General features: G+C 43.1%; 1 long non-coding RNA gene and 1 other non-coding gene across 2 annotated transcripts; both read right to left on the bottom strand.

The window, feature by feature from the left end:
- Positions 1–79,575: 79,575 nt before the first annotated feature.
- On the bottom strand, positions 79,576–137,217 carry LOC133379656 (uncharacterized). Its single transcript, XR_009761233.1, has 3 exons — positions 137,143–137,217; positions 117,835–117,923; positions 79,576–79,777 (listed from the first exon to the last, which is right to left on the bottom strand). It is a non-coding gene; the product is annotated as an uncharacterized LOC133379656 (long non-coding RNA).
- On the bottom strand, positions 130,679–130,752 carry TRNAE-UUC (transfer RNA glutamic acid (anticodon UUC)). Its single transcript has one exon. It is a non-coding gene; the product is annotated as a tRNA-Glu (tRNA).
- Positions 137,218–138,496: the final 1,279 nt, after the last annotated feature.

The raw sequence follows: 138,496 nt of genomic DNA, 5'->3' as shown, positions 1-138,496 counted from the left end.
AAGACATGGTGCACCTCAACCCCCCTTTTGGTTGCAGCCTATCGCTTGAAGACCTATTTTCTAGAAAACAGATGCCAAGTCCTCCATAGCCTCAAATCCCCCAAAGCTGAGGCATATAGATCAGTGCAGTACGAGGAAGGAGGGGCCCTTTTCCATTAGTACTAGTAGCAGCAGCTGAAATATTGTCCCAGGCGTCTGTTCAGTGTTATTGCCAACCATGAGTGGCTTGTGCTGCTCCTGAAATAATCCATGTGTGCACCAAGTGCATGGAAAGGTAGAGTTTGGGGTGAGTAAGTAACTGTGACATTCATTGTTTCACACCCAAGGTGCTAGCTGGAGTTTGTATAAGTACTTGCAAGCTGAGGGCCATAGCACAGGCAGAACTGGTAATAAGCTTCAATTGTAAAAAAAAGAAAAGAAAAATGCACCACAAGGACATACATATAGGAAGAAGGGACTTGGGTCAACCCCTCAGGCCCTTTGGGCGGCACAGGGACATGCAACACTGCTTTGTAGCAAAGTCAGTCCACTGGTCATTATTGTCTATGCTGATCATAGCAGCTCTCCAGAGTTCCAAAGGGGTACATTTTCCAGTTTGCCCTGGGGCTGCCAGAGATTGAAGCTGCGATTTTCTAGTATATACTGCTCCACTAAGCTACAGCCCTTCCAATCTTGGCTGTCCATTGGAGCAGGTGTGTTTTACACAGGCCTGGTCCTGTTCATCCCAGCTCAGACCCATTCTAATAGCAGCACGCATGTCTTTTCCTAGGAGTTTGGCACTTAAAGGCAAAACATTAAACTTCTTCTGCTTCTGGATTTCATGGGTTTGAGGGCCACTTCTAATCCTGGAGTAGTCCATCTGCTTCTGCCTGGTCCACTTGTTGAGCTCCAGGAGATCTGCCTACACATCTCACTATCTCCACAGCCATGTGACTATCACCAGGAGCTCATCCCTTCCCACATCTCTTAGTCGTATTTCTTAAATCCAAATGAGGTCTGCCTTAGGGTAAGCTGTATCTCAGCAGAAGAGCATCTGCTTTGCACACAGAAGGTCTCAGCTTCAATCCCTGACATCTCCAGGTAGGGCTGGGAGAGACTCCCTGTCTGAAACCCTGGAGAGCCACTGCCAGCCAGTATAGACAACGTTAGTTTGAAAATGACTTACAATTAAGAAAACAGTAGTAGAACAACAGGGAGAAAGAGGGTCTTCAGAACATGGTTTCACCAGATCATTCTCCAAAATGAGTTTGAGAGAGGAAGAACTTAAAAAAAAAATCTTCATGAGACAGTTAAAGCAATATCATCTTTCTCCTGTTCCTAGACATTCTCTGCAGGATACAAAGAAAAGTAGATGCCCCCTGGGAAAAGTGGGGACATCATTCTATGTTGATGCATGCATTTAACATGAATTAACATATGCCAGAATGGCTGTTAGCAGAGCACATGGAGGAAGAGAGTCCAGGTATGATTTCATGCACACTTACTTGAAAATAAGTTCCCCTAAAAATCAGTGTGACTTTTTCCAGTGGCACAATTAGACTTCAAAGTTCACTGGTTCTATCTATATGTGAGTTTACTAGGATGCAACCACAGCCATTTCTCTAGAAAGTACTCAAAAGCCTCTCATGTACTGCAGCAAGGAATCCAGATTCTGCAAGCCAAGTGTTATGCCAACGTATGCAGTGTGCAGCATTATCCTATAGAAGTGTAATAGTAAGAGTTCTAATTTAGTTTTGAAGTTCACTTGTTTGGTTCCTGGTATGGTGAGCTAATAAAACGAATCTGTGGTGTAGTGGTTAGAGTGTTGGACTACGACCCAGGAGACCAGGGTTTGAATCCCCACATAGCCATGAAGCTCACTGGATGACCTTGGGCAGGTCACTGCCTCTCAACCTCAGAGGAAGGCAATGGTAAACCCCCTCTGAATACTGCTTACCATGAAAACCCTATTCATAGGGTCGCCATACATCAGAATCGACTTGAAGGCAGTTCATTTCATTTTTCATTGAAAAGGTGCGTACAGCAATAGCACTCTGTATATAGCAGGCTTGGTGTGAAAGTGTGCTTGTATTTCTCAACACAAATGTACCTTTTTATTCAGCAATGTGATCTTCCTTAGAAACTAGAGTTTCAGGTTTTCACCTGAGAGCCACCCATGATTTTCCAAGTATAGGGATCCTAGCTGCAATCCCCATCTTGACTACATCCTCCACATTATCCAGAGTGGTGTTGGACTGGGACCTTAGGAGACCAGGATTCAAATCCCCACTAAGCCATGACCTTGGCCCAATCACTGTCTTTCAGCCTAACCTACCTCACAGGGTTGTGATGATAAGATCAGAGGGGAAGAGCCATGCTTGTACGCCATCTTGAACTCCTTGGAGGAAAGGAGGGATATACATGTAATAATTTTTCTAAGAAGTCCTGTGTGCATTCCCAATCTTACAATAGGGCAGGTAAAAAGCTGTGTTGGTGTTAGCAGCAGCAGCAGCATTTATTTATTTATTTATTTATTTAGCCTCAGTTTATTAGCCCTCATCCAGTCCATTGTCACAGCCAGGCACCGGTTCAGCACATTGACAGCCTCACCTGAAGATGAAAAGGAGAAATAGAGCTGCGTGTCATCAGCATACTGATGGCAATGCACTCCAAAGCTCTGGATGACCGCACCCAATGGTTTCATGTAGATGTTGAACAGCATGGGGGACAGAACTGACCCCTGTGGAATCCCATACTGGAGAATCCAGGGTGCCGAGCAATGTTCCCCAAGCACCACCTTCTGGAGCCGACCTGCCAAGTAGGAGCGGAACCACCGCCATGCGGTCCCTCCGACTCCCAACTCAGCTAGTCTCCCCAGAAGGATACCATGGTTGATGGTATCAAAAGCTGCTGAGAGATCAAGAAGAATCAACAGAGTCACATTCCCCCTGTCTCTCTCCTGACAGAGGTCATCATACAGGGCGACCAAGGCTGTTTCTGTGCCAAAACCAGGCCTGAAACCCGACTGAAATGGATCCAGATAATCGGTCTCATCCAAGAGTGTCTGGAGCTGGCCCACAACCACTCGTTCAAGGACCTTCAACAGTAGCAGTAGCAGCAGCATTTTCCAATACAAAATGAAAATGTATGTGTAAAGCCATAACCGAGACAGTGTCTCACATGTAGAAAATGTCTGTTAGACATGGTATATCCTCCCTGCTCCTAGGTTCACACAGGGAACTTTCAACACACACAGAATCCATGACACAGGCGAAACAAACAGCAATTTTACCAAGAATGAATTGCTCAGAGTCCTGAAAATGATGTACGTTCAATAAAAGCATGCCAAATCATCGAGAAAGAATCTGGAATCTCCAGTCCTTGTATAAGTCTGAATTGAAGGGTTCCCCCCACCCCATCTGTGCAATGTTTCACAGAGATTGGTACTAATGCTCAAGAGTAAGATATTGGTTGATTTTCAAAAGTGAGCTATAGTCAGTCTTGCTGCTAAAGCCATGTATATAAGCAGCTCCTATGACAGAATTTTTCTTCCTCAAAAATATTCAGTAACTGTGGATTTAGTGACGCTTGCTCATTAAGGATAAGAACCATCTCCAAGTGTATCATCTTTCAATATACACACACATTTTCATATTCCCACAATAAATGATAAGTGCAGTAGTGTAGTAGCAAATTTAGAAGTGCAGGGTCCCTTCGTGATAGTCACAGCCATACACACCCCTTTGGCTACTGAGTTGTAGGCTTCTCCCACAACAGCAGAGGTCCCTAGGAGCCAATCAGTATGAAAGGGGGGAGAGTCTTCTCAGTGGCTGACTCACCTTTCACTCTGATCGGCTCCAATCAGCAGGAAAGGAAGCATATTAGAGGACTCTTCTCAGAGACCAATACATGGCCCTTCGATCTTGATTGGCTTATAGGATGCTGGAAACATAGGGACCCTGCTGGGACCCTGCTCCCCCCCCCAAAAATAAAGGGTCTAGGACCCCCCCCAAGACCCTGGATTACTACACCCCTGAATAAGTGTCTACATTTCCACAAGCTCTCCAACAAGTTGGAGGCATAGTAGAAAACACGCAGGACAAGGTGCTGCTGTAAAGGTGTACGATCCTACCTGTGAATTAGTTCCATTGAGTTCTTGCTAATGCAAACTAAGACTGATCAAAAGGATCACACATTTCAAATTCTATTCTAATCTTTGGTTTGAATTTCACTCCCCAAAATCTTTCTTCCATATTGCTTTAAGGCTTAGCATGGAATTGAGAGCTGCTCTGATTTCTTACAAAAGAAAAAGAAAGGCACATTTGTATGCACCCAGATACTCAAAGAGCTATCACATTACTATGCTTCCACTTTCAGAAATTGCTTTTAGTAACTTCCCTTTTTGGTAACATCTTGCAAACTGGTGTTTGTTGTGCAAACTATTATTTTGTTATTGTGCAAATGCATACTGGCAAAAAGGGGAGAAATGAAAATGGGATTGTTTGAAAAAATACCTAATTTTTACACAAGCCTTCCCCCCTACTGTGGTCACCTTGTCAAATCATGAATGGGTTCAAAAGGCAGGTGGCTGTAGGCTTCAGTGTAGTCTGGAAAATCTGAACACAAAATGCCAAGCCATAGCTGATAGACGTGTTACACAAGTTTTACATTTTCTTTATGCAGAAATGGTCTGTATTTAATGTGGAAACTTTAATGTAGAAATAGTTGCCACAGAAGAACAGGAAAAAATTATAACCAATTAAATCCAATAATAAATGTGTGTCCCTTCCTGATTTAGGAAGAGGCTTGCATGGGATCCCTTGTTGAAACAGACATTTTCCCCTATCGTTTTACCAGAAGATTCCTTGCAAACCTGCATGGAAACCCCTGCTAAAACAATGCCACTGTTTTAGAAGGGGAATCAGCAAGGGATGTGCATGGGAATTGTCTATTAACTTGGATGGGAACCCCTGCTAAAATGAAAATAAAATATTTAGTGGGGGATTTTGATGCACATCCCTTCTTGATTCAGGGAGATGAGTCTTCTTTCTGTGCTACACACCCACCATATTTGCATCCAGAGAGTTTGGGGATCATCTGGAGCAGATTTAGAGGAGATGTGTAGAGAGCTGAAAGCGGAAATTTGCTTGCACAATGTTGGACATCACTCCTTTAGTTAGAAACTTAAAATGCTATATATAATACAGCAATAAAACTGGGAGGCATAACATTGAGAACGCACCATTTAATGTAGTGGGAGTTTTTGTGTGTGGGGTGGCCGTTATTTAATTTTTGGATTTTATTCTCTTACTAATATTTCTAATTGTCAATGTTATTGTTTCATAAAGCACTTAGGACAAATGGTTAGGAAAGCAGCTTAAAAATAAAGGAAATAGACTAAAAATATAGGAAGCAGACTGATTGACTATTATATTCACATGGCTGCAGAAAACACTGGCCACTACATTGGCTACCTTTGAATGTGATGACAAGCCATGGTTTATCATGAGAGGACTATTCTAGACTTCCCCTGCATTTACATTTCTTCAGTGCAGCTATGAGGAGGAGTTTGGAAGTTTTCATTTCCATTTTTTATTAACTACAGCTTGTTTATCTGAACCCAACACACTGGAATTAATCTTAACCATGGTTTCTTTGAAATAAGCCAGTTTCAAACTGTTGTTTATGAAGCTGGCTTTGTTTCACACAAACAATACTGAACATTAATCCCAGTTTAGTGTTGCATCTGGCCACCAACCTATGCTTAACTATAGGTGAAAACGTTTTATCTTCTGCACTTTGCTGTGTTTATAGAAGGTGTGTATGTGTGTGTGTTTGTGTGTTTGTGTGCGTGTGTGCATGTGCATGTGCATATGAGAGAGAGAGAGAGAGAGAGAGAGAGAGAGCACACCGGCAGGGGGAGGCTACAGTCATTCCATCATGATAAACCATAGTTTATTGTGATGTCCACATGAAGCCACTGTCTTTGCAACTACAAGACTGAGCAACTAGGGCTGTTTATATATAATCTGAGATTCTCTAGATGCCAGTAAAACCACAGAATAGCCAACTTGAATGTGTATGTTGTACAAACTTGCATTAAGGGTAATCAGGAATCTGCCCCCCCCAGTTGATTGGACATAATGATAGATTACCATACACAACAGATCTGAGGGTACACTTTCAAGTCCTGGACTATAACAAAGTATGAACTCCTAAAAAGAGTTTAACTTACAGGGCTAGATGGAAAAGCAATGTTTGTGCTGCAGCTGTCATTTATAAAAATCAGTGTGTGAGAAATAAAACAACCCACAAAGCATATTTTTCATAATTGCCCCATAGATTTAAATGTGAAATGTCTCCAGTTATTCTTGATCATCCAGCATTATTTTAAGGCCTGCCAGCTTATGCGCTTAATGTGATTGCTGGAACAAACCTATATTCTCCAATCCCTTGGGCTGTGTATAAAAAATATACTAGTAATAAATGTTTAATAACAGCTTTATTGAAACCCCATTTTATTAGCAATGGATGCTGAGATGCTATATACTAATGTTTAATACATGAACTGGGTATGCCATTACTAGGTCAAGGTTGTATGATTTATTGCAAGACAATAATTAAAAGAATTATAGGCATGTTATTGACAGAAATATACCAGAGTTACTACAAAATGTGTCCCTTAAATTGATCAAACTATAAATTGATCAAACTCTGTATCTGTATGGTGCTATATGAATTTAAATAAGCTGAAGGACATTGCAAGATGTATTTCCCCTTGGCTTTCAATAAAGCCTTGCGTTACTACTTCAGATTAATTAAGAAACAGTATGAAAATCTAATTTTTAACATTGACACAAATGCAGAAGAACATCACTTCCACTCATGTGAAGCCATTATACAAAAAGCACTCTTTGGTCACCTCCAGTGCTGATGTTAAACTCAGAGGGTTGCTTGTATTCAACTCCGTGCGTACAGAGTTCCACTCATGTAACAGGACTTCCCCTTCCTCTCCCCCTGCACCCTCAAAATCTGCTCCAGACAGCCCTCCAACCCTTTGGAGCAGATTATGAGGATGGGCTGGGGGTAGGTTTGTTGTTATTTGCCTTCAAGTCGATTACGACTTATGGCAACCCTATGAATCAGTGACCTCCATTAGCATCTGTTGTAAACCACTCTGTTCAGATCTTGTAAGTTCAGGTCTGTGGCTTCCTTTATGGAATCAATCCATCTCTTGTTTGGGCTTCTTCTTTTTCTACTTCCTTCTGTTTTTTCCAGCATGATTGTCTTTCCTAGTGAATCACGGCTTCTCATGATGTGTCCAAAGTATGATAACCTCAGTTTTATCATTTTAGCTCCGAATCATAGTTCTGGTTTACTTTGTTCTAACACCCAATTATTTGTCTTTTTCACAGTCCATGGAATCTGCAAAGCTCTCCTCCAACATCACATTTCAAATGAGTTGATTTTTCTCTTACCCGCTTTTTTCACTGTCCAACTTTCACATCCATACATAGATATCGGGAATACCATGGTCTGAATGATCCTTAGTGTTCAGTGATACATCTTTGCATTTGAGGACCTTTTCTAGTTCTCTCATAGCTACCTTCTCCAGTCCTATCCTTAAGGGTGTGAGACAGGGTGTATTTTATCACCTTATTTATTTAATCTGTACGCAGAACATATTATACAGAAAGTGGGATTGGACCAAGATGAAGGAGGTGTGAAAATTGGAGGGAGAAACATCAATAATTTAAGATATGCAGACAATACCATACTACTAGCAGAAACTAGTATTGATTTGAAACGAATGCTGATGAAAGTTAAAGAGGAAGGCACAAAAGCAAGACTACAGTTGAACGTCAAAAAGGCTAAAGTAATGACAACAGAAGACTTATATAACTTTAAAGTCGACAATGAGGATATTGAACTTGTCAAGGATTATCAATACCTTGGCACAGTCATTAACCAAAATGGAGACAATAGTCAAGAAATTGGAAGCGTTCAACATATATCCCACTTCCAAATAAAGGGGATCTCAGGGAATGCAGTAATTATTGAACTATTGCCTTATTATCCCATGCAAGTAAAGTAATGCTCAAAATTCTACAACAAAGGCTCTTACCATATATGGAGCGAGAAATGCTAGATGTCCAAGCTGAATTTAGAAAAGGAAGAGGTACCAGAGATCATATTGCAACACTCCATAGGCAGTATTAGGGACAGCCTCACCTTGTGATGCCTATTGGAGGATATCCCCTCTCAAGCTAACCAGATGGTGTGAAGCCATTATTTTGTTTTTAAAAGTGGAGAGGCAAGAATACACATCACCTGGCCACTTCTTAATTATTTTAAAGTAAGAAAAAGCAAGAAATGAGCCCCCACTCCCCCCCCCAACAAAAATATTAAACTAACATGGATTTTGGCTGGCCTAATAAAGGTGTTGCCGTAATATTATTATGGAGGAAAGTTAATCCCTTTTACTTCCCCCACAAAAGCCTCTGGACCTGCAATTTCTCAGGCTTAATATATACTGGAGGGCTTCTATTTCTGCAAATTTCATCTGCTGGCAAAAGGAAAAAAGATTATAGCAATTTTTGGATTTTCCCATTAATAGTGAATGGGGAACACAGAGCTTTGTTTTATGCTGTATGGCTTTGAACCCAACTCACAGATCGAAGTGGATAGAGTGACTGAAACAGATTGGAATCTTTTAAAAAAGCACATACACCAGGCTCATCTTGGGGCCTATGCACACCCCTAGAATACACAGTATTAAAATTGATCTTTAGAGAAGCCAGTTCAACCACAGATATCTCCAGTAACTACAGAAGAGAATCCATGGGCAAATGAGTTGCCTCGCTTGGCTTTTTTCAGGCAACCAAGTTCCGCATAGATCTCATGCATGCGGCAATTTTGAGCCAGAAATACCATTCTTAATCAGATTCTGTTTCATTTTGCTTGTGTATTGCTCAGAACAGCATGTATAGAGTTGAATAATCTCTCCCAGATTACTGGAACACTACAAATCAGTTCTACTGTGTTCTCTTTGGTCTTCACATTACATTTTTCATGTACAGAAGGCACCTCTATATTGGAAAAAAGCATACAACATAGAGAGTCACATATGATGCCTGTGGACAGTACATATTTCATTACATGTGTGCACATCCACCAGAAAGCCATAACTGGCTGCCACCTCCCACTATGTGTACACACAGGGAAAGTCATATATTTGCAACATGTCACATGAAATGCTGGCAGGGTTTGCACTTTTTCCTTATATGGAAGTAAATGAAGGAAAAACAACATGGGAAGTGGCCCTAATGCTGAAGTCTGTTCTGATGCTCATATAAGCCTCGCACAAGGTGCAAGGGCTCCTCTAATTACTTTGATTAAGAGAGAAACTCCACTTAGGCAATAGGAGGTCTGTATCAGAGCTTGGAAAAGTTACTTTTTTGAACTACAACTCCCATCAGCCCAATCCAGTGACCATGATAGCTGGGGCTGATGGGAGTTGTAGTTCAAAAAAAGTAACTTTTCCAAGCTCTGGTCTGTATAGAGTTCTTTCTTCCACTGCAGTGAATGGAAATGCCTCATTCAAGAGCTCAATCTGCATGCTGGAATACAGGCAGGACTGATGAATTTGGAGACTACACAAAGGACAGAAAGCACTGGTGGAATAGATACCAAGTAAAAATCCCATGTACAAACCCGAGAAGCAGCTTAGATTTTTTTTAAAAAAGATTTTAATGTACTGGTGTCACTGAATTGTGGCTTCCCTATAAATATGTCATGGAATAAAATAATTCATTGGTATGTGCCAGAGCTTGGAAAAGTTACTTTTTTGAACTACAACTCCCATCAGCCCCAGACAGCATGGCCACTAGATTGGGCTGATGGGAGTTGTAGTTCAAAAAAGTAACTTTTCCAAACTCTGGTATGTGCTATAGATGTGAAGGCCCAGAAAAAAGTGGTGTTTTTTTCAAAGCCTATTTTGGTTGGTTTGTTTGTTTTTCTTGAAAAATTGAAAAAAGAAAACAAAAAACCCTCAGTTTTCCTCCAAATTTTTTGTTTTCCCCAGACCGTCACATCTCTAGTATGTACAGATCTGATTCACCAGACTTCTGCAGCAGCCTCTTGATTGAATTAAGATTTTCAAAGTCCCCCTTTCTCCAAAAATCCTTAAGGAAGCAATACATTATTCTTCCAAAGCAAACCAGTCCTTTAGTTTCAGGCTACATAAGTTATCAGCAAGAAACAAGTTCTGAAATGTAAGGAACAGATATTAATTAATACCAGAGATAATGTAGAAGCTGAAGTCATAGGGATCTAATGAAAAAAGATGGCAACTCTGTTTAAGCCTCAAGGCTCTTTAATCAACCTTCTTGTGCTGGAATTTCACTGGTTACTTTAGCACTGATATCTTTGACAAAGTAACCGTTTTAAAAAATATATATCATTTGATAGATTTTTCTAGTTTCCTAGTTTCATAGGGTGTTCCTAGTTTTCTAGTTTCAGAGGGTGAAGTTGTACTGATTAAAGAGAACGTTCTTGGTATTCTCCCACACAAGGATGTTTAGTAGCATGTGGAGTTTATTTTACTGTGTGAGCAACTCAGATAATATGTTTTACTGAAGGCAACATAGATGTTCATATTCCACTGTATCTCAAAACCCTTGGTTTGGTAACAGCATTTATAATAAGGAATAAAATGTATAAAGAGCCAATAATATGAAACACAGAGATTATAGAGATTATAGCAGTCTATGGTAAGGATAGTGCAAATGCTTACACCTTTCCTGTTACATAATTTGTACGGAAAAGATGTGGTAGCACTTCCTGCCCCAACATTAGTCTGCTGCAACTGAGCATGCATGACTCCCCTCATCCTATGGTGAGTTTACCTCTCCTTCCAACTGGTACCTCGCTCATGTGGTATAGTAGCCAGTTAGGATTCCACTCAGTCAGTTAGTTCCACTGAGCCAAAGAATCAGGCTGCCCATTAGCTGCCGGGCCAAGATAAAGGTTCTAGTTTTGGTGCACAAAGCCCTATACAGCCTGGGACCAGGATACCTGAAAAGCCGTCTTACCCCATATATCCAGTCTATTGCTGCACTCTGCAGGTTAGGGCATCCTGCAGATACCACCTTGTTGTCTGTTCTGCAGAACATAGGAAACAGACCTTTAGTGTAGTGGCACCTACCCTTTGGAATTCTCTCCCCTTAAATATTAGACAGGCACCATCTCTGTTGTCTTTTCAGCACCTGCTGATGACCTTACTCTTTCAACAAGCCTTTTAAGTAGAGACCATATCCCAGTCTGCATCTGTGTTGGAATTGCTTGCTAAGATGTTTTTAAACCTTTTTTTAAAAAAAGATGTTTTTAAACATGTTTCGTTAGGAATACAGCAATTGAAGGATACAACTTGTTCAAGAAGAACAGAAGGAATAAAAAGGGAGGTGGAGTTGAGCTATATGTTAAAAATATATATCCCTGCACAGAAATACAGGAAGATGAGCTTGGTGGCTCCACCGAGAGTATCTGGATTAAAATTAATGGGGCAAGTAACAAAAGGAATGTGGTGCTTGGAGTCTACTACCGACCACCCAATCAAGGAGAACATGAGAATGTAACTTTTGAAAACCAAACTGCCAATATTTCGAGGAGGCATGATGTAGTAATAATGGGGGATTTCAATTATCCCGATATCTGTTGGGAGACAAATTCTGCCAAACACGGCCCCTCCAAGAAATTTCTGACTTGTGTTGCAGATAACTTCCTCCTACAGAAAGTGGAGGAAGCAACCAGGGGATCAGCTATCCTGGACTTGATTCTAACCAATAGAGATGATTTGGTGGTTGAAGTGGCAGTTACAGGAACTCTGGGGGAAAGTGACCACACCATACTTGAATTCTTGATTTTAACAGAAGCGAAAGCTGAGAGTAGCCATACGCGCACCCTGGACTTCAGGAAAGCTGATTTTAATAAACTCAAAACAATTGTAAGTACAGATCCATGGCAAGCCACCCTAATGAGAAAAGGAGTCCCAGATGGGTGGGAGTTTCTAAAAAAGGAAATTCTAAAAGCGCAATGCAATTCCAAGAAGGAAAAAAGGGGGAAACAGCAGAAGAAGCCAATGTGGCTTCACAAAAAGCTTAGAGATGACCTGAAAACAAAAAAGGACACATACAGGAAGTAGAAAGAAGGCCAGGCCACAAAGGAAGAGTACAGGCAGGTATCACGGAATTGCAGGGATGGTGTCAGGAAGGCTAAAGCTGAGAATGAGCTGAGGCTAGCGAGGGATGCTAAAAGCAACAAAAAAGCTTTCTTCAGGTATGTCCATAGTAAAAGACAGAAAAAAGAAATGGTGGCACAGCTACTCAATGAGGAAGGCAAAATGATAACAGATGACAAAGAAAAGGCAGAAGTCCTCAATTCCTAGTTTGGCTCAGTCTTCTCCCAAAAAAGGGTTTATGACCCTCCCGGGAAACATGAAGTAGAAGGGTCAGGATTGGATCTTGAGATTGATAGACAAATCGTCAAGGAATACCTAATCACTTTGAATGAGTTTAAATCGGCAGGGCCCAATAAACTGCATCCTAGAGTATTGAAGGAACTTGCTGAAGAACTCTCAGAACCGCTCTCTATTATCTTTGCGAAATCATGGAGGACCGGTGAAGTGTCAGATGACTGGAGGAGAGCTAATGTTGTCCCTATCTTCAAAAAGGGCAAGAAGGAGGAACCAGGGAACTACAGACCAGTCAGCCTAACATCAATCCCTGGAAAAATTCTGGAGCAGATTATAAAGCAATCAATCTGTAAGCATCTTGAAAGCAATGCAGTGATTACTAGGAGCCAACATAGATTTATGAAGAACCAAACCTGCCAAACTAATCTCATCTCATTTTTTGATCGGGTAACCTCCCTTGTAGACTGTGGGAATGCTGTGGACATAATATATCTCGAATTCAGCAAAGCTTTTGACAAAGTGCCCCATGATATTCTGATTAGCAAGCTAGCTAAATGTGGGCTGGATGCAACAACTATTAGATGGATCCACAGTTGGCTCCAGAATCGTACTGAAAGAGTGCTTATCAATGGTTCCTTCTCAAACTGGGCAGAAGTAACGAGTGGGGTACCACAGGGTTCGGTCCTGGGCACAGTGCTCTTTAACATTTTTATTAATGACTTGGATGAGGAGGTACAAAGCATGCTTATCAAATTTGCAGATGATACAAAATTGGGGGGCATAGCTAATACCGTGGAAGACAGAAACAAGATTCAAAGGGACCTTGATAGTCTGGAGCATTGGGCTGAAAACAACAGAATGAAATTCAACAGGGATAAATGCAAAGTTCTACACTTAGGAAAAAGAAACCAAATGCACAGTTATAAGATAGGAGATACTTGGCTCAGCAATACGACATGTGAGAAGGTTCTTGGAATTGTCGTTGATCACAAGCTGAATATGAGCCAACAGTGTGATGTGACTGCAAAAAAGGCAAATGCTATATTAGGCTGCATTAACAGAAGTATAGTTTCCAAATCGCGTGAAGTACTAGTTCCCGTCTATTCAGCACTGGTTAGGCCTCATCTTGAATACTGCGTCCAGTTCTGGTCTCTGCACTTCAAGAAGGATGCAGACAAACTGGAACGGGTTCAGAGGAGGGCAACAAAGATGATCAGGGAACTGGAAACAAAGCCCTATGAGGAGAGACTGAAAGAACTGGGCATGTTTAGCCTGGAGAAGAGAAGACTGAGGGGAGATATGATAGCACTCTTCAAGTACATGAAAGGTTGTCACATAGAGGAGGGCCGGGATCTCTTCTCGATTGTCCCAGAGTGCAGGACACGGAATAATGGGCTCAAGTTGCAGGAAGCCAGATTTCGACCGGACATCAGGAAAAACTTCCTAACTGTTAGAGCCATACGACAATGGAACCAATTACCTAGAGAGGTAGTGGACTCTCCGACACTGGAGGCATTCAAGAGGCAGCTGGACAGCCATCTGTCGAGAATGCTTTGATTTAGATTCCTGCATTGAGCAGGGGGTTGGACTCGATGGCCTTGTAGGCCCCTTCCAACTCTACTATTCTATGATTCTATAACATGTTTTTAAAGATGTTTTGAAGTCTGTTTTTATGACATTTTAGAGTGTGTTTAGTGTTTTTGTTTGCCGCCCTGGGCTCATACTGGGAGGAAGGGCAGGATATAAATTTAATAAATAAATAAATAAATAAATATTCCAAGTGTTTTGCCTAAATTAGAGATGGAGAATCTGTGACTCTCCAGATGTTGCTGGACTACAGCTCCTATCATCTCTGACCATGCTGGCTGAAGCTAATGGGAACTGGAGTCCAACACCACTGGGGGTGGGGGAAAGGGTCTCTATTCCTGGCCTATCTTACTTAGAATATTTTTCATATACATGCACCTGTAATTTTATACATGTATAAGGATTCAGTCTGACTATAGTGAAGCCAATTGCATCTTTTTCTCTGACCTAGAAAACACACTTCAGCTAAAAAGACCTCTAGACCAATAAAATGACAGTTTTACTATCTGAAAGGCATGACAACACCTAAAAAAGGGGTGGGGGAGCAGCAAATTCTGGCACCAGTTTTTAAAGTTAGTTTTAATAATGACTAGCTGGGTGAGAAGGAGTTAAAATAACATTTTACATTTTTTTTTAAATGATGGCAAATTGGGAAAATTCAGTCCCCAAGTTATATTTTTAGCCAAAGAAGGTACACACGGTAGATGAAGTTTAACAACATCCACACATAGATCAAAACTGTGCTACCCACAATGAGAGGTAAGGCCTGCACCTTTAAATAATTAAAATAGTTATCAACAGAAAGAATACGAGTCAATGGCGCCAATTTTGAAAAGCTATTTCCTCTTCCACTGTTTGCTTGCCTGCAGGAAAATGGGTGGCGCAGAGTTGTTGGTGTGTTATAGTGGCAAAGAATATGCGCTATGTGAACCACGAATCCCTAGTTAAATCTCCTGTGTGTGACTGATGAGAAGCCACTGAAATAAATGGAAATGTCATGGCCCTCAAGAATACAAGACATCTGGTCCATCCTTCAGTCAAGTCGTGGTGCCCATAGAATCAGTCAGGATGCATTAGGGCCACAGGGAAGAAGAATAGGACATAGTCACTGTTGAATCTAATGGTTCTATTGTTTTCAGAAAGAAGGGGGTAAATTAGGGAGACAAGCTGTTATAATACAGCATTCAAGCAGGACAATGGTGGCTTTGTTTTTAACTGGAGATGTCATTGCAGTGCAATGTGCTCCAAGGACCATCTCATTGAGACAACTCCAACGCTTACAGTACTATCATTTTATGGGCCAGCTTCACACAACCTAACACAGGAAGGGCAGACTTTTAAAAATCTGTATTTTGAACACGTGGATAGGATTTATGTCAAATCAGGCCAGTGATCTATCTACCCCAGTGCAGTCTACTCTGACTGGCAGCAACTCTTCAAAGTTTCAAGTATGGGTAGTAGGGGCAGCAAGGACCAGAAATCCTTTTTATAATCCTTTTATAATGCCTGGGGCATGCTGCACGCAAAGTACATGCTGTACCACTGAGCTAAGGTCCCTCCAAATATAATGTAGATATTAAAGTCCACACAACTTGGATTATAACTGTTTCATGCTACCACAAGTTTATTAACTTCAACAAATGTTTAAAAGAATGTCTAGCTGCCATGTTGTCAATGCAGGTTAATCTCATTCCCTGTCCCAATTTGTAATTGTTATTGTTACACAATAGTCACAGTGTGTTGGACCTATGAGCTGTCTAGAAACATACATGCTCTTGAGGAATAATCCCATATGATTTGAAACTTCAAGAGGAGCAGACCCAGTTTGCGATGCAGTTCTGCCTCCTTCTGTTCGTGCCTATCTCTCACTGGGTACAATCAAACTTTCATCACTGATTTTCACAGATAAAAACATCCTACACATTGCAGATCTGGGGAAACAGCCAGGCTTTGCTTTAAACAATATCAGCCATTGGTTCTTCATCCATGAATTCTGGATATAACCTCATACCTACAAGGCTGAGTACACACCATCCCTTTCTCCAAAGAATTCTGGGAACTGTAGTTTGTTAAGTGTGTTGGGGATTTCTTCAAACCTAAGGACAAGGCTCAATGAGTTATGTTCCTGCTCCATCCCTCTGTACCCGCTGTTATCCTGCCACAAACCCTTATAATGGTAAAGGGGCCTCTCTGAAAGGCTGGTGCAGGGGAAAGTCTGGGGAACACTAGAGGAATGGGGTAGAGATACCCCCTTGCATCAGCACTGCGGTCTCTGGATGAAATCTTATGACTTATTGCCATTGTTCAGTAAAGCACTAGGCAAGCCGGGGTCAGGCATGCCATTAGGCAAAATGAAGCAGTGAAGACTGGCAGCAGAACTGGAGGGTAACACTAAAGGGCAAACTTTTTTTTTTTTTAATTAAACCACCACTATGGACTCTATTTAAGTTTTCTGCCTCAAGCACCATAATTCAGTTTCTAGATCCAGCAACAGATCTTTCAAATTTTGGCAGTTGAGGTGTACCAAGCATATACCTTAACTAATTTCTTGCACTGAATATTTTCACATTAGACCAAGTATACACTGAACAAATATATAAAAAAAACTATGGCCTAAAAACAAATTTATCAAATATACTGGTATTTTAATCTCTCAAGATTTACTCCTAGTAAGCATGTAGAGCTAAAAAAAAAAAGTCCAAGAATTCTGCAATTTAAAAAGCTCTAACTGGGTTTTTATGATTTTTATGTTTTTATTTGTGCTCTAAAAAGCTTCCATGGACCAAAAGTGCAAGCATCATTTTAGGCTGGACAAACATCACATTGGGTAACCCTTAGGACTCATCTCTTGAAAGAATGGGATATCTCTTTTGTCAGTTTTAATAAAAGGCAACGCATGCCATGTGCTCTCAATAAAGGCGAGACCAGAGCAATCAGTAGTAAAATTCTATATCCTCTATTTCCCATTGGCTGCAAACATCTATATAACACAAGACTTCACTTGAGTGTCTCCCTTCTCAGTTTTGCTTTTCATGAACACAGTATGCTTAAAGAACATCTTTGCATCTGACTACTTAACAGTCGCACATTTTCTTCCATCCAGAACATGACCGAGTCTTACATACTATATTAATTTAGGCTCCAGACCCCACTGAAATCAATGGAACTTCTGAGAAATCATGCATAGCACTGAGTTTAGGGTTGCCATATTCCAGTCCCACAGATCCGGGCAGTCTAATTTGCATATTATGCAAATTATTTGCATATTATTTGCATATTAATATTTGGATTGTCCAGTTGTTTTGTTTTTGTGCCTAGGAATTACCACCAAAAACTGGGGAAAGATGTGAGAAATCTTTTTTTAAAAAGCAACATTTTCAGTCTTAAATGCCTAGGCTCTAGTTTCCAACACTATGGAATACTGATTGATTGATTGATTAAGAGGATTTATATCCTGCCCTTCTGCTGTTAAAAACAGAGCTCAGCACAGCTTACAAATATAATAAAAACAATAAAAATACACAATCAATATAAAAACATAATAAAAACACAAAATAGCAGCAAACATAAAGTAAGTCAGGGCAGCAGTATGGTTAACCATATATGATATATTTCAAAGATGTGGTGGGTGGAGAAAAACAAGAAGCCAAAATGTTAGGAAAAGGAGTCTTTCACACCACATGCTCAGTTCTAAATACTGTTGCAGCAAGTTTTACAAGTTCCTTCAGTATTCCACTGGTGCAGGCACTCAGACATTCAAAGTATCTGTATGTTTCTTAGGTTTTATAAAAGCAGAGCTTTGCTTAACTCAAAATTTCTTCTCCCTTTGATCAACAACATCTACACAGGTTCCACCTCCATACTCAAAATGAAACTGGGCCTGGAAGTGTGCAACAACCCCACACATACCTTGCTAATTAGATACCAATGCCAGGATGTCTGTCTTATCGACTACTCTCCTGCTCCCCCCCCCCCAGGGCATCATGAAAGACCCAGTCCTGGGCTCAGAAAGAAAATAAATATCTGGTCCTCTTCAAAGTACTGATAAGCCTCTTGTTTCAATTAAAATAATAATTATAAATTCTTGTTCTTATCAGGGCTGTGGAGTCGGAGTCGTGGAGTCGGAGTCGGGAGCAATTTTGGGTGGAGTCGGAGTCGGTAGAAATGTACCGTCTCTGACTTCCAAATAAATTTTGATTGACAAGAAGCAATTTTGGGTGGAGTCTGAGTCTGAGTCGGACAGTAGAAAAATAGAGGAGTTGGAGTCGGAGTCGGAGTTGGAGTCAGACAGTGGAAAAATAGAGGAGTCAGAGTCGAAGGTTTGGCGTACCGACTCCACAGCCCTGGTTCTTATCACTAATGGGAGTTAATTATCTTGCATATGCTGCTGTTTCTTCTGTGGCTGTAACGGGGTGAGTTTAAAGATAAGTGAAATGCAAATAGGGAAAAAACAACACAAAAGGCAGTAACACTTTCCTAAATGCAATACCATACCAACCACAACAAGATTCCTATGAGTAAGGCAAAAACTCAGCATCTCACAACCAGTCAGGATTCACAACCAAAAACCCAAACTAAAAAACTCCTAGCAGTCAGCCAAGGTCACAGAAATCCCCATGCAGCACAACCTGACCTGGGGACTGCAGTTAATGCAGAATGCTGCAGCACAGTTGCTGACATGGGTGAGATCCTATCAGCACATCATACCTCTGCTCTGAAATCTGCATTGGTTGCTGATTTGCTACCAGGCCAAGTTCAAGCTGTGCTTTCCATGTTACGGGTGCCACATAGTACTTGTTCTGCTCTTGTAAGAAATCAGTCCTTTTTTGTGGCAGCACCTACGCTTTGGAACTCCTTGCCTATTGACATTAGGCAGACGCCTCTTTTCAGCACCTGCTAAAATCAGTTTTCTTGAGGCAAGCCTCTCCAGGCATGTGGAAGCTATTGTGTTTTTAAATCTGTTTTTAACTCATTGTTGGTTTTATTAATTTGAATGTTTTTAAGTATCTGTCCTTAACGCTTTTGCCAATAATTTTATTGTTTTAATTCTTTCTGTAAACCGCTTTGAGATTTTTTACAATAAAGCGGTATATAAATGTTGTAAATAAAAATACATAAATGTTGGAGTCACTGTTGCCCTTGAGTCTCTTCCCACTTTTAGGAACCAAGGAATCTGCCTTATACTGATTCAGGCCATTTCATACCATGATTTCTTAAATGCAACACCATACCAACCACAACAAGATTCCTATGAGTAAGGCAGAAAACTAAGCATCTCACAACCAGTCAGGATTCCTAACCAAAAACCAAAAATATGATAAATGAAGAAATATTTATATAAGCATGACTATCAAATATATTTATTATTTACACAAACTGTAAAGATATTTATAGTGCAATCCTAGGTTTATTTATTCAGAATGGGGCTTATTCAAACAGGGACAGAAATGCAACCTCAAGTGATAAGCAACTTCATTCAAACAACCCAAAATTCCGAATCATGCCACTTTACGCTGTTTTGCAACTGTTTTTACTTGTTTTTATGGTTATTGGATTTTAAATGGCTTTATTTCTTGTTGTGAGCTGCCTTGGTTTCCAACCCTACCTCACAGGGTTGTTGGAAAGACTCCATACATGCACGCACACACACTGCAGATGTATAAATACATACAGCCCATATAATAGTTTGTCAAACCAGCTGGTCATTGCAGAAAAATCAGTATTAGTTTTAAAAAAATCAATATTAGTTTCCTACAGAATAAAAACTGTACTGTAATACCTAAGTAAGCCCTGCCTACTTGCTTTAAAATAGGACTGGAGAGAGGAACAGAAAGAGTTAGAACACAAACATAATTCTTTTTTACATTCACTCCAAAGTCCCATTGATTTTCAGCACATTCATAACCATGTCTACTCAAAAGTAAGTCCTATTGAATTCAATGGGATTTACTCTGGGCATATGGGATTAGCATTGCTTTTACAAAAGCAAGTATTGGAAAGGTTTTCAAAACACTGCCCAGGATCTGACTCCTGCACACAAGAGGGAAAAAAACAAATGTATATACTTACCCAATTTATGAGATTTTCAGATAAACAGGGAGGGAAACCACCATTTTCTGGCCTTGCAATGAGGTTTTCTAGACACTGTCTCAGGTCAACCAAACTGAAACACAACCCTGGCTTCACTGATTGGCTGCAATCCTGAACGGGCGGGGTTAAAGCTACGAAGTGCTATACAGTACTGTTTAAACTTTAAAGAAAGATTTAACAGTTGGGGGGGACAGCTGATGTTTTTATGTATATCTCAAGAACCGGACCACCTAAAAACTTATTTTTTAAAAAAATTAAAGCTGAAAATCCGGGCCACCTAAGGGGCTAAACGGGCACCAGGTGGCATGCAAAGAATCCGGGTAAAACCCGGCTAACCGGGCAATATGGCAACCCTAACTGAGTTGCACACACAGATTCACACAACTAAGTTTGCTACAGGGCCTGCAGGCTTGTTTTTTCAGCCTAAATTTCATGCTTCAAATAGCAGTGCCAACCCAGGGCATTTTGCTGCCAAGTGTCTCCCCCTGCACAAATCAGAGCCGACACTTTAAAATTCTTGCTGCTGCACCAGACACTAATCCCTCTTTCTCTCCCCCCTTCTCAGCCTTGTGATGCTGCCTGAACTAGGTAGTTTCTTCCTGTTGCATGGCAAGGCCCTAGCAAATAGGTTGTCAGAACCTCCTTTTGCTTCTCTCTCTGCCTTCATTTACTTAAAGAGGGTAAAGAGTGGTGAAGAAAGGGATCCAGGTATTTATTTATTATTTATTAATTTATTTATTAATTAAATTTATATACCGCCCCATAGCCGAAGCTCTCTGGGTGGTGCACAACAGACAAACAACCAATATACAATTAAAACCATATGTTAAACAACTTTAAAATAGATTCATTATAGCATAAATCGAACATAATTAAACACAGATAATAAATATTAAATTTAAATTAGTTAAAATATTAGGATGTGAAGATGTTAAGGTGTTAAAAATTACAATATTAAATATTAAAGTATTAAAAATATTGAATATCAAAATATTAAAATGCCTGGGAGAAGAGGAAGGTTTTTACCTGGCGCCGAAAAGATAATAATGTTGGCGCCAGGCGTACCTCATCAGGAAGAGTATTCCACAGTTCGGGGGCCATCCTAGTATTTACTAGGATGCCAGAAAACAATTGGGAGAATCAGTTTAATTTAAGCACACGAGGAAGAATGTCTTAAACAAGAGCAGTTCACACCAGAATAAGCAGCACACGGCAAAATCCTGTGCATGCTCAAGCAGAAGTAAGTCCAGCTCAAATCAATGGGACTTACTCTTTAGTAATTGAGTTTAGGGTTGCAGTCTTAAGCAGGATATAAAACCACCTCCCTTAGAGGTTTTCAAGAAAGGATGGGCTATCATGGATGCTTTCATTAGAGTAATACCATGTCTCAAACTATATAGGTACTTGTAAGATTTCCCACTTGGGGAAAATAGCTCATTAGATCCTTGTCCATCCTGGTTTATTAAAGCTAGCCGGAGTGGGGTGACTGAATGGGTCACAGGTATAGTAAATGCATCTTTGTGTGATGGTGTGATGCCCACTGCCCTTAAAGAAGGGGTAGTGCACCTACTTTTTAAAAAGCCCACACTGGACCCAATGAAGCATAACAACTATAGACCAGTCGCCAACACCCCTTTCTTGGCAGAGGTGGTGGAGAAGGTGGTTGCAGAGCAATTGCAGGTATTCCTGGATGAGACTGATTATCTAGACCTATTGCAATCTGGATTTAGACCTGGTTTCAGAACAGAACCAGTCTTGGTTGCCCTGATGGATGACCTTTATTGTGACAGAGATCTCTCAGTGGCATTTGATACAATTGACCATCATATCCTCCTGGATTGGCTCAGGGGGATGGGTATTGGAGGCATTGTATTACAGCAGTTCCGCTCTTACCTTCAGGGCTGTGTCCAGACAGTAACGCTGGGTGAGTGTTCCTCAGCCCCCTGGCGCTTGTGCTATGGGGTTCTGTGGGGTACAGTTCCCTCCCCAGTACTATTCAACATTTATATGATGCTGATGGGAGTGGTCATTAGCAGTTTTGGAGCAAGGTGTCAGCAATATGCTGATGACCTGAAGCTCTATTTCTACAAAACATCTGAATCAGGACAGGCTGTGAAAGTTCTAGATTGGTGTCTGAATGCTGTAGTGGACTGGATGAGGGTCAATAAACTATGCTTGAATCCTGGGAAGATGGAGGTTCTTTGGGTAGGTGGTTCCCATGTCTGGGAGATAGGCAGGTGACCTGTTCTGGATGGGATCACGCTCACTGTGAAGGGCCAGGTTCATAGCCTAGGGGTACTCCTGGATTTATCTTCATCAGTAGAGGCCCAAGTATTCTCTGTAGCTAGGGGTGCCTTTTTCCAGCTTTGTCTGGTGCATCAGCTACAGTCATTCCTGGACAGGGATAGCCTGACCTCTGTGCCTCTATGTGTTGGTAACCTTGAGGCTGGATTACTGCAATGCACTCTATGTGGGGCTGGTATCTATGCAAATCTTGGCCCTCATTCAGAAGCTCCAGCTGGTGCAAAATGCAGTGGCCAGAATGCTAATGGGAGCACATGGAAAACAACATGTGACACTACTTTTAAAACATCTGCACTGGCTGTACATCTGCTACTGAGCTAGGTTCAAGGTCCTTGTATTAATTTACAAAGCCCTGAAAAACTTAGGTCCAGGGTATCTTAGTGACCGCCTGGACCCTTATATTCAAGCTCGATTACTGAGATCATCTGCAAGAGAAGATTTGGTCATCCACCAAGTTGGCAAGACTCATTTAACATCATGAAATCAACCCTTCAGTGTAATTGGCCTGGTTTTCTGGAATGCTCTGCCAACAGAGTTTCAGCAGACATCTTCTGTTTTAACTTTTAAGCGCCTGCTGAAAATCTTTCTGTTCCGCCAGGCTTATGCAGGCAATTAAGAACTTGCATTTTTCTTTTCTTTTTTGGCAACAATTGACCTTTGTCTTTATTGTATTTTTAATGTTTTTTATTCTATGGTGGTGGTGGTTGTGTTAAACATGTTGTAAACTGCTTTGATGTTTTTAATGAAATAGCAGTATACAAATACATAAATAAATATGGATCAAGAAAACGTGTGTAGTTTGTAATAACCTCTCCCAAGGCTATTCATCTTTTTACAAATCATAGGAAGTGCAGATATCCCATATCATGTCTGGCTTCCCTCAGGCCATAGATTTTAAGTTTAAACTAGAGGTGGAGGGAGATGGTGGTGTGATAAAGTATCATTGTCCAGTACAGAGACATTGTGTGTCCCACCATTATCTCTTATCAAGCTGAATTTGTAGCTCTTTGAAGCACTATAACAGGAATAGTAGTGGAACAGGAAGAAAAATGAGATTTTTTTATTGTAGTTTGTTTGTTTATACTTATAGTTAGAATGACCTACAGTTTCCTGCATTTGAACATAACAGGAAACTGTGGTTTATTGCAAACTGAAAGTGGAATTGAACATTCTTATTAAAAATGAATGGGTATATGTTAAGACAGTGAGAGTAACCAACCAAATAGCAATGGCACTGAAAGATTCACAATTTATGCAAAACTCCCCAGTAAAATAAAGTTTAGAAGTAACAACTTGTTATATACTGTATACTCCTTTCTTACTTCAACTCACTTTTCTTCTTTTCTCTTTTTTTGTGGCAAACATTAAAAAAATTGATACATTAAAAATCACCTTACTTATATCAAAGGTCTAGTTTCCTCAAAAAAGGAAGAAATATGCTAAGCAGTTAAAACAAGAAAAACATATTTGTTTTGCAAGAAATGCATGCTAAGGAAGGTAATGGAAAATATCTAGAACAACTGAAATTAGGTAAAGTGTATGCTTCCTGTGAAAAGACAAAACAAAGAGGAATAGCTATAATAATAATAATAATAATAAATTCTAATGTTATAGTGAAAAAATGTAAAAAAGGCAATGGACTATATGTAGCCTTGAGAATACAAGTTTTGAATTATTTTTGTACATTTATTTGCATTTATGCCCCACTAGTGGAAGAACAAAATTTTTCAAATCGATTCTTAAGGTAATAGATACTCAAGATCAGGGTGAAATAATTGTTGGAGGTGACTTCAGTGATCTCAACAAAATTAGATCATTTTCACCCCAAAACATCCCAAGATACTCCCCAAAGAATTTCAGAAAACTTCTTCAGAATAAGCATCTTTTAGATGTATGGATATTTTACTATGCAAATACAAAAGACTATACTTTTTATTTATATGTTCATAATAGCTGCTCCAGGATTGATATTTTTCTGATCTCACTAACCTTAATAACTCAAACTATCTCTGCTCAAATTAAACATATGTTGTAAGCAGACCATGAACCAATAGTATTAACTTTAAAAATACAAAATAAATCTCATAATAAGACATGGAGGTTGAAAAATAAAATTTTACAGAATGCAGGAATAAAAGCAGCAATTCAACAGCATTTGGTTTTATATTTTGAGCACAATATTACTCAAGATGTCACTTGGCCTGTTACATGGAACATGGCAAAAACTTATGTAAGAGGTATTCTTATACAAAAATATTCAAAATTACAAAAACAACTTAAACAGAAAGAACTTGTCTTAAAAATAGCACAAAAAGAATATGAGCATAAGCAGAAACTAGAAGCAGAAATTTTAGAACTGAACAACTTAATAATACTCTATCAAAAAATACAAATGAGTAGATTAGAACAATATACTAAACGTATTAAACAAAAGTAGGAACAAGCTGTCTAAGCAGCTGTCTAAAAGTGGGAATATGGGAACAAGCTGTCTAAGCAGTTGCCGACATATCTAAGGGACAGACAAGTGCAACAGTTAATACCAACAATCAGATATAAAAAAAGTCTGAACATTTACAAGATCTAAGTGATCTATTCTGACAATTCTATCAAGAATTGTATGCAGCTCAAAATCCATCTACAGAACAAATGAACAGAATATTTTCTTCAATTGCCATGCTGAAGATAACAGATGAACATTGGAGCCTCTAGTAATGGAAGATGAGATTAAGCAAATAATATTTAACTTGAAAAACAACAAGGCTCCAGGATCAGATGTGCTGACAGCCAAGTTTTTAAAAACCTTTTCAGAAAAAAATATTGCAGCATTATGTGACAAATGAAAATGAATCTCTGTGATTAAAAAAGCTGCCAATGTCATGATCAGAGGCTGTAAAGATCTTCCAAAGATAGGTAAAGGTCTTAAAAGACCACATTCATTTAGGCTGAGATCCCTACTTAACCAAGATGCAAAAATATGGAGTGCTATCTTGGCAAAATGGCTAAACACTACAATTCCGAAATATATATATATCAAACGGAATTAATTAGAAACAGAAAATTACAATTGAATGTCAAAAGAGTGATAGACTGCATAGAAATCTGTCATAAAGAACAACAGCAAGTGGTATTTTTCTTTCTTGATGTTGAAAAAGCCTTCAGAACCTTGCAAGAAATATAAACCTAGGCGGGAACTTGAAAATATGGATGTACTTGCTTTAAACCAATCCAAAATCTAACATATATGTAAACAAATATTTATCCACTCCAATAACAATAGAACGAAGAACAAGACAAGGATGTCCCCTGTCACCATTATCGTTTGCCCTTTATTTAGAATCTCTGGGTATCGCTATAAGAAACAACAATGAAATCAAAGATATTAAGTATGGATTGGAGGAATTTAAAATTTTACTATATGCTGCTGATGTGGTACTTTTGACAAACCCAGAAAGATCTGTAACCAAAATCTTTAAGGATTCTAAGCAAATTCGGTGAAGCATCTGGTTATGCAATTAACACCTCTAAAACAGAATGTTTTGGAGATAACATCCCTACCAATGTATGTAAAATTTGCAAGAATTATTGGATCTAAAGTGGAAGGTTACACCAATTAAGTACCTGGGAATATGACTACATCCAGACTTGCATATAATAAAAGAACACAATTGTAAGGAAATGACAACAGAGACAGAGAACGATTTAGAAAAACGGAAGAAATACCCGCTGTCCTGGTTAGCAGTGGTATTGATCGATACTCTGCCAAAAATTCTCTTTTTACTTATGTAGAATTAAAATTCTATAGGCCTCAAACTCTGGTCAAACCTTGCAAGTATGAAGGGGGTGATGGGAAGAACGACATTGTAATATGCTGCAAAGGATGTGTTGCAAGAGATGCCACAGAACGTTCCAAGAGTAATTGCTGATGTTCAACCTTCTTAGCTAAGCATATATGCATGGTGCTAATAAAGCAGCTTCCTGTGGGCCTTTGAATAATCCCTGTAAGGATGCCCTGAATACTGCTAATGGCAGAGAACCTTTTGGGCTCATGCCTGTCTGAATTTTCCTCTCCAAGTGGCCATGGTCACTTCTAGTTTTGTTTTGCTTTCTTCTGCTTTTTTAAAATCCATGTGCCTCTAGCAGATCTTGCTGATTCAACACAATGTGAAGCTCTGTTTTCTTCCACAATTCATGGTGCCATGAGTCGGATAGCTATGTCTCACTAGAGAACTAGCGGTCTGGACCATCCACCACTGAATTCCCAGTGCCACCCCTAGGTAAGGGACCTTTTGAAATCTCTTATTGGGGATTGTCAGTGGGGGATTGCCCATGCTGTCTGGCCATCTCTTGTTTGAGACTGCATTATCTGAACCTTTTTCCTGCCAGATCTGCCACTATGTAGGTAGAGAGAGAGAGAGTACACACATGTTGAAGCAAATCCCTGGAGAGAGGGACTGAGAGAAGTGAAAGTGGTGTTAGTGAATGGCCCCTTGTATGAACTGAATGAAATGAGCCCTGTGCTCTAGTGTGAATTGAGCATAACTGCTGACCAAGCCTGGGACATAAGCCGAGCCCAGTCACCTGAATGGGGGCTTGGTGGAACCCTGTGGTTGAGTGGGTGTGATTGAACTTACCTTACTCCATTCCCCCACCCTTGTGTGAACTGAGTCAGCTTTGTGCTCTTGCATGAATGGAGTGATCCTGAGGGGAAGTCCGATCCAAGCGCAGCTGCCAAGGGCGCTCGGTAGGATTGAACCAATAAGGTGTCTTGGCTGACTGAGTTTTTCTCCCCCATCCCCCAGTCTTTCACTGGTTTATGAGCCAGATCTAACTGTGGGAAATTGCTCTACATGCCACGATCACACAGTCTTGCCTCTTGGCATTAGGTGGACATTGCTGTGCCAAGGCAGATCATCTGAGCAGACTGGAGTTCTGAAATAAGCCTTTCCTGTGTGCATGAAAACAAACCAGAATAAGCCTTTCCTGTGTGAAAAACCCGTGACTGTATGTGCGAAAAATGGGGAGTAGAGGATCCAAGGGAAATGTACGGACTCTACCAAAAGGAACACCAGCTTTTACATGTATAACAATGACGGCCATTGAAGTTACAGATTTTTGGAGAAATGGAATTTCTCTACTAGCGACGGTCCAGACTTACAGCTTTCCCTGTAGATATAGAACATATATCTTGATTGATATGAAGAAATGTCAAAATGGCACAGAAAATCTCAAACCTGGAATCTCAGGGACTCCAATGAGCAATTGAAAACCCAATTAAAAGAAGAAAAATAATGTGCACCACCCCAGAGATGCCTACCAAGCGCTACCAAAGTACCTTGTATCCCCAACGGAAGCCCAAGGAATCTAAAGAAGAAGAGACCCCAGAAGATATTATAGATTTTTTCACTAGTATTTCACCTCCAAAATGTATTGCAAATTGTATTTTTGATTGTCTATAACAAAATTAGTTAACAAAAGGTGTATTTCGTACAATGGGAAGACTGTTTTTTGCACCCTTACTTGAAATTGAAATGGTGCTGCCTAAATAATGCTACGAGGAATTTTTTCTGCTGTCTGACTCATGAACAAAGCACAGGTTTGCCTAGGTGATTTAAGAAATAGCTGAAGGTGAGAGCATGTGTAAAGGTGGATAGAGTTAGAGATCAGGGAACTGTGTTAAAACATTCCCTATGAAGAATAGAAGGGTATTTGCAAAGGCATCGGTGCAAAAGCTAGGTATTTTCTAAAGAAAGCCCCATGTGCCCATTACAGGGAAGGTTGAGGCTACAAATGGTTGGGATACAGTATGTCATGAAGAAAGTGTGTGGAGAAGGATAGAGAGATAAGTTGAAGGATTAGGAAATATAACTATTTTTCTGCTTATTTAATTTGCAGGTAACAAAAGTTTGGAAGGGTTAAGAAATGTTTTGTTGGCAAACAAATTGACTAAAAGGAGATGGCAAGTGAATGGGTTAATGCCAACAGCTTAACCCCCTCCTCTTCCCTCTCTCTGGAGGAGGCTTGAAATCAGTAAATAACTGCAAAGTCACACTTCATGGCTGGGAGAAGGGGAGCGTCATCTACCAGCTACCCCTCCTTTCCCCAGCCCACTTTTAAAACAGCATGTTTGTATTTCTATTTTTAATTAGCTCTAAAGAACATTTGGGTATACAAATCAGATAAATTTAAATTTTGCATTGGACTAGTCTTTAACTACAAGTGAGCCTAATGCTGGTACCATGATGTGGGAATTTCAGAGCAACTTTTCCTGTGCAGTACTCTGTGCATGGCCAGAGGCTATGGACTCCCAAAGGCCCAGAAAATTAGAATTTGTCATTTTTGGGGGGTGAGATCTGTATAAATTTGTATATTGAAAGTCTGTACTAACACGTTTACCCACATTTTCAGAAATAGTGAAATCTTCATAAACTGTGCCACCTGCTAACCCTTTTTAGCCAAGTCATGACCAACAAAGAAGACTTTTGGGGATTTGTTAATGTCTTATTAATGTTTATGTCTGCCTTGTTATGTAACTAAATGTTTCATTTAATGGTTTTTTTTATCACAGGTGCCTAAGGGAGGCCTTTTCTCCCCCCCTTTTTCTTCTACAGATGGATTTTTCCCTCTCAGCATCTTGCAAAGAGAGGCATATTTTTTTCCTCTGGAGCTCCTTTTTCTTTCAGTATTTTTACCTTAATTGTTGAATTTGGACTTCAATTAGAGATAAGTACAGTGCTACAAAATTGTTTAAAGTTAAAGGTATTGCTGGCAAAATCCCAGCACCAAACTTTGGTTTCTTATATAAAGAAAGAGATCTCAATCATAATGACTGAAGATGGCTCATGCCAAAGAAATGCAAAGGGTGACCTTGTTGGTGGTTATGCTGTTTGTTCTCAACATGAAATAATAGAAAACAATCATTGCCTGGTGCATATTCCACTCAAGCTACAGCCCTTTCTATACCTCAGATCACTTTGGTTTATCTCTCCACCATGACCCAGTCTCCAATAGCAACCATTGAAGATGTTGCTGTCCTTCATGATCAGGCCCCAGATTTTGAAAAAGACAAATGGAGACTGGCAGGGTGCCTCTAGCATCCCGACCATTTGTGGAGTTCCCCAGATGGCCGCTTGTTGGTACCATGGTCCTTCTTCCCTATCTTTCTAGGGTGCACCACAGCATGACCCACTCTAGCAAAGAGGGGATGATGATAAATGAGTACAGCAAGATTAACATGCTCCAAATGTTTCAACTGTGGCCCAGCAGTATTGCCATACCTGCCCTATTTGCCAAGCCCACAATGTGGGCAAAGTTGTAAGGACAAAGAGGGCAGCCCATCCCCCACCATGGGGACCTTTTGTAAATATTCATGTTGATTTTATTCAAATGCATAAATGTTGTTCTTTTGAAATTGTTCTTGTTATTATATGCATGTATTCCGGATGGATTGAAGCCTATCCTTGTGCAAGACCGACACCATCACAGTTACCAAAAGACTTTTGAAGGAATTCATTCCTTGATTTGGCATCCCCTTGCCGTTATGAGCATCAGAGCAACAGTGAATAGAAAAAACTGGACTGTCACCTCATGAAATCCTCATGGGTCACCCAATGCAAACCCCAGTTTCACCCCCTGTGAACCTCAGTTTCATTTCCTGTAAGTCCTGCACATTGTGATCTCCATTTAAATGCTGAAATAGTCATGAACTATTGTAAAGTGTTAATGAAGTGTGTTAAGGCCTTTGATTCACAGATCCAGGTGACTCTACCCCAGGAACCTGAAGACTAGTGTCATCTGCTTCAGCCAGGTGATTGGGTCCACATCAAGGTACATCAAAGGAAGTCTTCACAGGAACTTCACTGGAAAGACCCCTTCCAGGTACTGCTGACCACCAACACTACTGTAAAGTGCCAAGGACTCCAGACGTAGAGTCACACATTACACTGCAAGAAGACATCTCCTCCACTGGATCCTGATCAGCCACCATTTGTTCTTAAATATAGGCCTCCACAGTCTGGTAATGAGCCTAGTGCCTGCCAGCAGGAGAGACTATTGGAGAAGAGATCTTCAGCAAAGGGTCATAATAACACTCTCAACAAAAGTCCAATAGTGAGCCTAGCACCAGCTGGTGAAGAGAATTTGCTGCTACAAAATTCAGCTGAACCTGATTGGCAGACCAGGTACCATCTTAGAGATAGAAAGAAGCCCTCTGTCTAGATCCTACATTCCGAAGTGGGTGTGGCTTGTTGTTGTTTAGCTTCTATTCTTCAGATTGGTCTGGCTGCTCCTGTTCTGGTCTGGATGTGCCTGGGAGGACCAGACTTGGTCCCCAGTTACTGCAGCTCTATGGCAACAGGCATCCAAGGTACTGAATGCTGTATGTACATCCCAGACAAATCCACTGAATTACTCCAGAAAGCTGAACATATAAGAAAGGAAGCTGCAAAATTACAGGAAGAAAACAGATGGAGTCTGTAGTCTTGATTTAGCTCTATTTTTGAATCATAAGGATCCACCATAATACATGGCTTATTGATGTTATTTGCTATATTAGTTGGATTTATGCTGCCATAATGCTTGTGCAATGTTGCAAGTGCAAAAGCCTTTGAACCCGGAACAAAAACAGGAAGCATATAACATGTATGTGGAGATCACAGAAATGAAAGAATGAGAGGTGAAATCAATGGTTAAATGCAATTGGAAGTTTGAGATTGAGTTGAGCTGTAGAAGCTCAAAAGGGTGGAATTGTGGAATTAAAATTCTATAGGCCTCAAACTCAAACCTTGCAAGTATAAAGGTGGTGATGGGAAGAATGACATTGTAATATGCTGCAAATGATGTGATGCAAGAGATGTCACAGAACATTCCAAGAAAAACTGCTAAAGTTCAACCTTTCTTAGATAAACATATATGCATAGCGCTGATGAAAGCAGCTTCCTGTGGGCCTTTGAATAATCCCTATAAGAATGCACAGAATACTGCTAATGGCAGAGAACTTTTTGGGCTCATGCCTGTCTAAATTTTTCTCTCCAAGCGGCTGCGGCCACTTGTATGCTTTGTTTTGCTTTCATAGAATCATAGAACCTTTTTCTTTTTAATAAATGTGCCTCTAGCAGATCTTGCTGATTCAACACAGCACGAAGCTCTGTTTTCTTCAACACTTAGTACACTCCCATTTGAAACTAAATACTTTAAGTTAACAGATTGGCAGAAAAAAAACATGAAATTTATCTGGATGGATAAACCACATATTTACCAAAAAATAGAGAAGAGAGGTCTGGAAGTACCAAATACATGCATATCCCGCTTTAACGTACGCAATGGGACCGGAGGGTGTACTTTAAGTGAAAATGTACTTAAAGTGAAGCAATTATCTTCACTTGTACTGCACACAATCACCACTAGTTGGCAGCGGCGTCATGCCAATAAAGTGTCCGTTATTGCGAAGTGCGCGTACTTTAAGCAGGGTATGGTGGAGTATGGAGCATGTACTTTATAGCGAGGCTACTTTAAGTGAAGCTACTTTAAGCGGGGTATGCCTGTATCATCAGGTATTACCATAAAATAAAACCAGTAGTGATCATCAACTGGGGTGAAACAGACAATCTTATACAAGCAGAGCAAGAACTCTGGGAATATTTGTGGTTTGAACCAACTACCCATGTGTTAGATCAAAAACTTTTCCTCAGTTAAAGCAATTCTGAAAGTATAGATCAAATTTTCCCAGAAACTTGCCCCAGCTTTGTCTCCCCTAACCTCTGTAATAACAAATTAGTTTGCAGGACATCAGTTTTACTCAACAATAAATACAACAATCTGGTATCAACAAAATATGTTATGCCTTGCCAGTTGGATTAAACATGGCTACATAATATTGCATAACCAAATTACCTCTCTGTTTAATCAACTAAGACCTCCACTGTTTCAATATTTTCAAATCATGCATGTTGCAGAATAAGCAATAGTGAAACATGAACCATTATATGGATACACTTCATTTGAGAATCTAGTAGTAACTTAAAATAGAACTTCTTCAAATCTATTTATCAATGGTATCTAACACCTCACAAACTAAGTAAGATATACCATCAAAGCTTATTCTGTTGGAAATGTAAGAGGTCCAGGGCAGACTACCCAATCATCTTTTGGAGTTGTGTTAAAATAATAAAGTTCTGGAACTTGGTCTTGGCAGCGGTACAAGAAATCACCGGATATAATATATCTAAAAATCTGAAGACCTTACTTTTATGTATGGTAAAAAATTAAGTGGATAACATAGATTTACAAATGGTCACCAGACTGATAATAAGAGCAAGATTATGTATCAAAGCAACTCTGGAGAGAGAAAAGAATTCCGACATTAAAACAGTGGTTACAGAAAGTATGGGAAATTACCTTGTTAACAAAAATGATTTACCAAAAAAGAATGTTAACTAATCAACAGCATGACAGGTTGACAGAGAGAGGGGCACTTTTTATTAACATTTGGAATAATAAGATTAATGGCAATATAGTTCCATATAATTCTTTTCCATTCATATGATTCTTTCTTTACTGCAGATTTCTCTCTCTCCTTTTCTTTCCCTCTCTTTCTTCCTTTTCTAGGCTCCCTGATGTAAAAGTAATTGAATAAGGGAAAACAAATAACAATCAAATATATAAAGTCGCCCAATCATCATCATCATCATCATCATCATCATCATCATCATGATAATAATAATTTCTTTATCTGTTTCATACCGTTTGTCTATATTAATATACCGCTAAAGAATATCTGGAAGTTTAAGTTTTACAGCATCTATGTGTATGTATTTCATTAAATTAATTTTTGTTGAGGTTTTTTTCTTTTTTGTCCCTCTCTTTCTTTCTTTTATAAATATATGTACACATATATATTTATACTTTTATTCTCTCTCTTTCTCTCTTCCTCTTTTTTCTTTTTCTTTGTTTGACATTGCAACCTATCATAATAATTGATAGATTGGATATTAGTTTAATATGCTCTGTTAACCATTTTCTTTTCTTTTTTGTTCTATTTATTTTTGAATTAATAATATAGGTATATGTAAAAACAAGTGATGATGAGACAGTGCTAAATTATTTTGAACCATATATGATATAATAGTGTTTTCTGCGCTAAAAATAAACAAAAAGAAAACAAAGAGGAATGTATTGAAAATGCTGCATGTGTGGAGGTGGTGGAGAAAGAGAGTTGACAAGCAGAGATTTACTACTATGTGGCAAGTGGAGGCTTCCCTGTGTCAGGCGAATGATCTTTCTGATACTTCGTGTATTTATTTTCTTATGGTTGCTCTTATTCAAGGAACTATATATAGGAAATTGTGTAGATGTAATTCTCATTTTGTTTCTAAGCATGCATATTTCTAGACAGAATACAGTGTGCATACATGGATTTATGTATGGACTATAGAAAAATACAGAACCACCATTTGCATATTCCAATTATTTATCAGTTTCTACAAAAAGCTGAAAAACCTCCAAGGCAAATACCCATCTATTTTCCCTAGTGAATCACTACATAGTACATGTGGGATATATGCAAGTAAAGTCAGTTAGACTTTTCTTTTGCAATATCCCCACAGACATGTAATAATACAATATGCCCAGCATAAGGATGGGATGGAAGAGATGGGATGGGGGAAGGGAAGAGAGCCAGAAAATGCATCATCTTTTGAGGGGGTGCTTTAAATTATCTTTATGAATAATCTCTGTGAATATACAAGAACAGAAAAATCCCAGCCATTTGAAAGCAATGATATTATTCAGCTAACAGTCCACTTCATTGCATAAAACGTTCAGATGGAATTCAATGGAAGTCCTACTTAGAGTAGACCTACTGAAATTAATAGAGATTACTAGTTTAGGTTCATTAATTTAAATGAGTAGGACTTAGTTGCATACAACCCTTATTCTTTGTTCCAGGTACATATATACATGTTTGGGTGAGGAGACTGTAAAAAGTGAGATCAGAGGAAATAAAATGCAGACAACAACTATGGTAATTACAGAAAGGTAAATGTGGGACTTGGAGCTAAATTGTTCAGGACTAGGGATGCCAGGTCTCCGGCATTCTGCCGGAGACTCAGGGAAAAGAGGGCCGTCTCCGGCCTCCGGCTGTACTTCAGTTAAAAAGGTGGATCTCCGGCTTTTTATTGGCCCCCTCAGCCACGCATGCGTGATTGACCACGCATACGTTGGGCTGTGGCTGGCCGACTTCCGCTCTTTATCATGCAGGCAGGACTGAGGGACTCCTCCAGCAGCAGCCCCGCCCCCTGCCCGCTCCCGCCACACCGGCACCCACAGAACAGATACAGGTGAGGCGCGTGAGGGTGATGATGATCTGATGGCCCATGGGTGGGTGGAGGCGAGCGGTGGCAGCGGAGGCTAGGCTGGGCCAGCCTGGCTCAGCCTGGCTCCCTCAGTCCCTCTTAGCCCCGCCCGGAGCCAGTTCCCCTGGGGCTCAGGCTGCAGTCTCTGGTTGGGGGGGGCATCGCGGCCGCTGCCATGGGTGGAGGCGAGTGGTGGCAGTGGACTGGAGCCCAGGCTGGGCCGGTTCCGGAACCAGAGCCAGTTCCCCTGGGGCTCAGGCTGCAGTCTCTGGTGGGGGGGCCATCACGGCCGCTGCCGCGCCCAGCGTCTCAAGATGGGGCCCACGCGGCCTGCCTGGCAGCCTCAGCAGGAGCCGTGGAGGGCAGGCCGGGCCGGCTCCTCCTTAGTCCAGCCGGTTCTCCTGCTCCGGAAAGGACGGCCGGCCGCTTCACCCCTCCTGCTGTTGGTGCCGCTAGGGGGGCCATCGCGGCCGCTGCCGCCCAGCGGCGCCCACAGCAGGAGGGGTGAAGCCGGCGGCCGTCCTTTCCGGAGCAGGGGAACCGGCTCTGGGGCTAAAAAGGAGCCAGCCCGGCCTGCCCTCCACGGCTCCTGCTGAGGCTGACAAGCCACGTCGGACCCGTCTCCTAGCAACCGCTGCCGAGACGGGGCCGATGCGGCCTGCAGGCTCAGCAGGAGGCTCCAGTCCGGAAAGGACAGCCGCCGGCTTCACCCCTCCTGCTGTTGGCGCCGCTGGGGGGGCCCATCGCGGCCGCTGCCGCCCAGCAGCGCCCACAGCAGGAGGGGTGAAGCCGGCGGCCGTCCTTTCCGGAGCAGGGGAACCGGCTCCGGGGCTAAAAAGGAGCCGGCCCGGCCTGCCCTCCACAGCTCCTGCTGAGGCTGACAAGCCGCGTCGGACCCGTCTCCTAGCAACCGCTGCCTGCAGGCTCAGCAGGAGGCTCCGGAAAGGACAGCCGCCAGCTTCACCCCTCCTGCTGTGGGTGCCGCTGGGCGACAGCGGCCGCGATGGGGCTCAGGGGGAGTTTTGTGATGCTTTAATTATGAAACCTAATTCTAGTTAATTTTTGACAATCCATCCTTCTCCCTCAGGCCCGCCCCGTGACATCACTAGGGCCCGCCCCATGATGTCACTAGGGCCCGCCCCGTGATGTCACTAGGGCCCGCCCCCATTTTCTCAGGTTTTTGGATGGCTCTGACCTGGCAACCATATTCAGGACTACTTCTTGCATTTTCTGCTATAATGTGATACTGCATTATATCGACAATAAATAGAGCATGGGAAAGCCTTAGGCCTATTTGGTGCTTTCCCCATTGCAACTGATGTGGGGATCACAAATTATACAAGCCCCATACTCAGGGGGTAAACAAAAAGCAGCATGTGGCTATGACACTGGAATGACTCTGAAAAGGCACCAAATATACTAATCATGCGATGCAAATTGCTGTTGAAACTGTTCGTACATCATGATTTGTTTAATTTGCAAGTTCCCACATGTGAAAATCAGCTTGGCCTCTGAAAAGCTGCCATTAAAGAAAAAGGACAAACTTTCGAATGGATCACTCAAGCAATTCCATGTTATTGCAAGCCACTACAATTCAGCTCTTGAAATATATTGGCACTCACCTTGTTAACTGATACTCATACTGACACCCATCAAGTTGGCTACTCTCAGCCCTGAACATGAAGAAAGCCAATTTATAGGAGCTATAGAGGTGCAGTGACACCAAGTGATAACCCAGTACTTTCTGTGACATTTTCTTTCCCCACATTTTTATCTCTCTCAGCATTTTTGTTTTCATGAACAGGGAGAGAATTGTCAAAGTATGACTGAATTCTGTGCAAGCTATAAATGCATGGCAAGAAAGTGAGAGAAAGTGGGAGGGGGGACCCAAACTAGAAGGAAAGGATGGGATATTTGACTGTGGCCACCTTCCAAATATAAAAAGGACAAGATGCAAGAAAATCTCTTTCATCAGAATCCAATAGGAAAGAAAGCACTAACAAGTTCTCTTAGCAAAAAACCACACTAGATGTGATGGTTATGAGTGTGTTCATAGGTAAGCTCCTTCCTCCCCTCCTCGCATATTGATTTTGTCCAAGGGATGTTACAACAGCAGCACTTCATTTTTGTTTGATTTTTATTTAGATTTTCATCTTTCCTTGTATCCTGGCTCCCAACCACAGAAGCAGACTTAGGACTTGGTGACTGGATTTATTATTCCATAAGTCTGTATGGGAATGCAGCATCAGGCATTCTAGGCATGAGTCAGAACAGACTAGACCTATCACTGAAACAGGCTAGGCATCTCTCTTGATACAAACTAGGCAAATGGAGGCAACAGCAGACTGCATATCTCAGGATACAGACTAAGCAGTGGAGGCAATGGCAGACTGCATACCCCACCTTACAAATGAAGAAGGTCGAGGCAACGGCAGACTATTGCCACAGCAACCTAATCTTGTCCACCCAACATAAATATAAAAGAGGTGGGCGGGCACATTACTTGTCCAATCATTCTCTAGTACTTTCCTGCTTTTGCTGCAAGGCGAGGGTTTTTCCTAGAAGCAGAGAGCATTTTCTTCAGCTGCTACTGTCTCTTGTCTAAACTACATGACATTGGCAAAAGCATAATCTCTGACTCTGACATATTACTTTTGCTTTGCTCCCTCTGGAAGACTCTGGAAGGCTGTTCATTAAGTTTTATCTGTTCAACAGCTAGGTTTGGGCTGGGTGCCACTGGGAATTCCTTCCTCGCTGTCATAGATGCAGGGTTGTCATGGGCACCATTAGGCTCACCAGAATCAGAGCGACCAGAGATTTATGGACACATTTGTCATGTGTTTTCCCCAGCCCCCTCTGTGACATCTGTAACCCACTCTTCATCCTCCCAAACTTGCCAAAGGCTTTCCTAGGGGCCTGTGACATCTTGGCACATCGCTGTCAGAGCAGCTTTCAATAAGCAAAGTTAAAAACAAAAAATGAAAAGGTACAATAATAAAGACACATAAGCAGCAGTAAAAAAAAACACAGCCACCCATGAGTAAAACCAAATTAAAACTGCAAAAGAAAGTGATAAAGGACATGTAGCCATTAGAGATAGAACTGTCTAATCTTGTTTTTTAAAAAAAGAGGGGAGGAGGGGGAGTTTTAATTTTTAACAGCCAGAGAGGATAAAGGAATGAGGGGAGCTGAATTTTCCTGTGGCTTAGTTCATTGCATCCTGCTGCAAGTGCTTCACCCCAAATGGCCAAGATTACTTCTGCTATCAGACTCAGCTGAGAAGAGAAGTGTTTGAAATGACAGGGAAGCAAGGCATGGGTCAGGGTTCTGTACTCCTTACCTGCACACCATTTTTGCTGTTCAAATCTGACCCCCTCCACCCTCCTCTTTGGATGCAATTGGAGTGGCTCTGTATTTAAATATAACCGATGCCATTGTATCAGGTTGATCCCTAAAACAACTATTTGACAGCTTCCCAATTATGTCTATAGGCAAAGCGTGTTACACAAGACTAGATGTGCACAGCTAGGACTGGACTGGGAACTGGGCATTTTCATTCAGAATGTTGAAACTGTACTACATGTTTTTCCCCAACAGCTCAGTGGCAGAGCATCTGTTTTCCATGCAGAAGGTTCTGTCTTTGGCATCTCCAGATAGGCTTGGAAGAGAACTCTTTCTGAAATCCTGGAGAGCTGCTGCCAATCAGTATAGACAATACTCAGCTAGATGGACCAATGATCTGACTTGGTATAAAGAAGCTTCCTATGCTCTCCAAAAGGACAACACATTTCCTATTTTGTGTTGCTTCTATATACAAGTGCAGAATCTGAATCCTGTTTTTTTAAAAAAGGTTTGTTGAATTTGTGCATCATTTTATTTTGTCCTTCAGGATTTTCTTTCTCACAAATTGTAGAGTTTAGTGATGTATGCTAGTGTGGCATACTGGTGAGATTGTTGGACTAGGACCTGGGAGACCAAGGTTCAAATCCTCACTCAGTCTTGAAGCTCACTGGGTGATCTCAGGCCAATAATGGACTCTCAACCTAATCTACCTCACAGGATTATTGTGAGGATAAAATGGGGAGGGGGAGAACTATGTATACTGCACTGAGCTTGAAGGAAAAGTGGGATATATCCAAATGTTGACAAAAGTCAGTGTAGCACTGATTGGGGTAAAAATGTTTGGTTTCTCTCTCCCTCCCGCCAACAAATATTTTCAGCACTTTTCTTTCCTGTAAAAGAAAAACTGACTCCATCACATGAATCAAAGAACACTCATAGCAATTTTTAAATTATTATAGCTGCAAACCACTGAAGCAGGTCAGTTGCCATCACCACAACCGCTGGACAGTCCAGAAGGACTTGTCTGTAACCAGTGCTTGTGTGAGCTGAAATTTCAACAGCCAATGTCAGCTTAAATATTTCAAGAAGGCAACACAAATTGAATTAGACTTTTTTCTCCTGATAATATTTTCTACTATGACATGCATGACTGAACCAAGAGATATATTTTTCAATCAGTTATAACAAAGAATTGGGGTCAATTTTGTGCAAACATCACTGGTACTATTTTCAATGATGAAATTACTCCTAGACAAAAATGTGCTGCCATTTATACTTAACAGAGCATTGTGTAATTTATCATATTATGTGAAGCCTGTGATCAAATTTAGAATATCAAGCCTGTCCTCCTTTTAAGATTTCCTGGAGCATGATTCCTATATGCATATTATTTTAAAAGTGCCAAGCCAAAGAGGTTGTAATATTAATCAACACATTGCATACAGTCCTTAAAATGGAAGAAATTGATTTGCAAGGGCTCAGTGATACACATTGATTATGCAGCGTACAGTGGATACCACTATGTTGAAGATCACTGATTTGCCAGTATAAATATAGAACCACCATTGTAATTATCCTATAATTTAATGGACTATTCATATGAACCATTGGTCTGGAAAAACATGGCAGTTCTTCTGTATTTCATAGTTTTTGATCTAATTTACATTGATCTAATTTACATTGACCTAACAGATGGAAGGATCCAATTCATAATTTGCTGCAACTAATGGATGAGATCTGAAAGGTTTCACTTGACACAATTTTTTTTCCTGTTGCAAGTGTTCCTGATTATGTTGTGCATCTCTCACATGGACATGGACAACATGGAGAAATGTAACTTGTGAACTGGTGATATACTATAGCAAACTGCAGTCACCTGGATTATAGCAGCTGGAGAGAGAATTGCCAAGATGGCAGAAACTGCTGCTAGCTATATCCATGTAAATGCCTGGGCTACAGTTATGTTTCTCCATGTGTTACCAGGCAGGCACACACAATGATTGGGAACTGTTCCTACAGTATGTAGAGAACAGGGCTTATGATCAGCTTTAACAAGACGCATAAAGAACACTTAACTGAAAGAGAGATCTCATTTTTACATTAACAAAGGCTTAAAAGGGAATTTTTCATGTTCTTTCTGTACATGCTTATTCATTTATTCATTTATTATTACATTAATATCCCACCTGTCCTTCAAGGAGCTCAAGGTAGCACACACTGTTTTCCCCCCTCTGCATTTTATATTTACAACACAAACCCTGTGAAGTAAGTTTGGCAGAGACATGGTAACTGGCCCAAGCTCATCTAGTGAGCTTCATGGCTGAGTGGGGATTTGAAACCTGGCCTCCCAGGTTCTAGTCCAGCATTCTAACAACTATACCACACTGGGCCACTCATATCCAGAATAGTAACTGTGAGCATGGAACCTAGGTCTGGTTCCAGTTTATCCGATCACAAAAATTATCCTCAGGGTAGACGTATGCCTGAGGGTTCCTATATTAGCCATAAGAACATATACAATCACATTATAAACACCATTAGTAACTTTCTTTTATTTGACATACTGAATTTAAGAAGTCAAGATGCTCCCTGATTCTCCAAGAATGTTTTTTCTCTTGAAATTTTGTGCATATTTTTTTAAAAGAAAGACTGCTGAAAATACATTTGAATTCTGGCTATATACAGGCTTTACTCTTACCCTGCCTTGACTGTTTTTGTGGTTTTACTGGTCTGCTGAGGGTCTGTTTTAGTTCCACTGTTTTGGTTTCGAAATTAGGCTTTATGGGTTGCTTTGCTTGTACCTAAAAGAGTTATTGTTTCTGTACAATTTTAAACTATTGTATGCCATCTTGGGTAACTTTGGAATACCACAAACAAATAACCAATATAAACTTTTGATAATCAAAATAGCAACAAATATTTTTATAATTTGCTTTTCTTAGGGTATAAACCCACTTCTGTAAATAAAGACCCAACTCATAAGTTGTGGTCTTCAATTTGATTAAACTTTTACACATATTCATGTCCTGATCCAATTCGGAGCTATACATGTATGGAAGCAGGGCATATGCAGAAAGTGTGGTTGATTTGCTCGCCCCGAACCAATAGTCAGGAGCTGTATTTTAGAGACAGTGGAAGGTGGGAAGGAGTGTGTCGGATTCTAGTATGTTTTTTTTTTAAAAAAAAAGTCTGTTTTTAAAAAATGTGCAACATTTATACAGTCCAGCTGCTCCAGGCATGTTCTGTTGCATTTGAGTCTTTGCATTTTCCTGCAGTATTTTAAGCTATCCATCGTCCAGGACTGCCATCCCCATCAGATTATGGCCACATTCATGCCATACATTTATTCTATTATTCCACTTTAAACAGTCGGGGCTTCCCTCAAAAATCCTGGGAAGTGTAGTTTGCAAAGGGTGCTGAGAGTTGTTAGGACATCCCTATTTTCCTCAAAGAGCTACAGTTCTTTGAGTGGTTTAACAATCAATCCCTCTTCCCAGGGAACTTTGGGAACTGGAGCTCTGTGAGGGGAATAAGGTGTTGGACTACGATCTGGGAGACCAGGGTTCGAACCCCCCCCACATAGCCATGAAGCTCACTGGGTGACCTTGGGCCAGTCACTGCCTCTCAACCTCATGAAAACCCTATTCATAGGGTTGCCATAAGTCAGAATAGACTTGAAGGCAGGTACATTTACATTTAACAACTCTCAGCACCCTTCACAAACTACACTTCCCAGGATTCTTTGGGGGAAACCATGACTGTTTAAAGTGGAATAATAGTGGAATAAATATACAGTGTAAGTGTGACTTATATTTCAGTTTTCCAGTGATCTCCCTTTGTTAGTAAATCTTCCAAAACATCAGTGGAGTTTGGGTATGCATGCACATTAACTGCTATACACCCAAATTGCTTTCGAAATGAGCTAATTGTCTGTGTTTAATTGGCAATGTGCATGATTTAACATCCTTCCATTTTATTAGTCTCGCTAGACTACTAATGCATACATACTACCATAAAGTGGCTTTGTTCTTTTTACATGTACATAGCTATCTCCCAAGTTGAAGGAAACAGCCGGAATAACTTTCCATGATTTGACAGTGCTGCTGGTTTTAAAAAATAAGGTATAATAAAGGGCATAATACAAGAAAAATATTTCTTTTCTTTTTTGCACTTTTGGGATCTATTTCGGTTCTCATAATACCACTGATTAGCATTCATTTGAGACCTTACATGCTCAAAGGAAGGAGAAAAAGTTACAGGCATCCTCTTTAAATTACAGTGGACAGTTTTGCTAACCCCCAGCTTAGGTAAGGTGGAAGATGTAGACAGTTTCACAACCACAGATGAAAAAACAGAAGGCAGCACCCGAATTCCATATTCTTAGTGGGTAATCACACACAATATAGTTGTTTTAAGTTAAAGCTCTTAAAGAAAAGGTTATGTGCATTTTAAGAAGGCTTTAGAAAGGGAGTAATGGCAAATATCTTCAGGCAAAAAAACAAGTAATTATAAGGTCTGAGTCCATCAAAGTGTGAAAAGACTTTCTGACTGGGCCCTTACATTAGGCAGAGTGAGGCAATCGCCTCAGGCAGCTGTTTGTGGGTGTTATGAAAGGGCAGCAAACGGCTGGTTGATTTATTATCTTTACTATTATTGTTGTATTTTTGCTATCAGGGAGAGGTGCTGCTTATGGGATTTTCTGCCTCAGGTTCCAAACAACATGGCCAACCTTGGGTGCTATGAACCTTAACTGGAGGGCGGGGGGGGGAATGACCACTTGCTGCTCTGGCTCAGGCTGCACACTACCTTGGACCACCTCTGTAAGAGCTAAACTAGGCAAGAGTGTGGCAGTTTCGTGAGTTTAACCACATAACTTCCCCTGTCAGAATGAGGTGGTGGTGGGGATCCAAGCTGAAAAGGAAAAGTCATGGGTGTGGGTGGGGGGACATGAACCTCCCCCTTCAGTTCCAGTCCCAATGGGCTTCTTTCTTAGCCCCTTCTGTTGCAGTGCTACTACACTGCGGCTTTTAAAACATTGTTATCAAAACTAGATGCTTTCCTAACTGATTGTTAACCCTTGTAACGCTTTCCTTTCCTTTTCTTTTGCCCTTCTTCTTAGATCATGTTGATGGAGTTCTTCCATATTTGTGTTTCCAACTCATGGATCCTTCATAATGCCTTTTGCACTGTTTTCCCCCTCTCCCTGCAAGTATTAGTATGAAATGTTTCTGATTACAAAGAAAGGCTTTTGCACTGTTCTAAACAAACAGCATATACAATCCATAAGCCCAACCATGAAGAACAGGAAATATTTATTTATTTATTTGTTTGTTTGTTTGTTTGTTTGTTTGTTTCATTTTTAAACCGCCCATAGCGAATAGCTCTCTGGGCGGTGTACAAAAAGATTAAAATACAAAATATCATAATAAAATCAACCAAACATAATAAACACAAACAAGGAACAACAAAAATATAAAAGTTAAACACATTAAAATGCCTGGGAGCATAGCCAGGTCTTAACCTGGCGCCGAAAAGATAGAAGCGTAGGTGCCAGGCGTATGTCTTCGGGGAGGCTATTCCACAATTTGGGGGCCACTACAGAAAAGGCCCTAGATCGAGTAACTGTCCTCCGGGCTTCCTGATGAGTTGGTACCCGGACGAGGGCCTTAGTTGCTGAGCGAAGTGACCGGGTAGGTTCATACTGGGAGAGGCGTTCCACAAGATATTGCGGTCCCACGCCGTGTAAGGCTTTATAGGTCATAACCAGCACCTTGAATCTGGCTCGGAAACAGATAGGTAGCCAGTGCAAATGGGCCAGAACAGGTGTTATATGTGCTGACCGGCTGGTCCTTGTCAGCAGTCTCATTAAATACTCATTACAGAGCTGCAGTGGAGAGCTTTAATGTAAGGATTCAAAGCTTGATGTTGAGATGGGAGCCAGGTGCAAGATGTAAGAAAGAAAGAAAGAAAGAAAGAAAGAAAGAAAGAAAGAAAGAAAGAAAGAAAGAAAGAAAGAAAGAAAGAAAGAAAGAAAGAAGACAGGATTGTAATCTTAGCAATGGCAGAGAAAACAGGCATTGCATCATTCATTGTGTTTATGAAGAACTGTCAGAATTTGGCTTTGACAGCCATGGGCTTTATTTCTGCAAGTCTTCTGAGCAAAGGTCACTGGTGTGGTACTTGTGAGCACATTAGAGCCTTTGAGGTCTTCTGCAGGCACCCACAAAGCCTCTAAGCTCCTCCCCCTCACTGCCCACGTGGTCATGATGAAGACAGTTACCTATTTCTCCTTTGATAAATACATAGAGCTGAAGGAGGAAGTTGCAAGGGTGACACTCTTACCCACTTCGACTTTCAGCTCTATGTGCTTTCTAGGGCTCAGATTACTTTTAAAGGATCTGACTTTTACCCAAAGTTCTAGTAAAAGCAAAGTGTGTGTTCATAACACTCTCTTCTGTGCCAGGGCAGGGTGTGGCGCAGGGGCTGATCCAGAGGAGGGAAGAGATCTGTGTCCAGAGGGGATGGCATCCACACTATTCACTCAAACATCCCAATGTGTCCATGGGTCTAAGAAAGGGCATCAGAAGGAAGAACTGATGAGTTGCTTTTAACCAATCTGTATTGCTGCTATTTATAAATTTTAATTAAGTTTTAATTAGTATAAACGATCATGTTATGGATATTTTAAATTTATGAGTTCAGTGGTTCAATATAAATTTTCAAAGAAACAAAGCAAATAAATATTTGGGTTAAGATCTGCAATGAACCAGCTCTCTGGCTATGAATGGAGAAGGGTCTTAGCTCAGTGGTAGAGCACTTGCTTTGCATGCAGAAGGTCCCAGGTCAATCCCTGGCATCTCCAGGTATGGCTGAGAGATACCCCCTTCTGAAACTCTGGAGAGCTGCTGCCAGGCAGTGTGGACAATATTGAGCTAGATGGGCCAATGGTTTGGTCAGTATAATGCAGTTCCCTATGTTCTGAACATGCTTAACTGCTTGCTGAAGACAGGCCTCAGAATTTGCATATATAAGCACAGAAGAAAGAAAGGGCAGCAAATTCTAAGAGATTGGGATAGCTTGGCAGATAGGTGGAAGTGAGCATATGCTATATAAGGTTGGGTACATGAGCCTCTGGAAAAACAGCTGTCATTTTATCTAAGACAAATGGCATGAAGGCTATAATACAAGCTGAAGGCATACCAGCAAAGGGTCTTCTCCGTGTTTGTCATAAACAGTGTTGTTATGAATAAGGTTTGCTACTTGACAAAGAGAATGTCAAGTCGTAATATATAGTTGGATTCCAGAGGAAGGGAACGATTTGATCTAACTGTGCACTGCATGAAGTACTTTATTTTGTCTGTCTTGAATTTTCTAACATTCAGCCCATTGAATGTCCACAAGTTCTAATGTTATGTGAGACAGGAATTTTTTTTCTCAGCCTGATTTCACCATGCAGATCTTTATACAACTTTATTATGTTGTACTCTTCCTCATCTTTTCTTTAAACTAAAAAGCCCCTAATTGTGAAGTCTTTCCTCATAGGGAGTTGGTCCATCCCCCTGATCATTCGGGTTGCTCTTTTCTGAACCCTTTCCAGCTCTACAACACCTTTTTTGAAGTAAGGCAACCAAAACTGTACACAATATTCCAAGTGTGGTTGCACCATAGATTTCTATAATGGCATTAGAATACCAGCAATTTTATTTTCAATTCCTTCCGTAATGATCCCTAGCATGGAATTCACCTTTTATACAACTACTGCATCTTCATCGAGCTACCCGCTATGACACCAGGGTCTCGTTTCTGGGCATTCATTGCCAGTTCAGACCCAATGAGTATATATGTGAAATTAAGATGATACCAAATTGTTCAGGTGAAAACAAAAAAGGATTGTGAAGAGCACCGAAAGGATCTCTCCAAAATGAGTGAAGGGGCAGTAAAATGGCAAGTGCAGTTCAATGTAAACAAATGTAGAGTGCTGCACACTGGGGCAAAATACTATCTTACATGGCAATCCAACTCATGGGAAGGCATCAGAAGGGGTGCCAGTGGAGGAGGAGCCAGCAGGAAGGTCCATGGGATCCACTTGCTGTTCTTGAGCCTCCAGGCTGGTTAAATGCAGGCTCAGCCAGGAGCTGCATGCTGGGACCAGAAAGTAAAAGCCGGCTTTCATGAATACCACTACCGGGGAATAAGCCCTCTCCGTAGACCTCCACTGTAATTATTTTCTTAGACCGACCTTTTTCTCAGTGTAACTTTGGCCTGGATCAGGACCCACAGGAGTGCTCTGAATGGGAGTTGAATGTTGTGTAAGGCTCCCCTCAGCCCCTCCTCCATCCCCAGAACGCCCCTTTTTGGGGCCTTATGCTGGCTTCCACTGGCACCCTATTGCCAGACTGGGCTTCCCCAGCGGATCTCCGGCTAAGCCGGCAGGGTCTTGGCTCTGCTGCGGTTGAGCCAGAGTGAAGGGCTTCTGCTGGCAGAGCTTGGCTGAGCCACGACCCTGCTGGCTCAGCCAGGGGTCCACCCAGGGCTGGTGCTATCATTAGGCCAACTAGGCAGCCGCCTAGAGTGCAGACCTCAGAGGGTCGCAATACTGACCTTTGAGGGGCACAGTTTTATACAGGTTAGTTTTTTTTAAATGGTGCATCAACCCTACAAGAAACAGGTTCAAAAGACTGGAAGAACATTGGAGCAATTCTCTCTTCACATGAGAGGAATACTGACCATTTAGAAAACTATCAGACCCGGAGAGAACTTGAATTGCGCTTATCTAACGGAAAAACAATTGATGATATTAACCAGCAGAAAATTAGGCAAGAAGAACAATATTAGCGACAAATCTTGGAACTCTTGATTGCTTTGGTCAGAGTTCTTGGCATGCAAAACTTGGCATTCCGTGGTACAACTGAAAAGTTGTACAGTGCTAGCAATGGAATTTTTTTTGAAGTTTGTAGAATATCTAGCCCTTTTTGGTCCTATCATGAATGAACATCTGTGCAGAGTTAAAGATCAAGAAACAATGGTTCACTACCTAGGAAAAGATATCCAAAATGAGCTTATACAGCTTCTAGCAGGTGCTATAAAGCAGAAAATTTAGCACATGCAAACTCAGCCAAATACCACTCAATTATTCTGGACTGCACACCTGATGTTTGTCATATTGAACAAATGACAATGATTGTACGTTATGTTGATGTAATCAAACCATCAGATAATGAGATGTCTGAGCCTGAGGTTATCATAAGAGAACATTTCTTGGGATTTGTTCCACTAAAGGAGACCACAGGTGCCTTTATGACAGAAACTCTTCTTGGACAGCTTGAGCAAATGGGATTACCAATTGAGAATCTGCGTGGTCAAGGTTATGATAATGGGAGTAACATGAAAGGCAAAGAAAATAGCGTACAAAAGAGAGTCCTTAACATAAACCCATGTGCCTTTTTTGTGCCCTGCAATGCACACTCTTTAAACTTGGTAGTCAATGATGCCGCTAAGTATTGTCTTAAAGCAACTAGTTTCTTCAGTTTGGTTCAACAGATCTATAATTTCTCTGCATCGACTCAGGGTTGGCAAATTCTAACTAGCAATGTATCAGACTTAGGCATAACTTTTAAGCCATTGAGCGAACCAAGATGGGAGAGTCAGATTGATGCTTTGAAACCACTATCATCTTGGTAGTATATATGATGCTTTAATAGAGATCTTTGATGACACAAGTCTAAAAGTTTTATCTGGAAATACTTCCCAAATTGAAGCTAAGGCCCTTGCTGATGCAATTTGTAAGTTCAAGTTTGTGGTATCCCTTGTTACATGGTAGAACATCCTTTTTGAAGTCAATCTTACAAGCAAGCTACTACAAAATAAGGAAGCTGATTTAAATTCAGCTACAAGCCAATTGCAAGTGACCAGGAATTACCTTGTGGGCTGCAGGTGTGATGAGGGTTTTCAACAAGTTTTGATGGATGCTACTGAGATTGCAAAGGAGCTAGAAATACTACCAAACTTTGAGACAGAACAGGTTAGAAAAAGGAGAAAGAAACAGCAGTTTGAGTATGAGGCCCAAGAAGAGGCACCGCAAGTTCCAAAGCAGACATTCAAAGTAGGTTTCTACTATGCTGTCTTAGACATGGCCATACAATCTGTTGAAGAGAGATTCCAACAGTTACAACAATATAATTCCCTAGTTGGCTTCCTGTATGATATATACAGTATCAACAAAAAATCTACTGAAGATGTACTTAAGGCCTGCAAGAATTTGGAAAAATCATTGATGCACAATGGAAACAAAGATATTGATGCTGAAGATCTGTGCTGTGAACTTATAGTAACAGCTTGAAGACTTCCAAAGTCTATGCTGCCACAAGGAGTACTTCTCTTCATACTACAACGAAAACTCCTGGATAATGTGCCTAATGTTTCTGTTGCTGTAAGGATCCTTCTCACACTTCCAGTGTCAGTGGCAAGTGGTGAACGCAGTTTCTCAAAGCTCAAACTTATAAAAACTTACATACGCTCAACAATGCTGCGAAAGAGACTAGTTGGCTTGGCAACTATATCAATTGAACATACCCAAGCATCAGCACTTGACCTGAAGGAATTGGTGACAAAATTGCAAAGGAAAAGGCACGCAAAGTGATATTTTGATGTGCCTGAAATTGAAACTTTTAAGAGACTTAAATTTTAACATCACAATTCACAAGATTATTCAAAATGATTTGTGTGCTAAAACATTTCCTTTTGTATTTGAGAAAGATAATCAAATGTTGTATTACTTATTCTTGCAATTTAAAATAAATTTAGCAGTTTCAAGTTTTGTGCTTTTCATTTTTTCTACAAGACATCTGTTTTTGAAAATTGAAGTTAGCAATTTTTTTTGGGAGGGGTGCAAGTAGTTAGCCTTGCCTAGGGCACAAAATAGCCAGGCACCGGCACTGGGTCCACCATATCCAACTCCCCTCAGCCCGGTGTAAATACAAGTTGGATTGCACCCTTAATTAGTGAGACAGGCCCATACTAAGGGTACCAACCAGCTACGCGCTTGTATATCACACTGATTTCAGCAAGAGACAAATTAAGGCTGCAATCCTAAGCACACTTTTCTATGGACAAAGTCAAGTTATTAATATTTATTATTTATTATTATTATTAAAAATAAGTTTAAAATAAATTGCTTTTTGCCTCTGTCCATATCTCCTCTGTCCTTTCCCTCAATCTTCGCTTCCATTCATCAATCCTTTATTAATTTCTGTCTTGTCTTGGAGCTCCCAGATGTTAACCTTCCTAAATCCATGTACCTCTTTCTTAGTCCTCAGACAGCTCTACAAGGCCAAATTTGGCCCTAGGGTCCACTAAAGCAAGAATGTTCTCCCCCAGGTCACATATAAACTGAGAGTTTTGTTCTTGAGCAGCTGGAATGACCAAATCATGAACATTCCATGTTATCACCCAGGTCAGTCAATCAAGCTAAGAGGCTTTACTGTCCGAAGCACATTACAGATAGAATTGAACATGGACTGAAACTTATTGCCATAAAGTTCAAGGCCATCCTGCTAGATACCACCTGCTTCAGATTAATTCCTTTCTTCTGGGGGCACATAGGATCCTGACTAAGGCTGCAATCCAAAACACACTTACCTGGGAGTAAGTCCCATTCATCCAAATGGAGCTTATTTCTGAATAGACGTGTATTGGATTGCAGCCTAAGCTATACTGACACTAAACCAGTGTAAGGCTATTGTAAGACCATTGTTGGAAAAACCCTCCCTAGACCCCCTATGTTTAGATAATTTTCGTCCAGTTCCTAATTTGCCATTCTTAAGTAAAATCATCGAACGAGTAGTCGCCACTCAACTCCAACGTTTCTTAGAAGATATAGACTACTATGATCCATTCCAGTCTGGCTTCAGGCCTGGCCATGGGACTGAAACGGCGTTGGTCGCCTTGGTTGATGACCTCCGCAGAGAACTAGACAGGGGGAGTGTGTCCCTGTTGGTTCTCCTGGACCTCTCGGCGGCTTTTGATACCATCGATCATGGTATCCTTCTGGACCGTCTCTCTGAGATGGGGCTACGAGGCACTGTTTTACAGTGGCTCCGCTCCTTCCTGAAGGGTAGGTCACAGAAGGGTTTACTCTGTGACTTCTGCTCGGACCCCTGGCCCCTAATATGTGGAGTCCCTCAGGGTTCGGTGCTGTCCCCGATGTTATTCAACATCTATATGAAGCCGCTGGGTGAGGTCATCCAGAGGTTTGGAGTTCGATACCATCAATATGCTGATGATACTCAACTTTATTTCTCCTTCCCTCCAGATGCCAGGGAAGCTGTCCGGCCACTAAACCAGTGCCTGATTTCGGTAATGGACTGGATGAAGTTGAATAAGCTGAAACTAAATCCAGACAAAACAGAAGTGCTCCTCGTTAGTCGTGGGATTGATCTGGAGATAGGGAATTTACCAAGGTTAGATGGGGTTGCACTCCCCCTGAAGACCCAGGTACGCAGTTTGGGTGTACTTCTGGATTCTGCATTGAACCTGGAGGCCCAGGTATCGGCGGTTGCCAGAAGCACTTTTGCCCAGTTAAGACTGGTTCGCCAACTATGCCCGTTTCTGGAGATATCCGACTTGTCGAAGGTAACACATGCCTTAGTTACATCCCGGCTAGACTACTGCAACGCGCTCTACATAGGGCTACCCCTGAAATCAGCTCGGAAGCTTAAATTGGTTCAAAGAGCGGCTGCTAGAATATTAACAGGAGCGGGCCTACGGGCCCACACAATCCCTTTATTACAACAATTACACTGGTTGCCGATCTGCTTCCGGGCCCAATTTAAGATATTAATTTTAACCTTCAAAGCCTTACACGGCTTGGGCCCTCTTTATTTATCTGATCGTATTTCCTTCTATGAACCTTCTCGGCCTTTGAGGTCCTCTAGTGATCCTCTTCTTGTAATTCCTTCAACCTTTAAAGTTCAGCTGATGGGCACCAGAACAAGGGCTTTTTCTGTGATTGCCCCCATACTCTGGAATTCTTTACCAGTTGAGGTGCGGCTGTCTTCCTCTCTTTTAGTTTTTCGACGCCAGGTTAAGACGTTTTTATTTCATCAAGCGTTTAATTTAAGTGATGTATAAAATGTTTTTTAACTTTGATAGGTTTTTATGCTGATTATGTCTAGTTTAATACTGTTTTTAGTAGGTTAACTTTAACTCTTGTATCTGATTGCTTTGTTTGCCGCTTTGTGTTGTTTGAAAATAGAGCGGGATATAAATTTTTAAAATAAAAATAAATAAATAAATTAGCTATTGGTCTGATGGGACCATTGATTGCTCTCTGAAGTTCTCATTTGGTTACGCCAATGTTTCTTTTGCGTATGCTAACTGGAGAGATTGAGCCTAACAAAGAACACAGTTTAGGTGCTCAGCATTTGCAAAGTTTTCCCCAATTGTTTAGAAAATGTCATTCGAATGTCTTTTTTTATAATGGCATCTCAAAGCAAAAGCAGTAGGTAAAATTACACAATAAGAAGCAGGGTCAGCTGGTAAAGTGGTAACCTGCGATTCAAGGAAAGAGAGAGGTGTCAGCAGCAATGCATTGATGTAGTCTGTGGTCTTACACTGTACTATGTGTGAAGGAATTCATGTTATCCAATCATCCACATGGCCTTATCAGCTTGTATATTGTGTATCTATTTGCCACTACAGTGCAGGCTTGAAGTAGAGCCTGACCTTCTCTTCACCCTGTTTTGTGCAACACACTATACTCCATGGGGCCCTAGCCAGGAGCTCTTTCTGGGCTCAAAAGTGTGCAGGCACTAGAACAACAGCCAGTTCCTTTGTAGAAGAAGCAAACAAAAAACATCTCCTCCTCCTCCAATCTGTATAGCCACGTCATAACCAATTAGCACTAGGCTAATTTCACTTTACATAACAACCGTTGTCAAGTTTACCAGGAAACGCATATATACTCGTGCCAAACAACAAAAAAAGTGTAAGTAACGGAGTTTGGTTATGTATCATAAAAATCTGCTTGTCTAGTTTTAGTAACAGATGCCAATAACAATTTAGTGTGACTAAGCATAAACACCATCTTCAAAATGTTTGTCATGATGAGCTTTCTTTACTACATTAGGATGAACAGATGCAAAGGAGGACAGAGCTCTTTAATGGTTACATAGGAGACGGTGATAAGCATGGCTTTCCACTGTATGACAAGCTGCCCCTACTAAAATTCTCTTCTCTGAAAAGACAGGTTTCTTGTGACTTTGTGCATCTCTTTCCCCTATACTTTCCCCTATACTGCAATAGCCTGAACAATATTGGGTTACTCATAGAAGGCAACTTCAGTGTTGGCTGGTCCCCACTGGAACTGGTGGGGCAGAAGGCAGAGAGTCCAGACAAGTGGTGGAGCCTGAGCCAATCACAGGTAGAGCCAACTAATGCTAGTTTTGTCCCCATCCTCCTCCCTGTTGACTTCTACAAGGGCAACATTGATTGAGGAGGAGGAAGCTGACAGCCTGGACTGGTTATAAATAAGAAGACTGGGAAGCAGGGGTGTAGTCATCCCAGGGTCCCAAGGGAGTCTTAGATCCCTTCCTTTTGTGGGAGCAGGGTCCCAGCAGGGTTCCTATGTCTCCAATGTCTTTTCCTGCTGATTGAGCCAATTAGAGTGAAGAGGCAAGTCAGCCAGTGAGAAGACTCTTCTCAGTAGCTAACACACTCCCCTTTCAAGCTGATTAGCTGCTAGGGTTGTGGGAGAAGGCACACAGGAGGAAGAGTATGGAGGTGACAATGGAGAGCAAGCAAGCACAGGAAAATGGAAAAGGAGATGGGGATTGTTAGTTAACAAGGACCTTATTCTCAACCAAGTAGCAAAAAAAGGGGGGGAAGGGAGAAAATATGTGGTTTCATTCAAAGGCAGGGGAGAGGAGAGAAAAAGTGTGTGTTGGTGTTTCAGCTTTTAATGATGTTCATCATCATCATCATCATCATCATCATCATCATCATTATTATTATTATCCTCCCCCCAAAAGGAGCCCAGGGCAGCAAACAAGGGACAAAACACTAAAAAATCTTAAAAACATCTGAAAAATGAAACATTTAAAAAAAAAAAAACCTTTAAAAACAGCTTTAAAAGCAATTCCAAAACAAGCACAGAATGTTGAAAGAGGGTCTTCAGTAGGCGCCGAAAAGATAACACAGATGGTGCCTATCTAATATTTAAGGGGAGGGAATTCCAAAGTGTCGGTGCCACAACACTAAAGGTCCACTTCCTATGTTGTGCAGAATGGACCTCCTGATGAGATGGTATCTGCAGGAGGCTCTCACTTGCAGAGTGCAGTGATTGACTGGGTATATAAGGGATAAGGCAATCTTGTATCTCAAATAGGAGCAAAGTTACAGGGGGGAAAACTGAGTTTTCAGTATCGTAACATATCAAGGGGGGGATTCTGCCCCCTGTCCTGGAGGGTGGTGGAGTGGCATGATTTCTAAAATAATTGAGAGAGGAGGCTAAAGACAACTATACCAAATGGCTTGTTTCTATCAAAAAGTGCAAAGTTCCTTTTTTAATGTCTGAACTTTCAGTATCATAAAATATCAAGAGGAGGTATGCCCACTCCAGAGAGGGTGGTGGAGTGGCACCACTTCTAAAATCATTTGCAGGGGGTGGTCTAAAGATCAACATACCAAACAGCTTGCTTTTTTCAGAAAGTGCACATTTCCATCCCTTAACCCCTGTCCTATACACACTTCCTGCTCCCTGTAGCCTGGTTCCCGAGGAAGCCTTTACTCACAAGCAGGCTTTTGCTCATGAGGAAACTCCCTCAAGGGCACCATCCACCCAGGGGAAACAAATGGCTACTGTCATTCCCCTTGTGGCTCCTCTCCCCAAGCAACCTTTCACTGTCTCCCATGTGGTCGCTGTTCCTGTGTTTGGGGACATGGCAAAGTAAGTGTTAGGGGGAAGTCAAAGTGGGAAGAATATTGCTGAGGATGATTCTGAGTTAATTTATGTAAAGAGTGCAAGTGATATTCACATGGCCTACTCCTTAGGTCAGACACATCTGGTAATATGTTCCTATAGATAGCAATAACACATTTTTTTTGGTCTGATAATAAAAATGTACAACAGAGGCAGCTGAATTCCATCCCACATGTAAATGGAATGAAAAGTTCTTTCTGCATTGTTGGTCCAGTAAGAGACAGAATAGAGGTAACTGAGGTGGAAGCGAGATGTAGCATGTACTGTCTACACCACCTACCATGTTAAAATATTATTCTCTTAAGCTGAGGAATGTAACTGATGTGCTGATGCAAGCCCAAAGGTGAACCAATCATTAGTGTAGGCTTTCCCCTCCACATTCATTCATTCATTCATTAGATTTATATCCTGCCCTTCCTCCCAGCAGGACACCAGCGCAGCAAACAAAAGCACTACAAACACTCTAAAACATCATAAAACAGATTTTAATATAAAATATATTAAAACAAAACATCCTTAAAAACATACTAAAACAAAACATCTTTAAAAACATCTTTTTAAAAAAGCTTTAAAAACATTATTTTTAAAAAAGCTTTAAAAACATCTAAAAAAGTAATTCCAACACAAACGCTGACTGGGATAAGGTCTCTACTTAAAAGATTTGTGGAAAGAGGAAGGTCTTCAGTGGGTGCCGAAAAGATAACAGAGGTGGTGCCTGTCTAATATTTAAGGGGAGGGAATTCCAAAGTGTCGGTGCCACTACACTAAAGGTCTGTTTCCTATGTTGTGCGGAACGGACCTCCTGATAAGATGGTATCAGCAGGAGGCCCTCACTGCAGAGCGCAGTGATTTACTGGGTATATAAGGAGTAAGACGGTCTTTCAGGTATCCTGGTCCCAAGCTGTATAGGGCTTTGTACACCAAAACTAGAACCTTGAGCTTGGCCTGGTAGCTAATAGGTAGCCAGTGCAATTCTTTCAGCAGTGAGGTGACATGATGATATCCTGCCCCAGTGAGCTGCAGCTTCCAGACCAACCTCAAGGGCAGTCCCACATAGAGCGCATTACAGTAATCCAGCCCGGAGGTTACCAGTGCATGGACAACAGTGGTCAGACTATCCCAGTCCAGAAATGTCTGCAGCTGTCTTACCAGCCAAACCTGGTAAAAGGCACTCCTAGCCACTGAGGTCACCTGGGCCTCTAGCGACAAAGATGGATCCAGGAGCACCTTCAGACTGTGGACCTGCTCTTTCAGAGGGAGTACAACCCCATCCAAGTAGACAACTGACCAATTAGCCAAACTCCGGAACCACCAACCCACAGCACCTCTGTCTTGCTAGGACTCAGAATCAATTTATTGGCCCTCATCCAGCCCACCACCAAGTCCAGGCAGTGGTCCAGGGCTTGCATGCCTCTCCCGATTTAGATGTTACAGAGAAACAGAGCTGGGTATCACCAGCATACTGCTAACACCTCACCCCAAAGCTCCCAAGGGCTTCATGTTAAACAGCATGGGAGACAAGATGATATCCTGTGGCACCCCACAGCACAAGTGCCAGGGGGCCAAAAGACAATCACCCAATGCTATTCTCTGAAAGTGACCCTGGAGATAGTACTGGAACCACTGTAGAACAGTGCCTTCGAAACGCATCTCACCAAGTTGGCCCAGAAGGATACCATGGTCAACGGTATCAAAAGCCGCCGAGAGATCAAGTAAGAGTAACAGGGTCACACTACCTCTGTCCTTTTCCTGATAGAGGTCATCCTTAAGGCGACCAAGGCCAATTCAGTCCCATAACCAGGCCTGAATCCAGACTGGAATGGGTCAAGATAATCTGTTCCATCCAAGAGTACTTGCTGCACCACAACACCCACTAAAAAGGGGGTATTTGCAACCCGGCGGTAGTTGTCACAAACCAATGGGTCCAGGGTGGGCTTTTTCAGGAACGGTTGGATCACTGCCTCTTTCAGGACAGCTGGAACCACTCCCTCCTGCAACGACATGTTGCCCACTCCCTGCGTCCATATGGTCAAACCCTCTCGGCAAGCTTTAGTAAGGCAAGAAGGGCAAGGGTCCAAGAAGACACAGTCCTGACCGCATTGCTGCAAGCACTCTGTCAACGTCATCAGGCCACATCGATCCCAAGAAGTTGCAGCAGATGTTGCACTGGGGACTATAGTAGATGTGGATGGGGCATCAAGATTGCTAAGGGGGCAAACAACTTTACCCTCAAAGTGCCTTGCAAACAATTCACAGTGGGCTTCCGAAGGTTCTAAAACGCAATTTTCTGGAGTTGATGTCAACAGACCCTGACAATACGGAAAAGCTCCACTAGATGGCTACTTGAGGATGCGATGGAGGAAGTGGGCCTTCTTCACCGCCCTCACCACCACACAGGCATGGTTATGATGTTTTACTCGTGCCCAATCAGCCTCACAGCATGTCTTTTGCCACTTGCACTCTAGCTGTCGTCCAGCCTGTTTCGTCTTGCTCTTAGCTCACTGGTATACCAGGATGCAAACTGGGCTCCACAATGCCAGAGAGGGCCCTTGGGGGCAACCATGTCAAGAGTCCAACACGCCTCGCTGTTCCACAGGATGACAAGGGCTTCAACAGGGTTTCCTGCTCTATCTACTGGGAACTCCCCCAGGGCATTCAGGAATCCTGTGGATTCCATTTGTCTCTGGGGGTGGATCATATTAATCTGTCCACCACTCCTGCAGGGGAGGATCAGAGCCGTAAGTCTAAACTTCACCAGGAAGTGGTCTGACCATGACAATGGGGTAACATCCACCCCCCTATCTTCAGACCACCCCTTCCTCCATCTGGAACAAAAACTAAGTCGAGCATGTGCCCTGACCTATGTGTTCAGCTGGTGACAACTTGAGACAGCCCTATGGTCGTCATGCAGGCCATGAAGTCCTGAGCTGAACACTAGAGGCAACCTCACCATAGACATTGAAATCACCCAGGACTGTCGTTCCGGGCTCCTCCAATACCACAGCCAAGACAGCCTCTGCCAGCTCAGTCAGAAAAGCTGCCGGGCAGCAGAGTGGATGGTACACCAGCAGCAACCCTAGCTTACTGTCTCCTTGGCCCGACACCAGGTGCAGTACCTCACAGCCAGCTCTAAGACAGAGTGGTTTCCTGGTGACAGAGATGGAAGTTCTGTAGACCACAGCAACTCCTCCCCCACCCCTGCAGCCTGTGATGGTGTTGCACAGAGTATCCAGGTAGACAAAGCTGGGTCAGATCAACTCCTCCCAGCTCACCCACCCAGATCTCGGCAATGCACACCAAATTGGCACCTTCATCCATGATCAAATAATGGATGAGTGTGGTCTTATTGTGTCCCGATCTGTGCCAGTGGGCACAGCAGATGAGCAACAAGGAACCTGTCCATGAGATCTAATTTTTTAGATTTTCTAATAAATCTAACTTATTAGATTTATATCTCGCCCTTCTTCCCAGCAGAAGCCCAGGGCGGCAAACAAAAGCACCAAAAACACACTAAAATATCATAAAAACAGACTTTAAAATATATTACAACAAAACATCCTTAAAACATATAAAAGCAAAACATCTTTAAAAACATCTTTAAAAAAAAAAAGCTTTAGAAACATCTTTTTTTAAAAAAGCTTAAAAAACACCTTAAAAAGCAATTCCAACACAGACACACACTTTTAAGGCCAGGTTTAATAAGCAGTATCTATTGGGTGGAAGCAGCACAGAATGTACCACGTATATTTCTGTAAATCTCTTTCAAGAAATTTCAAGAAAGGCACCTTAACAGGTAGTGTAATGATCCCTCATAATGGAGGAGTGTTGAACTGGGTGATTTTCAAAGACAAAGATGGCATTTCAAATGCTAAGTCCCCTAGGGCTTTCATCAGAAATTAAATGCCATTTCTATCTTGGAGATTACAATATTAGAGCCGCCCCCCTTTTATTCCTCTACTATTAAAGTAACTTTTAAAAGGATTTTAAAGAAGCATGCATACAGTGGTGCAATTAGGTAATTTTTGACTCTGAACTTAATGGTCTTATCCGCCCCCACCCTTTTGATGGTAATAGGCACTTCCGGCAAAATGGGGCAAGCCAGCCCTGCTGCATTTGGGGGCCCTCCTGCTCATTTTGCTGCATGTGGTCCTGGGCTGCATTTGCCCCTAAGTCATGCCCTGATGGCACCTCTGCATGCATATATATTTGTCTTGTTCAGAGGCTGAGCACTCCCTGTTCAACCAGTCCAGCACTGGGACATTCATTCACCAATTTTATTTTATTTTACGTGGTGGTGGTAGATGGACAGAGATATTTGAGAAACATCAGCCGGCCTACCTGACAAAACACAAATACATTTACCTATTTGTCACATCTGTATCTTGGCTTTCCTTTAGGACTTCAAAGTAATGTTTGAGCCTCAAAACATCCCTGCGAGGTAGTTTCTGCTGAGAGATAGTAAGACTGATTCAGATATCTGTTGGATTGTAAACTTGAGGGAAGGGCTTCTCTGTAATTTTATGTATTGTACAGCACCTTGTTTTGAAAGTGCTCTAGAGATAATTTTTATATCTTTATTATTTTTATAATTCTTTCTAAAGCACTTTCAAAACAAGGCGCTGTACAATACATAAAATTACAGAGAAGCCCTTCCCTCAAGTTTACAATGCAACAGATATCTGTTAGCAGTGTCCACAGTGATGATCCCTCCCATCCCCATGAACAGATAATTATCAGGAGAAGTAGACTCTCTCTCTCCCCCACCCCCAAAGCAAGGGGAGTCAGTGGGATTAAAAAACAATCCTTCAGTAGCTCTGGATTAGTCAGGAAGCTGGGTGTAAGGATCTTCCTTGCATATAGCACTTTTTGCACCGGTAGAAGTGGTAATGCATTTTATGTGCTCCTTCCTCACACAATTGGATCAGGCTGACTTGCTCAGTCAGTGAGCCTCACAGTTTATGAAAATAATACACAACCCTTGAGTTCTGAATATCTTTGCAATCTGGAGATCAGAACTGAAAAAAAATTCCCATTTCTGGTTTATACCAATTCTCCTTGTTTATTTTATTCACTAATAGGGAAAAAACCCTTGCAGTTTAAGAACATACCTATAGCCCAGAGATATGTCTATCAAACTTTAAAAAGCTGGAAAATTGGGTAGCTATAGTTAATGCATCAGGGGAGCAGGAAACCTGACCTCCTCTCTGAGATATTGGACTGCCCTACAAATTTGTCAAAATGCAATCACAATTTGGGTTGGTTTTTCACAGTCCAATCCACTTCCTGGATAGCTTGGAATAATTTGGTAACATGTGCCTCTGAGCATATGGTGAGTGGTGGCAACACCTGCCATCTCCAAAGACGGAGAATTTTTGTATGTTTGTTAGTGTACTTCTTGCTTTGCTTCTTTCCTGTGCTACTACAGTTTCTATGGAGAATCTAACCTAGAAAATTATGTTTCTCTCATTATTCATCCTAGAAATTGTTGGAATAGGCAAATATTGCATGTTCACTTTAAGGGATATTTGGGGAAATATCCCATGTACCTGTTTACCATGATGTAACTTCCTAATGGGTGGGATTAGTTACCTGGCTTCCTCCTCCTTTGTTCTGGAGATTTTGAATATTCTCCATTGCTGGTCTTTCTACTACTGGGAGAGGCCGCATGGCAGATGCTCTCTCTGAGAGCATCACTACTAAGGACTAAGATGGCCTGAGACTTCTATTTTACTTTCATCTAAGCTAGAGCCTATATTTCTGAACATATGAAGGTCATGAGTAAATATTCTTTATCTTTTACACAAGAAGATTGTGTCTGTTGTTATTTGTGCCTGGAAAGGTGGGACTGGTTTATCTCACTCTGCTGCTTGCATTTTTATATATCTGCTAAGAAATAAGACCACCAGACTTAGTTCCTATTTCACCTTATATTTTTAAAATACCAACTGTGTCCAATTTATTTTTATTAATTTCAAAGCCTTTTTATTGATCAATGTCATATGATGGTGAAGACAGTCTTTTGTGTTTCAAACTGGAAGTTATATTCTATTTCTATTTTGGGTGCATTATTTGAGTGCAGCTGAATCTGAAACCGCAGTTTGATGTAAAATCAGATTGTTTACAATATGTTGCTACTTAAGCAATGACTCTAGCTATTGGAAAAAACAAACTTGGCCTGCAAGATGCATGTGTTCAGCCTGCTATGCTTAAACCACTCCACTTAAGGAAAGGTGAGCACAGTCAATTAAAACAAAGAGCACACCTAGAAATTTACTAGAATATATTTCACTTCCCACTGTTTCATCTTGTGCAAATGAGAACTCCTCATGTCCATTGGAGACTATTCTGCAGAATAGTCAGTGCCATTATTCCACAATTGTTTCTAGAGTGTTTTTAGTGTAAACTATGCAAAGTGGTGTTGTACTTCCACATATTTATTTATTTATTTATTTATTTTATTATACTTGTATACCGCCTCATAGCTGAAGCTCTCTGGGCAATTTACAGTAACTAAACACATTAAAACAAATACAATTTAAAACAAATCTTATAAAAACAATTTAAAACACAATTAAAAAATTTAAAACAGTATAAAACACATGCTAAAATGCCTAGGAGAAGAGGAAAGTCTTGACCTGGTGCCGAAAAGGTAACAGTGTTGGCGCCAGGTGCACCTCGTCAGGGAGATCATTCCATAATTTGGGGGCCACCACTGAGAAGGCCCTCTCCCTTGTTGCCACCCTCCGAGCTTCCCTTGGAGTAGGCACCCAGAGGAGGGCCTTTGATCTTGAATGTAGTGTATGGGTGGGTTCGTATCGAGAGAGGCGTTCCATCAGGTATTGTGGTCCCAAGCCGTGTAAGGCTTTATAGGTCAAAACCAGCACCTTGAATCGAGCTCGGAAACATACAGGCAGCCAGCGCAAGCGGGCCAGAATCGGTTTTATATTCACAGAAACAAAAGCAAAAGAAAATGATTTACTGTAGGAAACTTCACTAAAATTGCAAAGTAAATAATACATACTTAAAGTGACTATCTGAACTATATCAACTGTCTTAATATTATTCCTTCCTCCCTGCTAAAACAAGATCAGAACAGCACATGTCTTGTTTTTGTTATTTGGGCTGATTGAGCTGTTGCTCCTGTTGGAAGTGGGGCAAGAGCAACTCCTGTTTTGTTCTTTTGTTTGTGTTCCAGAAGGTAGATAGAGCTAGGGCCCTCCAGATGGATAGGCTTTGTTTACCTTTTACCTGTGATGCTCTGACTGACTTCCTTCTGTCGCTAGACTGTGACGTCTTTAGGGAAGCTTACCTGCCCCTCCTCCTTCTGCCCTTTCCATTCCTTTGTTCTCAGGCTGTCCGGGAGAGAGGAGACATCCCTTTGTCTCTGCTCTCTGTCCGAGCATGGGGCTGACTCCTACACCTGGGCGTTATGCTTCCAACTTAGCTAGTTAGTTAGAACTAGGCTTGCTTTTCTATCTACAATGTATTTCCATAAATAAAGTAGCTTTTCTTATTTTTCTAAGTCTCAAGTCTCAGTGATGCTGATGCAGGGTAAAAGCCTGATTCTTAGGCAAACTTACACACACGCTGGCACAGTCGCATTTCAACATCTGCTGTTACTCTCTGCTGCTGTGGTGCTGCTTTTAAACGAAATTAAGCAACACAACTACACACAGCGCAACAGCTCCCACTCACTATATGCTCAGAGGCACATGTTACCAAATTCTTCTAAGCTACACAGGAAGTGGATTGGGCTGCGAAACACCAACCCAAATTGTGTTTACATTTTTACAAATTTGTAAGGCAGTACAATATCTCAGAGAGGAGGTCAGGTCTCCTGTTCCCCGGGTGCATTCACTATAGCTGCCCAATTCCCCTGCTTTTTAAAGTTCGATAGAAATATCTGTTTGCTATAGGTATATTCTTAAATTGCAAGTTTTTTTTTTTTTGTCTATTAGTAAATTTCTTTGCTTTTTAATCCGGGAGGTAAGAAATGGGATCCTGTGAAAGTTTGCTGAGAATGGATTGATCATTTGCTTTCTATTGAGTTCAATGGAATTTACTCCCCTGCAATGCTTAGGATAGGTGAAACTGACCATGGGGAAGGGGAGGAAGAGCAGGGGTAGGGCAGGAGGAGGGAGGGGAATGGGAGCAGACAGGATGGGGGGTGGCTGAGGAGGGCAGATTTGATCATTTGCATGCTTATTGAGTTCACTGGGATTTATTCCCATACAATCATGCTTAGGATAGGTAAAACGTACCATGGGGGAAGAGGAGAAGAGGGGAGAGAAGGAGGAAGGGAGAGAAGAGGGTAAGGAGGGGAAAGGCAGGTCTTATCATTCAACATGGATTTATGAAGAACAAATCCTACCAAACTAATCCTATCTTGTTTTTTGATCAGGTAACCTCCCTTGTAAACTGTGGGAATGCTGTGGACATAATATATCTCGAATTCAGCAAAGCTTTTGGTAAAGTGCTCCATGATATTCTGATTAGCAAGCTAGCTAAATGTGAGCTGGATGGAACAACTATCAGGTGGATCCACAGTTGTCTCCAGAATTGTACTCAAAGAGTGCTTATCAATGGTTCCTTCTCAAACTGGGCGGAAGTAACGAGTGGGGTACCACAGGGCTGGGTCCTGGGCCCAGTGCTCTTTAACATTTTTATTAATGACTTGGATGACGAGGTACAGAGCATGCTTATCAAATTTGAAGATGATACAAAATTGGGGGACACTGCTAATACCTTGGAAGACAGAAACAAAATTCAAAGGAACCTTGATAGGTTGGAGCATTGGGCTGAAAACAACAGAATGAAATTCAACAGGGATAAATGCAAAGTTTTACACTTAGGAAAAAGAAACCAAATGCACAGTTATAAGATGGGGGATACTTGGCTCAGCAATACGACATGTGAGAAGGATCTTGGAATTGTCATTGATCACAAGCGGAATATGAGCCAACAATGTGATGTGGCTGCAAAAAAGGCAAATGCTATACAGTAATACCTCGCATTAATGTACTCAATGGGACCAGAGCGAGTACGTAAACCGAAAATGTCCTTAAAGTAGAGCACTACCTTTTAAAACTTTTTTTACCTCTCCTTCATGCAGAGCCTCAAAGCCCCGCGTTAAAGCTTCTGCTGCTGCGCTACCGTGCCTCTCAGCTGATCGTGATTGCGCCTCCCAGCTGATTTGCAGTGGCGCGATCACATCTATTTCCACCCCCGCGCGCTAAAGCTGCTGCTGGTGCGCTGCCGCACCTCCCAGCTGATCGCAATCGCACCTCCCAGCTGATTTGCGGTCGCGCGATCGCATCTATTTCCACCCCCACGCGCTAAAGCCTCTGCTGCTGCACTGCATTTCTGGAGAAATATAGGCATATGGAGCATGTACGTTATAGCAAGGCGATGTTAAGTGAAGCGACGTTAAGCAAAGCGATGTATTAGGCTGCATTAACAGAAGTATAGTTTCCAAATCGCGTGAAGTATTAGTTCCCCTCTATTCAGCACTGGTTAAGCCTCATCTTGAGTACTGCATCCAGTTCTGGTCTCCACACTTCAAGAAGGATGCAGACAAACTGGAACGGGTTCAGAGGAGGGCAACAAAGATGATCAGGGAACTGGAAACAAAGCCCTATGAGGAGAGACTGAAAGAACTGGACATGTTTAGCCTGGAGAAGAGAAGACTGAGGGGAGATATGATAGCACTCTTCAAGTACATGAAAGGTTGTCACACAGAGGAGGGCCGGGATCTCTTCTTGATCATCCCAGAGTGCAGGACGCCAGATTTTGACTGAACATCAGGAAAAACTTCCTAACTGTTAGAGCCATACGACAATGGAACCAATTACCTAGAGAGGTAGTGGGCTCTCAGACACTGGATGCATTCAAGAGGCAGCTGGACGGCCATCTGTTGGGAATGCTTTGGTTTGGATTCCTGCATTGAGCAGTGGGTTGTTGGCCTTATAGGCCCCTTCCAACTCTACTATTCTATGATTCTATGATTTGCATGCTTATTGAATTCAATGGGATTTACTCCCATGCAGTCATGGTTAGGATGAGTAAAACTGACTATGGGGGAAGAAGAAGGGTAGGGGACAGGGGAGAGGGAGGAGGAGGAGGGGTAAGGAGGGTATTAGAGGAGGATGGCAGGGCAGGTTTGATCATTTGCATGCTTTTTGAGTTCAGTGGGATTTACTCCTGTGCAGTCATGCTTAGGATAGGTGAAACTGTCCTGGGAGAGAGGCAGGGAGGGGGGAAGAGGGAGGTGGAGGTGAGGAGATTGAGTGGGTAGGCACTGAGCAGAGGGAAAGCCCCTTTCCTTTCCAAAAGGAAAACATTGTGAACAATATCATTGTTTTTCAGCATTTCCCCCATCTTTTTATTCTACAGCAGGCACATGTAGTCTCCCACCCAAATTTAAACCAAAGCTGTCCTTGGCCACATCCACACCAGACCTTTATTTCACTTTAGACAGTCATGGCTTCCCCCAAAGAATCCTGGGAAGAGTATTTAGTGAAGGGTGCTAAGAATTGCCAGGAGACACCCTGTTCCCCTCACAGAGCTTCAATCAGTGCTGCTGACTGCTAAACCACTCTGGCCATTAGAGCTCTGTCAGGGGAATAGGAGTCTCCTAACAACTCTCAGCACCCTTCACAAACTAACTGCCCAGGATTCTTTGGGAGAAGCCATGAGTGTCTAAAGTGAAATAAAGGTCTGGTGTGATTAGCCCAGCCAAACAGCTGTGAGTCTGGCTTTTAGAACACTGACAGTTGGTTCTTACTGAGCATGCCTGCACTTATCATTGACTCCAATGCTAAATTTCTTAAATTAATTAAAAATCAGCCAGCATTTTTTAAACTTTTAAACTGCAGAAGATGAAGGTCAGAGTATGGGGCAAAGTCAGTAGTAGGATTAGTCATGGTATGAATGGGAATCCAATGGATACAACAGTGTTTGTTAAGCTACTGGTAAACGACAAAACACCTTGATCTCTTTGTGCATCTGAAGCAATTCACAATGCCACACTGATGTCTTGGTGGCACAAAATGGATTTTCAATTTGGGATTAAGCTCTGGTGTGTTGCAAATAGCTTGAGCAAAACAATAGCTGTTTATGGTTTTACTGTGAGGAAAAACTGAAAGGCATATGGGGGAGAAAAGGACATCGGGTGACTGCCCTGTGGCCCAAACATGAAAGGGGGCAACGGAAAACCTCTTCTTTTAAGCCAAATGCAGAGCATGGAAACATGTAACAACAACCCCCCAAGCATAATAAATGTTACCTTTTCAACACTGGATATTGCTTCCCATTTGTGCACTAAGTGCGTCTGCTTAAGAGTGTAATCCTATATATATCTACTGCAAAGGAAGTCCTGTTGAGGTCAGTGGAATATACTCCCTAGTAAGTAAATATAGGATTACAGTCTAAGTGTTTTTACCCATTCTAATTACAGATTGATTAAGATTTCTGGCATGTCCACGCAGGGGTTTTGTTGGCACTGATCCAGCACATCTGATCCCACTTGTCACACAACTGGGCTGCTCCCTACTCCAATTTCTTCCTAGTCCTTCTGGGGCCAACATGGATTGTACTATCCTGATAGGAGGATGTTGTGCACAACTCCACAATAGGACATTTTCTTTTCTTCAGCCATTTCTTCTCATGCTTCTCTTTTCATACTAAAGCACAGTCTAGGAAGCCCCCATGCAGAGTTCTTTGTCCTCCCCTTTTTAATCCTTCTATCTATCTCAAGGTGACATCTTTTGTGGAATTTTACAAAATACTCAGAGAGCTAGTGCCGTGAAGCTGCTAAGAGATTGTGCTACTTATCAGGAAGTCCCCAGTTCAAGTCTCACCTCTGCCATGATCTCACAAGGTGGCCTTAGGCAAGCCACTCTCTGCTGGCTTCCCTTGTCCCTACAGGCAAAATGCAGGATAATAATACTGACTTGGCTTATAGGGTTACAACTAGCTAATAATGCATTTTGAGCACTTAACAGCACAAGATTATTGTTGTTTTTGTTGTTACGTGCCATGGGCACAGAAAAATATTGTGGGCCCCATTCACACAACAAAAAGTATGCACCATGCCCTGTTCAAATGGCTACAACAGAATGCATCGAAGCATGCTGAAAGTTGTTAGTAGACCCCTTAGTTCCATCACAGCTATAATTCTCAGAGGGGTTTGACAATCGATCCCTCTTCCCAGGGAACTCTGAGTATCCTAACAACTCTCAGATCCCTTAGCAGACTACAGTTCCTAGGATTTGTTGAGGGCAGCCATGGCTGTTTATAGTGGAATAACAGTGGAATAAATGTAGTGTGAATGTGATCCTAGTCCGACACTCTAACCAGTGCATCTTACTGGCTATCTTTGTTCCCCATAGAGAACATGTTCCTCATGTGGATCTGTGAAATCAGCCTCTTGGTTGGTCTGTCTGCAGTAGCATAGCAAATAATAATAATAATAATAATAATAATAGAATGCTGGATGATCCATGTGATAAGCCCTGCTACACATAGATGGTTTTGGTGCATTGGAATATGATTCCAATCTATGATTCTTTTTCAACACTGGAGGCATTCAAGAGGTACCTGGACAGCCATCTGTTGGGTATGCTTTAACTTGGATTCCTGCATTGAACAGGGGGTTGGACTCAATGGCCTAATATGCCCCTTCCAACTCTACTATTCTGAGCAGCCTGCACTGGCTTGGATTTTTTTTTTTTTTAAGGTTGCACTCTTATGAATGATCTTACCTTTTCCCCAATGGTTCAATGTGGCAAACAGCATCAAATTAGATAAAACATCACAGACAGAAATTGAAAAAATGAAAAACAGCACCTTGAAAAAAAATCCTCTACAATCACACACACATCCTAAAAAGAGAAGCCAAGCAAGACTATACCGGACATCATTATCCATATGAACAACTATTCTTTGTGTTGTACATATGCTGTTTAGATTGCTGGGATTCTGGTACTATATATAGGACTCATATAGATGACTGCAGTACAAGTATGCCCTGCACTCAAATACAAACAAATATACATAACATTAAAAATGCAGCTTACACAAATTCATGTATATTTCATGATTCTGCACATTTTGTGAATATGGAACTTACAATTCCTGGTTTTTATTTTCTTTTATGAACTACTCTGTTGGTTTCCCCCCAGCAAGGTCTGATGGCATGGAAGAGAACATAGACCTCCATATAGCTCTCTTTTATAAAGCTGTCACAGAGACAGAATAGACAGGAAAAACAAGCTGCCACTGCATTTCACAATTCTGGATGCCTGCTCCTTTATTTTCATAAAGTCCCTATATCAAAAGCAGAATCTAGCTGCCTCAGACAGCATTATTGGGGCGTGGGTTTTGGGGTGGGGAGGATGTCGCATTAGCCCATGATGATCTGTGGCAGACTCTGCCAACCCCATGCTTCAAATACCTTGTAGGGAGTTTTTCACCTCTGGCAGCTGGCAGGCCAGTGAGACCAACTGCTCTCCTGGATAGTCATAAATTACTAAGGGATCAATAAGGTCACATCTGTGTAAGTGTGATTAGAATATAGCTCAGTCTCAGATGGACAGGAGAGATTGTTGGGAATATTTATGCCTAATAGAAGAGACTATGGGGATACTTCCCTCTTCCTCCTTTGCAAATTTCTGAATAAGCCATTGATTTAAGTGTCAGGAGCCTAGCAGACAAGCAGGATCCCCCCCCCATCTGTTGTCCAGAGGTTGGCAGCTGGATAAGGTTAATGGTATAACATATCTTGAATCAATCCAGGGGTGAAATGAATACCATGAAGATAGACAACAACAAGAGAAAGTGCATGTTTGGTGAGTGGTCGTGGTAGAATGAAGAAGGTACAGGACGATGGGAGCAGAGTGATGAGGAACAGGTGACAAGCAGATTGTGATGAAGAAATCTTGGCTTCTGAGCCACAGGTCACAGACAGAACATCCAGGTCCTTCTGAGTCTGAATTGACACTGAAGAAACAGGGCTCTCAGCCAATCAGAAAGCCAGGATGAGAACCAGTTATGTAAACTGTAGTCTGGGTTATGTTTGCTTTCATTTATTGTAGGTATGTTTTAAATGTATACTCTAAAAACTTAATAAAATACAATTATATATAAAAAGAGTGTTCTTGTCCTGGATTATTAGTTGCTTCTGGATAACATTATAACTCCTCATAGGCCTTCGACAATGGCTGGCTGATTGAGACTACATTATTCTGGCTCTGTGGGAGTGAGTGCCTGATCATAAGGCAAATGCATGAAGTACTGATTTGATACTGACTTTGCAGGTTTGTTTTGGGGAATCCTGAGATAATGTATGGGAAATGTTTTGAATAGCCTAAGGCAAGATAACAGTAACTGACCAATAATAATAGTTCTAAAAATAATAATTTGCATTTGTAAGTATTAATAGTAGTACTATAATTATTGGTAAGTGTTAAAAATAAGTATAAGAATGTCAACTCATGCAACACAAGAGAAGAACTGTAGTTCAGTGGTAAAGCATTTGCTTTGCATAGAAAAGGTGCCAGGTTCAAGCCCTGGTGTGTCCCGGTAGGGCTGGGAAAAGACTCCTGCCCGAAACCTTGGAAACCCTGCCACTCAGTGTTGGCAGTACTGAGCTAGATGGACCTCAGGGCTAACTTGGTATAAGGCAGCTTCCAATGTTCTTAACAGATGCCTTCTCCTTGGGAACAAATTCCGTAGGTTTTTGGCATCCTGAGAAATATTCGTAACACTTCAACAGGTGAATATTTAAACCAGGATTGCTGCTTTGAAATCTGCAGTAACATTCAGCAACAACTTCTGGAGTTTCCACTCCTCTTGAGTGTTCATTTGTTCATCAAGCTATTTTAAACTCTGAAGAAATCGGCATTGAAATTCTTGGCCATAACTCAGGCAACATTCTGCCTATTTGAGAAGACCACACACTCTTACGCTCCAGTTTGTTAGGATAGGATTGCAGCAGAGCAATTAATTCTCCCTGCTCTTCGTCCGTCTGTCCGTACAGACATACAGTAAAAATGTAAGACGATATGCCATCACACTGAGTTGACATAGCACAGCATAACATCAGGGGTGGGGTGCAGTGGCAGGGTGGCTGACAGGGTGAAGCAAGCTGGGTGGGAGGGGAATGGGGTGGTGGTGAAGGGATTGGTGATTGGCAGAGACTGTAGCCTGAGTGGGTGTGTGGAAGGCTGCCAACAGTGCCACAGTTTGTCTGGGGTGGTGGTGGGCATATCAGGTGAGGCAAGTGGGTTAGGAAGGTGAATGTGGGTGCCTGGAGGAGCGGTTGTGCTGAGGGGACTGGGGGGCACTGGCAGCAGAGGAACAGGTGATGCAAATGGGTTGTGAGAGGAGTGAGGGTGAGTGCGTGGGTGGCAAGTGGAGTTGGCGAGTGGAACAAGCAGGGGCACAGCCCTAGTTTACTCACAAGTAAGTCTTATTGATTTCAATAGGGCTTCCTGGTAAGTGGGGTTACAATTGCAGCCTTAACTGTTAAACAGAGAGAAAAACAACAGAAAGAGAAAGGGAGGCAGAAGTTCTTGCTTCCCTGTGAGTTTACCTACAATCCCCTCCAAGCTCTAGTTTTCTCTGCCTGTCTCTGAGGAACCTTCAGAATCCATAAGAGTCAGAGCATAGGTGGGGAACCTGTGCCCTACTGCCACCTCTGCCAGATGCTGCTGGAATATAACTTCCATCATCCCTGACCATTGGCCATGGTGGTTGGGGTCAATGGCAGTTGGAGTCCCAAAACATCTGGTAGGCCATAGGATCCCCACTTTCTGAGTTAGAATCTGCCTTACACATGGCTACTTTTGATGTGATGAATGAAGATTAGCTACTACAGGAGAGAGAAAGAGAGATAAACCAAAAACTGTCATGAAACACTGCCTTGTTTGTTTGCCCATGATACATTTCAGCTTTCTCTGCCCATTTCTGCAGAAGTTTTCAGAATTCTCAAGAAGCAGAACTTGGCTACACTTGGTTGTTTTTCTTATGGTGATGTGTCATTGGAACCCAGGCTTTTCATTCCAAGAGTTATAAGCAAATTCATTGACTATTCCCAAATAGTGAGATCAAAGGAATCTTGTGCACTGCCACCAGCAATTGTGAACTTCCAAGTGGATAGCCAGGCTCTACAGTCAGAAAAAACCCCAAGTGGTATTGGTGGATCCACCCTAATAGAACTGTAGTAGGGGAGTTTTCTAATCATAAATTGGGGTCATTTTATTCTAAGCAAAAGGGGCAAGATCCATATTGCTAAGCAATGTTTGGGCAGAGATGGAAACAAGAATATCCTCCCATGAGATAAAGCCACTGGTGGCAGATTTTGGATGCCATTAAGAGCTGAAACATAAGAGATGGGGTGGTTTCACCATCAGGGCACAACTCACTAGAAAGTTTTCCTGCCAAGCTGAAATGAGTGGGAGCTCTGCAAGAGCAGGAAAAATTCCAGGTGAATCATGCCCCGTATTAAATAGCTGTGAAGGTTTGCCACAGGCACCACAGTATCTTAGACTGGCCCTCAGTAGAACAGCCTTTACTAATATTGAGACTCATTCACAGATGTGTCTGTGTTCAAGCTCTGTTGTTAAACTTTGCTCAATACTGAAGATCTAACATCTCTAAGGGAATCCAAACTCAATTGATTGCTCCATATCCTGCCTTGAATTTTGGATCCACAGGCGTACACTTGCAACAGAGCTCCCCATATGCTAATTCCACTTGGGACTGACCACCTCAAGAACACATTATCCAGTGTCACCGTTGTCAAGAAAATACACCAAAAGAATTTGGTTGGAATGACTAATGACAGCTGGGTGCAGGGATGCAGCAAGAAGCTGGCCACAGTTTCAAAGATGCACAATAATAATGTGTCCCTGTCTGACTCCTGGTGCTGTTGACTTATTTTTTATTTTTTTGGAGTTGATGTCTACTCAGGGCTTTTCTATTAGATGCAACTTGGATGCTGGCCATAGATGAAGTCAACAGAGCAGAACAGGAACCAAAGCATTGCAGAATGTCAGTAGCTCCTTCAAAGGACGGCAAACAGACAGCCTCAGTTGTTACCTGGGAACTCTGCATACACTGTTTTAGTTCCATCTTGGAAGAGAGGCCGGATTTAAAAATAAATAAATACTATATCCAAATGATAACACCTAAATATAATCTGCATTTGCTGGGGCTTTGGCACATGAATATGAAGCCAATGCTATATAATAGAAGCCACTGGGTGGATTTTTTCATTTGTATAGTTGAAGAACAATACAGTAAGGGTATAAAAACTACTATGAGATAAAGTGACAAGTCCAACGTTAATGCTTTTCTCATTGTAGCTGCAATCAAACCATATTGGCTTTTTTAAAGGTCAGAAGTAAAAAGATTGGACAGATGTAGTGCCTGGCAATAAAGCACCAGTTGCTCACATTTTGGAGGTGTATTCACTTTCAGGATAGCAGGAAAATGTTTGTATGACAGAAAAGGGAAATAACTTTTAATTTCCGGATGAGCCAAATGTGCAACAAATTACAAAAGGGTCTCTAAGGTGTACGGATATCTCAAACAAAAGTCAGGGCTGTGTGTCGACATTTGGCAAAGGAAGTTGAACATGAAATGGCTGGGAGCCATCAGCACAACTGGGCAGGGCCAGAGTCAACAGTGGGCAGAGCCAAAGCCAAATATGGACAGAGTTTGCAGCATTGAAGGATTGCATAAGAGGCACTCTCTGCCACCCAGTCTCTCCCCACTTCTTTCACACAAACACAGGATACAGAAGAGGAAGCAGTTACTAGAGGGATGGTCTGGGGAGCAAAAGCCCACAGTATCTGAAAGGTCTGAAGGTCTGACCCTTCAGTCTGAAGGGCACATAAAATAAAGCTGGGGCCCACATGGGACATCCAGGGCCATAGGCTGCCCACCACTGGCCAAGATTCTCAAGTTTTAAGAAGCATCTATTTTACAGATTAAATATCAGTTACTGATGACTGTGGAATGGCAATATCTTCATTTACAACATTTGCTAGTATCTATATGGACCATCTGCTCTGAGTGCTTCAGCATCTTCTAAATTATGGGCGAGGAAATTAGGAGGGATTATTGGATCCTTACAGAAGGGTAATACTATAACAGTTGTTAATAAATGTTTAATGGATCTTTGTAAGATAGATGTTCAGAAACTCAGAGAGGTGTGGAATAGAGAATTAGAATTTATTATACTGCCTAAACAATGGAAAATTGCTGTAGAATATATAGAGAATGTTTCCTTAGACCTGAAATTGAAACTGATTCAGCAAAAAATAAATATTTCAAGTGTATTGGACTCCACAACATTTGTATAGGAAGGCACTGTCCAATACAGAAAGATGCTGGAAATGTAACGCTGAGCATGCCTCATTGAAGCATATGATGCAGGCTTGTCCAGTGATACAGTCATTCCAGTCTGAAGTTATTATCCATATGAAGTATGTTCAAATGCAGCCAGGGCAGTGAGATATTCAGTCCATTGCATAATAGATGGTGGGTATATATCCTTCCAGGCTCAAAGTATGAGTCTCTTAGCAACCTTTAGGGCTTGCAAAGTCCACTTTTGTTGTCCTACTGCTACCCCCATGCTACTGGAATATAATTTAAAAGTGCACAAACATCTGCATATATCAAGGAGCTCTGCATTGCAGACATAAATATGAAGATATGTAACCAGAATCCTAACCCCAACCAAGAATAACCTATTGGTCAGTCACCCAAACTGTACGAGAACAAATGGCTCTGGATTTCTTAGACAACACCTACACCAATTAATTTTAAAAAGGGAAAGTGCAGCAAGATCAAGAACCTAATCCCTCTGACCTAGAAACACTTCTTGCAAAGTGCCAAGGGCTGGCTGCTGTTTCCCAGTGATGAGAGAAACAGTGTTCTTCAGGGGCTGAGAAGCAGCTCTTCATTATTACTCCATGTATGTCACGGCTGAGCCCATCAGAATTAAGAACAGTTTCTGAGGTGCAACCTTAGCAAATCAACCCATATGCAAGAGTCAGTTGTAGATTTTAGTCCAGATTCTCTTTTGACTTGCTTGAGTGGGGCTTGCAAGAAAATGCTGCAATGTTGGCTATTACTTTTCAGGATTCCAGTCACTCCGTTCCATTCTCCTCCCTCCTGTTTTTCATCCTCCCCCCAGTTAGCCAGTCAACATTCTGGCTACATAAGCAGTGTCTAGGGTGGCCATGTCTCCTACTTTGCAGAGGGCATTCCTCTGTTTGAAACAGCTGTCTGGTTCAGGTCCTCTTTAAAGATAAAGAACCATCAGATGGGAGACTACTGAATGCACTGAAGATGCCCATCAGCAGTTAGCACCTGGACAGCAGACTGAGCAGGCACACAGGTCATCTGCTCACTGTCTTACTCCTCTGTGGGGAGATGTACTGTTCTATTTAAATCATACGTTGTTATTTTTAAATTGCATCTATGCCTATAAAATAGTGTAAGCAAGTTTTATGCAAATCCTTCTCATTTTTGGGGTGATGCATTTCCTCTTTTTGGGCAATGAGCAAGCAGTCACCCTAGCATTGGTCTTCGCAGCCTGAATACAGAAAATAGAGGGAATGATATGCAATTGGATCAGGCAAGGAGGCAAATGGTGCCCTCCCCTTTTATAAAAGGAAACAACTGGAGTTTTGGCAGCACACAGAAAGGCCAGTAAGCTCCACAGGTGGGGCATGGATAGTCTGGAGTTGCGTCCAATATGGCTGCAAGTGCCCAGCCAGTGGTCCAAGAGATATTGGCTGCTGTCCCCAAATCATTTACTTCAATAAGCCTGTTCCAGGGTATGTGGCTTCAGGAATACAGGAAAAGCCTGCAGACAGTCAGGCTCTATATCATATGCAGACAGTTTTCTAATGGTTGGCTGAAAACAAAAGGCCATTTTCTCCATCTTTTCGCTGCAAGACAGGCCAAGATGAAGAGGACTTCTGCACAAACTGCTCAGCTTAAATCAAATTATTGTGTCTGGGTGGTTTTTTCTTTTTTAAAGCTTTTCTGCTTTAACAACCAATTCTCTGCCCAACTCAACAGATTGATCACTTTTTTCCCAGCATGCAGAAACCCGATTGCTCACTACAGTGGTTGTTTTCTTCTAATTAAAACAACAGTGCCAAGTAATCAGCTCCTTTGCTTCACAGACACTGCTGAATGTATGGCATTATGAGAAAATAAAAGCCACTGAATGATCCCCCTTTCCCCCCTCCCTAGGCAGCAGCTGCATCTAGAATAGTGACAGCAACCCTGAAACAGCGATAGGGAGGAAAAGGCTGGGAACTGCCACATAATTTGGCATCTTAACGCAGGGGACATGTGCATGACTTGAATCCTGATCAGCTGGAGCTGAAGGAAGTATTTCAAGAAGAAGAAGAAGAAGAAGAAGAAGAAGAAGAAGAAGAAGAAGAAGAAGAAGAAGAGATGAACAGGGAGGAAGAAATAAGAATGGCTTTGTGGATGCTGGGGAATCTCCTTTGCTGGGGATTTTAAATAGGCCTAGAGATGCTCATCGATGGGAGGAGGGGTAGGAACAGGTGAAGCCTGACTTTCAGTCCAACTCCAGGATTGTAGGACTTGGGTTGTGTTAACACATTCAAAAATATTTGGGCTGAGCTGAAACTACTCAGTTATTTGCAAATATTTTCATCCATCTACATTTTTCAATTTTTTTGGGGGGGGGGAGTATACTTTACAAAAAAGATTCATCTTCTCATTTACATTGCCCTCACACTAAATTGACTTCATGTCCTCTCACTCTAAATTGACTTTATGTCATCACTGATACAATTATGTAGCCAATCTGAATCACTACATAAGCATTATAATGTCACAATATGCGACAATATGTATGGGTGACAGATGTGACTAATTTGTCCTAGCTCTTAATTGACTTCAGAAATATTGTCCTAGCTCTTAATTGACTTCAGTTATGTCATCATATAGTCTAATCTGATTGGCTAAATAGCACAGGAGTGTGGGACCATTTTAAGCCCAAGGTCTGTATTCCCATCCTTCTGGGTGTCGCATGACAGTGATAGGCAGGGCCAGAGGAAAAAGAGGGCAGAGTAATGGATCTAAATTTTACCTTTGTACAGTATAATGGTACTGGTACTCTCTCTGTCTCTCTCTCTCTCTCTCTTCTCCTTCCAGGCAAACAAGGTATTATCACAATTCAAGGACACATTCCAGCCAGGCAAAAACTCTCAAGGAAGGTGTGAAGCAAGGCTGACAAGGGGTGTATCTGGGGAGAGGGGGAGTCCCAAGACCCAGACAGAGAGGCTGGAAGGCTGCAATTGGCTCTTGAAACTAAGGTTCCCCATCCTGAAGTAGCACCACATCATCTCCTTAAATGATCCATGATTTTTGGAGGTCTAGGAGCTAATCTAGGAAAGGGTCAGAAGAAATAACCAGAGAAACAATGGCACTGAACAGGATCCACATAAATCGGGAAATATTTCTACCCTGTCAAAATAGTTATTTTGGGCTCAAAAATTAAAATGGAAGAATAGTTGACACAGCCTTACACATACCATATCCAAGATAGAGTGCAATTAGTGTTGGACTCCATCTAGTAGACCTTAATTAAAATCTCAGCTACAAATTGATTCACAGAAGTGCACGGGGTGGGCTGGCCCAATACATGTTTGTGCCTGAGATGAACAAAACCCCTCCTCCCATATTACATATGAAGAAACTAACTGCACTGGCAGTTGAATCTTATTTCAGTGATGTTGGTGGGATAGTGTTCTCTACTACATCTCAGACAGCAGGTCAGATATGGGGCCTCAGAACAAACCACGTGGCAAAATAGGTAAATGGCTGGGGCCCAAGAAGAACAGTTGCGGGCTACCCCTGCTGTCCCCATCATCAGCTGAATGGTTGTCTCACTTTACCTAATGGTATGACTGACCCTGGGAATACACGTGCAAGTAATTCCCATAATAAAAGTGTTGATTTTTCCCAGGGCTTAAAATCCCTAATGACATAGAGTAAACCCCATCTTGCCCTATCCTGTCCTATCCCTGGCTATCAAAAATAATTTAAATTAAAAGGTCTAACAGCACGTCCCAAAGGCACTTGGTTGCGGCTTTTCAGAAGGTTCAAGGTCACAGCAGGTCCCAACCAGGCAATCTTCAAAAGGCCTTCAGAAGGCTTCTGCATGCTGCTAAGGCAACATATCTCCTTGGGTGGGTTATAGTCAGCAGCTGCCATAGTGATCTGTCCAGGGTCCTGATAGGTCTTGCTTTGCCTTGCCTTGGCTTTCCTGTTGTGATATTGCATTCCCTGTCTTGACTCTGCTCTTCTGGATATGCTCTTCCAGTAAGCGCCTCTGCTTCAAACTATCCTTCCCTGGGAGTCCTGAGCTGAGCTGGAACAGGACTGCTGCCTTGCAAATGTGACCAACAGAACTGATGCTGCACATTGTCAATGGGGGATGAGTATGCAACTCAGTGCGCATTGCTCCAAGAGCCAACGTGGTACCCTCCAAATGTGGTTGGATTTCAGTTCCCATCAGCCCCAGCCAGTACAGCCGATGGCTAAGGATGATGGGAGGTGCAGTCCATCAAAATCTGGAAAGCACCATGTAGGCTATGGCTATCCACCTTGGGCTACTCCATTTGGGAGGGATTGCTGCCAGTACTTGAAATACACTACACCCCTTAACGTTTGTGAGGTCTCCCTCACATATAGTATTTAAAAGGATAGACGAGGCATGATCTGGCCAAAATGCAGGGTGTGTGTGTTCAGGTCAGGGATGGGGCTCGTGAATTTCATGAAGTACCCTTCTACTGCCCCTTCCCCCCAATAACCCAAGCACTGCTGCCAGGTTCAGAGTACTGAGGAGGGGCATATGAGGGCAGTTTATGTTGCCCTCTGTTCTGAGATTGTGATGAAGCAAGGGGAAAGGCCACAGCTCAGTGGTAGAGCATCTGCTTTTCATGCAGAAGATCTCAGGTACAATCCCCAGCATCTCCAGGTAGGGCTGGGACAGACCCCTGTCTGAAGCCCTGGAGAGCTGCTGCCAGTCAGTGTAGACAATACTGAGCTAGATGGACCAATGGGTCTGACTCAGTATACAGCAACTTCCTATGTTCCTAAACAGGATGGCAAGGATGCAATTCTGTCCTCACTGGAGGTTGCCGGAGGGAAAAAAAACCAGTCTTCTTCTTTAACTCACATCAACCTCTCCTGTGCTCCAAGCCTGGCAGGACCATCATAGCAGGTGTGACTCCAGTCCCTGCACAGCATAGCCTGGAGAGGCTCCAGCATCCCATTCAATAAGTTGCCATCCCTTTATTCTGCTATCCCAATAGCTTCCACAACACACAGATAGGTATTAACTCATTTTTACTTGAAAGCAGCCTTCTATGAGAAACAATTAATCTCCTGCCTGCGTCAACATGCCTCAGTGGGACAATATGTGCAGACATGAAGCAAGATGTCTCAACAGGCAAGGAAATAAATGGGGGCTTCACTGCTGCATTTAGAGAGTTTCTTATATTAATTTCTCAATAATATCTCATAAATAGTTCTCTCTTTTGTTGTAATGTAGGCAGCCTAAAAGGAAGAATGAATGAAGATAAGAATATTAAAAGCTATAACTGGAGTTAATTTTTATTTGAAAAGAATATTGGGTTATTTGTCTGCCTTCTGACATTACGTTATTTATAATGCACTGAAATCCAAGGGAACTTTCATTGGCCCTATGGAAAGTCTACTACAGTGATCAATCGTGTGTGCAAGCCATTTGAGATGAATTATAGTGTTTTCCAACAGAAAAAGTATTTGGAGAACTTCCACTTTCACATATAGAACATGACAGGGACCTTGTCCGTTATTTAAGTTCCATCCTTCAAATTTCTGAGTATGCATGTCTACAGCATGTCTACAGTTAATTCATACAGAATCCTTTAATCTACAATATTTATTGCATTCATCTTTATAAAAGTCTTCTGAGATCCCCTCTTTACTATTGGAGAACTGAAGCTGAGAGTGACCTGTCTAATGACACACTATGGCCATAGCAGAAGTAAGACCTTCCTGAAATAACTCCCTCTCTACTAGATCATCTTGTCTCTCATATTACCTGCCTGATGTAGGTGCGTTTGGCAATCTTCCTGTGCCTGTGTTCTGTCAACATTTCGACAGAACATAAGGAAGAAGGCAGTCTGTAAGTCCCAAACCTTTTAGGGATTTATAGGAAAAACGTGTATATTTATTATACCCCAAAGCCAGTAATATGCCAGTTTAGATCACAGAGCACTGGTGCAAGGTACTCCTGGTTATCCACTCTTGGTCATATGTGGATAACAGAGCGTATACTTTGTGTGTAGATGCTTCCAGCTTAAATTTTTTGCATCTCCAACTGAAAGAATTTCAGGTGACAGGACTGAGAAAGACCACTCCCTGTGACCTTGGAAAGCAATTGGCAGTAAGAGTAGATCAGGGAGGGGAAACCTGTGGCTCTCCAGATGGAGCTGAACTACATACAACTCCTTTCAGCCCTAGCTAACAAAACCAATGGCCAGGAATGATGAGAGTTGTAGTCCAGCCACATCTGGAAGGCTGCAGGTTCCCCATTCCTGGAGTAGATGGTACTGGGCTAGATGGATCCCTGATCTGATTCATCGTAAAATACTTTCATACGTTCATGAATCTTCATCAAGGGCTGTCCCAAGTGGTATGAAGTCCAGCAGCCTAGCTTTGAAATGACAAAGGCATAAATGAAGGCCAGCAGCTCTGAAACTATTAGAAAGAGCCACCTTTGCAATCTGGACTTTTCAGTAATGGATATTCTCCCTCTCTCCTCTAGTCACAAGATCAGTCAATCATCATTACCTCTGTATTATCTGGATCCGGGGTTGGATGGCTCATCTGCACCCAGTCCTAGTTGTGTCCAGGCACTGTGTGCAACACCAGGACTGCAGAACCTGGATCTGGATAAAATGAATGGTGCAACTATATACCACCTGTTGACACCTAATACTAAACCTCTTTGTGACGTCACCCAGCAACTTTATATGGTCAGTGAACAAGACAGGGGACAGAATGGAAACATGTAGGGCTTCACATGGATAATCATGAAAGGATGACAAGAGATTGCCAGTTGCCATCTGCATCATAAATTCCATGCCCTCAGATTTCTCCTCCTGGATGTGTAGCTTCTCCCTCTCTACGGTGTGTGCATAAAATGCTAACATTTGAACACATTAATTATAGAGAAAATGTGGTATCACATAGATAAGTAAAGCTAAAAAGCTAACAATGGGAAGCCTGCAATCCTATACCCACTTATCTGGGAGGAAATCTCACTGAACTCAATAGGTACACCTGCAGAGGATTTCACAGTAACTGTCTCTTTAAATTAGTACTTTATAATGATAAAATAAAGGCATGACAGGCATCTGATGTCAGTTATTGGAGGGTCACAGCTCGGCAGCAGAACATGTGTTTTACATGCCAGAGGTCACAGGTTAAAACCTTGTCGTTTTCAGTTCAAAGTATCTCTTGTCCAGCAGAGGTAGGAATAATCTCTGCCTAAGATCCTGGAGACTCTCTGGCAGTACTGGACCAATGATCTGATGTAGTGTAAGACAGTTCCAGGTGTGTTCAAGTCCCCTGTAGAAAACAGTGCATATTTATGGTTTATATAGATGAGATTAAGAATTTGAATTTTGCATCCTCCTCTAATAGATTTTGCTTGAGTGCTTTTATTTTTAACACTTTCCCTTCTATTCTTAGGTGCCTGTGATGTATTTCATAAGTATAATTAATCTCCCTCTTTTAAAAAAAATACACACAAAGAGATGCTTCTCCCAGCTGCTTTCTTCCATCTAAGAGTTCATCTTTGAAGGCATGCTAATTGGGCCACTTTAAATGGATAAAGGCCATCATGTGCATTAGGGTAAGTAGGTCATTGGCTCTCAGTTCAAGCTTCTTGATCATATGTGTCATGTCATCTCTCTGTTAGAATGCAGTGAGATGAAATTCAGTTGAGCACACTGCAAGAATTTTGAGCCAGCAGGTCAGAGAGCAGCAAAAATGTATCCCAGTGAAGAAGAACAAACTCTAAAAGTTGCAGGCTGAGGGCTATCATAAAACTTGTTGACAAGAGAATCCCATTAAATAAGCAAGTTCTGACGTACCAAAGATTCTCACAACATATCTAAACATTGCAAATCGTTTGGGCACAGAATAGCTTCCATATCTCAGTATTCAGTATTTGCACAGTTTTTACGCTACCATGTCTAGTTAGGCTCTTACTGTGCAACAACACCTGTAAATATGTTCCAAGATGATTGTCTGTACACAGTGGCCATATACCTAAGGCAACAGTTCCGCCATAGTTGAATATGGGCACCTCGTAGGAGTCATATTTCACTAGAAAGAGATGTGGGAAATGCATTATTCAGTATCAAGTGGTTTCTCCTTAAATTTAAAAAACACATCATGTTTGACTCATCAGGACTGTATTCACTGTGCCTATTTTGCATACATCATTGTGCTTATTTCACATACGTTTAACTTGAAATGAACTGTCTCAGACTCCATTTTTTACATGTCTTTGCCATTTTAATCCCACTGTCTATCATTCGCTCTCCCACACAATCCCTTTTACATTCATAAGCATCATGCGGATATACCCCTGCCAACTTAGGATAACCCTTCATGCATCTGGTGACGTGGACTCTAGCCCATGGAAGCATATGCCATGATAAATTTGTTGGTCTCCATTGTGCTGCAACTCTGTTTTCCCTGAAGCAGCTAACACAGCTACTTCACAAAAACACTGCAAGGAGGCATTCCCCTGTTAATGGAGCAATGGCACCTTTTGCACCAGCTGAGAATTTAGCCCCAAGTCCTTAATGGATGTTTAAGAGTTCTAATATCTCCTGTCAGTTTGGGCAATGCCTTCCCCAGAATGCCTGACGATTGCTTACCATAAGCTTAGCTTTCTGATCCAGTGCTCCTGACCCAATTAAGCTTCAAAATCCTTCTTAAATGCTCAAACCATTCTCTCAAGGACATAGGAAAGAAGTAGGCCAGAGAAAGAGAAAAAAAGGGAGGATGGGAGACCCAAATCACAGACATCACTGGGATGAGATTTCCAAAGGAGCCTGGCGGATTTGAAAGCATTGGATATAGGGAAACCGAATACCAGCATATCTTTGTTGAGCATCCAGTAAATGCAAAGTGAAGGAAGTACAAATGTGACACTGCATTTATTGTCACAAAGTGTGAGTTAAGACAGGGAGAGGGGCAGAAGTTCCTGTGGTTTAGTGGCTAGAGTGTTGGTTTTGGATCTGGGAGACCAGGGTTCAAATCCCCACTCAGCCATGAAGCTCACTGGGTGACCTTTGGCCAGTCACTCTCTCTCAGCCTAACCTACCTCACAGGGCTGTTGTAAGGATAAAAGGAGGGAGAATAATGTACACCACCTTGAGTTCCTTGGAGGAAAGGTAAGATATAAATTTATTTATATGGAAAGGATAAAATAATACAAAAAGACAAGAGTATCACGTCCCAGGAATCACACTAGTTATCACATCATGGATTCTTCATCTGATCTCTTGAGTCACCAGGGTGTACTTGGCAGGCTGAGCAGGTGAGAGGGATGAGCTTTGAAGGCTCAGATGAGGTAGCAAGAACCTCCTGGCACTGATTTTCCCACTTGTGCACACTTCCCCCACTGTACCTCACATTATGATCAGGAGCTGGTAAGGGAGAATGTGTAAGGCATGTGATGGGGATCTTAAACCAGGGGGCACCTTACTCCTTGTGCTAATGTGGAAGCTTACAAGTAGAAGGAATTGCTGGCATGAGCTCTGGTGCATGACAGGGCCACCACTGCAGATGGCCAAAGGATGGAATTTCAGATCCTAGCAGCAAGCATCTCTCTGTATTGTGGCCTGCTAGGTGCTGGACATTCCCTCTGTATTTTGAAATCCCAGGCAGACAACAAAAGATAGGAGATTTATCCAGCTCCTGAATGGGTTGGCATATGTGTCTGGTGGTTGCATTTAACTTGATGGCTCACAAGTTGTGAAGTCTGAACACACTCCATGAGATACTGAAATCTTTCTGGGCTCTCAAAACTACAACATATGTCTTCCCATTCTGCTGGTCAGATATAAACATATGCTTTTCAGAACCTCTCTGTATGGCATTAGCTTTCCTAAGAAGGATATGTTTCCTTTGCAATTTTCTTCCATGCAGAATTTCTGCATCCCTGTTAAGCAAAGGTCAAACCATTTGTATCACATTTTAATTTTTAATTGAAATTTCATGGTGTTATCTCAGAAGCTGTCAGCAGAGTTGCACGAATCCCTTGAGAGCAATGCCTACAATGGCTTTCCAGGTGCTATTTTCTCCGGCTACTTTTTCATTTCACCCCAGTGATCCCAGCCTAACTGAATGCTTGAAAAAGAAGAACTGTCTCCAGTCCACTAGTTGGAATCCTCTCAGTGTGCAAGGAAGTCAGAAATTGTTCTGGATTTTCTCCTTAAAGTGGAAGGAAATAAGCTGCATCAGAGTTTTGCAACTGTTTTAGCCTAAGTTGGAAATGGGGTAACTGTGCCTCCACTCCCCAGATATTCATGGACTCAGAATGCCCATCAACCCCAGCCAGCATAAAATAAAGCTATCAAGGCAAGGGCAGTGTGCAAGACAGAACTATTATTTGTGGCATCCACTGCACTTAAGCTGGAGAGTGCTAGATAATCAATACCCTGCTTCTCTAATTGAAAACAATCAGATCTTGGCTCTCAACACATTTCATCCTCCTTCCAAAAATTAAAATTAAAAAAGTGATTCACAGCACCCTGGACTGCTCTACATTGGTTCATCCAAGGAGGACTGAATGAATGCTCTACCATAGCAACTGCAGCCCCTTCAAATGTCATTAGAATTAAAAGGGATGGAAAAACACTCCAAAGAAGCACTATCAAAAGCATCACAGTTGATGAGACTGCTTCACATCAACTCAGCTCCAAGGGGAATGAAGATATGTCTTGATATTTTCATTCATCTGTCTATGGACATGGTTCTAAGGGAAGAAATGGTTCCTAAAGAACAAGAATGATGCTTCCTTGAGTAATTGACATCTAAGGATCTAACAGAAATCAGACATAATATTCTAATACCTACCTTATGTGTGGTTTATTATCATTTCCCCCCCAAAGTTATTCCTCCTCTCAAATGATCCAAACAAAGAACTCCAGAATCGTAAGTTTCTCTGTGTGACTCTTTACTGGGCCGTGATTGGGGAAAAAACAAATCACAGTTTGATGGGAGAGGGAAATATGGTTATTTGGATCTACTGTACCATTTAATCTGATGGGGAAGAGAACCCTCTCAAAGTGACACTTGATGCTCTTGGTGCGAGAGGAGTCAACATACAAAAATATGGTAGTTATATTTCCCATCTCAGTTCAAAGTACAGTTGGGTCCCGCTTTATGGCATTTCGCTTTATGGTGCTTCGCTAATGCGGCAGTCTCAATTAGATGCAATTAGACTAAAGCCCCACTCATACGGAGCTTGTTCCACTTTTATGGCGGTTTTTGGGCATCGCGTGCTATTCTATTCAATGAGTTCCGCCTTTCAGCAGTTTTTGCTTTTCAGTGGGGGTCCGGAATGTAACCCACCATATGAGTGGGGCCCTACTGTATACTAAATACACCTTGGGGAGTCAGTACATTGCAATCATAGACAATCAATAACAGGGATTACATTAGAGAGGGCGCGGGGGGGAGCATCATCCATATGACATGTATGAGATTGCATGATATTGCACCCATTGTCCACAAATTTTCAGCCTTAATTCTGGCACCATAATAGCTTGACAGAGACTCTTGAAAAATTAATGCTGAGATTCAGAAGAAAGCCTATCATGTGCCAGATAATAGGTTCCTACACATGCAGTCACAGAAAAGGAACAGGTTACTGTATTCAAATGTACACCACTGAATTCAGCCTGCATGGTTACAGTAGTAAAAAAAGAAATGCTTGATAAAATGTTTTAACTCTGCCAGGAGTTCTATCTTGTTCCTGTACAAAGACGGTGCCTACTTCACTGAAAACTGACACAATTTTTATTTAAACACAAGATCATGTTGCAGAAATTCACTGTGATTTTTTGCCTTTGTAATGAAACACATGAACTCTTTTGCTACATTTAAACCCTGAGAAGGTTGATTATTTTTGTGCATGCTCTTTATCTACTAAGAAAGGGGGCATGGCGTTCTTAGCATGTGGCTATAGAAATCCAGCAAATAATTCAGCAGACTGTCAGGTGAACATGCGCAATTTCCATTTAAATTAGTCCCTAGTAGGTGGCGCATTACTCTTTTTGCCATGCTGGGTAATTGTCCACTGGGGATTTCTTGGAAATTGTAGTTAATATGCTTTTGAGATGCTCTCTCTCTCTCTCTCTCTCTCCCTCTGTGTGTGTGTGTGTGTTTGGACGGGGTGGGAGAGAAAATGTAGCCTGTCTATTGATACAGTGCTATACTTCTATAAGCAGATTATAGCTCTAAATAATAGTGGCACGTTAGAGTGACCTAAGGGCATGCTTCTCAAAGGCAGACAGCAGTTCTGCCTATGCAGAGGCAGAAAGTCACTGAAGTTTCTCCCTCATCCCTCTCCAACTGGCCAAGATTCAGTGCCAACCCTTGCTTGTCATAGCTAGGAGTTCAACTGTGGGGGGGGGAATCATCTTATATTTTTCTCTCCAGAGCTTGGTTATATGACAAAGCCAGTTACAGACACACATAATCTTGTTTCTTTCCTTTTATTTTGAACCAGTTGCTCTGTCCTAACTGCAGAACAAGACTGGACCTTGCATTCTGAACTCTCTGTCTCTGTCTCACATTTAGAGAGGCTTGGACAATTACTGTTTTTAGAACTTGGTCGAGGGTCCCCTGCTGAGGAAAGGGCCTCAGCAAGAGCCCAATAATGCTGCCCCCTGGTGCTGGCCTTATCTCTGGTTAAGCATCTGAATCTTACAGAGACAGTGGTGACTTCCTTAGAAAGAGTATGGAGGATATTAAATTTGATAATGCTCTTCAATAACCTATTTAAGTTTGAGAGAATGAGATTCACTTCTCTGAAAGTCAGGTCTAAATGCATTGACTCAGATTCCCCTGGGATTCAGAACTACCTTTGGATCATCTGATTTAATATCAAGCAGATTGCACCTGGTGGGTAGGGAGTGGTAGCACTTGGGGACAATCTCTTGAAATTGATGAGACATCTGCTATAACTCCCCGGCCCCCACAATATATATAGATAAAGAACATCTGGTTCTCAGTCCTCCCCTCCCCCAGCCTAGTTTGCTACAAGGCCCCTTCCAACTCTATGATTCTATGATTCTATGAATACAACAATATTTTTAAGAAAAGTAAATTCTTGCAATTCACATGTGGCAAAGAATTTTTCAGAGATTAGCCTTGTATGTATTCTCTCATTCAAGTGCCCTGCTCAGCTGCGTAAAATGTTTTATTTGGTGTCTCTCAAATACCAGCGTCACATTGTCAAAAACAGAGACAGCACAGCCACACAACTGCTAAAAGTGTTTGTTTTAAGTTTTAAAAACTTTGTTAACGTTGGGAGACCTGAAATTAAATTGGACCATATAAACTTGTCAGTCAAAGCCCAGAATTAAGTTTTGGCAGGATTAAGGCATGCAAGTAAATAAGAGCCTCTCTATTCACATGACCATTTGAGCTCATGCCATTTTTTTGGTCAGCCAGGCCTACAGCTGTCCTCTCTATGTTGCTCAGCTCCCCTTAGAACAGCTGTCTGTACTCAGCCACAGCTTTTGGAAACAGTTGCAATCAAGAACAAAACCCAGTCTCTGATGAACTCAGCATACGCCTGCAAACAGAAGCTGGATTTCACATGACATTTGAACCAATGGATGGATAGGGGAAGTCAGGTTGCACCGACCAAAATCAACAGCTAGCACAATCTCAAAAGCCAAATCAATGAACCTAGGTCGTTTATTCATGAATAAAATCATTTATACCTTGCCATGAGAGACAGGGCCACAGACCAGTGGCAGAACATCTGCTTGGCATGCAGAAGGACCCAGGTTCAGTACCCAGCAACTTAGGATGTCCCCCATCAAAAAACCTGGAAAACCACTGCCAGTCAGTGTAGACAATCCTGAGTAACATGGAGCAATGGTCTGACTCAATATAAGACAGCTTCCTATGTTCCAGGGCCAACCAGATCTTTCTGGGGAATTCCACACTCTGGGTGCTGTCATAGCAAAGGCCTTGTCCATTGTCCTAGCACAGGACCTCTGAAGACAATGGGATGCAAAGCAAGACCTCAAATGATGAATGCAGTGGGGGTGCAAATTTATGTGAGAGAAGGTGATCCTTTGGATATCCAGAGCAAGCTCCCAGACATTACCCCACTGCCACATTTTGTACGAGAGGCAGTTCTGACAGGGTGGCCACTTATGCATCACCAAAAGGAAGGAAATGCATCACACACAAAAATATGTATTTACATACAATCTGCATTTGCAGTAACTTTCCTCTGACAGCTAATGGATTGAGGATAGAGACTTACAACTTACTGTTGTGCCGGTTCAGTTCAGTTCCACCTCTCTTTTCAGAAAACGGGGACACATGACAATAGTCAAACTCCACCCCTTTTTGCTCTGCAACCTGGTTGGATCAACTTGAGTGCTTTTTTTTTTTTAATTCAGCTTCAGACAGATTTTGCAGCTGATTGGTAGATGAACCTGTTGCCCCTTCAGGTGTGGCCAATGGAAACACTTTGCTGTAGGCTCAGGCAGAAACAGTGACTGGCCTGACACTTTGCTGTGGGCAGTCCTGGAAGATCTGAAGTCCGCAGTAGGGAAGGGAAATGTGTCCGGCTGAGGGCAGTCACTTAAAAAAGCAGCCAGAAAAGCCATTCTCACTGCTTTTGAAACAAGTGTGCCCACAGCATGTTAGAGCTTTTTGGCTTGATTGGGCTCCTATACTTCTCTTCCAGTTCTAGCTGCTGGCTGGTGCTTTCCACCCTCAGTCTGGTTACATTGCAATTAAGTAAGGTTGTGTTTGAAGGCCTCGCTATGTATTATTTTCTCCTCCTTCCTTTATCCTCCATCCTTTATCCTCTATCCTTTATCTTCCATCCTTTATCCTTTATCCTCTATCCTACATCCTTTACCCTCCATCCTTTATCCTCCATCCTTTATCCTTTATCCTCCATCCTTTATCCTCCATCCTCTATCCCTTATCCTTTATCCTCCATCCTTTATCCTCCATTCTTTATCCTCCATCCTCTATCCTCCATCCTTTAACCTCCATCCTTTAACCTCTATCCTCCATCCTTTATCCTCCATCCTCCATCCTTTATCCTCCATCCTTTATCCTTTATCCTCCATTCTTTATCCTCCATCCTCTATCCACCATCCTTTAACCTCCATCCTCCATCCTTTATCCACCATCCTCCATCCTATATCCTTTATCCTCCAATCTTTATCCTCCATCCTCTATCCTCCATCCTTTAACCTCCATCCTCCATCCTTTATCCTCCATCCTTTATCCTTTATCCTCCATTCTTTATCCTTTATCCCTTATCCTCCATCCTTTATCTTTTATCCTCCATCTGTTATCCTTTATCCTCCATCCTTTATCCTCTATCCTTTATCCATCCTTTATCCTATATCCTATATCCTCCATCCTTTATCGTCCATCCTTTATCCTCGATCCCCCATTCTTTATCCTCCATCCTCTATCCTCCATCCTTTAACCTCCATCCTCCATCCTTTATCCTCCATTCTTTATCCTCCATTCTTTATCCTCCATCCTCTATCCTCCATCCTTTAACCTCCATCCTTTAACCTCTATCCTCCATCCTTTATCCTCCATCCTCCATCCTTTAACCTCCATCCTTTAACCTCTATCCTCCATTCTTTATCCTCCATCCTCTATCCACCATCCTTTAACCTCCATCCTCCATCCTTTAACCTCCATCCTCCATCCTTTATCCTCCATCCTCCATCCTTTATCCTCCATCCTTTATCCTTTATCCTCCATTCTTTATCCTCCATCCTCTATCCTCCATCCTTTATCCTCCATCCTCCATCCTTTATCCTCCATCCTTTATCCTCCATCCTTTATCCTCTATCCTTTATCCTCCATCCTCCATCCTTTATCCTCCATCCTCCATCCTTTATCCTCCATCCTTTATCCATCCTTTATACTTTATCCTCCATCCTTTATCCTCCATCCTTTATCCTCCATCCTCTATCCTCCATCCTTTATCCTCCATCCTCCATCCTATATCCTTTATCCTCCAATCTTTATCCTCCATCCTCTATCCTCCATCCTTTAACCTCCATCCTCCATCCTTTATCCTCCATCCTTTATCCTCCATCCTTTATCCTTTATCCTCCATTCTTTATCCTTTGCTGACCATATGGTCGTAATAAACTATCTATCTATCTATCTATCTATCTATCTATCTATCTATCTATCTATCTATCTATCTATCTATCTATCTATCTATCTATCTATCTATCTATCTATCTATCTATCTATCTATCTATCTATCTATCTATCCTTTATCCTCCATCCTCTATCCTCCATCCTTTATCCTCCATCCTTTATCCTCCATTCTTTATCCTCCATCCTCCATCCTCTATCCTCCATCCTTTATACTTTAACCTCCATCCTCCATCCTTTATCCTCCATCCTCCATCCTTTATCGTCCATCCTTTATCCTCCATTCTTTATCCTCCATCCTCTATCCTCCATCCTTTATCCTCCATCCTTTATCCTCCATCCTATATCCTTTATCCTCCATCCTTTATACTTTAACCTCCATCCTCCATCGTTTATCCTCCATCCTCCATCCTCCATCCTTTATCCTGTATCCTCAATCCTGTATCCTCCATCCTGTATCCTCCATCCTGTATCCTGTATCCTCCATCCTCCATCCTCCATCCTCCATCCTCCATCCTCCATCCTCCATCCTTTATTTATTTATTTATTTTATTTGTTTCATTTATAGACTGCCCATAGCGAATAGCTCTCTGGGCGGTGTACAAAAAGGTTAAAATACAAAATACGACAATAAAATCAAGCTACACACAATAACGTTATAAACATTTAAACATTTAACAGTTAAAATGCCTGCGAGCACAGCCAGGTCTTAACCTGGCGCCGGAAAGACAGCAGCGTAGGCGCCAGGCGTACATCTTCGGGGAGGCTGTTCCACAGTTCGGGGGCCACTACAGAAAAGGCCCTGGATCTAGTAACTATCCTCCAGGCTTCCCGATGAGTTGGTACTCGGAGGAGGGCCTTAGATGCTGAGCGAAGTGACCAGGTAGGTTCATAGCGGGAGAGGCGTTCCACAAGATACTGCGGTCCCACACCGTGTAAGGCTTTATAGGTCAAAACCAGCACCTTGAATCTGGCTCGGAAGCAAATAGGTAGCCAGTGCAAACGGGCCAGAACAGGTGTTATATGCGCTGATCGGCTAGTTCCCGTCAACAATCTGGCTGCCGCGTTTTGCACTAGCTGGAGTTTCCGAACTGTCTTCAAGGGCAGCCCTACATAGAGCGCGTTACAGTAATCCAATCTAGAAGTTACCAGAGCATGAATAACTGAGGCGAGGTCATCCCTGTCAAGATAGGGACGTAGCTGGGCTACCAGCCGAAGGTGGTAGAACGCATTCCTCGCCACCGAGGCCACTTGTGCCTCAACAGACAAGGAAGGATCGAAAAGAATCCCCAAGCTACGAACCTGTTCCTTCAAGGGGAGTGTAACCCCATCTAGAACAGGGTGAACATCCACCATCTGGGCAGGGAAGGCACTCACCAACAGTGTCTCAGTCTTGTCTGGATTGAGTCTCAGTTTATTAGCTCTCATCCAGTCCATTATCGCGGTCAGGCAACGGTTCAGCACATCCACAGCCTCACCTGATTCAGATGAAAAGGAGAAATAGAGCTGCGTGTCATCAGCATACTGATGGCAACGCACTCCAAAACTCCTGATGATGGCACCCAGAGGCTGCATGTAGATGTTAAAAAGCATGGGGGACAAAACCGACCCCTGAGGGACTCCACAATGGAGAGTCCAAGGTGTCGAGCAATGTTCCCCAAGCACTACCTTCTGACGACGATCCGCCAAGTAGGAGCGGAACCACTGCCAAGCAGTGCCTCCAACTCCTAACTCCGCGAGTCTCCCCAGAAGGATACCATGGTCGATGGTATCAAACGCCGCTGAGAGATCAAGGAGAATCAACAGAGTCACACTCCCTCTGTCCCTCTCCCGACAAAGGTCATCATACAGGGCGACCAAGGCTGTTTCAGTGCCAAAACCGGGCCTAAAACCGGATTGAAACGGATCTAGATAATCGGTCTCATCCAAGAGCACCTGGAGTTGGCCGGCAACCACCTTTATCCTTTATCCTCCATCCTCTATCCTCCATCCATTATCCTTTATCCTCCATCCTATATCCTTTATCCTCCATCCTATATCCTTTATCCTTCATCCTTTATACTTTATCCTCCATCCTTTATCCTGTATCCTTTATCCTCTATCGTTTATCCTTTATCCACCATCCTCTATCCTCCATCATCCATCCTCTATCCTCCATCTTTTATCCTCCATCCTCCACCCTTTATCCTCCATCCTCTATCCTTTATCCTCCATCCTATATCCTTTATCCTCCATCCTTTATCCTTTATCCTCCAACCTTTATCCTCTATCCTTTATCCTCTATCCTCCATCCATTATCTTTTATATATCCTTTATTCTCCATCCTTTATTCTCTATCCTCAATCCTTTATTCTCCATCCTTTATCCTCTATCCTCAATCCTTTATCCTCCATTCTTTATCCTTTATCCTCCATCCTTTATTCTCTATCCTCCATCCTTTATCATTTATTCTCTATCTCCCATCCTTTACCCCCCATCCTTTATCCTCCATCCTTTATCCTTTATCCTTTACCCTCCATCCTTTATCCTCCATCCTTTATCCTTTACCCTCCATCCTTTATCCTCCATCCTCCATCCTTTATCCTTTACCCTCCATCCTTTATTCTATATCCTCAATCCATTATCCTTTGTCCTCCATCCTCTATCCTCCATCCTTTATCCTTTATCCTTCCTTTATCCTTTATCCTCCATCCTTTATTCTCTATCCTCCATCCTTTATTCTTTATTCTCTATCTCCCATCCTTCATCCTCCATCCTTTATCCTCCATCCTTTATCCTTTACCCTCCATCCTTTACCCTCCATCCTATATCCTTTATCCTCCATCCTTTATCCTTTATTATTTATCCTCCACCCTCCACCCTTTATCCTCCATCCTTTATCCTCTATCCTTTATCCTCCATCCTTTATCCTCCATCCTATATCCTTTCTCCTCCATCCTTTATCCTTTATCCTTTATCATCTATCCTTTATCCTCCATCTATCCTTTATCCTATATCCTCCATCCTTTATCCTTTGTCCTCCATCCTTTATCCTCCATTCTTTATCCTCCATCCTTTATCCTCCACCCTCCACCCTTTATCATCTACCTTTATCCTCCATCCTTTATCCTCTATCCTTTATCCTCCATCCTCCATCCTATATCCTTTATCCTCCATCCTTTATACTTTATACTTTATCCTCCAACCTTTATCCTCTATCCTCTATCCTTTATCCTCCAACCTTTATCCTCTATCCTTTATCTTTTATCCTCTATTCTCCATCCTTTCTACACCCTTTATCATCTACCTTTATCCTCCATCCTTTATACTTTATACTTTATCCTCCAACCTTTATCCTCTATCCTCTATCCTTTATCCTCCAACCTTTATCCTCTATCCTTTATCCTCCATCCTCCATCCATTATCCTCCATCCATTATCTTTTATCCTCTATTCTCCATCCTTTATACTCTATCCTCAATCCTTTATCCTCCATTCTTCATCCTTTATTCTCTATACTCCATCCTTTATCCTCCATCCTCCCTTTATCCTTTATCCTTTATCCTCCATCCTTTATACTTTATCCTCCAACCTTTATCCTATATACTCTATCTTTTATCCTCTATCCTCCATCCTCCATCCTCCATCCTCCATCCTCCATCCTTTATCCTCCATCCTTTATCCTCCATCCTTTATCCTCCATCCTTTATCCTCCATCCTTTATCCTCCATCCTATATCCTCCATCCTATATCCTCCATTCTTTATCCTCCATCCTTTATCCTCCATCCTCCATCCTTTATCCTCCATCTTCCATCCTTTATCCTCCATCTTCCATCCTTTATCCTCCATCCTCTATCCTTTATCCTCCATCCTTTATCCTCTATCCTCCATCCTTTATCCTCCATCCTCCATCCTCAATCCTTTATACTCCATCCTCCATCCTTTATCCTCCATCCTTTATCCTCCATCCTCTATCCTCCATCCTCTATCCTCCATCCTCTATCCTCCATCCTCCAACCTTTATTCTTTATCCTCCATCCTTTATACTTTATCCTCCAACCTTTATCCTATATACTCCATCCTCCATCCTCCAACCTTTATCCTATATCCTCCATCCTTTATCCTCCACCCTTTATCCTCCATCCTCCATCCTTTATCCTCCATCTTCCATCCTTTATCCTCCATCTTCCATCCTTTATCCTCCATCTTCCATCCTTTATCCTCCATCTTCCATCCTTTATCCTCCATCTTCCATCCTTTATCCTCCATCTTCCATCCTTTATCCTCCATCCTCCATCCTTTATCCTCCATCAAATCAAAATGAACAAAAACACATAGAAAAAAAAGTAACTGGGGATGCCCACCCCAAAATCTGCTCTGGGCCAGGACAAATCATACACCCCATGAAAGGGGAGGGTGTCTTCTATGAGATGCCACTGTGTCCCGCCTGGCCCAGAGCTTCTGCTGGACACAGGGCACGGAGGAGGGCATCTATGCAAAATCAAAATGGACAAAAACACGTAGAAGAAAATAAGTAACTGGGGGTGCCCACCCCAAAATCTGCTCTGGGTCAGGACAAATACACCCCAGGAAAGGGGCAGGTGTCCTCTATGAGATGCCACTGCGTCCCGCCTGTCCCAGAGCTTCTGCTGGGCACAGGGGAAGGATGAGGGCATCTATGCAGACAGAAAGGGTAGAGAATCTTCTTACTCTTACTCATTTCTCAGACCTCTTTCTGAAGTGAAGGATCAAATCTGCAAAGAATTTTGGAGCAGCCACATTAAAAGGGCAGGGCATTCCAGGCAGGGGGTTGCCAACCCTGCTTCGATATGGATGTCTTTGCAGAGGATCCCTAGTCAAGCTTTACCAACAGCACAATCCAAACTATATCTACTCAGAAGTAAGTCCTGCTGAATTCTATGGGGGCTTAGTCCCTTAGTAAGTGTGTTTAGAATTGCAGCCTTCAGGGGCATCCATCTTTAATCCCGAATGCTCCTATCTAACATCTCCACAACACTAGGCTTCTTTCTTCCTACAGTGACCTTCTGGTGACTGGCCTGGCCTGAAGGCACTTAAACCCTTCTTGCCGAAAGCTCCATCTTTTAGCTAAGATGTCTAGCTTAATTTCCAGTCAGATTTTTTTTTAATTGTACGCTCCAAGCAACTGTGATTGATGCTTAATGTATCATGCTTAATGACATCACTCGGGCCTGCCCCGTGACATCACTCGGGCCTGCCCCATGACATCACTTGGGCCCACCTCTAAAATCTCAGGTTTTGGGATGCTTCTGACCTGGCAACCCTACTGATGACTGAAACAAACTGGGGCAGGTTTTGGAGGGAAAACTAACTAACCAATTAAAGAGAGGGGTGATGTCACATGACAGGAAGTTACTGTAAGGGTAAGGGAGCATAGAGACAGACCTTAGAGTTCCATAACTCTTACCTAATAAATGCCTTGTTTAGCACAACAGAAGGAGTCTGCCTATATACAATTCTAAACCCTGTGGAGGCAGCACATTCTCCATATAAGCATCAACGGATTGTGGCCTATTGCCGAAATAAAACACAAACACCATTCATTGGGTTGAATCATGGGCCACTTTATTAAACGGAATCAATTAGAATAATGAACCTGCAGAGGGGAAATCAAGTGCGGGAGCATTCTGATGATCCAGGCAAAGCCTGCTTGCAGCCATAGGGCGACTAAACCTTGCCTGAGCCCGGGGCTGCCCTATGCCAGACCCCAGCTCAAGCCACACCCTGAAGATGTGTAGGGGGTCCAACCCACATCACCGCCCCCCGGAGCCGTGAAACTCCGAGTGGATGAGGCACGTTGGCCCCAAAGGCGGCCCGTGTTCTGCCCCCCGGGCCGTATAGCCCTGAGCTGCAGACCCCCGGACCGCCAATCGCCCCCAAAGGTGCCTAAAGGTGTCACCTAGCTGCCCTTTCCCTTTAAACCTTTTCCCGCACTTCTTTGCCACAAAAGGGGGACAAGCCTCTGCTTAGTCTCCCTTTACCCCACACCCGATAAGAATCTCGTGCAGACCCCTCTGCAGGTCCATCTGGAAGATGCCATCGTTGCCCCACAAACTGCATGTCCACGCATGCCTACTACTGAGGGCCTTGCCCTCCATGTCTGACCACAGCAGACGACCCAAGGCTACCGAGGCCTCAACTGCATGTCCTCACATGCCTGCCACTGAGGGCCTTGCCCTCCATGTCTGACCACAGCAGATGACCCGAGGCTACCGAGGCCTCAACTGCATGTCCTCACATGCCTGCCACTGAGGGCCTTGCCCTCCATGTCTGACCACAGCAGACGACCCGAGGCTACCGAGGCCTCAACTGCATGTCCTCACATGCCTGCCACTGAGGGCCTTGCCCTCCATGTCTGACCACAGCAGACGACCCGAGGCTACCGAGGCCTCAACTGCATGTCCTCACATGCCTGCCACTGAGGGCCTTGCCCTCCATGTCTGACCACAGCAGACGAACAGATGCTATTGCGGCCTCAACTGCATGTCCTCACATGTCTTGCCCTTCAGTAACCAAGGTAATTCCCACCCAGGGGAATGACCACCACCTGCAGAACCTTCCGCCCTGAACCCTGCTGGAACAACATGGGTAGGAGACCATTCCAGTGCATACTCTGTCGACCCAGCCACCAAACTGTGGCCCACCATCTGAGGCCCAGCTGTGAACCAATGTGCGTTTGCGGCCCCAAGGCCAGCCTATGAGATCATGCCATGGCTGCAGAGTAGGCTGCGCGTCTGCTCCATCCCCATCCAGCAACCTGCCAAAACAGAAACAATCGTGAACAGTTGGGTCGCGGACCTTCAGACTCACCCCCAGGGTGAATGTATTCCATGCGCCCCCTACTTCCACCTCCTAATGGCGTGCACCTGCATATACCAAAACCAAATGGACCGTCCCAGGTAGGCAATTCCACTGCCGGGTAGGCAAACCCCATTCCGGAGGAGCATGTCCCTCAAACCCCCATGGGTCTGCTCCCAGGCACTGCGACACTAGACTGAAACTTTATAAGGGAAGATCCCTCCCCCTGAATATCAGGCAACCAGGCCTGTAGCTTCAGGCCAAAAACACTATGACGCCGTCATGGGGAAATGTCCAGTCCAGGGGGAGGGTAAAATAATGTGGACTAACTCTTGCACCCCTGGTCTGCCTGGAAGTCTGACCTGGCCCCCAAACACCCTCGCCCCCCATCCGGAAGGCTCCGAATTAAGTGTGAGGGCTGCTTTGAAGCATGATGGTCTCAGGGCACCTCCCTGATCAACCATCCCTGGCGGGTCAGGTGAACATGGAGGATGAGGATAAGGGGTATGGGGGTGTGCATGGGCCAGCTGGCCAGCACCTGACATATCCCAAGACATCTGAATGGTCCTAAAGGCCCCCTGCCAGCCTACCTTGCGACACACTGACAGACAAGCTACACTCCTACCATGCGATGAATTCCAGCACGTGATTCATAGGAATAGGCCACACTTTGCATAGCCCCTGCCAGCCCCTAACTCCCAGGAATCCCCTCCTGCCCTCTGATAGCTGGTGAGCATGCTGGGGCAGCAGATAGGCATATGGCCATCTCTGACTCCCTTCCCCCATCTCCCAGTATGCGGTATGGGACTAGCTGAGTCGGTCCTTCCTCTAACTGAAACACCATTGACGCGCCACAGGAAAGGAGGGGGCCACCAGAGGTTGGCGCACAAGGCAGCCAAAAACTTTGAACTTGTGGTAAGGCTGTGAAATCCCTGTTATGGCACCATCACCCCCACCGTAGAAGGCCCCCAACACCTGAAGGGGAGGAAGCAAACACCTTCCCCAGCCCCTGAAAACTGCAGGATCTTGATCTGCAACAGTTCAAGCTTTTCCAGGGGAGCCTGCAGCCCTGGGTCCAAAAGTCAGTCTTCATACCCTGGAAGGTGAACACTGGGGCAGGATCTTCCCTTTCCCCAGCTGCCAAAGGAACCCCCCAGCTCATAGCTACGCTATAAACTGTGCCATCAGGTGCTAATATGCACCCAAAGTCTGCCCTACCCGTAAACTGTAAATCATGAAAGTAGTGCCCCACTGCTTCTGAGCCCTCTCGTCTCCAAGAAGGGGCTGAAGTGCTCCATGCAAGAATACAGCAGCCCCTAGGTAATGCTCTGCTGCATAGTTGACTTAACAGGCAAAACTCAGCAGCTCAAAATCCACCGTGTGTAACGGCCGGCAATGCAGGCAGATTAGCTGCCACACTTGCCCATAAGGCATAACTGAGTGACCCCACTTGTATGACAGATGGTGAATCAGGTAGACTTTGCCCACTGCCACTGTGGGCACTATACGGGGGGGGGCGCTGAGAGAGCAGAGGTAGGGGATGATGGGAAGGGGCCAATAACCCTGCCCAACTGTATGTCTTAATCAATTGTCTCCTGGACCAGTGCGTCCATAGGATCCGGAAAACCGCATAATAAAGAAAAACCACATCATAAAATGAGTCCCCCCATAACTGGGCAGTCTGCAAGCAAGGTCCATAGCCCTCGAGCGTAGCTGGGAAGGGACACTTTTTCCGAACAGCCTCTGCTGGGGGCTGCCCTGGCCCCACATATCCTTCTGGGTTGTTGTTGTGCCTTTAATAGCAGGTTCGTATTCAGCAGTTATTAGATGGCATGGAGTTAAGCAATGTCATCTTCTAATGTCTGCAGATCAAGTGACCCTTAAAGGCACAGGACTAGAGGCCTGTAAAAAGGTGGGCACCTTATCTACAGACCAGTTTGTAAACTAGCTAAAGTGAAGATGCAAGCAAATGTGCAGCCTGCGTGTGATTAATTCCATTATGTTTAAATAATTTACTCAGAGAAATATGAATTGGACCAATTCTATGCATACTTACTTGTGAGAAAATCCCCGAGTGTCTCGTTACTTCTTCCCCTGGAAGGGTGCATGTGATTGCACACATACAGCAGAATCCTATGTGTGTTTACTCAGAATATCACAGATTAAATGGGTTTTAGGACAGAGGTTTATGGGACTTAACTGATGGAAAGGTTCATATATTTTTACCTGGGTTTGAAGAACGTATTTGGGGGGGGGAGAAGCTTAACAGTGAAAAAAGGGGGGATGAGTTCCCTTTGCATTTTGGAGTTGAGGTAGTTTTGGAGGTGAGGTTGCAGCACTAACTGGGGTCCCTACAGGCTCCTGCCGCCTCCCTTCTGTCTCCAGCTGCCCCCCACCCTCCTCAAAAAGCCCCTGCTCTTGTAATTACATTGCATTGCTCCAATCCAAATGGCCGCTACGTTATGACAGAGCATCTTTCTAGGTTATTCTGCAAAAGAAGTGGCGGCCACAGGCAGCAGGAGGCTGAAATTTGAAGGAGGATTAAATTTAAAAGAGGATTAGACAAATTCATGGAGGACAGGGCTATCAATGGCTACTAGCCATGATGTCTGTGCTCTGCCACCCTAGTCAGAGGCAGTATGCTTCTGAAAACCAGCTGCCGGAAGCTTCAGGAGAGGAGAGTGTTCCTGCACTCGGGTCCTGCTTGCGGGCTTCCCCCAGGCACCTGGTTGGCCACTGTGAGAACAGGATGCTGGACTAGATGGGCCACTGGCCTGATCCAGCAGGTTCTTCTTATGTTCTTAACCCATGGCTGCTAAGCTCTGGAGGAAACCAGGTTAGGGAAGGCTGACTTATAATCATAAGATCACCTAGCTTTTCATTTTCGTAAACTGTTGTGATACCTCAGTTTGGTTCTTCAGCTGAATCCCTTTTTAAACAGTATTGTCACCCATTGTATCACATTGATTCACCATTCTGTGCAGTGAATTAAATAGGAATTAAATGATTGACAACAAAAATAAGCAGCTGTTTTTTAAACAAAAACACTCAACTAAATTGTACTGAATGGTTTTGATGTTCAAACAAAAAATCAACCACCTGAATTCCCACTATCCAGGGATCTGCAGTTCTGACTCATTTAAACTTCAGATGCATTTTCCATCTCCACTGCATATTAACATATCCTCCTGCTAGGATACTTTGAAAAACATGGATTAAATGCTAGCTTGCTCTTTATAATTCCATGGGTAGATCAGGATAATGAAGCAGCTGCCTTTTTATGAACAGCCACAGAGAATCAACAGGACTAATCAAGTAGTTTGGGGGCCAAAATCTTTATTAACCTCATTGCCATGCTTGAAATTCTCACTGATGCACAGGATGGTGCTTTCAAGATAAACCAAGAAGCCAACCAAGTAATTAAAAAGAAGCTGGTAAATGTCCCTGGCTGGCACTCATTGCCTGATTAACAATCGAACAACAAAGCACTAGTTTAGATCTTATTTTACCGAGTGCAAGGGCTGAAAAAGACCTCTTGATGGTAACTGGGAAGATAAACCAAGAAGCCAACCAAGTAATTAAAAAGAAGCTGGTAAAGGTCCCTGGCAGACACTCATTGCATGATTAAAAATCAAACAACAAAGCACTAGTTTAGATCTTATTCTACCGAGTGCAACTGAGAAGAATAGCATAAGCAGGCTGATCCTTTCTATGCTACTTAGAAGTAATTCTCTCCGTATTCAGTGGGCCTTATTTATTCTCTAAGTGTGCTTAGGAATGCAACCATAAATCTTCCTTACACCACCTCGCCGCGGCTGAAAGTCCTCCCGCGCCTCGCCGCCGCTGGAAGTCCTCACGTGTCTCGTCGCAGCCGCAAGGCCGGCCCATCGCGGCCAGAAGGCCCCCCGCGTCCCGCCGCCGCCGCTGCCCCCGCAAGGCCGGCTCACCAAAGGCCCCGCCGCGGCCGGAAGGCCTCGCCCGTGCCGGGAGGCTCCCCGCGCCACGCAGCAGCCACCGCCACAAAGCCTCAGCCGCCAAAGGCCAGCTCACCAAAGGCCCCGCCGCGGCCAGAAGCTTCTTTCTTCCTACAGTGACCTTCTGGTGACTGGCCTGGCCTGAAGGCACTTAAACCCTTCTTGCCGAAAGCAAGTAGGCTAGATTAAATGTTCCCTACCCAGGCTCCATCTTTTAGCTAAGATGTCTAGCTTAATTTCCACTCAGATTTTTTTTTTAATTGTACGCTCCAAGCAACTGTGATTGATGCTTAATGTATCATGCTTAATGACATCACTCGGGCCTGCCCCGTGACATCACTCGGGCCTGCCCCATGACATCACTCGGCCCCACCTCTAAAATCTCAGGTTTTGGGATGCTTCTGACCTGGCAACCCTACTGATGACTGAAACAAACTGAGGCAGGTTTTGGAGGGAAAACTAACTAACCAATTAAAGAGAGGGGTGATGTCACATGACAGGAAGTTACTGTAAGGGTAAGGGAGCATAGAGACAGACCTTAGAGTTCCATAACTCTTACCTAATAAATGCCTTGTTTAGCACAACAGAAGGAGTCTGCCTATATACAATTCTAAACCCTGTGGAGGCAGCACATTCTCCATATAAGCATCAACGGATTCCTCTTAATTTTAAACCTCCATGTAAAAGGACTCTGCATAGTCTCCCTTGGTAAACAATTTCACTGCTGAATTTCTCATCCTCAGGATTAGTAAAATGGGTCTGCTGGAGGCGAAAGCAAATGTCTTTGTGCCTAGTGATTAGAAACATATGCTGTGCTGATTGCTTTTGACTATGCATCATGGGCAAAGGAAGGAAGTGGGGAGCTTTTGCCTTTAGATGTGATACATAAAATGCCACACATCTGGAAATGTAATGAAAACCAGAACAGAACAGCCCATAAAAATTGAGTGGGATCAAGTAGAAAGCATTATTTACATATATCACATTGGTGTCTCACCATTTCTGTAGAGAGGGAGCTCGCAGCAGCATTCATCATGGGGCTATCTCATTTTATGCTTACATCAACCTTGCTAGATGGACAGACTTCCCCCACCCATCCTGGAAACAGGAAATCCTCCCTCAACAGATCTTTCTCCCCTCAAGAAAAGACTATTAGGGCTAATGGTAGTGTAGCATTTAAGCTATATACAGTATTGATTTTTCCTGCCATGTGAAATATCTGCTAATTTAGGTTCTCTGTCTTACTTGGTGCACCCTGGGTCCTCTGTCCAGTATGCATCTCTTGGGTAATTCTTTCAAGGGACAGCAGAAGTTAAAAGGCAGCCATTGTTATTGTTGTTGTTATGTGCCTTCAAGTCGATTACGACGTATGGCGACCCTATGAATCAGCGACCTCCAGTAGCATCTGTCATGGAGCATCCTGTTCAGATCTTGTAAGTTCGGGTCTGTGGCTTCCTTTATGGAATCAATCTATCTCTTGTTTGGCCTTCCCCTTTTTCTACTCCCTTCTGTTTTTCCCAGCATCATTGTCTTTTCTAGTGAATCATGTCTTCTTATGATGTGTCCAAAGTATGATAACCTCACTTTCATCATTTTAGTTTCTAGTGACAGTTCTGGTTTAATTTGTTCTAACACCCAATTATTTGTCTTTTTCGCAGTCCATGATATGCGCAAAACTCTCCTCCAACACCACATTTCAAATGAGTTAATTTTTCTCTTATCTAAAGGCAGCCATAGGTCCTAGGAAAGACAAGAAAGGCCTAGCATCAACTGGTGCCTATTCAAATCAGACACAAGCAAAGCATAAGGCTGCAGTCCTATACACCCTTTCTTGGGAGTAAGCCTCATTGAACTCAGTGGGACTTACTTCTGAGTAGACATATAATCTTGTATATGTCTACTCAGAAGTAAGTCCCACTGAGTTCAATGACGCTTACAAGATTACACTGAATGTCCTGTTCACTCTTGGGTTATGCCAGATGCAAACTGCCTTAGATGATACCAGCCAAGGGTAGAGGTTAAACTGGGCAGAGCTAGTTGTTTACAGCCAGGGTGGCCACTGTAGACTGCAAATGGGGCACTGCCCCATTAACCTCAGTCTGCCCTCAGCCAGGCCCTACCTGTCTGACTTCTTCCTTACAACCAGTCCAAGGGGTGGTAGCCTCCTCCTCCTTCATCTGAGTATTGCCTTTGTAGAGATCGTCAGGGAAGCGGCTGGGGACAACACTAGCATTAATGGGCTGTGTCTGTCATCATTATCCTCCCTGCTTTCCACCCTGCCAGTCCCAGTGCGCCCCAACCACTCACTGGGCCAGTAGGTGGAATGTTGGGGAGAAGTGAATTCACATGTGAAAACCACCATTTGGTTGCACATTGTTAACTACCCTTAATTGCTGTAAACCACCCAGAGAGCTTCAGCTATGGGGCGGTATACAAATGTAATAAATAATAATAATAATACCACCCATATGTTACTAACTATGCAGGTCACCTGTCCATCACTGTGTAAGAATTGTTTAATTTAACTAACCTACAGATTTGCTGGTATCTGCAGACATTGTTGCGGAGGACGCAGCATTTGTTTGTGTCTGGTTCCTTGTCCAAAGTCAGGGAGATGCTGGTGGCAACAATTCCATCAGGAAACAGTACATTTAAACTGATAAAGCAGGAGTGGGAAACCTCCAGCCTGGGGTGGCGGCGGCATATGCGGCCCTCTAGTCTTCTCCATCTGGCCCTCGGGACTATCTATCCAGTCATACAGCCTCCACGGCTGCACCCTCCTCGGGTGTTTGGCCTGCCTGGAGTGTGTCCTTGAGCTCTGATCATGCTCCTTGCTTCCCTTGATGGAGGGCAGAGAGGGGTGTGTGTGTCTGTATTGGTAGAAACTAGCCTACTGTACAAAAGTAAAATTTACATTCATTGCTCTGGCATCTCCAGGGCTGGAAAGATTCCTTGTCTGAAATCCTGGGGAGCTGCTGCCAATCAAAATAGTATACTGACCTAGATGGACCAATGATCTGATAAGGCAGCTTCCTATGTTCCCAGTTTATTTATTTGTTTATTGCAATTTATACCTCACCTTTTCTCCAAGAGCTCAAGGTGGTGTACATGGTTCTCCCCTGTCTCATTTATTCCCACAACAATCCTGTGAGGTAGGTTAGGCTGAGAGGCAGTGACTGGCCCAACATCACCCCAGTGAGCTTCATGGCAGAGTGGGGACTTGAACCCTGCTCTCCCAGGTCCTAATCCAACACTCTAAATCATTACACCATACTGACTCTCAAACTGTTGCAAACTGCTCTCCAGTATTTTTTATTCCAGTTGGGACTCATTATGCTAACTTGTTTTGTTTTTAATCAGCCCATTATAAAATCCTCCACCTTCTCCCTCCTTCCAGCTGCTAATTGCTTAGAAACCAAACTGCTGCCATCAATCTCCCTTTTCTTTTTGACCCGCCCCAGGTGTCAGCAGAAGCTGATCAAAAATGACTGTTTCAGCAAAATTTGAGAGGGGAGGTGGGGGGAGATTGAAGCCCCAGTGGGAACCACTAATTGCTCTGGCAAATATTTTCGAAGCAGCAGATCAGCTGGTGTGCTGGGCTCCATCCCAGAAGCCAATCCCAATTTATTGGTCACGTTTCAACCCTTTCCTCCCTTCCTGTTCATGCTGTGCAGTTAATCACTTGGTAGGTATGCAGAAAATGCTCCAGACTAGGCTGACACCTTTTGAAATACAACTAGTTCATACCTTGCTAAGGAGGCAGACTGACAGCTAAGAGAGGGAGAGAGATGGGGGCAAGTGCACAAGCAATGTGGGGGACAAAAATGAATAAAGAAGTAAGCTTCCAACAGCATTCGGTGCTAGCAGCCCCATTGTATTTCCTCTTTGTATAATACATTGCAACTTTGCGCTGCATGAGGGCAGTGGAGGCTGGTCCATTAAGGTGAATGGGGCACCGTCCCACCAACCTCAGTCTGCCCTTGGCCAGCCCCCACCTTGCCCGCCTTCTTAGAACCGGCCCAGCCCTGTCTGTCAGCTTCCTCCTCTTCAGTCCCAGTTTTGCCCTTGTAGAACTCAGCAGTGTGTGTGCACGTGGGGAGGGGAGGATTGGGGCACACCTAGAATTAGTTGGCTCCACAATGTCATTGCCTCTGCCTACTGTTGGCCTCCTTGCTTTCTGCCCTCCCAACCCCAAAGCGCAACAGCTACCACTGCCTGGGGGATGGTCCAAAGGTAGTCTTAGACGTGACTACAAAGGAGTGGGCTTTGCATACAAAAGGCTATACAGAAACAGTTTGAGCTACACATATGCGCCAATGTCCACATGGAGCCCCTACACATATACAGTATGTTAGTTAATATATTAGGACTAGGGGGGCAGAGCTTACCAACCCCCACTTCCAAACACACACATACATCAGGCACCCCCAAACACACCCCCAGGCACTCCCAAATACCCCCAGGTACACCTAAACACATGTACGCACAAGTACACACACACACACACACACATGCACACAGAGGGACTCACACACACACACACACACACACACACACACGCACACGCACACGCACACACTTGCATATGCACACCGCAGGCACTTGCAAACACCCCCAGGCACACCACTCCCCTCACTAAACCCCCTTGCAATTCCCCCCAGTACGTCCAGGTGTTGGAGTGCTCCAGCCACCATGGCCCACTAATGTTCCTCACCTGTTTCTGCACTGGGTTGCTGTCCCTACTGCTGCCCTGCACCACCACTTCCCCCTTGACAAGTAAGTCTGCCCCGCAGCTCCACACAGTGCCCCTAAGCCGTCTCCCCACCTACGGTGTTGACCTGCCTTCTCCTCAGGCTGCCACCACCGCCACGTGCTCCCCGACCATTCATCCTTCCCTCTGGCCATTTGCCTGCTTGTTCCACACCCGCCCACTTGCCTCACTCACTCGCCAGCCCACCCACAGCCACCCACTCACCTCACTCACCTTACACCTGGCCACCCTGCTCTCTCAGTTGCCCACCCTTGCCAGCCATCCTTGTTTCCCTCTTGCCCTTGCCTTGCTTGCTGCCTTGCCACCATGCCCCACTCCCACATGATGCTGTGTGATGGAATGATGGCTTAAGAAAATATATAGACTAGCATATATATCCCTAAATGGCTTGGGACCCAAGTATCTAATAAAACACATTCCTCAGTACCAACCATTTTGGACCTTACAATTGGCAGGTGAGACCTTGTTGGTGGTGGTTCCACTGAGGGCTGCTTAGTTAGCGCTGACCCGTGACAGGGCCTTTTCAGTGGTGGCTCCCTGTTTGTAGAATGCCCTCCCCAGTGAGGTAATTTTGTTTCCGTCACTACTACTACTACAATACTAATTTATATCCCGCCTTTCCTCCCAGTAGGAGCCTGGGACTTTCAGGCATTTGATGGCAGAAAGGGACTGTTCCTGGCAAGTCGAAGATCACTGATGAAGGAATGTTTTTAACTGTAACTGTATTTTAGAATGTTTTTGACTGCAACTGTGTTTTAGAATGTTTTAACTGTTGTTAGTTAAACTGCTTTTATTTTCTCGTTAAATTGTTTTGTCAATATATTGCCTACCCTGGGCTCTTTTGGGAGGAATGACAAGATATCAATAAAATAAAATAAAATAAATAAGGGGGGAGTTGTGAAGGCTTTTGACCTTGTAGGTCTTGATGATGGCTAGTGGGGGCCCAAACAATGGAAAGTATAACACCCACCCCACCAAGTAGTATTCAACTCCTGTTGTGGAATCAACTGGTAGGCAATAGCAGAGGTTGCTGCCAGTAACTGTGAGGGGGAAGGGCGAGGGGGTGGAGAGCTTGGTGCGGTGCTGGTAGATGCACATTTCCCCCTTACCCCGCCCCTACCTTGCCATTGCATAGCTAGATTGGATCATATGATGCACTGCACAAAGGGTGGGCATACCTGATGGGATTCACTGTTCGCTAGCCAATACATTTTTTCAGTGTTACAGGTGTGTGCTAGCAATGGAGAGAAGGAATGGGAAACAAAAACTTAAAAGGTTGCACAGCAGTGGCCTTTTCATACAAAAGAATGGTAGGGACTGCTGCAGAAAGGGGCAATAGTCTTGGAAAGGGGTTTAGCCTTTATGATTTCCACCCACATTTGAAGATACGGCAATCAGTGCTTTTGCTGTAGTGATACAGCAAGAGTATTCATCCTTTTCAATAGATTGCAGGGGAGGTGAGAGCAGTGTATTGCCCGTCATCTGTGCTACCACAGGCATTTAACCAAGAGGTGCCCAAGACGTTAATGCAAAATGTAAATGTACTGTCTTCAAGTCGATTCCGACTTATGGCGACCCTCTGAATAAGGTTTTCATGAGGCTGAGAGGCAGTGACTGGCCCAAGGTCACCCAGAGAGCTTCATGGCTATGTGGGGATTTGAACTCTGGTCTCCCAGGTCATAGTCCAACACTTTAACCACTACACCACACTGGCTCTAGATGTTCATGCAACCAACTCCAATTGACATGGCATCTTCAATTGCAGTAGTTGCAATACTTTTGGTGGGTGGGCATTTACCCTAGCAACAGAATCTTCTGTTTTAATGGAGAGGAAATGTGTATTTCCCCTTATCCACACTAGTTCTGTCATCTGGGGGAAAGCTCTTTGGTGCCCTAGTAACAGAAGTGCTAACCTGAGTATGTGTATAGATGTGTCAGACATATACGCAGGAGATCCAGGTTTAGAATTCGGAACGTTCCCTTCTACAACAAGCAGGTCCAGGGTAGGGTACAATAAGAACCAGATGAAAAGCTTAATACAGTTACACCAATATCAATATCTGGGCAGATGAAAACAAAAGAACCAAAGTAACAATAATCAAAGAAACAGAATCTACCCAACAAATGCTTGACCAAACATATGTATTTTCAACTGGTGATGAAAACTCAACAGAGTCATTGTCAACCAGATCTCAGAGGAATGTGTATTCCACATTCAGGGCATCACTGCAGAGACAGTTACAGGTTACCCCATAACACATCTCATGTAGCTGTGGAGCAGCTAAAAGGGGCTCCCCTAAAAATCTTAACTCATGACCAAGTCAGTATAGGATAGGGATTAGCAACTGTTTGGGGCCTGTGGGCAAGTTCGGAATGTTGGGAAAGTATTGTGGGTGCCAGTCACAAAATATCTGCCATGGGTGTGTGGCGAACATAAAATGGCGCATGAAAGCATGGCATAATGGCTGCCACATCTGAAAGAGCAGCAAAAGAGAAAGGGCCACAAATGGTGCATCAGCGGCCCTAGCAATGGGGGGAAAGGCACTTACATCAACCGCCACTGCGCTTGCTCTTTCCACTTCTTCTCTGTTCAGAACAGATGGGAGGGTGGGTGTCAGATCCTGGTATCCAATGTATGTTTAATGGGCCTTGTTTAATGTAGTAGAGGCTAAGCCAGTGCAAACAGGAACTGATCAGGAAGAGCAAACAATATTTCATGTATTGTGGAGTTTTGAGGTGATATTTGCTTTTGCAGGTGTTATAGGAAGTTCTGGTGTGTACATTGGCACCTCCAGGGGTCATGTTGGTGATCCCTAGTATAGGAGGAGGTGCTCCTTTAAGTATTAGGTCCCAAGTTGTTTAGGGCTTTAAAAGCCAGCTCAAACACCTTGAATATAGCCTATTAGCATACTGGCAGCCAGTGCAACACCTTCAGGATTGGTGTTATATGAGCTCAAGAAGCTGATCCACTCAGTAACTGAGCAGAAACATTTCGAACAAGCTGAAACTTGTGGACTGTTTTCAAGGGCAGCCCCATATAGAGTACATCACAGTAGTCTATCTGGGAGGTTAATGGAGTTGGTAACAGGCACTCCTAGCCACTGTTGCTACTTGCACCTCTAGTGACAATTATGAAGCTAGGAGTCCCTCGAGGCTATGGACTTGCTCTTTCAAGGGCAGCACAATCCCCCACTAGAACAAGACTTCTATCTAATCCCTAGATCTAGGATCTACCCACCCACAGGGCTTGTCTTGTTGAGATTCAGTCTCAGCTTGTTCCTCCTTTGCCTTTGTTCTGCTCTCAGCTGCATGTGAACTGGGTGTGACAAATGGACCAGAACCATCCTCCAAGCATTCCATTCATAGCACAGGTTGCAAAAACTGCTGTGAGGTTTTGTCCATGGATGGCAGGAGCTGTTTTTTTCTTTGGTCATATAATCACATAACCAGCCATGCCAAAAGGGAACAGTTTTAATATTTATTTGAATTCCAAAGCTGCCCTTGCACAATTTGTACTCACGGCAGTGTGTAGAATTTGACATGCACGCACAAATAGCCATTTCTCACTGAAATCAGTAAGAAAGATCCTTGGAGGGGTTAATGTCTGCAGAAGACTGAGATGAGCAAAGACGAAAGATAACCCTTGTATTATTTATTATTACTTATTGTGTTTTATTTAGTCCTTTTATAAACCACTTACTATTTACAGATCGTGAAGCAGTTTATAATATGGAAAATCCAACTACATAAATATACACAATTTCAGATAATTTGCATTAAGTAAGATGCAAATACAAAAATATGCAGTATGCATAATACCATATAATCTGATGAAGTCACTGGGCAGCACGATATAAACTCCCAACCAATAAAAAGCACACAATTCACACAACCACTCACACAATCTCTCTCTCTCTCCATCCATTCACGTGACTACAATCATTCGCCACCTCATAAATCTCTACTAACTAATACCCAAACCACTCACATTCAACAATATTACAACCCATACACACTCACTACACATTCATATCCTTCATACAAACTGCCAAGCATACAAAAATAACAGACTGCTGTCCCTGTCGCTCTCTGCAGCACTAATGGTCCCACGCCTCATGCCCACTCAGCTACCAAACACGTCCTATCAAATACATAATGAACTATCCCCATTGCACTGAATGATAAAATACACAATGACTACTAATTATTTGCTTTCACTCTTTTTGGCACGACATCCTGCCTTGCTCCTTCCCATGGGCTGCATTGCCCAGAATTTGAGGAGAGGAACTTTTAAAAGTTGTAGAAAGCACAAACACAAATGAAATTGATAGACAGACACCAAACAGTTGGAGGAATATAGACGCTGTGTGCATAATATGCCTGCCTATATAACACCTGACTGGAAACCTAAGAGATGTGTTGTATAAGGAACCATCCTGCTATTTAACATTAAATTAGCACCAACACTGCGCTAGATCACATTACAAGGCACTCTCGTTGTTGTTGACATAGCCAAGTCCCTTTGGATGCTTAAAATAACATCTCTTCCTCCCTTGTGTTCTTTTGAGGGAGGAGAGATTGGCGTCCCAAGACATAATAGCAGTAGCAGCTGCTCATTAACGTGAATGCAGGAAGCCGAAGGGAATTAACATAGCACATAGTTTCCTTTCTTTGCCTGATACTGACACCTTGTGGCCAGTTTTCAACATCACATCTGTAAACTTAGCAAGAGTCAGATATTTGCAAGAACTCTGACTGAACACGTGTTAGCCAAGGCATGGGAACAGTGCCTGTGTACGTTGAGCTGGTCATGTGCTTTATGCCATGTACAGAATTAAGCTTTTGGCATGCCACTATAAAAAAACTGACTTTTTTGCACAGCAGTGTGTCAAAAGGTGAATCCTGCATTTGGAGATGCACAAGACTTGCATGCCAGGAGCTGAAGGCTGACACTAGGGATGGAAAGACATGTTGATTTCTCATGTTCTCATTTTTCCAATCTTAAATTCAGTTCTCCACATTTCTGTAGCAATTTACAATTTTTTAAATAAAAAAATCCTCATGAAGATTCTCCAGCATTTTATAGTGCCGAATAAACACTTTTGTAGGCAGTTTAGACTAATTTACACATTTTTGCAAACAAATTATCATCATGTAAAGCATTTTTGTATGTTATGTTCACATATATATTTATTTTTCTGCACATTTTCCCCTAACATATGCATTTTTGTAAACATTGTTTGGTTGGCGAACTGCATCGGAAAATTCAGATAAGTGGACATTTTGAAGGATGGCTGCGTTTCGCTTCTCATACTGTTTTGGAAAATGTGAATTTGATCAAATTGGCTTAAAACGTGAACCAAATTGAAATTCTCCCCCGTCCCTAGCTGACACACACAGGGTTTTCAAAAAGCTATGATATGCCCAGATAATCACCTGAATAAACTCTGACTTCCTTTACCTGGAAATAACTTTCAAGACAGTGTTCCTGTACCTGTCTTTCAACCTCACGGACAGACAGAGAATCTCCAGGGTTTCAGGCAGGAGTCTTTTTCCAGCACTACCTGGAGATGCCAGGGATTAAATCTAGGAGCTTTCGCATGCAAATCTTGTGTTCTAATACTGAGTCACGGCCCTTCCAGCACAGACTGGACCGAAAAGGGGTGGAGAGGGTTTTGATAAGAACTCAAGAATCAGTCCTTCTCTGGATATGCAGAAGAATGAGATGGTAGAATTAAGGCTGCAGGCAGGGATACCATTTGTGAATGCTTACTCATGTAAACAAGCAACCAGATATCTCCCTACAATTATTAACACAACTAGTTCATCAGGGATAAATATTCTAGCCAAGTCTGTTTCATGCTGACTGGTTTTCTACTGGTTTTTGCTGCTGTTGTGGCAGTTTTTTGGGTGTGTTTTTTGGGGGGAGATTTTCTTCTTTTTTTACATAAGGGAACTTTTAAAAATATGACTTTGCTTCTATAGCCTGAAATGATACAGTCTCTTCTAGCCCCACAGGAGTCTAGCACCTCATTCTGTTGCATGCATAAACTAACTGGCACTGCATCACATTTTGCCCATAGTAGCTGCCATGTTGGATCAAGTTCTTCTCCATTCATATTCAGCTTCCAACTGTAGCCAATCAGATGCTTTCCAAGCAGGCCATTATGGGGACACCTTCTCCCCCCTTTTTTGTTTATCCTTAGAATCTGGCATTCCAAAGTGTACTGCCTCTGTACATGGAGAATTAATTTGCTGTCATTAAAGTTACACTCAGTTGTCAGCATTCTTTCTGGCATGGAGGTGAATACTTACTTTTTTCTTAAAAAAATGAACACATAAAACCATGCTGAGTACATCAATATCTAGTTTACCTCTGAGAGGTGCATCAATTTGCAGCTGCCTGGATGAAGCAACAGCGTGGACACTAGTGTGCGCATTCTCCATCCACACAATGGCATGTGTATCCATCTCAGAGAACGTTAAGGCAGCCCTGACGTGCCACTTTCCTGGCTGATCTAAAATGGAGCAAGTCACAGAAGCGTGTGGCCAACTCTTGCGCATGACCCTCAAGCTCAACTAACCCTCTTCACAGCAGGAGGCTGATGGAGGCTGGCAGGGCACAGTGGGGGTTTGGATTGTTCTGCCAGTTTGCCTTTCCTATCAAAAACTGAAACAAAACTCCTAAGTAACTGGTTTGCTCATCCATTCCTTCCCTCTCCTCCTTCTGCTCCCTCATAAATTTTACCAGTGAAATTTAGAATGTCAATTATTTGCTTTGTTACTCTGTACAGAGCAATGGAGGTTGATGGTGCTGTATTAAACATTGGTGTTTAGGTGAATCCGTATTACTTCATATATGTTTTCTTATTGCAGTCCTTAAAAAGTGAAGAAAAAATTATTATTTACTATGCTAAGAGTGCAATGAAGAAAGGAGGTATAGCCTGAAACTGATTTTATTCCCCCCCCCTTTTTTAGTTTTACCTATTTAGTGCCCTGTTAATATCACTCCCTGTAGTGGTTAAGGTGCTGGACTATGACCTGGGAGACCAGGGTTCGAATCCCCACGCAGCCATGAAGCTCACTAGGTGACCTTGGGCCAGTCACTGTCTCTCAGCCTCATGGAAACCCTATTCATAGGGTCGCCATAAGGCGGAATTGACTTGAAGGCAGTACATTTACATTTAGATTTCTTTTTAAATATTTTAATCTATTTTAATGTTTTTGTGTTTTTTACTGTGTGTAATTTTGTTGTGAGCCACCCTGAGTACCCTACTGTAGGGTGGAAGGGTGGGATAGAAACATTTGAAATATAATAATGATAATGATAATGATAACTGAATGTAAGAAGGGATAAATCGGCTTGTCTGAAGCTTCAGCCTTTAGAGGGCGCTGTGTAGCTAGCTCCCAGGTTCAGTTGTCTTCCCTGGCTAACTGGGAAGAATCAAGGAGGAACAAGCAGCAGATTACATCGGAAGCTGACATATATAGAGTCAGACCATTGGTCTATCTGGCTCGATATTGTCTGCACTGACTGGCAGCAGTCAGCTACGGTTGTTCCTCAAACACTCCGATTCTGTCCCTATTACTAACTCAGTTGTGTAGTGGCAAATTCAGAAGCACAGGGTCTCTTCATGATAGTCACATCACACCACAGCCATGCCCACTTTTCCATTTCCCCTCATCTCCCTTGCTCTCTGTGTCTTTTCCACATTCCACTACAGTGGATCCCTAGGAGCCAATCAGCATGAAAGGGGAGGCTGTGTGTTAGTTACTGAGAAGAGTCTTCCCAGCGGCTGACCCATCTCCTTTCACTCTGATTAGCTCCAATCAGCACGAAAGGACAAGTACTCTTCTCAGTCACTAAAACACTCTCCTTTCACGCTGTTTGGCTCGTACATAGGGACCTGGGACCCTGCTCCCCTAAAAGTAAAGGGACTATGACCACCACCACCTTAGATGAATACACCCCTGTTACTAACGGTTCCCCAAACACTTTTGGTTGTGGGCTGCCTGATGTGCTCCCTAGCTACTTTCAGGCTAGGGAACAAGCCAAGTGGACAGTAAGCAACCATGACGTGGTTCCTCTTCAGGTTGCTGATTCCATCTGTACTAGTCTTCCTAGCCTTAATGGACAGGCTTCTGTGCCTTTAAGAACTGCACAGCAACCAGAAATGCAGTGCCTAAAGCAGCCTCCATGAAGGAATCAGTTTGTCTTGCATTTCTGCATACCCCATGCCTCATGACAGCATGACAGCTGAGGGACCTCTGTGGCAGGGAGGAGATGGCAAGCTTTGGTTCCCACTGCTTAGAAACGGCTGGGTAGCCTGGCCCAGAAACCAGATGGCATCCCCATTGCAGTGCTCGTTCCACCTTGGAAAGACAACTGCATGGCACGGCTGCACCAGTGAACAAGCCTATGTGCCAGCGCCAAAAGCTTGATGCTATGTGATGTGCCTCAGTGTAAAAAGAGCAAAGGATCAGACTCTTCGTCAACAGCTGTCAGCAAATGGAAAGGAACAAGTGCATGGCACACAGTCTGGGAATTATTGATTTCTGTTTCATTGAGGATGAGCACAAGGAAACCAAGAAAATGGGGCCCTGGCAGAAGCAGAATTCTTGGGAAAGGTACATTGCTCCACTGTCTATGTGCATAGATGGAGCGCAATCAAAAGCCCAGATGATGCCTCAAATAATTTTTATTAACTTTAGCAGGCACTGTATGAGTCCTTTATCACTATCAAAGAATGAGAATGCATGCAAGGCATCAGGACAGGGTAACAGTAATCCAAATAATAATTGCTTTTAAAAGGAGAGGTAGGGGTTTCTGGCTAGCTCCGTATCCCAGATATGACACATTGCACCTTGTGTTTAGGATCCTTTTAGGAAGAAGTAAGATCAAATTGCTGCAAGCCACCTCAGTCTGAGGGATAGTTTTCATCAGGTAAATCCCTACATAAATATTTGGTACCTTAACTTTTTTTCCAATTCTGAGCCCTGGGGCAGATCCCGTTACTAGGTGAATCCTGACAGCAATGCTACTCCAGAAGCCCAGTGTCTTCACAAAATGACACTGGCAATTCAGTGGTTTTCTGAAGGGGCCAAAACCGTGACATGCTGCCGCATTAGAATGTTGCAACTTATTCAAAGAACTGTGGCTGCACAGTTCATCACATGCTGGACCCCTTCAGACAACAACATGGTTGGCTGGGACTGCCATACAGTTGCTCCGTCTCTCTGTTCTTGGGCATGGGGTACTCCCAACATAGCTTGGAGGATGTGTCATGTGAAGCAGATGTACATGAGAACTCTGGTACACACTGCTGCAGAGACTGCCATGATTGAGAGGGTTGGTTTTTTTACCCTCCTTGATGAGAGCACTTAAATAAGCCAGTGTGCACACATACTTTTAGCTTCATCAATATTTCTTCCACATAACCGCAGACACAAATAAGCACAAGTGCAGGTGCAGACAAGCCTAACATGATTTTGTGGAAGCCATCAACCAGCATAAACTGGATCTTATTTCTTCCAGATTCTCACTGTTTGATAGCACAAGCTGCTGGGCTGTGGAATGAATCCATGGACCATGTGTGTATGTGCGCACGCGTGTGTGCATGAGAGAGAGAGAGAGAGAGAGAGAGAGAGAGAGAGAGAGAGAGTTAATGGTCAACAGTTATTCTCCAAGTGGAAATGGCTGCTAGCAATTCCCCATCTACCCTTTTTTCCTTCCCCGTCTACCTATAGGCACCAGTGGTTCCTGATCTATCCAGAGACATATATGTGGGAGAGTGCTTGCATGTGGAAATGCCTCTCAATAGTGTTGTGAGTTTGGGGGTTGGAATGGATGATCCCTGTGAGTCCCCTTGCAGCCTCTGGTTTGGAATCCTGTACCTTGGGGTGAGGTGCGGCTCTGCTGGCCAGATGAGTTTCTTTTGTTAAGCTAATAGTGGCCAGTTTGCTAATGGGTCTTTCAGGTGCCCAGCAACCAGTGAATGGGCCAGGAAGACCCTTTTGTCATTGAAACTCTTCAGGAGAGCCTCCCCCCCCTCCTGGGGCCCAGGAGAGGCTTGTGTTTTTAGTTGTGTCTGGAGAAAGGCTGGGAACTGGAGGCAGGCAGAAAGGCTGTCTCTCTGCCCCATGGCTTTAGGATGCCTCTGTGACGTTCCCACCTTTGGCTCCACCTGTCAGGTTCCCACCTGCTTGTGGCTACTGCCTTTCACTAGGCACCACCTCAGGACACCACCAGTCAGTATCGTCATTTTTATTTTTTCTCACTCCACTCTAGCACAGATCTCACAAGATCCCACTGCTAGGCAGCACCACCAGTCACTCCCTGTAAACAATACTGCTAGAGACTTTGCCTCAGTCTCTCTATAGCTTGTTACTTTGTGTCTGGGTGCCCTCGCTGTCCACAACCCCCTTGTATCTTTGTCTATAAAGCATACAATCCTGGGTTGCTTTGGATACTTGATGTTACAATATCTCCGTTCACCGCTGCCACCATATGATACAGTTTCCCTTCAGCCTTGGTAATTACCCTGCCCTCCCTTCTGGTCTGTGTATTCCCAGCCAAGGATCAGGCTTTTGGTAAACCAATAAAAGTATTTATTTGATAACACCAGGAAATAACAAGATTACTTTAGGAATGTTTAACAAGCGTATGGTTTCATATAGTGTCACTCTTTATGTTTCTGGTCATATATATACTGTCTAAATATCAGCCAAATATAATCCAACCCTCCCTCAGAACTCTGCCAATCAACCCATCCAAATAACTCTCCACTAACGACTCTTCAACAACTCTCACCAACCGACCCCCTCTCAACTGTCATCCTCCCATTTATACCTTCAGCCATTCAAACACTCAGCCAATCATCATCCAGCATTCTCCAGCCTTCCAACCCATGCTCTCCCCCCTCTCATTCAATTCACTTACCATATATCCCTTAATAAACCTGCACTTACCATATTTACAGGTTTTAACATATAAGGACATCACAGCCTCCTATAACACAGATGGGAAAGCTGGATATTGGACTGCTGATGCCTTGAACCCCTCCATCCTAAGTTCAGGTTGGAATGTGTGTAAATAAACAAACCATATTTCATAAAGACACCACAGTCTCAGCTGACCTTCTTCCCAAGGAAACCAAACCCAGGGCGAGCGCAGGGACCCCTGAAATCTCACCACTCAGAGATTGGGGAGGCGCATAACAATAGGATCATGCAAAACAATTATTATTATTATTATTTATTAAACTTATATACCGCCCGACTAGCAATAGCTCTCTGGGCGGTGAACAACAAAAAATACAATAAAATTACACAGCAATACAACAGAGCATATAAAAAGTACAAAATCTAAAATCAGATTACAACACATGTAAAAATAAAATTAAATTAACTTAAATTAAAATGCCTCGGAGAAGAGGAAGGTTTTAACTTGGCGCTGGAAAGATAATAATGTCGGCGCCAAGCGCACCTCCTCAAGGAGACTATTCCACAGTTCGGGATCAGTGCAGGGATCAGTTGCAAACAGGAAAACCTTGGCCACTAGAAGAAGGGACTTTTAACAGTAGCAAAGCTTTATCTTTAGTTTAAAGCAGGGATGGCTAACCATTTTCAGTCTAAGGGACACATTTGAGGTTGGCCAACCCTCCAAGGGCTGCATGCCAGCGGTAGTCGAGGCCAAAGTGGTCGTACGTGTACTACACTCATCAGGCACCCATCACACATGCAGGCACACAGCACTGTCTGTACACATACACACACACATGTAGGAACATACCACACTCTTCTCTAGTGCTGGGCTCCCAAGCCTAGTGCTACAATCATGGTCTCGGAAGAACAAACATAGTGGTTTTCCTCCTGACCGCACCACTGGGCTGGGAGGAGAATACCTGACTTTGTGGAAAGGCACAATGATTTAAGAGATGGCCACACAAAAGAGCCCCACTTGAGTCTTCAAACCCTGCTTACTGTACTGCTGGCATTCCACCCACCCACACACACACACGTTGGAATTGGGGTGCACTCCTCTGCCATTGTTCCATCCCTTCCCCCCAAATGCTGTAATGTGTCTTCTAACGCTTAGCTTGGTGTGGCCCAGCACAGCCCCATTAGCTAGCAAGGTCTTTAAATTACCCTAGCAGTTGTTACAGCAGTTTCATTTATATCTTCGGATCCTCTAATCCAAAAAAATTGCACTGGTGAATGTCAAACAAAACTCTGCAAGCTACAGGAATTTATTCTTCTGAATGCTTTGCTAGTATTCCCAGTGAGGAGAGGTCACTTGTTCAGACACTATAAATTTCCAAGTCTTTCCCCAAAAGAAAGGAAAACAAATCCTATCAGTTTAGGCTAGAATTACTGGTGTAATTGTCTTTACAGTTGCAACAGTACAACTCTTTCTACATTATTAAGCAACATGTGAATCATCATGTTTGGGAGTGCCACAAATAGTTGTTGCCACTGAAAGGTGAGGCATTTTGAAAGTTTCTCTTCCTCATCTGTGAGATCACATCCCTTTCTTCCTGATCAATTACTTAACTTGCTGTATTCAAAACTACTCTAGAGAACCTGGACATCCCCCCCAAAATGCATCAAAACAGAGGGAAAGCAGTCATACAGTTTATCTTGACAGTGCATGCAAACAAATGCTGGAAGGATATATTAGCTTGTGTATCCTCCCAATAAACATCATCTGGTGTGGTCTTGAAACACACTATGCATCTGTCAAGGTGTCACCAATAGCTGAAGCAGAACCTTCCATCTACAAATCTCTGGCTTTGGGGAAAGCTCACTCAACTAGGATCTAGTTTATGATTAATATTCAGTCAGGATGTGCATATCCATCACAGGCTGTGAACACACTGGTCACCGGATCAAAGCATTTCTGTTAGCCTCACCTAGAGGGGAAACAGGTTGATCTGCTGATCAGTTGCAAAATCTCTTTGAAGCTGATTTTTTTTTTAAAAAAAAAACACACTCAAGTTGCTCTCACCAGGTTTTACAGTAAAAGGGGGTGGGGTTTGACTCGCATTTTGTTCCCCTGTTTTCAGAAGAGAGATGCACTGGAACTGGCAGAACAGTGAGTGTGTTTCTACCCACATTTATAATGAGTCATGATCTCTTTGTGATTTCTGATGCAACCTAAGACAACAGAGAATCTCCTTCAAACCACAGAACCCCCAAGTCAGAACCTCCATTCAAAATGTTAAAAGTACTTTCATAGTCCAAATGATTTTTAAAAATACCCAAACACTTTACAGGGCACCCTCCATTTCAAACTTGGTTTCTTTAATCAATTAACAAAGGATTTTTAGATTTGAAAGCTCGGTCACTTAAATTTGTTTTTCCCCTGCCTTGATTTGCATGAACATAGGACTTCTTGTCCACAAGGATAAGTCTCCGAGCCCAGAATACACTGAGTACCCATGGTCACTGAAATGCTCTCAGATTTTCAAAGGAATTGCTTGGCTCTCCCAGTGCCTTTATCTTGACCCCATTACAGCCATATTCACTCACTATCCATAACCTGCAATTGGGTAACATGAGCAGAAGGAGGCTTAGTGCAAAGTGGAAGAAATTGCCGGACTCCTCTCAGAATTCCAAAGGGAGGATTGAAAAACAAGGAATCCTTTTACCTGGTAGTAGTAATCCACATATGGTGTCTCATAGTGCTGAGGCTCGAGGCTTTCAACGGACAATGCATCCTTCAGTAACTCTTCACAGCCTAAAAACAAGAAAGGAAAGATGTTCAGAACTGCCATCCTTAGAACAATTTAAACTAGAAATGCATGTCCAGGACTCAGCTACATGTAAGGTAAAGAGGTATTTGGGATGTTGCAGTAATGTAGGTTGCTTAGTACTGGGTCCACCCTAAGCCATCACTTAAGTCAGTGTAGTTTCCAAGAAGTGTGGCATGTAGGTTGGCATCTCAGTCCATGGAGTGGTGTAACGGATTGATAATGATGTACATGTAAATGGTCTCAGATTATATATTTATGATATAAAAGTATTTATATCTAGGGTGGCCACTTTTGCATTGCCACAAAAGAGAACAAAAGAGGGCACACATCTGCATAAAATTTACACAGGCTAGTTTATATCTGTAGAGCCAGAGTGGCAAAGTGGTTAGGGTGTTGGACTATGACCTGGGAGACCAGGATTTGAATCCCCACATAGCCATGAAGCTCTCTGGGTGACCTTGGGCCAGTCACTGCCTCTCAGCCTCATGAAAACTCTATTCATAGGGTCGCCATAAGTCGGAATCGACTTGAAGGCAGTAATTTATAGTTCATATCTGTAGATGCAAATTCAGTAATCATTTCTGTAATTTAATTACAAGTATAATACATTTCCCCACAGAGGGGAAGATTGTGTCCAAGTGATCTGTGCGCCTGTTAAGACTGCTGTCCATGTATTTCTGTGGATGAGCAACTCCAAGGCCCCTGAGCTTCCACATGATGGTTATTTATCTTTAAATTGGACTTGGACCAGAGAGCCCTTATAAATAATAATAAAGGACACCTTAAAATAGAGGATTATCCTCTGATAGCCCTTCAAATCGATGACTGTCATCTGAAAAGTAGGACACATGGCGGACTTCCGGGAAGGGTGACTTAGCCTGTGCCTGCTTTTGAGACGGGCTCCTGCCTCAAAAGAAGCTTATTCAGATATATCAGTCAGTTTTTTCTTTTTTTTTGACTGATTAAACTTCTCCCGGGTAGGGAGAAACGAAGAGATTAACCTCAAAGCCTATTTTTGTTGGGACGACCAGATCTCATTAATTTATGGGACGAGGTCCAGCCGACGAAGGTGGGACGGATTTTCAACAGCAAGCTCTATCTGTTAAAGCGAACGTTCATCTTATCTTCTAAGAGAGAACGCACTAACAGGCAAGCACCCTTCTTTCTATATTTTTCTTTTACTTGACTTAAATTGTTGCTGTTTAAAAGAGATTTGCCAGATTGATCGGTTTTTGACATCTTACTGGGGAGCCATAACTTCTCTCTGCTACGCACTAATTAATAGCTTATCTCTGTTTTTGTTGCAAAAAGCTGTCCTGGATTTGCATTCTAAAGATATACACAGAAGAGGGATTTCTATTCCAGATTTTTATTTTGAAGAATATTATACTGTCTGAGACTACTCTCTTTTTGGTCTATTTTATTTTGACGAATCTGTTTCTTGACGACTGCCATTAATTGTTTCGATCCTGGGAACTGCATTTTGTTTACTTAACTATGGAGAGATAAGGCTGTCTGCTCTGTTTATACTGTGATGTCACCAAGTTTGGAGTATTAACCCAATTGTTGCTGAAATAAGAAGTGGTTTTCCTATATTTTTCTTTTAAAATGGCAATTAAGAAAGTGGCTGAGAATCTGGAAATAACTATGTTTCAGAAAATAATGGATGAGATTGAGATAACGAAACAAAACCTGCGACAGGGTTGTAAGGAGCTGAAAATTGAATTGAGTAAAATGAAGCAGGAGATTAAAGATATAGGGGTCCCTGTGAGAGAGGTGACCCTGGAAGGGGTCCCTGTGAGAGAGGAGACCCCGGAGATTGGAACAAACGTGGAACAGGAAAAAGATTTGGAGTCTATGGACTTTAGAAACAAAATCTATTGTTTGGAGACACAGGAGATTAAAGACATAGGGGTCCTTGTGAGAGAGGAGACCCTGGAGACTGGAACAGGGGTCCCTGTGAGAGAGGAGACCCTGGAGACTGGAACAGGGGTCCCTGTGAGAGAGGAGATCCCGGAGATTGGAACAAACGTGGAACAGGAACAAGATTTGGAGTCTATGGACTTTAGAAATAAAATCTATTGTTTGGAACTCAATGTTATCTCTGAAGAAATTAATGAAGATTCTAGAGATAAAGTTATCAATGGCATGGATAATCTTCTGGACTGGAATGATGTGATGGAGCCCAATATAGAGAAAATCTATGGAATTAACTGCAGCCATGTGACAATGGAAAAACTTTCAAGAGATGACCCAGTGTATTTTGAAAAAAAGAACAGAGATATGATTTTACAGCAGTATTTCAGCAACCTATTCAGAATGGATGGCAAGAAAATATTTGGGATAGAGGTAATTCCCATCAGACTCTTATTATATGACTATGGCTTTGACAGCAAGATTATTATGGAATACTGATAATGGAAGATTGGATACTGAAATTACTGGACTTAACAAGACTACTGAAGATGGAAGATGGAAAATGGAACTAATAGGGATAATAGAACAATGGCTACTGAAATTACTGAACCTAACAGATTCTGATGTGATGGATTAATGGAAATGTTTATTTTGACTATGGTTATGACAATAAGATTATCATAATTAGTAATGAGATGGATTAATTGATATGTTTATCTGGAAAAAAAAAATTTGATAGATATATTTCTTAAAGAATTGAAACCTCTCTTTGACTTTTTGTGGAAAGAATAAAGTAATGTTTATGAGATTTGATGATTAAGTAAGATAACTATTGGAGGAAAGTGATTTTATAATATGACTTAAGAGACAGGATTGTTATATATTATAGACTTATAACTGATCTGATCTTTGACAAATGGGAAGTCAATATTTTACTCTTTATTTTTTATTTTTATTTTTATTTTTATTTTATTTTTTTTTGTTTAATTATTTTTGATTTTGTTTTTTGTCTTTGAATGTTTTATGATTTCGTCTTGTATGTTTTATGAAAATCTGAATAAAAATTATTGAAAAAAAAAAAAAAAAGTAGGACACATGGCCACCCTACTTATATTCTACACTTTTCACTCCAAAAGGGACCTTCAGGGCAGCTACTAACTATAAAGAAGTCACAAAACAGAGAACAACAAAGCAATAAACAACAACAATAATACAAAACCTTAAGATTCCAGCAGCAGCAAAATAATACTAAATGGCAACCAAACCTTAATGGGGGGAAAATATCAAATCAGAGAGCATTCTTTTACAAACAAAACAGAATCATCTTGACCCAAGATCTGAACATGCCCAACAAAGTAACTAGCCAGAGCTCATGGGGCAAGTTGTTCCGTAATTTGGGTGCCAATCTGTGGTGGCTGGTGCCCCCTGGGATTGGGTGGAGTGGTTAGTAGCCATTGGTAACAGTAATAGTACATGTTGCTGCTGCTGCTACAATTACAGTTATTATTTTAAAGTGTCTATAGCTAGGCACTTTAAAATTAGCAAAAGCCCACAATCTAAAACTCATGACATTTAAGGAAAGGGAAATTGAAAGGATGTGAAGTTAAACAACTCAACAAAAAGATGTCAGGCATGAATGAAAATCTATCCAGGAAAGTCTAAGAAAAGTGGTATGAATTAAGATGTAATCTGCATGCAGGCAGAAAAGGTGCAGAACAAATCTTGGCAGTAAGAGAATGCCAAAGATAAGGGCCAATAGAGCCAAGCAGAAGTGAAGGGAGGTGTGCTTCTGTTTTAAGAAGGAGGGGGCAGGAGGGAACACACCGCTGAAGCAGAGATGAAAGATAAAGAACAGCAAGTGAACTGAGTGATTTGAGGTGAAAGATAACTTGAACATTCTAATACAAAAGATGAATGAAAGCCAATGAAGTCTGTGAAACAGTGGAGTAATGGGGTCAGAATGGCAAGGGGAGAAAATAAGATCCACTGCAGAAAAGGGTTAACAGAAAACAAAGAGGAAGGTCAAGTCTGCCACTTCTGTCTCACATGCAGCCGGACCACAGGTCCATCCAGCTCATTATTGTCTACACTGATTGGCAGCAGCTCTCCAAGAATTCAATCAGGGAATCTTTCTCAGCCCTCCTTAGAGATGCCAGGGATTGCACCTGATACTTTTGCATGCAAAGTATGCGCTCGGTCACTGAGCCACAACATTATAAGGGACACTGCCTCTGGGTGATAGTTAACACTTTCTCAGCTACTGCTAACAAGCATTTCAGAAGCTCAGGTGTTGCTTTGTGTTTTTTTATTTGAAAAAGATCCATGCCTGTGTCTCTATTCTAAGGATCAGATAAATATAGACATGGAATGAAGGTGTCCAATTCCCAAGTCCCTCAAACAGACCAATGACTGTTTTCTCAGCACTGAGCTGTAGAAAAGGGCACCAAGGAGGCAGGCTTCTAAAACCTGTGAGCAACCGTCTTGCTGTCTAAAATGTGAAACTGTCTGTCTCTACTGAAACTGATGAATCTGGGAAGGTTGCAATTACGTAACGGTATTTACATGGTGTGCATTTTTAGCTGTGACATCCTGCCCTGCTATTCCCAGGCGCAAAGCAGGTAAGAAGGAGAGAGCAGAGCAGAGTCGGGAGGAGCGAATCACACAAAATTATGCAGACTATTCACGCCAGGCTTCAAGGTGGAGGGAGGGGGCTGTGGAGGGGAGGAGGAGGAGCGGCTTTAGGGGAGAATTATAGGCAAAGCACAGGAGCTGCTTAGGCAGGAGAAAACCTCTTGACAAATGAAAGGAGTTTTGACAGTATAATAACCCTGGCTGTAGGGGGCCTTCCATGCAGTACCAGCATGGCCTCTTTCTCTTGGCACACAGGCAGGAAGCAGATGTTGGATGCGTTATGATCTATTCTAAGGAGTATCTTCCGGGCAATGATAGGCACACCTCTCCTAAAGCTAAGTGATGGTTGTGAGGAAGCCTGCTAGTAAAAGGCACCAATTAGTTTTTAAACAGCTGCACACAAGCAAAGCATCTATAAATAGTGGGTCAGTAGGAACGGAGGCCTACAATTTTTTTCTATAGCAGGGTGCCAAAATCTCTAGAAAGTGGGAAGCTTTAGAAATGGTGGGATGGCTGCGATTCCCCCAAACAGCAGGGCATTTCTCTTCCCAAGTACAATAATGACAATACAACCGCTGCTGCTTCTGAGCTAGTGAGATTAGAAGCTGGAGACGACTCCCCTGTTATTAGATGTCTCAGGACACTGGTTTGACTAGGTGGCCTGTGGGCAATAGGAATGCCTCGAAATTGCAACTCAACCAGAATCCAGGAAGGAATTCTGGTACCAGCCGGAACAGAAGTATGCTGGGCATGGGCCTTCAACAGGCTCATTGCAGGACATTAAAAAAAAATGCTACATTGGGTTCTGGCACAGTGAGTCAGTGGTGAAAACCCACATGCTGCCCAGACTAGAGGCCTCCTGGAACAAGGGTAGACAAACCATCAGCTTTGCAGGATCCAAATTACTAGAATTCAGAGATCCACCAATCCTTGTGCAAAAGGCATGCACCTAGAATAGAAGAATTCTGAGTGCAGGAATTTGTTTTGAATCATAGAATCGTAGAATAGTAGATTTGGAGGGGACCTATAAGGCCATTGAGTCCAACCCTCTGCTTGGCGCAGGAATCTAAGTTAAAGCATACCCGACAGGTGGTTGTCCAGCTGCCTCTTGAATGCCTCCACTGTTGGAGAGCCCACCTCCTCCCTAGGTCATTGGTTCCAGTGCCGTACCACTGTAACAGTTACGAGGTTTTTCCTCAGTTTTCTCTTCTCAAGGCCAAGGGTGTAGTCGACTGGAGTCTGAGGGGGTCTCAGACCCCTTACTTTTTTGGGAGCAGGGTCCCAACAGGACCCCTATGTCTCTAGCATCCAATGAGCCAATCAGCATGAAAGGGGAGTGTGTTAGCCACTGAAAAGAATCTTCTAACATGCTTCCTTATCCTCTCCTGCTGATTGGAGCCAATCAGAGTGAAAGGAGGTGAGTCAGCCACTGAAAAGACTCTTCTTAGTAGGTTACACTCTCCTCTATCATGCTTATTGGCTCCTAGGGGTGTCTGTTGTGGGAGGAGGCATTAACAAGGATCTCATTCTCAACCACACAGCAAAAAAAGGAGAGGCCGTGGCTGTGACTAACATGAAGGGACCCTGCACTTCTGAATTTGCCACTACGCTACTGCTCAAGACTAAACATGCCCAGTTCTTTCAGTCTCCCCTCATGGGGCTTTGTTTCCAGTCCCCTGATCATCCTTGTTGCCCTCCTCTGAACCTGTTCCAGTTTGCCACCTTGCACGTCCCGGTCACACCCAGCATGGTCAGCAAGCAAAGTTTCCAAGAGATGCTTTCACTAACTTCGTGACCTGCTCTGCACCTTTTGGGGCACTGCTAATCACACACCAGAGAGCCAGTGTGGTGTAGTGGTTAACCGTAAGGTGTTGGACTATGACCTGGGATTCAAATCCCCAGATAGCCATGAAGCTCACTGGGTGGCCTTGGGCCAGTCACTGCCTCTCAGCCTCAGAGGGAGGCAATGGTAAACCCCCTCTGAACATGGCTTACCATGAAAACCCTATTCATAGGGTCACCCATAAGTCAGAATCGACTTGAAGGCAGTCCATTTTTTCAGTCACACACCAGCCATGCATCTGCATAGTGGTGAGTCCAGCCCCTATGCTTCCTCTGCTCTCAACAACCTCTGGTAAGGGCACCACATCCTCCTCCCTCGTGCAGCAGTCAGTGGAGGCTGGTCAATCAGGATGAATGGGGTACTGCACCACCAGCTCTGGAGACTGCCTGCCCTCTTACTTACAACCAGTCCAGGGGGTGGCAGTGCCTGTCTCCTCCTTGTCTCAGTATCGCCTTGTAGAACTTAGCAGGAAGGGGGGGATTAGAATTGGTGGGCTCTGCCTGTCATTGACTCCGGCTTCACCTACTGTTGGTCTCCTTGCCTTCCACCCCACCAGACCCTATAGGTAAAAACCAACACTGGCAGCAGTGTTCAGTGGTAGATGCTGATACCCTCCAGCAATGCAGCTCGCAAGCCTCCATTGGAGAGGGTGTTAGAACAAATTAAACCAGAACTATCACTAGAAGCTAAAATGATGAAACTGAGGTTATCATACTTTGGACACATCATGAGAAGACATGATTCACTAGAAAAGACAATAATGCTGGGAAAAACAGAAGGGAGTAGGAAAAGAGGAAGGCCAAACAAGAGATGGATTGATTCCATCAAGGAAGCCACAGACCTGAACTTACAAGATCTGAACAGGGTGGTTTATGACAGATGCTATTGGAGGTTGCTGATTCATAGGGTCTCCATAAGTGAAAACTGACTTGAAAGCACATAACAACAACAACAACTGCTTAGGTCACAGTTCCCTAGGAAGAGGAAGACTGATTGTTATACTATTCTGAGAATTGTGGCTCTGTGAGGGGAAGAGGGGTCTCCTAACAACTCTCAGCAACACCCTTAACAAACTATACATCCCAGGATTCTCTGGGGGAAGCCATGACTGTTTAAAGTGGTGTAATACTGCTTTAAATGTAAGGCATGGATGTGACCTTAGTCATATAAATAACAGGTTTTCAAGGGCTAAACTTGAGAAATGGGCAAATCATTGTAGACGAGTGGTTCACAGGGGACTAACTATAATGTCAGCATTTACTCCACTTTTGATGATTTACTCAAAAGACCCCAGTCAAAAGAAATAGTGCAAAACTACAGGCTATTATGCTAGCTTTACAAGCAGCAGTTCTTCATTTTACACAGAAATTATCATAATATATTTGTATTTTCTTTTTCTTTACAGGGGTCCTTTCCACGGTCCTGCTGCAGAGGGCAATTTAATTTGCTGTCCCTCCCCCTTTAGATGTTAATAACAAAAGCTCATTAGTCATCAAGCTATCTTGTGCCATTGGTTCTCAGGAGACTCTTTAAAGCGTAGCTGAGCTTCACACAGGCTGCTAAAGCTCACCGCACGAGATGGGGGGTGCACATTTATTAAAGTGATTTATCAGGACCAATGAAATGGAGAAAGAAAGGCAAACAAGCGGTGGCACACAGCGGTGTTTGCAAACTGGTGTAATGGAGGGAATCTGTCACTGTAATTCATCACAGTGATGACCATCACTCATACCATTCTTTTCATAATATGTTAAACACAGCCTTGCAGTAGTAATAAAGTGGTTCCTCTACCCAAAGGCTTATGAAGATTTAATTGCAATTCATTCCACTCCTGTTAAAAAAAGAGGATACTAGATTGACAAAGGCCTCACAAACATGACCATACAGGGTGCTACTTCTGGAAATATTGGCACATGTTCTCTCTCTCTCTCTCTCTCTCTCTCTCTCTCACACACACACACACACACACACACACACTCGAGTTACTCAGTCTTGTCAGCAATGCCATAAACTCCTTCTGGGTGGATGTCACATTTAGACTTGCCACCTTGCAGCCCAAACACACAGTTAGCACATCTTGGTGTAGGATTAACATGGTGCCCATGGATGCCAGTACATCCGCCGGTACCTCTTCTGGCACCTGCAAAAAATCTCAATAAATATCCCCTCAAAAATCCACAATGTACAAAGGGCTGTTTACACTGGTTTGGCCTCACCAACAATGAACATGCCCCCTTAAACATGTCCTCATTTCCCTGGATGCCAGGATTTGACACCCACCCTTCCCATTTGGTCTGAACAAAGGAGAGTTGGAAAGAGCTTCTCTCTGTGAGTGAGTGTGGCAGTAGATGACGAAGGTGCCTTTTTACCTACTGAGGGAGGAGCTGTAGGGGTTGGGAGGCATGCCATGCCCATACCATTCTGTGATCCTGTCCCCTTTTCTACTCTTTCAGATGAGGCAGCCATTTTGTGCTATGCTACATACCCCATGGCAGCCATTTTATGACTGACATCCATGACACTATCAAAATTCCAAATGTGTGCTCTACCTAAAAATATTGGCAGCTTCTATGGGAGAAAAGGCAGTTGCAGAGTTCCCCACCCCTTCCTCCTTAGTCTTGCTGGCTGCTCCTTCCCCTCATCAGCTGTGCAGCACACCCGTAGTCCTACTGCTCTCCACAGCAGGGGAGGGAAATGGACAGATGGCAGGGCCAGCAAAGAAATGTGTGGGGAAGCCACAGATGCCTTGCTTCCCATTGCATGGTATGGACATATGTCTATCTGCATATATGTATGTAGCTACCTGTCTAATGTCCAGGCTGAAAAGTAGCAACATTAGATCCACCCTGTTCTGTCTGGTCCAGCATCTTCCCATGACCTTCAACAGGATTTGCAGTGGTTCTTACCTTTGGGGCAGATCTGTCTTTGCTGGTTTTTTGTGGTTGATTAGCTTGACCTAGCACATGTCTTAGACATAGGGAAAGGGGCGTAGATCAATGGAAGAGAATCGGCTTTGCATGCAGTCCAGATAGGCCTGGGAAAGATTCCCTGCCTGAAACCCTGGAGAGCCCCTGCCAGTCAGTGTAGACATTACTGAGCTAGATGGACCAATGGTCTAGCTCAATATAAAGCAGCTTCCTACATTCTTATGTTTTTTTGCATCTATTGGGTATATCTATAACTCTATAAGATCCTCCGTGGCGCAGAGTGGTAAGCGGCAGTAATGCAGCCGAAGCTCTGCTCATGGCCGGAGTTCGATTCCAACGGAAGGAGAAAGTCGAATCTCCGGTAAAAGGGGTCGAGGTCCACTCAGCCTTCCATCCATCCGTGGTCGGTAAAATGAGTACCCGGCATACGCTGGGGGGTAAAGAAAGGCCGGGGAAGGAACTGGCAATCCCACCCCATATATACAGTCTGCCTAGTAAACGTCGCAAGACGTCACCCTAAGAGTTGGAAACGACTCGCACCAGAAATGCCGGGACACCTTTACCTTTACTTTTTATAACTCTATAGCATATCTTGTCCTTCCTCCAAGGAGATGACTGAAAGAACTGGGCATGTTTAGCCTTGAGAAGAGGACTGAAAGGAGAGTACTTGAAAGGTATCACACAGAGGAGGGCCAGGATCTCTTCTCAATCATCCCAGAGTGCAGGATATGGAATAATGGGCTCAAGTTACAGGAAGGCAGATTTCGGCTGAAGATCAGGAAAAACGTCCTGACTATGAGAACGGTACACCACTGGAACAAATTATCTAGGGAGGTGGTGAACACTGGAAGCATTCAAGAGGCAGCTGAAAAGCCACCTATCATGTGGCACTCAGCCTCTGGATGTGTAGCTACTTATGGTTCTCCAGACCATTTGCTAAGCCTGATCAGCTGCTGTTTTTCCATGAGCATCACGTCTCCAGCTGCTTTTTCTTTTGCAGGTCCCCTGGGAGATTCACATGGAGAGCACAATATGAATGGATGAATTAACCCAGACTAGCCTCAGACGTGTATACATATGTTTTCCTAATGCAGACATACACTTGGCTGGCAGCCTAGAAAATGCCAATGTGTGAAATTAATGCATCACTATGAGACAGGAAAGGAGGGTTTTGACTGTCTACCTGATGGCACTTTAAGATGCAGAGTGTTATGTGCATCTAGCTTGGAAAAGAGAAACAGAGAGAGAATGCTTTTGTCCATGCCTGGAGAGAGAGAATGCTTTTGTCCATGCATGGAGAAATGCCAGTGCAGATTCTTCTAGATGCGCACCAATGTATATAGAAAGCCACATCATGTTCTTAAAGAAAGAAAAAAAACTCTGGCAGAAAATCTGTGGCATGTTTTTGTCCCAGCCTGCCTTTAGATGGCTCAGCACTGAAAAGGGTGATGGCTTCTGCAATTTCACTCTCTAGAAAACAGTGTGAAAGAAAGCCAATTACACAGTTAACTGGAACTGTTTTCTTTGGGGAGTGTAATTGTTTAAGACTTTGAAGGGTAGGATATAAATGAAATAAATAATGGACACATGGACAGTTCCTATGTCATATCTTGTTGGGTCTTAAGCACTGCCACGCCAGAGAATCAGAAGCTATGGTGACTGAAGGGTCATTCATATGACTTTTGGAGCCTTTGGTAGCTGAGTTTCTTTTTGTGAGGCACGGGTCACCAGACAGCCTGTTTATTGAGCATCCATCCTGATTAGTTCACACAAAGTTTGTGGGGAGGTTGTACAACATCAGCTGTTTATGAGTGTTCATTTATATTTGTTTACATGGTTATCTGATGATACCTAGAGCATCTTCCCAAAATTAACCTCTGACTTTACTGCTGCATTTTCCTTTTCCTCATCTCATTTGCTTCACATAGGACCTGTTCAGTTCAGATTTAGATCAGAGGCAGATTCAGATAAGTGCTAGGCTTTGCATTTCAAAAGAGAGAGCCTCCATTTCTTTTCTGTCCCAACATGCCCTTATGTCACCTGCACGTTTTTGTTTGCTTGTTTTTTGTACAAGACAGAAATCTAATGCAATTGGACTGTGCAAACACTAGAGTGTTAATGTATACATGGGTTGCACAGATCCAGTTTTTCTGTGTGCTTTTGTGCATGTTTGTCGATACACGAGTGCTTTCAATTGCACTCTGTCTCAATGTTTCCCACCAACACTAGGGGGTGGTGTTTGACGGGAGGTATTTGCACTCTGTTTTGTTGTCCTTTCTCCTCGGTTAGTATGTCTCTCCCCTCCTTGAGTTCCATTGTGGACACGTGTGCAGGTATTTGTTTTGTTTTTTTAAAATAATTGAGATACAAGTCTTCCAATATACCAGACTTCTACACAACAGCGTTTTTTTGTTTAAAAAAAGTGTGTGCTGGCCCAACCCCACCAGTAGGCCACCCTCCCTGAGCTCTGGAAACCTGAGGTCCATTGTGGGGATGCCTGGAAGTATTTGTTTAACCTGTTCTGGGATATATATACACATATTCAGATGCAAGTTTTCTGATATTCCAGACAAAATAGCAGATTCTCTTTTTTTTAAAGTGTGTGTCATGCTTTGCCTCGCCAGTACCTTGCCAATGGCAGTAGGGTGTGTGCGGTGTGATAGATGGCACATCCTCATAGACATAAAAGAACAAAACCACCCACATAATGCCCTTCAGTATGTCCACAGCTGGGTACAGTGCCATTTTATTGTTAGATTTATTTTTCCTTCCAAAATAGAAGGGGGGGGCAGAAGTATACCTGGATGAGACTACATCATACAAATGATGCGAAAAACATGCACACGTGGGATGCAGGGAATCCTACAGCTATCTTTCTTGAGATATAAATCAGCTGCAGTCAGGACTAAATATGATCCCCTGTGCCAGAAACATCATTCTCTCTATCTTTTTTAATCATTCAGGCTGAAGAAGAGGGCTTTGCCGCTCAAAAACTTCCATGCCACTTGGTGAACCCTTGGCGGGTTCTAAAACAGGTATTCTTACTGTCCTTTGTTGAGTTTTCTTGATTTTCTGTATGTTTGTAAATGTTTCTCATATCTCATTTTGCATAAGGCTGTGTGGAATATGTAAATAAATAAATAATAACCAACCTACCCAAATTTGTGTTAAAAATGACACGAAGATAATTCTCTGTATTTCACTGAGTGGGACCTGGAGAGGGAACTTTTCAACATGGCCACTAGAGGGAGTTCATCCTTCTTCTTTAATTGAGAAAGGAAAGAGAGGAAACGCAATTCCATAATCCGTATTGGGATAGATAGGAAGCTGCCTTATACCGATTCCATTTGTCTTAGCATGGTCTGCACTGGCTGGCAGTAATTCTCCTGGGTTTCAGAGAGGGATATCTTCCAGCCCTACCTGGAGATGCCAGGGATTGAACCTGGAACCTTCTGCATGAAAAGCAGATGCCCTACCATTGAGCCACAGGCCTTCTCTAAAAATTATGGCAAGGAACAAATTTGGCCAACCAAAATAACATAAAATTGGGTGCAGCTTCTGAATTCTCCAGAACCCTCCAGCAGGTTAGATGGTAAGCAAAGCAAGGGCAAAAAGTGGGCTGATGGTGAAGCCATGGAGTCTGCATCAGATCACAGTCTCTGGATAGAATAGTGGAGGAGGTAGCAGACATCCATGTGAGGCTCTGTGAGGGACTGTGCAGGTTTCAGGTTGCACCAAGGCCTGCTGGGAAGAGGGAACATACAGGGTTTGACACCCCATCTCTGGAAATACAAATTCCAGACAATTGTAGCATTGAAACTGGAGGTAGGTAGGAAATATACTGGTTACAGCACAATCCTGTCCTTGTCTACTCATTGATTTCAATGAGACATAACTACAGGTATGTAGGCATAGGACTGCATCCTTCTTGTTGGAAAAAAGAAAGCTCCTGAGAATAATTCATGATATTGCCTTTCTTGAATAGCTGCAGTCTTTAATTGAACCAATTACATTGTGAGGACTGGTGCAGGCTGAGGCCTCAGCGGTAAGCTGTATGTGCTGAATCTGCCTGTCCCAACCTTTTGGTCACCAAATGTTGCTGGACTACAATTCCTGTCATTCCTGACCATTGGCCATGCTGGCTGGGGCTGATGGGAGTTGTAGTCCAACAACATCTGGGGACCCAAAAGATGGGAAAGGCTGTGCTGAATGGCTCATCAATCCAATAAAAGACACTGCAGCTTTCCAAACTTTATCTTATCTACCACAGGTCTAAGAGCACTATGCAAGCACAAGTGACGTCGGTAGCAGGTGTAAGGTTGCTGCCTTATTTCCCTCCTCTTCCTCCTCTTCTTGTGCCTTTAGTAGCAGTCTTCATCTCCATGCTTCTCCTGCTAAATGTCTCAGTATTAGGCTGCTGTAAAAGGCCGAAGAAACGTGCAACAAGATGGCCACTGGCTAGTAACAGCATTCAGCCAATGTCTCCACAAAAGTTCCCATAAGAACTTAAACATATTTGGTTCCACCTAAGCACAAAAATATTTCCTGAGGAAGCTCAATGGCTAAACTCCTTGATCTTGTGATTTAAAAATGGGAAAACGTTTGGGTTGTAAACCTAAAATTTAATACAATGTGGTTTCAGCTGCAAGGAATAATTTTGTATGGTTTTCAATTACACACTCTCTCTCTCCCCCCTTCAAATCAGTGGTGGGGAGCCTCTGGCTCTCATGCCTAATTAGGCCCACCAGGCCTCTTGGGAAGCCATGTGATACTACCAAAGCCTCACTACACTGCCATAACATGAAAGTGAAAACATTTACTGAATAGCATCTGGAATAGAGTAGATTCTAAAAGGAAAGACACTAAGTGTTACTGACTGAATATAGAAGCTCTAAATTTATTTATTTATTGAATTTATTAGTCGCCCATCTGGCTGGCTGTCCAGCCACTCTGGGCGATGTACAAAATAGGCATACAATGCATAGACATTAAAAATCTGAAAACAATGATAATAAAACCTAGCCCACCCCAAAAGCCTGCCTGAAGAGCCAGGTCTTCAAGGCCCGGCAGAAGCTCATCATAGAAGGGGCATGGCAGAGATCCTTTGGGAGGGAGTTCCACAGGGTGGGGGCCACAATTGAAAAAGCCCTCTCTCTAGTCCTCACCAGTTTGGCTGTTTTGACTGATGGGATGGAGAGAAGGTCTTTTGAGGCTGATCTTGTTGGGTGGCATAGCTGATGATGCTGGAGACACTCCTTTAGATAGACTGGGCTGAAACCATATAGGGATTTAAAGGTCAAAACCAACACCTTGAATTGGGCCCGGTAAGCAACTGGTAACCAGTGCAGCTCTTTTAGCACTGGAGTGATATGATCTTGCTGGCGGCTGCCTTTAATCAGGTGCGCTGCTGCATTCTGTACCAGTTGCAGCTTCCAGACCGTTTTCAAGGGTAGCCCCACGTAGAGCGCATTACAGTAGTCTAGGCGAGTGGAGACCAGGGCATGTACCACCGATGGGAGCAGATGATTGGGAAGGTAGGGACGTAGCCTTCCGTATCAGATGGAGTTGATACAGCGCTGCCCAGCTCACAGCCGAAACCTGAGCTTCCATGGACAGTTGGGAGTCAAGAATGACCTGGTCTTTCAGGGGCAATTGTACCCCATTGAGCACCAGGTCCAAATCCTCTAACCTTCCCTTGTCTCCCACGAACAGTACCTCGGTTTTGTCAGGGTTCAGTTTCAGCTTATTCCTTCCCATCCAGCCACTCACCGATTCCAGACACTTGGATAGGGTTTCTACAGCCAACCCTGGTGAAGATTTAAATGAGAGATAGAGCTGCGTGTCATCTGCATATTGGTGACACTGCAGCCCAAATCTCCTAATGATAGCCCCCAGCGGCTTTATATCAATGTTAAAATGCATCGGGGAGAGGATGGAGCCCTGTGGCACCCCACAAGTGAGAGGCCAAGGGTCCGAAACCTCATCCCCCAATGCTACTCTTTGGTGCCTATTAGAGAGGAAGAAATGGAACCACTGCAATACAGTGCCCCCTATGCCTAACCTCTCCAGGCGATCCAGAAGGATACCGTGGTCAACTGTATCAAAAGCCGCTGAGAGGTCCAGGAGGACGAGGAAGGTGCACTCACCCCTATCCAATGGTCTCCTCATATCATCCTCCAAGGCGACCAAGGCTGTTTCAGTCCCATGTCCAGGCCTGAAGCCCAACTGAAATGGATCCAGATAATCCGCTTCCTCCAATTGCTTTTGCAACTGCTTCGCCACCACCCGCACAACCGCCTTGCCCAGGAATGGCAAATTTGAGATTGGGCAAAAGTTGTTCAAATCTTGGGGATCCAAGGAGGGCTTCTTTAAAATTGGTTTTATTACTACCTCCTTGAGGGCTGATGGCATTCCAAGGACGCATTTACCGCCACCTTGATCCCATCGCCCAGTCTGTCCTTGCAGCTCATAATGAGCCACGACGGGCAAGGGTCGAGTAAGCAAGTGGTTGGCCTTAAGGTTGAAAGCACCTTGTCCACTTCATCAGAAGGAAGAAGCTGGAACCGATCCCACACCACCGGAGAACCACTGGCTGACTCTGGCTCACTCACTGTATCCATAGCGTGCGGAATCGCACTCTTTAGACGATCAATTTTATCCGCAAAGTGCTTTGCAAACTCATCACAGGAGGTCTTAGAATATTCCATAGGTTCCGAAGCAACTGGACCGACCAGGCTTTGGGCCACTTGGAACAGCCTCCTGGGACAGCACTCTGCGGACGCAATAGAGGCAGCATAAAAATCCTTGTAGCCGCTCTAACCTGTGTCTGATCGTCATCAGAGTGAGATTTCCACCACCGGCACTCTAGCTGTCTCAGAGTTCACAACCGTGGAGTATACCACGGTGCTGTCTGAGCTCTATTCAGGGGGAGAGGGCGTTTCGGAGCCACCCGGTCTAATGCCCCGGTGATCACCTTATTCCACTCCTCCACCAGGGTCTCAACCAAGTGCCCGTCTGCAGGCTCCATAAAGTCCCCAAGTGCATTCAGGAATCTGTCAGGATCCATCAAGCGCCTGGGGTGGACCATCCTAATGGGTCCTTTACCCCTGCGGAGGGTGTGTGGCATCGAAAGGTCTACTCTCACCAAGTAGTGATCTGACCATGACAAGGGCGTAAGAGATGTAGCCCCCATTTTCAGATCACTCCCCTAAATCCCCTAGATCACTAAACAGCCATAGTGGTGAATAGCCAATGACAGACATGAAAAGTAAACCTAATACCCCCCTTTTAAAGCCCAGTTAACACTAGGAGCCCCAATCACATCTTGTGCAGTGCCAGATTAAGACTGTTGGCAGATTAAAATTAGACGCACATTTCACTCTACACACACATACATGGATTTTCCCAACTAGCTTGCAGAACAATGGGCAAGAAGAATCCTCCTTACAAATGCAGGACAGCCTACTTCATGTTGCCTCACCGAATCCTGCCTCCTCCTCTTGACTAGTCAGTAAAGGGCCAGGGGTGAGACTGTGCCTTCTAGGCAATGGCGATGCTTCTCAGACTCTTCCCCCTGTCTGCCAAGTGTAACATGGGTTGCACCAGGGAATCCCAATGATGTCACTGTCCATATATTGGAAGAGAGAGGGAACAAATCAATACCACTCAGGGCTTCCCACTCCAAGAAATGTAGAGCAGGAGAGGCATCTAACACAGTGGCTTGATTCCCCCCCCCAACAGCCTATTTTAGCCTTTCTCAAGGTATGTAAGTGTGCCTTAGCAAAGAGAATCGCTATGTTACTCAGTTCCTAGTGTATCAGATTCCAGTGTTTCTTTCAAAATCATTCAATGTTACATGAGCTTGTAAAACACAGAGTCACTGCCAACAGAGACATACGCTCATGTCGCAGTTCTGAGACTACCTAGTCATCCTTGATTGATTTTGGACACAAACAACTTTGCAATTAGGGGAGGTATTTTCCACGAGGTACAAACAGCGCAGCCTGCAAACAGTGTAGGCAGGGAACACTATGCAACACTGATACTGATCATTTGTTTTAGCAGCATGCTGCGGACACGCAGGGCTGTATCCAACAGAGTTGTCCCATTTGTGCAAAGACTTCGCAATGGAACTTTCCCTCCTTCTCCTCCCCCTGCATGCCCCTCAAAGCTATTCTGAGTTTCCAGAATGTGGGTTTGGGGGCACGCAGGGAAAGGACAGGGAGGGGAAGTTCTGTTGCGCAAGCAAAAGCCCTTGCATGAATGGGTGATCCATGTATCCAAAGTAGCACTTAAGGAACACTCAAGGATTTCTGCATGTTCAACAGGACTTTCCCCCTCCCCTCTACCCGTGCACCCCCTAAATCTGTTCTAGGGGTCCCCCCTAATCTTCTGGAGCAGGTTTGGGGAGGTTGTGGGGCAAGTGTGGCAAGGGGAGAGAGGAGAGGTCCTGTTGCATTGTATTCCTCCCATAATGTTTCCCTTTAGCCCTCAGTGGAGCTATGATGTTCTTGTCTCTATCAGCCATGCAGAGCCCTGTCATTCTTTTTTTTATTATGCAGACAATGGCCTCATTCACATGCCACTTTGAACCACAATTAAGCTTAACTATGGTTTAAAGATGAATGTGCAGTGTGCTGGTGCATGGGGAGAAAACTGTGAGTGCTTTGCTCCTCCCCCACTACTGGCTGCTTCCAGGTGCAAAGCCATGGTTTGGCTCAGTCTGTGATTGTATCTGGGCTCATGGTTTATCTCCCCCAAACCAACCATGAGTGGTAAGCCAAGAACAAACCTTGGTTACAGCTTGTAGTTTGTTTGGAAAATGACAAACCATGAACCCAGTTTCAGATGCAACACTAAGACAAACCATGGCTTAGCTCCCAGTAGCACAGGAGCAGCAAGGGAGGAGTGAAGTGGCTGTGATTTTCTCCCCATGCACTAGCATGCTGAGTATTCACCTTGAAAACCGTTTAGCTTAACTGTGGTTTAAAGTGATGCATGAACTGAACCACTGAATAAAGCAGGAAGATGGAAGTATTCCTACCTAAGGACCAAACTTTGAGATGGGGGAGGCGGATCTTCAATCTGACATACAACCTTTCATCTCTCTAGGAGGTCTCCAAAGCAGTTGAAGGAAGAGTCCTTCCTACACCTTCTTGTACTCCGTACTCTAAGCTCTTAGAGTCGAACTACATGAGACTCAGAAGACCCACAATCTGATCTCCTGCCATTTCTATTCTTACTCAAAAGCAGCTGCCGGCAGTGATAAGACTGGGTCCGGGCAGTCATGTTGAGGGAGGTTTCTCATAACTCTTTCTCTCATGTAATTTTCCCAATCTAAACTGCAGTCTTCTCTCCTTGGAGCTGGGAGAGTAGAGGGGAGTAGATCATGGTATGTTTTCCCTAGTGGGGTAAATGGCTGTTTGCATGGAGGCAATGCAGATTTGGGAAACAGAATGGGAGGAAAGAGTTAAAGAAAATGTCTCCTAGCTGCCACTGGCCCTTTGCAAGGGCTAAAATGGCACACTCAAGTTATTTAGAAAAAAGGACCACTGTGTTACTGATTCCATTCAAGTAAACAAATTGGCACACATACACAAATGGTCTAGGGCAAGGGTAGTTAATGTGGTGCCCTCCAGATGTTGCTAGACTACAACTCCCACCATCCCTAACCACTGGCCATGCTGGGTAGAACTTATGGGAGTTGTGGGTCCAACAATATCTGTTGGACACCACGTTGGCTACCTCTACAGTTTTGATCAGTATTTGGTCTAGTAGTTTGAGAGTGATGCTGTGGACCTGATCAGTGCCTGGATAAGAGACCACCAGGAGCTCATGTAAGATGCTTTGAACTTCCTAAAGGATTATTATTATTATTATGCCTACCTTTGATGGCAAACACTCCATGACAGAAATCTCTGAAGCTGATCTTGCCTAGATCATTTGGATCCAAGTATTTGGCAAGTTTTTCCACCTTAAAAAAAAAAAGCGTTAGAGAATAAGCAACATATTTCCCAGGAAAACACACACACACATTTTAAGTAAGGAGGCAGAAGGTAATATGCCAACTGGGCCATTTCCACAGTCAGAACAGCTTAACACATTGTAAGGATGCTTTAGCTTCTGTCTCATTCTCAATAAAAAAGAGGGGTCCAAAAGGAGCAGGATGTGGACTGAAAATATCTTAGCCCTGCACCATGTGTACATGCCAGCAGGTTTTCCTGCTTCCTTAATGAAGTGGTTCTGGGTAGTGATGTAAATAAATGAAGGAGAGAATGAAATGTTATGGCTGGAATTGGGGACAGTCTGGAAATGCTCCGAGAGCACTGTCTTGTGCTATGTTTGTACCGTGGGAGATGCTGGCGCATTGCTCCTTCCTGGACCACTTGGGTAAAATGAAGACCTCAGGACAAATGCAAGGAACCCATGCTGTGGCTCCTTCCCACACTGGTATTGAGCCACTTTCCAGGAAGGGTGATGCTGGCACAAAGAGAGGGAGCAGCAGTCTGGGCTCCTCCCAGGAGAGCTGAAACCTCTTAAGTGACTCAATCAGAAAAGGAAATGAAATGGAAATGGACTGCCTTCATGTCAATCCTGACTTACGGCGACCCTATGAATAGGGTTTTCATGGTAAGCGGTATTCAGAGGTGGTTTTACCATTGCCTTCCTCTCATGCTGAGAGGCAGTGACTGGCCCAAGGTCACCCAGTGAGCTTCATGGCTGTGTGGGAATTTGAACTCTGGTCCCCCAGGTCATAGTCCAGCACCTTAACCACTACACCACCTTGCTCTAGTTCAGGGAGGGAGAACCTCAGGCCTGGGGGCCACAGGTGACCCTCCAGTCCTCTCTATCTAGACCTAGGAATTCTCCCCAGGACACCCCTCCTTGGGTGTCTTTTGCCTGGCTGGAATGTGTCCATGAATTCTAATGGTGCCTCTTCCTTCCCCGGATGGAAAAAGGGTGTGTGAATGGGTGCAGAAAGTAGCCTATTGTACAAAGGTAACATTTATATTCTGCTCTGCCCCCTTTTGCCTCTGGCCCTGTCCATCATTGGCATGTGGCTCTCAAACCGTTGCCCAGAAGGCAATGCAGCCCTCAGGCTGAAATAGATTCCCCACCCCTGCTCTAGTTACCCCCCCCCCACTGCATGAAGATAAGGTTGAGAAGGAGCCCTGAGTCATCTGAGCAAACTGTTTCATCTGCAGACACTCGGCTAGCCTTGTTGTCTTGCTGTGAAGCT

The sequence above is a fragment of the Rhineura floridana genome, chromosome 3, assembly GCF_030035675.1.
Source record: "Rhineura floridana isolate rRhiFlo1 chromosome 3, rRhiFlo1.hap2, whole genome shotgun sequence".
Lineage (NCBI taxonomy): Eukaryota > Metazoa > Chordata > Lepidosauria > Squamata > Rhineuridae > Rhineura > Rhineura floridana.
Note: the sequence above shows the minus strand (reverse complement) of the source record. Positions and strands in the feature narration are given on the sequence as shown.